At 44.4% G+C, this 121896-nt stretch overlaps 1 protein-coding gene across 1 annotated transcript; it reads left to right on the top strand.

The window, feature by feature from the left end:
- Positions 1–705: 705 nt before the first annotated feature.
- Positions 706–83602, top strand: LOC138680669 (amine sulfotransferase-like). Its single transcript, XM_069767974.1, has 7 exons — positions 706–750; positions 829–1003; positions 46697–46905; positions 58779–58905; positions 68033–68127; positions 82669–82849; positions 83214–83602. Exons 2-7 carry the CDS (start codon positions 835–837, stop codon positions 83342–83344), a joined length of 912 nt encoding a protein of 303 aa, XP_069624075.1. The 5' UTR covers positions 706–750; positions 829–834; the 3' UTR covers positions 83345–83602.
- Positions 83603–121896: the final 38294 nt, after the last annotated feature.

Raw genomic sequence — 121896 nt, 5'->3', positions numbered from 1 at the left:
TGGAAGCATGGTTGAAAAGCAATGTCTGACTTTCATATGTTCATTTTCATAGATTTTTTTTTTTATTTATTATTACTTTTGTCAGATTCAAGTTATTTCTGTGACCATTGTGGGTTTTTCTGTCATTAAACAAGGGGTACCAACAGTTTTGACCACGTGTGTACAGGCCGGATCATGAGGTGTGCCTGTCAATCACAGCCACACAAATACTCTGCAGGGTTGTGATGGCTGAGGAAGTTCCACAGCGCTGCTGCCTTTCAACAAACTTTATTCAGAATCCGAACTCCGAACACTAAAACAGACTTTCGTGAGAAGCCTGTGTTTGTATTTCAGCACCAAACACTTGTTGCCCAGTTAGAACCTCAAACTTTACAGTTCGGATTTGCTTACATCTAATCCTTATAGCTCTGTTTCTAACTAATGTATATACATAAAATTGTTTTTATAACTATAGTAGGTAGGAGTCCCTACTACAGATTTTATATTTGATCCAAAATGTTTAAGTATACACTTGTCACCAAGGACTAAAAGAAATTGTTTGCATTAAAAGGTTATTTTAGATTAATGGTAATTAATAATTAATAGATCTTCCTGAGATGAGTTTGCAATTTCAGAATTGATGGGCAGAACACTAACAAATTGTTCCAAAAAGATTAAAGGTTAAATCAGACATGTATAAATCAGCATAACCTACTGAGCTCAAGCATTTAATTGCTTCCATCTGAACAGAGAAAGACATTTGCATATAAGGTAATATAAATTTGGATAATTTTAATTATTATCATTCATTATTGACAAATACATATTAAAAATATTATATTTTTTTAGTTCTAGATGGCAACAATGGACCAAGATGCACTTAATGAAGCCTTGAAAGCAGTACAATTTAAACATAAAGGCATATACTTTGAGAACAAATTTACATCACCTGAAGCGATAGATGATATTGAGCATATGGAAATTAGGGATGGTGATGTGTTTCTAGTCACTTACCCAAAATCAGGTGCGACATTGTTTGATATTTTTCCCAATTGTGTAAAAACACTTTAATTTTTTGGAATAGTTTGTTAAAGGTAATCTTTTACAAAGTACATATTCATACTAGAAAGCTGAAGAGAAATTAATATAGCTTACATGTTAAAATATTAATTAATACATGCTATTCTGCAGACACAATTTGGACATAGAAAATTCTAAGCCTAATATTTAATGATGGACATCACAACAGAATGGATTGAAAGGACTCACTGAAAAAGGGTTAAATCCATAAAATTTAACTTTTATAAAATGTTAAATAACCAGAACATTACTACTAGCTAAAGTGCACTAAGGCTAGTATATAGGGAAAAGGGCCCTCAGTATAATGGTAATAGATAGAGCAGCTCATGGAATTATCCCATATAGACCATGGCCAACATGTCTTTGTATATTAAATTATCATAGGTGAGCCTTCTCCGTTCCATCAGGGACCCATTTAGAGAATAAATACATTGAACGATATTAATAACAAAAAGTAATTTGAAACAAATCACAAGTAGTTCAATTCCTTGAATTGCCCTGAAAAAAACATGTATAACACTGCTGAGGTAGAACACTGCTGACGTCTCCTAGGACTGAATTGAACCCCTACCAAGCTCTTTAAAGAAGCACTCCCATCAAAGTTTACATTCTTTTAATATACTGCAATCATCATTTATAGCACTGTGTACTTACAATTGCTCATTTTGCCTTTCTACCCAGATAATTCTTCTGTTTTCTATTCGGTCTATGACATCATGTGATTAAAAACTGACTAGCTGAATCTTTCTATGTAGAAACAGGAGGTCAATTTTCTCTGCACAAGTCATGAGTCACTGCAAAAGTCTCTGGTATGGGGAGGAGTGAGAGATGCAGAACACAAGACTTCCTCTTTCTGCATAGTTCAGAAAATAAGGAGGATCATTTACTGGGTAGAAAGGCAAAATGACCAATAGTAACTACACAGTGCTGTATAATATGATTGTAATATATCAGGAGGATAAAAACTTTGATGGGCGGAGGAGTTCTTCTTTAAATTAATACAAGGCCCTATATTTTGCATATCAAAACCTTTACTTATATTAAATATCCCAAGCTGCACATAGCTCTAATTATTAATTTATTGCACATATCCTTTAGGGTAAATGTATCAGGATATATACTGAACGCAAGTTGAATAGTAACACCAGTTATGGCATATCTCATATGCCTCTCCTAGCATACCTCCCAACTGTCCTGGATCCATTGGGACAGTCCCAATTTTGAGACTCTGTCCCATTGTCCCGGCCAGGATCTAACTTTTCTTGCACTGCAGGGGTGGACACACCAGGGCCTGGAAGTAGAGGGGGGCCCCTGCTGGATAATTACTAATGAGGGCAATCTAGCCTGTTTTTCCAGCTCCAAGGCTCCGGGGGGGCCTGGCCAGATTGCCCTCATGTGTGGCGGGCAGTGAGAGATCCCTGCAGCTTCGCTGCACGTAATAGAAAATGGTAGTGGAGTAGAGCTGCAGCGATCTGTCCTGCTCCCTGCCCGCACTTCCTGTCTCTCACACAGTCAGTGGTGCTGCTGGATGACATCATCATTCAGCACCGTTGCTGTGCCAGAGAGAGGAAGCTGCCGTCAATGGTGATGCTGCAGGAGAGTGCGCACTGAGGTGAGAGGTGCTGTGAGAGCATGTGGAGAGGTGAGAGGTGCTGTGTGTGTGTGCGTGTCACTGTGGGGGTACGTCGTGCAGAGAGGTGAATGGTGCTGTGTGTGTATGTAGGTGGAGGAGAGGGCAGTAAATGGGGAGAAGGCAATGAAGGGGTGGTGGGGGACAAAGCAATGATGGTGGCAGTTGAAAGGACAATGATGGGGTGGTGGAGGAGGAGGAAATGATGGAGGTGGTGGAATGAGCAATGATAGGGGGGTAGTGGAAAGACTATATGCCAGGAAAATGGGGATCGCTTTTCAAAAATGTTGCATAACTTTATTGGGTACAAAAAGCAGAACAACACGCATTAAAAACGTTTAAAAGTCACACAGGTGACATAAACTTATGCTCATAACAGAGCTACAGCCAAAAATCAGGTGACATGCGGAAAGCTCTGATCATGAATAAAAATATATGAAAACAAACAGCACATCACAGGATTCAAGATGGGGATATACCTATGTCTCAAAAATATGTCAATGATTATATGGGCAGCTCTAGATCAGTCGAACTATTATCAGAATATGATCAAATACACATGCAATACCATATTGAAAGACTGTAAATCAATATGAGACCAGCACATACACCCATAAGAATGAAGGTGTACCAATAAGAGTATGACAAGGTTGCCAATACCTGAAAAGGAAGGCAATATATAAAGAGGGTTAAACTCAGAAAATTCTGAATAGTACTGGAATATTATATGTAGACAGGAATGGCCCAGTATCTAATTCAAGGACCCAAATGACCCATTGGTATAAAGGGTCAAAACAACCAAATAGCTGCTTTCTGTACCCAATAAAGTTATGTAACATTTTTCAAAGGTGATCCCCTTTTGCATGACCTATAGTCATTTTCTTTGGTATATACAAGTTGTATTTCTATAGGCTTCAGAAGCATCTCGTTCGATTTGTCCTGTGGTGCCCTACTGTTGCTTTATTGACTCTGTGGTAGTGGAAGTTACAATGATGGTGGAAAGGGCAATGATGGAGGTGGTGAGGGGAGGAAGAAATGATGGATGTGGTGGAATGGGAATGATGGGGGTGGTGGAAGAGAAGGCAATGATGGAGGTGGTGAAGAGGGCAATGATTGGGGTGGGGAAGAGGACAATAATGGGATGCAGTTGGGAGGAGAATAAAAAGGAGTGTGGGGGATTGGGATGGGAGGAAGGGGATTTATAATAGATTTTTGAACAGGGATAGGTGGAGGAAGATGTTATTATCGCTTATTATGTCTAATACAGTCTCTTAGTATATAGTGTACTCACTTATTATACATAGCACAGCCCCTTAGTATATAGTGTACTCAATTATTATGTATAGCACAGTCCCTTAATATATAGTGTTCTCGTCTATTATATATAGCAACATCCCTCAGTATATAGCATAGTCACTTTTTATGATACCGTCCCTTATTATATAGCTTCCTCTGCTGTTATGTACAGTGCTGTCTCTTACATAGTATATTCTTGTTATTTTTGTTATTCACAGCGCCCTATTTTATTATGTAGTCCTCTCTCTTGTTAGATATAAAATGACTGCTGATGGTCGATGGTCAGACTACCAGTCCATCAGCTCCTCCATTAGAAAATAAGCTTTCCCATGCTCTATCAGCCATCATTGTAGTATGCAGCTAGCAAGATAGAACGGTATGAAATAAAAAACAGGGCTCTATATAATCCAATATGTAAGGGACGGTGCTGTACATAACAACAGAGGCCACTGTATAATAAGGGATGGCAATATACATAATAAAGGAGACTATGTAATATAGAGCTCTGTCAAAAATTAAGAGACCACCATATCAAAACCCCGTCATGGGCAGCCCAATCTCCAGATCTGAACCCCATTGAAAATCTCTGGAATGTAACCAAGAGGATGATGGATAGTCACAAGCCATCAAACAAAGAAGAACTGCTTACATTTTTGTGCCAGAAGCAGTGTGAAAGACTGGTGGGAAGCATGCCAAGACGCATGAAAGCTGTGATTAAAAATCACGGTTATTCCACAAAATATTGATTTCTGAACTCTTCCTTAGTTAAAGCATTAGTATTGTTGTTTCTAAATGATTATGAACTTGTTTTCTTTGCATTGTTTGAGGTCTGAAAGCACTGGGTTTTTTTTAATTTTGACCATTTTTGTCTGTCAGAAATTTTTTTTATAGAATAAAAGAGTAATTTACATTTTACTAAAAAATATACCTATAAAGAGAAAAATCAGACAAACTGAACATTAATTTTTGCAAGAGAGCTATATATACATGTACGTGTGTTTGGATATTTATATACATATGCTGTACATATACAGTATAGCTTTTTCGCCATAGAAGGAGAGGGGCCCAGACACATTTCTTGCACAAGGGCCCCAAAGCTGTCAGTGTTGGCCCCTGCCGCACTGCACTGAGAAACAGCCACCACGCCCCCCTCTTGATTCATCCATGTAGCTCTCGGTGCCGGCCACACGCCCTCTTCATGCTGGCGACACACCCTTTGCATACCGGACCCTCAGCAATCAGTATCAGACCCTCAATAGTCAGTATCAGACCCTCAGCAGTCAGTACCAAACCCTCAGCCTGCGGTCACATGACAGCTCTGCCCCCACATCCCATCATATGCACCACGCCTTCTCAGGCAGAGCTGCGATCAGCACTACTCGGAGTCCTCACACTGCGGCTTGTGATTGGTTACCGGCAGATCCGCTTGACAACCGCAGAGAAAAGAGAGAGAAGCAGAGATAGTGTGGTGCGGCCCGGGCACTGGGGAACAGCGGGGAGCGCCTTCTGCACCGGAGCTGGTACTGACATGGAGACTAACGGCGCTCACAGAGGTAACACAGTCGGCCGGGTCTTTGGGACACTGGACCGGAAAACGGGAACACCAGGTGAAGGGAGGGAGGCTGCTTTCACGTCATCTCATACATCACTGAGCACACAGGCTCTATCGTGGGGAGATGATTGTATCATCTGTCTGCCATCCTTCTGCCGGCACACTCCGGGTGAGTCCGAGGGTGAGATCACAAGAGGGATGGGCTGACAAGACCCAGATGTGTTGGATCACATTGCGCAGGTCTGTGGGCTGCTGAGCTATCAGATCACTCGGAGTTTGTGATCTGTTAATATGCAAGAGATCTATATCGGGAGATCACATTGATGATTGTCCATGGTTATGTCACCCTCCTATGTGAAGAGATCCAATGGCTAAAGCTTGTGATCTGTCAGGAATCTATGTGAGATCTCATTGGCAAAGTGTAATCTGCGGATGTGTTAGAGAAATATATCAGGTCTATGGTGTCGTGATCTGTGAGAGATCACTGGTGAGCTCTGTGATCTGCTGATATGCAACAGATCTGTAGGAGGAGATCCCATTGGTGAAGTGTATCGACCGCCGGTGCATCACAGATGTAAGGTCTGTGTCTGCTGATCTGTCAGATCACATTGGTAGAGCGTGATCTGCCACTGTGCTATGGATCTATGTGAGATCACATTGGTGTATTATCCGCTGATATTTGTGAGATCGGACTCTGAAGTCTGTGATCTCTGTACTGAATACAGGTATGGAGGTCGGGATACGACACTGTTCACAGTATACAGGTATGGAGGTCGGTACACTAAACTGTACACAGTATACAGGTACGAAGGCTGATTCACTGCACTGTACAAAGTATACAGGTACAGAGGCCAGTGCACTGCACTATACACAGTATATAGGTACGGAGGCCGGTACACTAAACTGTACACAGGTACGGAGGCCAGTACACTGCACTATACACAGGTACGGAGGCCAGTACACTGCATCATACACAGTATACAGGTGCAGAGGCCGGTACACTGTACTTATTGGTACTATTACAGGGACAGTATGCAATCATACTTAAAGGGGTTTTCCCATGAAGAAAGTTAATTTTAATCAATACATCTTGGAATAATAATAATTTCCACAACTGGAGTGTGTTTAAAAAAATATCCATGTGCTGAAATAATCTTATAAATGTGCCCCTGCTGTGTACTGTGTAATGGCTGTGTCTGACCGTACAGGGATATGATCTGATCATACCACATCTCCTCAGCAGGGGGGACGCAGGAGAGTTTACAGACATTACAGCACAGGATCACCGCTGATTCTTTCTTCTTCTGCTTCCTTCTCTGCTGTGGTATGATCAGACCATGTTCCTGTACCGTCAGACACGGCCATTACACAGTACACAGCAGGGGCACATTTATAAGATTATCTTTAAACAAATCAAATTGTGGAAATTATTAATATTCCAAAATACTGTATATTGATTATAAATTAACTTTGTGGGAAAACTGCTTTAATGCTCCTAGTCCGGACATAGTAATATAATTCCTTCTATAGATTGTTGGGTCTCTCCCAACCTTTAGTCACTGTTCACACATGAAGCTCCATTATGTGTACGCCCAACTGTTTAGATTATGCAGCTCTGGGGACTAATGTGCCAATCAGTGACTGCCCATACATAACCTGGTACAATTTATTAACCATAGACCTCTCTGTGACTTTTGGCTGTGCCTGTTAGTGGTGATGCCCATGTGATGAGATGACCCACTCTGTGCCCATTAGTGGTGATTGCGGTGTAATGAGATGACCGCCTCTGTGCCCATTAGTGATGATACCGGTGTGATGAGATGACCCCCTCTGTGCCCATTAGTGATGATACCGGTGTGATGAGATGACCCCTCTCTGTGCCCATGAGTGGTGATGCTGGTGTGATCAGATGACCCCCTCTGTGCCCATTAGTGGTGATGTCGGTGTGATGAGATGACCCCCTCTGTGCCCATTAGTGGTGATTGCGATGTGATGAGATGACTGCCTCTGTGCCCATTAGTGATGATACCGGTGTGATGAGATGACCCCCTCTGTGCCCATGAGTGGTGATGCTGGTGTGATGAGATGACCCCCTCTGTGCCCATTAGTGGTGATGCCAGTGTTTAAAGGGAACCTGTCACCCCGAAAATCGCGGGTGAGGTAAGCCCACCGGCATCAGGGGCTTATCTACAGCATTCTGTAATGCTGTAGATAAGCCCCCGATGTTACCTGAAAGAGGGGAAAAAGACGTTATATTATACTCACCCAGGGGCGGTCCCGCTGCTGGTCAGGTCGGATGGGCGTCTCTGGTCCGCTGCGGCGCCTCCCATCTTCATTACAAGACGTCCTCTTCTGATCTTCAGCCACGGCTCCGGCGCAGGCGTACTTTGCTCTGCCCTCTTGAGGGCAGAGGATAGTACTGCAGTGCGCAGGCGCCGGAAAGGTCAGAGGCCCAGCGCCTGCACACTGCAGTACTTTGTCTGCCCTCAACAGGGCAGAGCAAAGTACGCCTGCGCCGGAGCCGTGGCTGAAGATCAGAAGAGGACGTCTTGTAATGAAGATGGGAGGCGCCGCAGCGGACCGGAGACGCCCATCCGACCTGACCAGCAGCGGGACCGCCCCTGGGTGAGTATAATATAACGTCTTTTTCTCCTCTTTCAGGTAACATCGGGGGCTTATCTACAGCATTACAGAATGCTGTAGATAAGCCCCTGATGCCGGTGGGCTTACCTCACCCACGATTTTCGGGGTGACAGGTTCCCTTTAAGTGGTTGTTATGTGCAAGTGGTTGTTACGTGAATATTCATAAGCTTAATGAGTGGCAGTGCAAGCAAGAGAGAGCAGGGACACTGGTAATGCCATTCTCGCTTCTGTCTATCTTTCTATCCTATCATCTTTCTATCCTATCTTCTGTCTATCTATCCTATCATCTATCACAAACACAATATAACGCAATGCTGCAGATTTGTACAAATCTGTAGCATGACGTTATATTGCGTTTGTTTGCTAAATGAACATAAAAGCACTGCAGTCAGTGCTTGCCTGTGCATTTCAACAAACGCATACTTGCAAACACATGCCTATTTTGGCATGCGTTTGAATGCATTTGTTGAATGCAAGTGAGTCGCCCCACGGGCTCCGGTACTTGGTACCGGGTCCTGCAGTTCACAGGGGGATGTCAAGGTGGCTGTGACCCGGTCCGTGGCCCTGGGCGCCCATGTAAAAGGGAAAAGTCTTTAAAGGGATAGAGTTTATGTTCGTGACACTGTAATAGTATGCAGGTACTGAGTATGTCACCACAGAACAGACAGACCAATAGTTGAGGGGTTTAATAACAGGAATATGGTTCTCCTCGCAGGGAGGAAGCAATGGAAAATAACTAGCAATAACAGTGCAAAAATATGGGAGTCAAACAGTGTAACAGAATTAAGCAGGATTTTCTTGAGAAAAGAACACTTATCAGTCTGATGAGGACTTGCTTGAAGGGTCGTCTTCTCCAATGTAGGCGCCGAGAAACAGCGGCACTTGTCGTCTCTCTGTTGTCCGTGGGCTGAGTAGTCTCTAGGAGCCCGCTGCCTGGGGTTTCAGGAGTTAATGTGATATGCACAGGCTGTGAGTCTTTAGCTTTTACAGCACAGCCAGGAATCAGGGGCTCTGCACTGTTAAGTCACTTTACGAGGAATCAGGGGCTCTGCACTGTTAAGTCTCTCACCAGGAATCACAGTCTCTGTACTGATTCCGTGGGTACCAGTCTGTACACGGGCCAACATCTCTACACGGGTTTCAAAGCGTCCCTCACCAGTCACAGCAGAGTCTGCTTTCAGGTACTCACAAGATGCAGTCTTTCTGGGCAATCTCCCTGTACTTGTCCTCTGACCAGGATTTCTCTCTCTCTCCCGGAGCGCAGCTGCACCCTGCTCTGGCCGCCGCTCACGCTGCGCTGTCCCTTGCGTGCATGCCTTTCCCTCTCTCTGCCTGGCTTTCTTCCTGTCCCAGTCTCTAAATCTGCCCTCTAGGGAACCTGCAGCACAGCTCAATGGTTCCAGGCACAGAGCCGAGAAGGTAACCGCCCCCAGACTCTCCTTGTGCTTCACCTCCTTACATTCCCCCCCTCTTTCTGCTCGCCATTCCACGGGCGAGATTTTCAGGACTTCCTGTTGGCAATCTTCCAGTGCTTGCACAATCTGCTGCCAGATGAACTCATCCTGAATGTAGCGAACAGGGGGTACACCAGCCGTCGAACGTTCAGAGCATCTTAAATCAGCAGGGGTGGTGATGCCAACTGCTGTGGGAGGAGTCGAGGCTTCCTCTGATACGTTGGTAGTTTCAGGCACCAGTCCTGTTTCTGAGTTCCTTGGGAGAGATTGGGAGTCTTCCTCATCTTCCACATCTACATTTATCATTGGCTTAGCTGGTGGGGGCGCTGGAGCCAATTGGACTGATTCAGGATCTCGAGACAAACATGGATGCAACATATTCCTGTGCAGTGTGCAGGTGGGAGTCCCCTCTTCTGTTTCAGGCTGGACCTCATAAACGGGACCCCCGTTGCCGAGCCGCCGCTTCATTCGGTACGGCCTTTTCTCCCACTTGTACTCTAGTTTGTTGTGTGGGCGCTTTTCCCTCACTAAGATTAGGTCTCCAGGCCGCAGGGCTGTCCCCTTTTGAGGAGCTACCTGGGGATGCTCCAATTCTTACAGCCGGTTCTGCACTAGACGTTGAATTGTCCGCAGCCGACGACGATGTTCTTGAACCCAGGAGTACACCCCGTCCGTGGGTAGTCCTCCTCGGGTTCCAGCTCCAGCTCTGCCAGCCCCTTCCTGGGTCGGCCAAAGAACAAAGAGTAGGGGGTGAATCAGGTGGTGCAGTGTTTCCGATTGTTATACGCCCACACCAATTCAGGGACGGACTCAGTCCACTTTGCCTTCTGGTCCTCTTCCAGGGTCCTCAGCATTTGAATCAGAGTGCGGTTAAATCTTTCACAAGCCCCATTCCCCTGTGGATGATAAGGGGTGGTCCGGGACTTATCGATTTTGTACAGCTGGTGTAGCTCCTTCATCACTCTTCTGAGGAAGCAGGCCCCTTGATCAGAATGAATGCGCTTGGGACACCCGTACACCTGTAGGAAGTGTTTGCAGATTGCATGAGCAGCAGACTCAGCAGTCTGGTCCCGCGTGGGCATCACTATGGCAAATTTAGTAATGTGGTCTATCATCACTAAACAATGCTCATAGCCTTGGTGTGCTGGTCCAATTGTCAAGTAATCTATTGCCAATAGGTCCATGGGGCCAGAAGACCTCACCGTCTCTGTGGGAGCTCATTGTTCTGGTGGTTTGACCAGCTCACAGCTTCTGCATTACTGACATACTTTCTCCACAATGTTCCTTAAGTGGGGATGATTAAAATAGGCGCTGTAAGCACTGGAAAGTTTTTTCTGGCCCAAAGTGTGCTCCTTTCTCACGTGCTTTCTTAGCCACCTGGTCTATCAAGGACAAGGGAATCACCATCTGCCAAACAAGACTGAGTTCTGTTTGCAGGAATACCTTCCGGTACAGGATACCATCCCACAACTGGAGCCTCTCCCACTGGCGTAGCATCTTCAGTAGTTCAGATGACATGGACCGACTCTCTTGCCGATTGGGCATTTGTTCAGACACGACCCACTTTCTCAACTGAGCTAGCTCTGGATCGTCTTGCTGCACTCGGACCCACTCATCGCGGGGCTGCTCCAGCAAATTCACACAGGCCTTTTTCTGTTCAATTTCCCGCGCGGCTGCCACTGTCCTGGCAGTCCCTCCAAAACCTGAAACCTCCACATCTTCCAGTTCTTCATCTTGGCTGGGTGCTGGTTTGCGATAGTTTACTTGGGAGAGGGCATTCGCATGAACATTCTCAGCTCCTCTTTTATGCAAAATTCTGTATTGGAACTTGGCCATTCGGGCTACCCAACATTGTTCTAGGGCACCTAACTTGGCATTCTCGAGATGGGCCAACGGATTGTTATCGGTGCGTACATGAACTTCTGAGCCAGCAAGATATTCCGCGAACTTCTCAGTCATTGCCCACACCAGCACCACCAACTCCAGCTTAAATGAACTGTAGTTTTCTGGATTCCTTTCCGAGTCATGCAAAGACCGACTGGCGTATGCAATGACGCGCTCTTCCCCATCCTGCATCTGCGATAGTACGGCCCCGAGGCCCTGCAGGCTCCCATCAGTGTGCAAGATGAACGGTTGTGTGAAGTCAGCGTAGGCCAGCACAGGGGCCTCCGTCAAAGCCTTCTTCAAAGCCAAGAATGCCTCTTCCTGACGCTTCCCACACTGTATGTTCCTGTTTTTGGCGCAAGAGGGCACTCCCCTCAACAACTCCTGGAGTGGATTAGCAAGGCGGGTAAAGTCTTTTACGAAGCGTCTGAAGTATCCTGTGAGTCCCAGGAATGCACGCACATCTTTCACAGTTTTTGGAGTTGGCCACTCTTGTACCGCAGCGATCTTCTCCTGGGAAGGCCTCACTCCCTAAGCAGAGACAAAGTGTCCCAAGTAGGGTTGAGCGAAACGGGTCGAAAATTTTCAAAAGTCGCCGACTTTTGGCAAGGTCGGGTTTCATGAAACCCGACCCGACCCCTGTGTGGAGTCGGCCATGAAGTCGGCGATCTTTTGAATCTGGAATCGGAATTCCGATACCGATTCCCGATATGTTTAAGATATCGGGAATTGGTATCGGAATTCAGATTTAAGTGTAAAATAAAGAATTAAAATAAAAAATATCGCAATACTTACCCTCTGACGCGCCCTGGTACTAACCGGGAACCTTCCTCCTTCGAATCAGCGCTTCCAGGACCTTGCGGTGACGTCGCGGCTTGTGATTGGTCGCACGGCCGCCCATGTGACCGCTCGCGCGACCAATCAGAAGCCGTGACGTCACCGCGACGTCACCGAAGGTCCTGCAAGCACTGATTCTTAGGAAGGAAGGCTGTCGGAAAGAAGCAGGGCGCGTCCGAGGGTGAGTATATACCTAATAGGAATATACTCACCCTCGGACGCGTCCTGCTTCTTCCGGCAGCCTTCCTTCCTAAGAATCAGCACTTGCAGGACCTTCGGTGACGTCGCGGTGACGTCACGGCTTCTGATTGGTCGCGCGAGCGGTCACATGGGCGGCCGCGCGACCAATCACAAGCCGCGACGTCACCGCAAGGTCCTGGAAGCGCTGATTCGAAGGAGGAAGGTTCCCGGTTAGTACCAGGGCGCGTCAGAGGGTAAGTATTGCGATATTTTTTATTTTAATTCTTTATTTTACACTAAAATATGGATCGCAGGGCCTGAAGGAGAGTTTCCTCTCCTTCAGACCCTGGGAACCATAGAAACCCAATGCACTGCATTGGGTTTCGGCCGACCCCGACCCCGACTTTTTTATAGGATCGGCCGATTTCACTCGACCCGACTTTTGAAAAAGTCGGGTTTCGTGAAACCCGACCCGATCCTATAAAAGTAAAGGTCGCTCAACCCTAGTCCCAAGTATTCAATCTCGGTACGGAAGAGGTGACATTTCTGGGGTTTGACTTTCAAGCCATAGTTTTGTAGCCGACTCAGAACTTGCTCTAGTCTCTGCAGATGCTCCTCAAAGGTGGGGGCAAAGACGATGATATCATCCAAGTAGATCAAAGTTGCTTCAAAGTTCAGGTCTCCCAGACATCTCTCCATGAGTCGCTGAAATGTTCCTGGGGCATTTGCTAGGCCGAAGGGCATCCGGTCGAACTCATATAGTTCCATCGGAAGGATGAAAGCCGTCTTGGCTCGGTCTTGTTCAGACATGGGCACCTGCCAGTAGCCGCTGGCCAAGTCTAATGTGGAGAAATATCTGGCATTCCCTAGTGCCATCAGGGACTCCTCTATCCTGGGCAGTGGGTATGAGTCCCGCACTGTGCAAGCGTTGAGCCGATGATAGTCCACACAGAACCGCAAGGACCTGTCTTTCTTTCTCACCAAGACTATAGGGGCAGCCCACGGGCTCTGACTCTCGCGTATAACTCCCTTCTTCAGCATGTGTGACAGCATTCCCTTCACCTCCTGGTACATCTGTGGGGGTATTTGGCGGTACTGTTCCCAGATTGGTGCCGCATCCCCGGTGGGTATCTCGTGGGTGATGGCCGTGGTACGTCCAAAGTCATCTTCATCTTTGGCGAACGCCTCCTGAAATTTCCCCAATATGGCTTCCACCTGAGGTACCTGCTGCGGAGTAAGTTCTGAGAGCTCCGCCTTTGTGCGTTCCAGTATCTGGCACCCTTCTTGCAGTAATCTGGGGTCTGGAGCTGCCTCCGCTTTGACGGTCACCAGCCACTGATATTCTGGCTTTGCGGTGAGCTGTACCGCCTCAGTTGGAACCAGCTCGTCTGGGAGGCCCAGGACTTGAGCGACTTCACTTCTAGGGGGCAAAGTTGTATCTGTCTCCCCCAAATTTATGCAGCGCACAAGGACAGTTCCATCCCGCACGGTAGCCAGGGACCGTGCGACCAATATTCCTGACGGCAGCTGGTCGGCTCTGCTGGGCTCAATTTGGACTTCGACCCCTTCCAGCGGGATGCCAGCTCATATAGGCACGGGAAGCACCGTCTGCCCAGGGGGCAACACTCGATTGACTGAGGCTGGGGCGACGTCTTTGCCGAGTTCCTTTCCGTCGCTTTATGCTTCCCGGACCTGGGCGGTCCGTATCAGTTGTTGAAAGACCCATCTCTGGGGGGTTTGGTTGCTCCATTGTTGCAGGAACTGTTCCGGGGACTCGTTGAAAACCAGGCTTCTGAGGTCTTTTAACACATTCATGCCCAGTGTCATGGTATGGTCTTTAGCTACCTCTCCATCCATCAGTACCACTCCTCTTCTTCCGAAGTCTTTTCCGCAGACCTCTATGTTCATCCATACCACCCCTGCGACTGGGATGGGCAAGTGATTGGCCGCCATAAGTTTGATCACAGGGCCCCATTCGGGCCGTAGCGCCTCTGTGAAATGACGGCGGAAAAATTTCTCAGGCATGGTGGTCACTTGTGAGCCAGTGTCTATCATGCACCGCACTGCTCTTCCATTGATTTCTGCCCAGACCAGAGGGCACGTGGAAACAAGGCTGTGGGGACTTTCACTACTCTTCCTCTGTTCTTCACGCTCCGAGCGGTGCCCCTCGAGCTCAGAGCCACCTAGTTTAAAGGAGGGCACCGGGATGGTCGGATTGCCTTGCGCAGACGTGTACTACAGAGGATAGAGAATGAACTTCAATCCAATATTGCGGCCAGCATGCAGCCAGCGGGTAAGGAAAGGGTGAATCAAACACCTGAAAACTCCGCCCATATGACCGAAAACCGGTCCCGCCAAATTCAGGTGACAGGTTCCCTTTAACTACTACCTGCCTGTTCTGCCTGGTGTGATTAGTGGTCACAGATGCTCTTGCTTGTCATTCTGCTTAATTTGACCTCACTGTTGAGAGAGGTGAGGGTAATATTTCTCATGATTTCAGCAGATATCCAGAACAATAAGTAAACTATTCTCTAATTCCTCCCATTAACCAAAAGCATAATATTGTTAAAGATATTTTATCTAATAGAGTGGATTTGTTATGTATTGTGCAGCTTTTACATTCTAATTTAAAAGAAATATTCTTACCAAGTTTGCATTAAAACTTTAATTCATTACTATTAAATACATTTATTTTTTCTGTTTATACCGTATATACTCGAGTATAAGCCGAGATTTTCAGCCCACTTTTTTGAGCTGAAAATCCCCCTCTCGGCTTATACTCGAGAGCGGGGGCTGTCTAATTATACTCACCTACTCCTGGCACGGTCCCTGCAGGTCCCTGCTTCCCCAGCGCTGCAGCTTCTTCCTGTAGTGAGCGGTCACATAGTACCGCTCATTACTGTAATGAATATGCATATTCATTACTGTAATGAGCGGTAACGGTGATTTCTCACTACAGGAAGAAAATGCTGCGACGGGGAACAGACGTTCAGCGACGGCGCCAGGAGCAGGTAAGTATGACGGGGCAGTGCGAGATATTCACCTGCTCCTCGTTCCACCGTTGGCGCCGCTGTGTCTTCCGCACTGACGCGCAGGTCAGAGGGCGCGGTGACACAATTAGTATGCGCCACCTTCTTCCTGAACGTCGGCCCTAGGCTTATACTCGAGTCATTAAGTTTTCCGAGTTATTTGTGGCAAAATTAGGGGGGTCGGCTTATACTCGGGTCGGCTTATACTCGAGTATATACGGTAATAATTCCAGTGCTAAATGGGTGTGGTTGGGGTGTGAATATGGGTGTGACTAGTTGTGAAATGAATGTGGTCATGGGCGTGACCTAAAATTTGCCGTGGACCACTGGGCACACAGCAAACTTTCTCACTCTTTCCCTTCTTCAAAAGTTGGGAGGTATGCCCAAGCCTTAAATTAAAGAGCCTGCATTCATTCTGGCTGAGAGTGTATTAATTAATATATTGCACAAATCCCTTGGTATCAGTGCATTAAGGCCAGAGTCACACTACAGCGAGATATGGCTGAGTCTCGCAGGTTAAAAACAAGCTCTGGCACCGGCACTCCGGAGCGGAGCGTGCAGCTCCATGTATTGCTATGCAGTTGCACACTCCGCTCCGGAGTGCCGGTGCCAGAGCTTGTTTTTAACCTGCGAGACTCAGCCGTATCTCGCTGTGTATGATCCCGGCCTAATAGTAACTCTGGAGTGTATTTAATTTGATGCACAGGTCCCTAAGTGTCAGTACATAATAAAAAAATAACCCTATCAGGATACTCCCCTAGTGAAACTCACCTACTTGTGGCATGCCTTCACTGGTCTTGCCACATTACAGCCTTCCAGATTAATCCGCCACATTGCCTCAGGTGCTGTAACCTTATGCATGGCTGATCCCTGCTCTGAGCATTATAAAACACTGCCGAGTGCACTTCTAAGGGTTCATTTCCACTTGAGAGAAAAAAAATGGTCCGATTTACGGACCGAAAAAACGGATGTAACGTATGCGATTGTCATGCGAGTGTTATGCGAGTGTCATGCGATTTTTTTATCGCAACATCCGTATGACATCCGTATTGCTGTCCGATTTTTACGCACCGGTGTCCTTTGAAAAGCCGGTAATTCAGCGCAGTGTACAGTAAAATCACACAGACAGGTTAGATTAGAGTATATATATATATATATACAGTACACATAGAATAGGTATATATACATATATATATATATGTCAGGGAGACACCTATATATATATATATATATAATGCAGCCCTAGATAGCTGAAAAGTCGGTAATTCAATTGTCGACTTTTGCTATCTCCTTCACAAACCCGACATGATATGAGACATGGTTTACATACAGTAAACCATCTCATATCCCCTTTTTTTTTGCATATTCCACACTACTAATGTTAGTAGTGTGTATGTGCAAAATTTGGGCACTCTAGCTGGTAAAATAAAGGGTTAAATCGCGGAAAAAATTGGCATGGGCTCCCGCGCAATTTTCTCCGCCAGAGTGGTAAAGACAGTGACAGAGGGCAGATATTAATAGCCTAGAGAGGGTCCACTGTTATTGCCCCCCCCCCCCCCCCCTGGCTAAAAACACCTGCCCCCAGCCACCCCAGAAAAGGCACATCTGGAAGATGTGCCAATTCTGGCACTTGGCCACTCTCTTCCCACTCCGGTGTAGCGGTGGCATATGGGGTAATGAAGGGTTAATGTCACCTTGCTATTGTAAGGTGACATTAAACAAGATTAATAATGGAGAGGCGTCAATTATGACACCTATCCATTATTAATCCAATAGTATGAAATGGTTAATAAAACACACACACATTATTACAAAGTATTTTAATGAAATAAAGACACAGGGTGTTTTAATATTTTATTATACTCTTAATCCACCTAAAGACCCTTGTCACCTGGAACAAAGGTAAAAAAACCAAACAACAATATTCTATACCTTCCGTCGTTCAGTCAAGTCGCACGCTGTAAATCCATCTGAAGGGGTTAACTAATTTTACAAGCAGAAGCCTGCTAATGCAGCCGCCCCTGCCTGTAAAAACCCAGGGAATGAATGGAATGCAGAGGAATGACATGTAGTTACCTCCAGTTGTGGTACTGCGCCCTCTGCTGGATGTCCTCATATTAACTCGAGCCTGGGAACTTTTCTGAATATTTTCCCACGCTTGAGTTCATATGAGGACATCCAGCAGAGGTGTATAACATGTAATCCCTTTAAAAATATGCTTTAATAATATCCATTAAAAATACCAAACCCCAGTGAAAAAACAAAAAGACCTAACTGTGCAAATAACCTGACAGATGTCCCTACACTTTACTACTCTCCCTACCTGACAGTGGAGGTTGGCACCCTGATAGAAGCGATTTTTGGCGCCCCCACTCCGCGGCGGCTATCCCCAACTAGACCTATTTTTTCCTAATGGGCTACAGGTGGGAAAACAATAAGCATACAAAAGAATGTATGAATGTAAGAATTCCCCTGCCTGTAAAAACCTGGGGAATAAATGGAATGCAGGGGAATGACCTGTAGTTACCTCGAGTTGTGGTGATGCGCCCTCTGCTGGATGTCCTCATATGAACTCGAGCCTGGGAACTTTTCTGAATATTTTCTCACGCTCGAGTTCATATGAGGATATCCAGCAGAGGGCACATCACGACAACTTGAGGTAACTACAGGTCATTCCCCTGCATTCCATTCATTCCCCGGGTTTTTACAGGCAGGGGAGGCTGCATTAGCAGGCTTCTGCTTGTAAAATTAGTTAACCCCTTCAGATGGATTTACAGCGTGGGACTTGACTGAACGATGGAAGGTATGGAATATTGTTGTTTGTTTTTTTACCTTTGTTACAGCTGACAAGGGTCTTCAGGTGGATTAAGAGTATAATAAAATATTAAAACAACCTGTGTCTTTATTTCATTAAAATACTTTGTAATAATGTGTGTGTGTTTTATTAGCCATTTCATACTATAGGATTAATAATGGATAGGTGTCATAATTGACGCCTCTCCATTATTAATCTGGCTTAATGTCACCTTACAATAGCAAGGTGACATTAACCCTTCATTACCCCATATCCCACCCCTACACGGGAGTGGGAAGAGAGTGGCCAAGTGCCAGAATAGGCACATCTTCCAGATGTGCCTTTTCTGGGGTGGCTGGGGGCAGATGTTTTTAGCCAGGGGGTGGCCAATAACCATGGACCCTTTCCAGGCTATTAATATCTGCCCTCAGTCACTGGCTTTACCACTCTGGTGGAGAAAATTGCACGGGAGCCCTCACCAATTTTTTCCGCGATTTAACCCGTAAATTTAATAGCTAGAGCGCCCAAATTTTGCACATACCCACTACTAACTAGGGTTGAGCGAAACGGATCGTTCATTTTCAAAAGTCGCCGACTTTTGGCAAAGTCTGGCTTCATGAAACCCGACCCGACCCCTGTTTGGGGTCGGCCATGCGGTACGCGACTTTCGCGCCAAAGTCGCGTTTCAATGACGCGAAAAGCGCCATTTCTCAGCCAATGAAGGTGGACGCAGAGTGTGGGCAGCGTGATGACATAGGTCCTGGTCCCCACCATCTTAGAGAAGGACATTGCAGTGATTGGCTTGCTGTCTGCGGCGTCACAGGGGCTATAAAGGGGCATTCCCGCCGACCGCCATCTTACTGCTGCTGATCTGAGCCTAGGGAGAGGTTGCTGCCGCTTCGTCAGAAGCAGGGATAGCGTTAGGCAGGGTCCATTAACCACCAAACCGCTTGTGCTGTAGCGATTTCCACTGTCCAACACCACCTTTTGTTTGCAGGGACAGTGGAAGCTACATTTTTTTTCCTCAGCGCTGTAGCTCATTGGGCTGCCCTAGAAGGCTCCCTGATAGCTGCATTGCTGTGTGTATGCCACTGTGCAAACCAACTGCTTTTTTCAAAGCACAAATCCTGTTCCTTCCTTTCTGCACAGCTATCTTGTTTGTTTGTCCACACTTTTTATTTAATTTGTGCATCAGTCCACTCCTTATTGCTGCCTGCCATACGTGGCTGAGATTACTGCAGGGAGATAGAAATTGTAGGACAGTCCCTGTTTTTTTTTTTCTTTTAATAATTCTCCCTAAAAAAATAAGTTGTGGGAGATTAAGATTGGCATTTCTGTTAGAGTGCCATCCCTGTGTGTGCCATCTCTCTCACATAGTGGGCCATAGAAAGCCTTTTTATTTTTCTGTTTTTTTTTGTGGGGTTTATAAATTCTCCCTGATAAAAAAAAAAAACAGTGGGAGATTAATATTGGCCTTTGGGCTTGTGTGCCAGTCCTGAGTGTGCCATCTCTCTCTCAAATAGTGGGCCATAGAAAGCCTATTTTTTTTTTATTTGGTTTTTAAATTCTCCCTGGAAAAATAAAAAAAAAATCAGTGGGAGATTAATATTGGCCTTTCTTCTTGTGTGCCACTCCTGACTCCTGGGTGTGCCATCTCTCTCTCTCAAATAGTGGGCCATAGAAAGCCTATTTTTTTTTTTTATTTGGTTATTAAATAGTGTTGAGCGATACCGTCCGATACTTGAAAGTATCGGTATCGGATAGTATCGGCCGATACCCGAAAAATATCGGATATCGCCGATACCGATATCCGATACCAATACAAGTCAATGGGACATCAAGTATCGGAAGGTAGTCTCATGGTTCCCAGGGTCTGAAGGAGAGGAAACTCTCCTTCAGGCCCTGGGATCCATAGGGATGTGTAAAATAAAGAATTAAAATAAAAAATATTGATATGCTCACCTCTCCGGCGGCCCCTGGACTTCACGCTGCTAACCGGGAGGCTTCTTTGTTTAAAAAGCGCGCCTTTCGGACCTGTGAATGACGTCCCGGCTTCTGATTGGTCGCGTGCCGCCCATGTGACCGGCACGCGACCAATCAGAGGCCGCGACGTCATTCGCAGGTCCTCAATTCCTAGAATTAGCAGTGTTGTGAATGAGAATGACGTCGCGGCTTCTGATTGGCCGCGTGCCGCCCATGTGACCGGCACGCGGCCAATCAGAAGCCGCGACGTCATTCTCATTCACAAAACTGCTAATTCTAGGAATTGAAGACCTGCGAATGACGTCGCGGCCTCTGATTGGTCGCGTGCCGGTCACATGGGCGGCACGCGACCAATCAGAAGCCGGGACGTCATTCACAGGTCTGAAAGGCGCGCTTTTTAAACAAAGAAGCCTCCCGGTTAGCAGCGTGAAGTCCAGGGGCCGCCGGAGAGGTGAGCATATCAATATTTTTTATTTTAATTCTTTATTTTACACATCCCTATTGATTCGATACCGATACCCGATATCACAAAAATATCGGATCTCGGTATCGGAATTCCGATACCGCAAGTATCGGCCGATACCCGATACTTGCGGTATCGGAATGCTCAACACTATTATTAAATTCTCCCTGAAAAAATTTAAAAAAATCAGTGGGAGATTAATATTGGCCTTTCTGCTTGTGTGCCACTCCTGACTCCTGGGTGTGCCATCTCTGTCTCTCAACTAGTGGGCCATAGAAAGCCTATTTTTTTTTTATTTGGTTTCTAAATTCTCCCTGAAAAAATAAAAAAAAATCAGTGGGAGATTAATATTGGCCTTTCTGCTTGTGTGCCATTCCTGACTCCTGGGTGTGCCATCTCTGTCTCTCAAATAATGGGCCATAGAAAGCCTATTTTTTTTTTTTATTTGGTTTCTAAATTCTCCCTGAAAAAATAAAAAAAATCAGTGGGAGATTAATATTGGCCTTTCTGCTTGTGTGCCATTCCTGACTCCTGGGTGTGCCATCTCTGTCTCTCAAATAGTGGGCCATAGAAAGCCTATTTTTTTTTTTTTTGGTTTCTAAATTCTCCCTGAAAAAATAAAAAAAAATCAGTGGGAGATTAATATTGGCCTTTCTGCTTGTGTGCCAGTCTTGACTCCTGGGTGTGCCATCTCTCTCTCTCAAATAGTGGGCCATAGAAAGCCTTTTTTTTTTTTTTTTTTTGGTTTCTAAATTCTCCCTGAAAAAATCATTTTTTTAAATTTGGTTTCTAAAGTCTCCCTGTAAAAATAAAAAAAAATCAGTGGGAGATTAATATTGGCCTTTCTGCTTGTGTGCCATTCCTGACTCCTGGGTGTGCCATCTCTGTCTCTCAAATAGTGGGCCATAGAAAGCCTATTTTTTTAATTTGGTTTCTAAATTCTCCCTGAAAAAATCAATTTTTTTAATTTGGTTTCTAAATTCTCCCTGAAAAAATAAAAAAAACAGTGGGAGATTAATATTGGCCTTTCTGCTTGTGTGCCAGTCCTGACTCCTGGGTGTGCCATCTCTCTCTCTCAAATAGTGGGCCATAGAAAGCCTATTTTTTTTTTTATTTGGTTTCTAAATTCTCCCTGAAAAAATCAATTTTTTTTATTTGGTTTCTAAATTCTCCCTGAAAAAATAAAAAAAAACAGTGGGAGATTAATATTGACATTTGTGCTTGAGTGACAGTCCTGCGTGTGTGGCATATCTCTCATTTGGTGCCACCGAAAACAGAGTGTGTAACATTGTGCCTGATTTTCTTTGCGGTTTCACCCACCTGTAAAGGGATATCTAAATCATACTGAAGTTATAGCTCACCGTGTAAGTTGTTTGACAGCAACAAATACCGTTACTTTGGTTACGTTTTTAAAACAATGAGCAAGTCTGGTGGAAGAGGTCGTGGGCGTGGGCGTTCATTGTCAGCTGGTAATGATGGTAGTGGTAGTGGAGCATCAGGTGGTCGTGGGAAAAAAATATTGCACCTAAGTCTGGAGCTGTGGAGCCAGGTTCGTCGTCTGGCTACAGAAGGCCTCGAACGCTCCCTTTTCTGGGAGTAGGAAAACCGCTTTTAAAGCCGGAGCAGCAAGAGCAAGTTTTGGCTTACCTTGCTGACTCAGCCTCTAGCTCTTTTGCCTCCTTTTTTGAAACTGGTAAATGTAAAAGCAGCGCGTTGTTAGTGGATGTTCACGGTCAGGGACAAGTCGCATCCTTGTCCTCTTCAGCAAAAACAACAACAGAGAAGGATGCAGCAGGCGACACAACGGGTTACTCCATGGAGCGCTTTACACATACCGTCCCTGGCTTAGAAAGTGAAAGAGTTAACAGGCCATGCCCATTACAAGTTGAATCTGACATGGAGTGCACTGATGCACAGCCACAGCCAGACTACTATGCTGGTCCTTTGACTCAGACCACAACATTGCCCTCGCAGGGTACTGATCCAGAATCAGACCCTGATGAGACTATGTTGCCCCGTCACGAACGTTCTACCACCGACTTACACGGTGACACAGAGGTAGGTGCACAGGAAATAGAAGAGGAGGTTATAGATGACTCAGTTGTTGACCCCGATTGGCAGCCATTGGGGGAACAGGGTGCAGGCGGCAGTAGTTCTGAAGCGGAGGAGGAGGGGCCGCAGCAGGCATCAACATCGCAACAGGTTCCATCTGCCGGGCCCGTAGATGGGACAAAACGCGTGGCAAAGCCAAAACCTGTTGGAGGACAGCGTGGCCATCCGGTTAAAGCTCAGTCTGCAATGCCTGAAAAGGGATCCGAGGCTCGAAAGAGTGCAGTCTGGCATGTTTTTAAACAACATCCAATTGATCAGCGCAAAGTCATCTGTCAAAAGTGTTCAACTACCTTAAGCAGAGGTCAGAATCTTAAAAGTCTCAATACAAGTTGCATGCATAGACATTTAACCACCATGCATTTGCAAGCCTGGACTAACTACCAAACGTCCCTTAAGGTTGTAGCACCCTCGGCCAATGAAGCTAGTCAGCAACGCTACATCCCTGCCGTCACTGTAAGGCCACCATTTTCCGCACCACCTGCAGTATCTGAGCAGGTTTCTTTGCCAGGCCAAAGCAGTCAGGGTCAGTGAATCACCAGTTTCGTAGTAGGAAACACTGCATGTAGGGCACCGGCGGAAACAATACCGTCTCCAACCGTCTCTCATTCTGCCATGTCCACCGGCACACCCGCTAGTTCCACGATCTCCAGCTCTCCGGTCCAGCTCACCCTACATCAGACTCTGGTTAGAAAAAGGAAATAATTATCCTCGCATCCGCGTACACAGGGTTTGAACGCCCACATAGCTAGACTAATCTCGTTAGAGATGATGCCCTACCGGTTAGTTGAAAGTGAAGCTTTCAAAGCCCTGATGGACTACGCTGAACCACGCTACGAGCTACCCAGTCAACACTTCTTTTCGAGAAAAGCCATACCAGCCCTCCACCAGCATGTTAAAGAGCGCATCGCCCATGCACTCAGGTAATCTGTGAGTACAAAGGTGCACCTGACAACAGATGCATGGACCGGTAGGCATGGCCAGGGACGTTACGTGTCCGTCACGGCACACTGGGTGAATGTGGTGGATGCAGGGTCCACAGGGGACATCAATTTCGGGACAGTTCTGCCTAGCCCATGGTCTAGGAAACAGTTGGCTGTAGGTGATCGCACCCCCTCCTCCTCCTCCTCCTCGTCCTTCTGCAGAAGCGAGAGCTCATCCACAGACCGCAGTCGGCAAACCACTCCATCCGCAGCTGCCACTGTTGCACATCAGTTGTCCCATTATGGGCCAGCTACTGGCAAGCGTCAGCAGGCTGTATTGGCTATGAAGTGTTTGGGCGACAACAGACACACCGCGGAAGTTCTGTCCGAGTTCTTGCAGACAGAAACGCAGTTGTGGCTGGGCACAGTAGATCTTGAGGCAGGCAAGGTAGTGAGTGATAACGGAAGGAATTTCATGGCTGCCATCTCCCTTTCCCAACTGAAACACATTCCTTGCCTGGCTCACACCTTAAACCTGGTGGTGCAGTGCTTCCTGAAAAGTTATCCGGGGTTATCCGGCCTGCTCCTCAAAGTGCGCGGACTTTGCTCACATATCCGCCGTTCGCCCGTACACTCCAGCCGTATGCAGACCTATCAGCGGTCTTTGAACCTTCCCCAGCATCGCCTAATCATAGACGTTGCAACAAGGTGGAACTCAACACTGCACATGCTTCAGAGACTGTGCGAACAGAGGCGGGCTGTTATGTTTTTGTGGGACGATACACATACACGGGCAGGCAGTAGGATGGCAGACATGGAGTTGTCAGGTGTGCAGTGGTCGAAGATACAAGACATGTGTCAAGTCCTTCAGTGTTTTGAGGAATGCACACGGCTGGTTAGTGCAGACAACGCCATAATAAGCATGAGCATCCCCCTAATGCGTCTGCTGATGCAAAGTTTGACGCACATAAAGGAGCAGGCATCTGCAGCCGAGGAAGAGGAAAGTCTTGATGACAGTCAGCCATTGTCTGGTCAGGGCAGTGTACAGGACGAGGTAGTGGGCGAACAGGAGGAGGAGGACGAGGAGGATGATGGGGATGAGTATTTTGTTAATGAGGAAGCTTCTCCGGGGCCACTGGAAATTGGTGGCGTGTCAAGGCTGGGTTCTGGTTTTTTGAGGGACACAAGTGACATAGATTTGCCTGAAACTGCCCCTCAACCAAGCACAACCGCAGATTTGACAACTGTAACTTTGGCACACATGGCGGATTATGCCTTACGCATCCTCAAAAGGGACACACGCATTACGAAAATGATGAACGATGACGATTACTGGTTGGCCTGCCTCCTTAATCCTCGCTATAAAGGCAAATTGCAAAATATTATGCCACATGAGAACTTGGAACTAATATTAGCAACCAAACAATCTACTCTTGTTGACCGTTTGCTTCAGACATTCCCAGCACACAGCGCCCGTGATTGTTCTCACACGAGCTGCAGGGGGCAGCAGACCAGAAGTGTTAGGCCGGCTTCACACTTGCGAGTTTTACGGACTTAAGAGCGCAGAAACTACGTCCGTAAAACTCGCAAAAAATACGGCACAATTCTCTATGCCCCTGCTCCTATCTGCCGTATTTTACTGATCAGTATTATACGGCTTTCTACGGCCGTACAAAATCGCAGCATGCTGCGTTTGTCACCGTACTGCGCAAGAAATACGCCAATGAAAGTCTATGGAAGCGTGAAAAATACGGATTTCACACGGACAAGCAGTGTGACTTGCGAGAAATACGCAGCGCTGTTAGAGAGAAAAGCCGGTAATTCAGTGCGGTGTACAGTAAAATCACACTGACAGCTTACAGTCCAATAGGTAGAATAAATGTGTACACATAGAATAGGTATATATATATATATATGTCAGTGAGACACATATATGTATATATATTAATATTTATTCCAGCACTATACAGCTTGAAAGCCGGTAATTCAATTACCGGCTTTTTCTTTCTCCTTCCTAAAACCCGACATGATTTGAGACATGGTTTACATACAGTAAACCATGTCTTCTCTCCATTTTTTTTGCAGATTCCACACTACTAATGTCAGTAGTGTGTATCTGCAAAATTTGGCCGTTCTAGCTCTTAAAATAAAGGGTTAAATGGCGGAAAAAATTGGCGTGGGCTCCCGCGCAATTTTCTCCACCAGAGTAGTAAAGCCAGTGACTGAGGGCAGATATTAATTGCCTGGAGAGGGTCCATGGTTATTGGCCCCCCCCTGGCTAAAAATATCTGCCCCCAGCCACCCCAGAAAAGGCACATCTGGAAGATGCGCCTATTCTGGCACTTGGCCACTCTCTTCCCATTCCCGTGTAACGGTGGGATATGGGGTAATGAAGGGTTAATGCCACCTTGCTTTTGTAAGGTGACATTAAGCCTAATTAATAATGGAGAGGCGTCAATTATGACACCTATCCATTATTAATCCAATTGAATGAAAGGGTTAAATAAAACACAAACACATTATTTAAAATAATTTTAATGAAATAAAAACAATGGTTGTTGGAGTATTTTATTCTACGCCCAATCCAGTCACTGAAGACCCTCGTTCTGTGAAAGAAAAAACATAATAAACCAACAATATACTTACCCTCCGCAGATCTGTAACGTCCAACGATGTAAATCCTTCTGAAGGGGTTAAAACATTTTGCAGCAAGGAGCTTTGCTAATGCAGGCGGCTCCTCGCTGCAAAACCCCGGGGAATGAGTCTAAATATAGATCAATGAGCTATATTTAGCTTCATTTGCGGTGAGGCGCCCTCTGCTGGATGTTCATAGATCGTGGGAAATTTCCTAGAAAGCTCCCTGGCTTTCTAGGCAAGTTCCCACGATCTATAAACAGCCAGCAGAGGGCGCCTCACCGCAAATGAAGCTAAATATAGCTCATTGATCTATATTTAGACTCATTCCCCGGGGTTTTGCAGCGAGGAGCAGCCTGCATTAGCAAAGCTCCTTGCTGCAAAATGTTTTAACCCCTTCAGAAGGATTTACATCGTTGGACGTTACAGATCTGCGGAGGGTAAGTATATTGTTGGTTTATTATGTTTTTTCTTTCACAGAACGAGGGTCTTCAGTGACTGGATTGGGCGTAGAATAAAATACTCCAACAACCATTGTTTTTATTTCATTAAAATAATTTTAAATAATGTGTTTGTGTTTTATTTAACCCTTTCATTCAATTGGATTAATAATGGATAGGTGTCATAATTGACGCCTCTCCATTATTAATTAGGCTTAATGTCACCTTACAATAGCAAGGTGGCATTAACCCTTCATTACCCCATATCCCACCGCTACACGGGAATGGGAAGAGAGTGGCCAAGTGCCAGAATAGGCGCATCTTCCAGATGTGCCTTTTCTGGGGTGGCTGGGGGCAGATATTTTTAGCCAGGGGGGGGCCAATAACCATGGACCCTCTCCAGGCTATTAATATCTGCCCTCAGTCACTGGCTTTACTACTCTGGTGGAGAAAATTGCGCGGGAGCCCACGCCAATTTTTTCCGCCATTTAACCCTTTATTTTAAGAGCTAGAACGGCCAAATTTTGCAGATACACACTACTGACATTAGTAGTGTGGAATCTGCAAAAAAAATGGAGAGAAGACATGGTTTACTGTATGTAAACCATGTCTCAAATCATGTCGGGTTTTAGGAAGGAGAAAGAAAAAGCCGGTAATTGAATTACCGGCTTTCAAGCTGTATAGCGCTGGAAAAAATATTAATATATATACATATATGTGTCTAATGACATATATATATATATATATATATATATATATATATATAGACAGTATATATATATTTTTTTTTCTTTTTGGGACACATGGATCATTTCTATAGCGGTATGTTGGTTTTGCAAGCCTGCGAGAAAACCACGCAGTACGGATGCCATACGGATTACATACGGAGGATGCCATGCGCAAAAAACGCTGACACACCCTGCCTACGGAGGAGCTACGGACCACTATTTTCGGGACATTTCAGCGTATTACGGCCGTAATATACGGACCGTATTTTCATACGCTGAGTGTGAAGCCGGCCTTAGAGGTACAGAAATCAGAAGTGGCGTTGGACAGAGGGGTTTTCTGACCAGGTTGTGGAGTGATTTTGCTATGACCGCAGACAGGACAGGTACTGCTGCATCAATTCAAAGTGACAGGAGACAACATTTGCCCAGTATGGTTACTAACTATTTTTCATCGCTTATCGATGTTCTCCCTCAACCGTCATTCCTATTTGATTACTGGGCATCCAAAATAGACACCTGGCCTGAATTGGCAGAATATGCATTGCAGGAGCTTGCTTGCCCAGCAGCTAGTGTGCTATCAGAAAGAGTATTCAGTGCTGCTGGTTCAATTTTGACCGAAAAAAGGACTCGTCTGGCTACCCTAAATGTTGATGATCTAACCTTCATTAAAATGAACCACTCATGGATTTCTAATTATTTTGCCCCACCTTTCCCAGCTGACACCTAGCTTTCCTATAAAAAGGTCTTGCTTGTGGACTGGTCTTACTGATTGTTCCAATCTCTTAATTTGCAGCAGCTGTTTGTCCAGCATACGACATGTTTACACATCCCTAAATGGGCTAACTCCCCACGAGGCCGAGGTCTCGCCACTTGGCGCAAGCACCCGTGAGAGTGCCGTTTGTCTGAAGAGGTGGGTGTGCCCGCTTTCGGTCGACGGCACTGCCACTGGGTCCCTCATAGTACAATAAAGTGTCTCTGGCGGTGGTGGTGCGCACCCAGCGTCAGACACACTGTTGTAACATGAGGGGCCCTGGGCCTGTACCGCCGGCCACAAGAGAGTTCCCCCACCCCCAGCTCAAACATTGCTCTACCACTTGCACAATTATCTCTCACAGTTCCACCAATGTTTAGTCTATGCGCTGACATCCATAAATTCCTGCCACTGACAATACCATTGTGTTGACATGTATGATGGTACTTAACATAGTCAGGGGCAGTGTCCTATATTTACCCAAGTAAATACTTTCTGCCAAATTACTGTTAGGTCTCAAGTTCCCACTTCTGCACAGGGGGAATCTCGAGCCATCTCCGCTGCGGTCTCCCATTCTTATCCAGCCGCAGTGGAGCCTGCTCAGCAGGGACGTCAGTCCTAGCGTCTTGCACGGTCTCACTCTGTGCAGAGAGTTACTGCTGCTTCTTCAGCTTCTGCCATTAAAGCCAGTGCTGGTCAGCAGCGAGCGGACTTCTCTGGGACTAAGTCCTTGTCTGCACACACTGAGCATGCCCAGGGCAAGATCTCCCGTTGGAGATCGAGGGTCATGTGCTCAGGCTCTGCAGCACATTCCATTGGTCCTCTTGGCAGGTCTTGGAAGGGCAAAGTTTCTGTGGCCACTTCCTGTGCTGCAGCTATATAAACTGCGCATGACCGCACGGCCATGCGCTAGTGTACAATTGTTAATGTGTGTGTGTTGTGAGTGCAAGTCGTCCTTGGATACCCCTACCCTATTGAATGTCTGTTCGCGGAAGGTGTATGGTTGCTATCTAGCGCCCGACTTATCCTACTGCACGAATCACACATTACAGCGTCCAGTTGCTGTGACCGCCAGTACGGCGCCGTGCACTTCCTCTGTGCTTTCCTTACCCAAGCCTGGGTGGTTAGTGGCGTTCGTCAGTGCGGCACCGCATGCACTCTTGTGCCTTAATATTGTTATATAGTTTCCTTACACACCCAGTTGCGGTGTTGTGCCAGCAAGGGTCTAATCGGACTTCAATCCTAGTTGGGGTTGAGTTCGCTGACTACTTGCTCGCGCTCTATGTGCGGTACCGCGGTCCTGTGATGCAACAGGATCGCTTCCTTCACGCTGGGTGAAGTTTAACCCACGTGTGTATACTTATGAGTACCGCCATATAGTCCGTCATTACTTGGCAGCAGGTTCCATCTCTGCACGGTGGACCCCGGGCTGCGAACGCACCATACTCTATCTGTCTTATTATTTGGTGCGTTCCGCTAGCCCTAACATTACACTAGCGCCAGGGTCTGGCTAGTAATGACGGACAAACAGCAATCCTTGCGGTATATCCAGCAGCTGGAGGGTAGGTTGGCGGCTCTTGAGAGCGCAACCTCAGCTGTGGATGTTACCGCAGTTGCTGTACAGGCTGCTAGCGTGGCTGCAGCAACCCTGTCCATTGCCACCCCTGCTCCGACATTTTCTCGCCTCCCGCTGCCAGAAAAATTTTCAGGTGATAGCAAATTTTGTAGGGGATTTGTGAGTCAGTGCTCTATTCACCTCGAGCTCCTGGCTGCACGTTTTCCCACAGAGCGGGCTAAGGTGGGATTTATAGTGTCTCTCTTGTCGGACAGGGCGTTGGAATGGGCTACGCCGCTGTGGGAGCGTGGCGATCATGTGGTGCAGAGTGCTCCGCTGTTTCTGAGTACTCTGAAACAGGTCTTTTTAGGACCTCAAGTCACCCATGATACTGCGCTCCAACTGCTGGCATTAACTCAGGGTGAGTCCTTGGTCAGTCATTTTGCCGTCCAATTCCGTACTTTAGCTTCTGAGCTGGATTGGTTGGATAAAGCTCTTATCCCCATATTTTGGAGGGGCCTGGCTGACCACGTTAAGGACGCTCTGGCCACTAGGGAGGTTCCTGCCACACTGGAGGAGTTAATAACTGTCTCCACTCGAATTGACCTCCGTTTTAACGAGCAGAGGTTAGAGCGAGCCCAGTGTAGGCAGAGGTTTCGGCTGGCTCCTACCTTCGCCAAACCTCTGGAATCTCCGGTCCTGGTTCCTGAGTCACATGAGTCCAGGGAAGTGTCACAAGCGGGATCTAAGTCCCGGACCGCTTGTGCACTCAAGGTCTGTCATGTTTGCCAGCAGTCAGGACATCTAGCCACCAGATGTTCTCAGCGGTCGAGGAAACGTCAGCGTCTAGTGGTAGTAGGTGGAGGTACACTAGACACGGCGACGTTTGCCTCTAAATTGTCCTTTAAGGGGACAATTACTATAGGCTCATTCTCCCACTCGGTAGAGCTCTGCGTGGATTCTGGGGCGGAGGGCAATTTTATGTCTTCTGCCTTCGCCCAACGTCACGCAATACCCCTGGTTATGCTAGCTCAACCAGTAACGGTACGAGTGGTGAATGGGTCAACACTGCCCTCACAGATAACACACCAGACCATCCCTTTTACTCTGTCCATGTCGCCATCTCATCAGGAGATTATATCTCTGCTCGTCATTCCTGAGGGAATTGATGAGGTCCTGTTGGTAATACCTTGGCTACGGTACCACTCTCCTCATATCGAGTGGTCCTCTGGCAGAATCCTGGGATGGGGCGAATCTTGTGGGGGTAGGTGTCAGAGGGAGTGCGTTCAGGTTGCTACTACTGAGGTACCCGCAGATCTTTCCTCTCTCCCCAAGCAGTATTGGTCTTATGCAGACTTGTTCTCCAAAAAGGCGGCGGAGATCCTTCCGCCCCATCGCCCCTATGACTGTCCTATTGATCTCTTGCCTGGTGCTGAGCCTCCCCGGGGTCGAGTCTATCCACTATCTCTCCCGGAGACGGAGGCAATGTCACAGTACATCCAGGAAAATCTGGCAAGAGGATTCATTAGGAAGTCAGTGTCACCTGCTGGGGCAGGGTTCTTCTTCGTGCAGAAGAAGAGCGGGGAATTGCGTCCATGCATAGACTACAGGGGTCTTAATGCCATCACCGTTAAAAATAAGTATCCTTTGCCCTTGATATCTGAGCTCTTCGATAGGCTTCGGGGAGCAAGGGTATTTACTAAACTAGATCTGCGGGGTGCTTACAACCTGATTCGCATCCGTGAGGGGGACGAATGGAAGACGGCTTTTAACACCAGGGATGGGCACTATGAATATCTGGTGATGCCCTTCGGGCTCTGTAATGCCCCAGCCATTTTCCAAGACTTTGTGAACGATATCTTCTGGGATATGCTTTCCACCTCGGTTGTAGTCTATCTGGATGATATTCTCATCTACTCTCCAGATATTGACTCCCACCGGAGAGATGTTTGCAAAGTCTTCGACCTCCTACGGGCAAACTCCCTCTATGCCAAGTTGGAGAAGTGTATGTTTGAGCAGGAGTCCTTACCTTTCCTGGGCTACATCATCTCTGCCCAGGGATTGGCTATGGATCCTGCCAAACTACAGGCTGTGATGGACTGGCAGGAACCCCATTCTCTTAAAGCGGTGCAGCGCTTTATGGGGTTCATTAATTATTATCGCCAGTTCATTCCGCACTTCTCAACTTTGGTAGCTCCCTTGGTTGCCCTCACCAAGAAGGGGGCGAATCCCAAATTGTGGTCTGAGGAGGTCTCCAAGGCCTTTAACTCTATAAAGTCACACTTCGCTAGCGCTCCCATCCTACATCGCCCCGATGTTGATAAGCCATTTATCATGGAGGTGGATGCCTCTTCTGTTGGTGCTGGAGCAGTCCTCTTCCAAAAGGATGCTCAAGGTCGGAAGCATCCCTGCTTCTTTTTCTCCAAGACCTTCTCACCAGCAGAGAGGAATTATTCCGTCGGGGACAGGGAGTTGCTAGCCATGAAGTTGGCTTTCTCGGAGTGGAGACATCTCTTGGAGGGAGCACGTTTTCCCTTCCAAGTCTTCACAGACCATAAAAATTTGGTCTACCTGCAGACAGCCCAGCGGTTGAATTCTCGCCAGGCCAGATGGTCCTTATTCTTCTCCCGGTTTCATTTCACCCTCCATTTTCTTTCTGGGGAGAAGAACATTCGGGCCGATGCTCTCTCTCGCTCCGTTGTGTCATCTGCGGAGGAGGAGGAGGAGCCTCGGCTTATTGTCCCCACCGAGAGCTTGAGAACTGTGGCCCCAGTTTCGCTAGAGTCTGTGCCCCCGGGCAAGACTTTTGTTCCATCCAGTTTGCGACCGGAGGTTCTCTCTTGGGCACACTCGTCCAGGGTGGGTGGACATTTTGGTACCAAAAGGACATCTGAGTTACTGGCGAGGACATACTGGTGGCCGCATATGGCTCGTGATGTCGCAGAGTATGTTCGGGCGTGTGTCTCTTGCGCCAAGAACAAGACTCCTCGGCAACGGCCAGCTGGTTTGCTTTATCCTCTGCCGGTGGCGGACAGGCCCTGGGAGATAGTCGGGATGGACTTTGTGGTGGGCTTACCCAAGTCTCGTAACTGCACCATTATCTGGGTGATCACCGACCATTTTTCCAAAATGGTGCACTTGGTGCCTCTTCCACGGCTACCTTCTGCACGGGCGTTGGCTGTCTTGATCGTCAAGCATATCTTTCGCCTACACGGTATGCCAGACAAAATTGTTAGTGACCGGGGTCCCCAGTTTGCGTCTCGATTCTGGAGAGAGCTTTGTCGTCTACTCAGTATTGAGTTGAATCTCTCTTCGGCATATCATCCCGAGGCGAATGGGTTGGTAGAGAGGGCCAACCAGACCTTGGTCACATATTTACGACATTTTGTTTCTGCCAGGCAGGATGACTGGGCATCCTTGCTACCGTGGGCAGAGTTTGCACTTAACAATGCCGTAGCCGACTCCACCGGTCAGACTCCATTCCTCCTAAATTACGGCCAGCATCCGCGTGTTCCTGTGCCCATGCCTGTGTCTTCTGCTGACTCCAGGGTGGCAGACTGGGCTGTGGAGGCACGGGACATTTGGGACCGCACGCAGGATGCCATTCGGGCCTCCAAGGAGAAAATGAGGTCCTCCGCCGATGTTCATCGGCGCCCCGCTCCGACTTTTGCTCCTGGCAACTTAGTGTGGCTCTCCGCCCGTAACATCAGGCTGCGAGTTGAGTCCACTAAGTTTGCTTCTCGCTACTTGGGTCCCTTCAAGGTTCTCGAACGGGTTAATCCTGTGGTCTACCGTTTGGCTCTTCCTCCACGCTTGGGTATCACCGACACCTTTCATGTGTCCCTCTTGAAACCCATGTACATGTCCCGGTTTTCCGAGTCATCTGCCGGGACATCGGGTTCGTCTACGGACGATTACGAGGTGAACACTATTTTGGGGTGCAAGGTGGTACGCGGCAAAAAGTTCTATCTGGTGGATTGGAAGGGTTATGGCCCAGAGGACAGGTCATGGGAGCCTGCTGAAAACATTCGGTCCCCGCAGCTCATTGCTGCCTTCGAGCGTAGCGAGGCCCAAGAAGGGGGGGGCCCTAGGAGGGGGGGTAATGTTAGGTCTCGAGTTCCCGCTTCTGCACAGCGGGAATCTCGAGCCATCTCCGCTGCGGTCTCCCATTCTTATCCAGCCGCAGTGGATCCTGCTCAGCAGGGACGTCGGTCCCAGCGTCTTTCTCGGTCTCACTCTGTGCAGAGAGTTACTGCTGCTTCTTCAGCTTCTGCCATTAAAGCCAGTGCTGGTCAGCAGCGAGCGGACTTCTCTGGGACTAAGTCCTTGTCTGCACACACTGAGCATGCCCAGGGCAAGATCTCCCGTTGGAGATCGAGGGTCATGTGCTCAGGCTCTGCAGCACATTTCATTGGTCTTCTTGGCAGGTCTTGGAAGGGCAAAGTTTCTGTGGCCACTTCCTGTGCTGCAGCTATATAAACTGCGCATGACCGCACGGACATGCGCTAGTGTACAATTGTTAATGTGTGCATGTTGTGAGTGCAAGTCGTCCTTGGATACCCCTACCCTATTGAATGTCTGTTCGCGGAAGGTGTATGGTTGCTATCTAGTGCCCGACTTATCCTACTGCACGAATCACACATTACAGTGTCCAGTTGCTGTGACCGCCAGTACGGCGCCGTGCACTTCCTCTGTGCTTTCCTTACCCAAGCCTGGGTGGTTAGTGGCGTTCGTCAGTGCGGCACCGCATGCACTCTTGTGCCTTAATATTGTTATATAGTTTCCTTACACACCCAGTTGCGGTGTTGTGCCAGCAAGGGTCTAATCGGACTTCAATCCTAGTTGGGGTTGAGTTCGCTGACTACTTGCTCGCGCTCTATGTGCGGTACCGCGGTCCTGTGACGCAACAGGATCGCTTCCTTCACGCTGGGTGAAGTTTAACCCACATGTGTATACTTATGAGCACCGCCATATAGTCCGTCATTACTTGGCAGCAGGTTCCATCTCTGCACGGTGGACCCCGGGCTGCGAACGCACCATACTCTATCTGTCTTATTATTTGGTGCGTTCCGCTAGCCCTAACAATTACTAGGTCTGAAACTACGCAGAGGAGCCCACCCCTGTACCTAATGATTGCACCCTTTTGTGTTTTCGTTTTGTTGTAATGCGAGACATTAACATGTATGTATTGTTTGGGACTACTAACTGGCAGACACTCATTACAATCAGCCTCCGCTGACAACACCAATGCTGCCTGTGTACCCCTGCAAGAGAATTCAAAGTGCCTACAGCCCAATTTTATTATGTTAGGCTTTCGAAGCCTGTCTGCGGTCCCTCCTTCCACTACGCCTCCACTGACCTGTCTACTGCTGCCCGTGTACTCCTGGAACCAATTATAAAGTGCCTACAGCCCAATTTTATTATGTTAGGCCTTCGAAGCCTGTCTGCGGTCCCTCCTTCCACTAGGCCTCCACTGACCTGTCTACTGCTGCCCGTGTACCCCTGGAACCAATTATAAAGTGCCTACAGCCCAATGTTATTATCTTAGGCCTTCGAAGCCTGTCTGCGGTCCCTCCTTCCACTAGGCCTCCACTGACCTGTCTACTGCTGCCCGTGTACCCCTGGAACCAATTATAAAGTGCCTACAGCCCAATTTTATTATGTTAGGCCTTCGAAGCCTGTCTGCGGTCCCTCCTTCCACTACGCCTCCACTGACCTGTCTACTGCTGCCCGTGTACCCCTGGAACCAATTATAAAGTGCCTACAGCCCAATTTTATTATGTTAGGCCTTCGAAGCCTGTCTGCGGTCCCTCCTTCCACTAGGCCTCCACTGACCTGTCTACTGCTGCCCGTGTACCCCTGGAACCAATTATAAAGTGCCTACAGCCCAATTGTATTATGTTAGGCCTTCGAAGCCTGTCTGCGGTCCCTCCTTCCACTAGGCCTCCACTGACCTGTCTACTGCTGCCCGTGTACCCCTGGAACCAATTATAAAGTGCCTACAGCCCAATGTTATTATGTTAGGCCTTCGAAGCCTGTCTGCGGTCCCTCCTTCCACTAGGTCTCCACTGACCAGACCACTGCTGCCCGTGTACCCCTGGAACCAATTATAAAGTGCCTACAGCCCAATTGTATTATGTTAGGCCTTCGAAGCCTGTCTGCGGTCCCTCCTTCCACTAGGCCTCCACTGACCTGTCTACTGCTGCCCGTGTACCCCTGGAACCAATTATAAAGTGCCTACAGCCCAATTTTATTATGTTAGGCCTTCGAAGCCTGTCTGCGGTCCCTCCTTCCACTAGGCCTCCACTGACCTGTCTACTGCTGCCCGTGTACCCCTGGAACCAATTATAAAGTTCCTACAGCCCAATTTTATTATGTTAGGCCTTCGAAGCCTGTCTGCGGTCCCTCCTTCCAATAGTTCTCCACTGACCAGACCAATGCTGGCCGTGTACCCCTGGAACCCAGCTGAACGTGCATGGAGCCTACTTTTTTTCTTTGTTTTATATTTATAAAGCCCAGATGAACTACTCTGTACCATGGTTCAAGCCACCCAGTCGTCACTTCTTTTGCGAGAAAAGCCATCCCAGCCCTCCACCGACATGAAAAATTCTGCATTGTCATAGCACTCAGGCAATCAAACAGTAGAAAGGTGCACCTGACAAGAGACGCATGGACCAGTAGGCATGTCCACAAAAAGTTACGTGTCCATTACGGCGCACTGGGTTAATGTGTTGGATGCATGGTCCACAGGGGACAGCCTACAAAGTCTGTCTGCAGTCCCTAATTCAAATTGTCCTCCGTTGACGACACCACTGCTGCCCGTGTACCCCTGGAACCAATTTTAAAGTGCCTACAGACAAATTTTGTAATGTTAGGCCTACTACGCCTGTTTGTAGTCCCTCCTTCCAATACTCCTCCACTGACCACACCACTGCTGCCCATGTACCCCTGGAACCTATTTTTAATTGCATATAGCATCCTTTTTTTAATAGTAGGCGTACAAAGTCTGTTTGCGGTCCATAATTGAAATAGTCCTCCACTGACCAGACCAATGCTGCCTGTGTAACCCTGTAACCTTTTTTAAACTGCATTGAGCCACATTTTTGGTTTAAGGCTTACTACCTGTGTCTGTCAGCGCCACTCAATACAGCTGTCCTCCTTTGAAAAAAGCTGAGCGTCAATAGTCTGGTTTTCAGCCTCTAGGAATTTGAAAACTGCATTGGGGCTACTACTTCGGTATTGCCTACTAACGGTGTCTGCCGCTCGAAGGTGTTCCCCAGGTTTCCTCGCCATTGCTTCGATCTTCTGACTCTCTTTTAGTAGTTGTAGAAAACTACACTGCATTAGGCCTACAAATTGGGTATGGGGTGTAGAGACGGTGTGTTCCACTCCAAGGTGTTCCCCAGGTTTCCTCTCCATTGCTTCGGTCTTCCGACTCTCGTTTAGTAGTTGTTGCAAACTACACAGCATTAGGCCTACAAATTGGGTATGGGGTGTAGAGACGGTGTGTTCCACTCCAAGGTGTTCCCCAGGTTTCCTCTCCATTGCTTCGGTCTTCCGACTCTCGTTTAGTAGTTGTTGCAAACTACACTGCATTAGGCCTACAAATTGGGTATGGGGTGTAGAGATGGTGTGTTCCACTCCAAGGTGTTCCCCAGGTTTCCTCTCCATTGCTTCGGTCTTCCGACTCTCGTTTAGTAGTTGTTGCAAACTACACTGCATTAGGCCTACAAATTGGGTATGGGGTGTAGAGACGGTGTGTTCCACTCCAAGATGTTCCACAGGTTTCCTCGCCATTGCTTCGATCTTCCGACTCTCGTTTAGTAGTTGTAGAAAACTACACTGCATTAGGCCTACAAATTGGGTATGGGGTGTAGAGATGGTGTGTTCCACTCCAAGGTGTTCCCCAGGTTTCCTCTCCATTGCTTCGGTCTTCCGACTCTCGTTTAGTAGTTGTTGCAAACTACACAGCATTAGGCCTACAAATTGGGTATGGGGTGTAGAGACGGTGTGTTCCACTCCAAGGTGTTCCCCAGGTTTCCTCTCCATTTCTTCGGTCTTCCGACTCTCGTTTAGTAGTTGTTGCAAACTACACTGCATTATGCCTACAAATTGGGTCTGGGGTGTAGAGACGGTGTGTTCCACTCCAAGGTGTTCCCCAGGTTTCCTCGCCATTGCTTCGATCTTCCGACTCTCGTTTAGTAGTTGTAGAAAACTACACTGCATTAGGCCTACAAATTGGGTATGGGGTGTAGAGATGGTGTGTTCCACTCCAAGGTGTTCCCCAGGTTTCCTCTCCATTGCTTCGGTCTTCCGACTCTCGTTTAGTAGTTGTAGAAAACTACACTGCATTAGGCCTACAAATTGGGTATGGGGTGTAGAGACGGTGTGTTCCACTCCAAGGTGTTCCCCAGGTTTCCTCGCCATTGCTTCGGTCTTCCGACTCTCGTTTAGTAGTTGTAGAAAACTACACTGCATTAGGCCTACAAATTGGGTATGGGGTGTAGAGACGGTGTGTTCCACTCCAAGGTGTAACCCAGGTTTCCTCTCCATTGCTTCGGTCTTCCGACTCTCGTTTAGTAGTTATTGCAAACTACACTGCATTAGGCCTACAAATTGGGTATGGGGTTTAGAGACGGTGTGTTCCACTCCAAGGTGTTCCTCAGGTTTCCTCTCCATTGCTTCGGTCTTCCGACTCTCGTTTAATAGTTTTTGCAAACTACACAGCATTAGGCCTACAAATTGGGTATGGGGTGTAGAGACGGTGTGTTCCACTCCAAGGTGTTCCCCAGGTTTCCTCTCCATTGCTTCGGTCTTCCGACTCTCGTTTAGTAGTTGTAGAAAACTACACTGCATTAGGCCTACAAATTGGGTATGGGGTGTATGTTGTGAATTCTGTGGCTGAATTCACTCCTGTGGTCACAAGTGGTACTGCAGCTTCTGAGCTTCCTCCCTCAGGTGTTCTGGTGAGCTCGTTGGCTGCTTTGTTATTTAACTCCGCCTGATTCTGTCTTCCTTGCTCCTTGTCAATGTTCCAGTGTTGGATCTGAGCTTCTGGATCTTTCCTGTGGCCTGCTGCTCTGCTTAGATAAGTGCTTCTTTGCTTTTGTTGCTACTTTTTCTGTCCAGCTTGTCAATTCGTTTTGCTGGAAGCTCTGAGACGCAAAGGGTGTACCGCCGTGCCGTTAGTTCGGCACGGTGGGTCTTTTTGCCCCCTTTGCATGGTTTTTTGCTTTAGGGTTTTTTGTAGACTGCAAAGTTCTCTTTGCTATCCTCGCTCTATCTAGAATATCGGGCCTCACTTTGCTGAATCTATTTCATCCCTACGTTTGTCTTTTCATCTTGCTAACAGTCATTATATGTGGGGGGCTGCCTTTTCCTTTGGGGTATTTCTCTGAGGCAAGTCAGGCTTGTTTTTCTATCTTCAGGCTAGTCAGCTCCTCAGGCTGTGCCGAGTTGCATAGGTAGTGTCAGGCGCAATCCACAGCTGCATTTAGTTGTGTTCAGGATAGGTTCAGGTATTGCGGTCTACAGAGATTCCACGTCTCAGAGCTCGTTCTATTGTTTTTGGGTTATTGTCAGATCACTGTATGTGCTCTGATTGCTGGCACACTGTGTCACTGGATTGCCTACATAACAGTACAAGGAGCCAACCTAATGATTCTCAATAGAGGGAAAAAAGAACTTCTGACATCATTTTTTTTTCTCAGCTCTGTGTTCAGTCTTTTTTTTTCCCTAGACATTTGGGTGTTTCAGGACACAGGTGTGGACATGGATATTCAGGGTCTGTGCTCTTCAATGGATAATCTCGTTACAAATGTACAAAGGATTCAAGATACTATTGATCAGAAATCTATGTTAGAACCAAGAATTCCTATTCCTGATTTGTTTTTTGGTGATAGAACTAAGTTTCTTAATTTCAAAAATAATTGTAAGCTATTTCTGGCCTTGAAACCTCATTCTTCTGGTAATCCTATTCAACAGGTTTTGATTATTATTTCTTTTTTGCGCGGCGACCCTCAGGACTGGGCATTTTCTCTTGCGCCAGGAGACCCTGCATTGAGTAATGTCAATGCGTTTTTCCTGGCGCTCGGATTACTTTACGATGAGCCTAATTCAGTGGATCAGGCTGAAAAAAATTTGCTGGCTTTGTGCCAGGGTCAGGATGATATAGAAGTATATTGTCAGAAATTTAGGAAGTGGTCAGTACTCACTCTGTGGAATGAATCTGCGCTGGCAGCTTTGTTCAGAAAGGGTCTCTCTGAGGCTCTTAAGGATGTCATGGTGGGTTTTCCTATGCCTGCTGGTTTGAATGAGTCTATGTCTTTGGCCATTCAGATCGGTCGACGCTTGCGCGAGCGTAAATCTGTGCACCATTTGGCGGTATTGTCTAAGATTAAACCTGAGCCTATGCAGTGCGATAGGACTATGACCAGAGTTGAACGGCAAGAACACAGACGTCTGAATGGTCTGTGTTTCTACTGTGGTGATTCCACTCATGCTATTTCTGATTGTCCTAAGCGCACTAAGCGGTTCGATAGGTCTGCCGTCATTGGTACTGTACAATCCAAATTCCTTCTGTCCATTACCTTGATATGCTCTTTGTCATCGTATTCTGTCATGGCGTTTGTGGATTCAGGCGCTGCCCTGAATCTGATGGATTTGGATTATGCTAAACGTTGTGGGTTTTTCTTGGAGCCTTTGCGGTGTCCTATTCCGTTGAGAGGAATTGATGCTACACCTTTGGCCAAGAATAAACCTCAGTACTGGACCCAGCTGACCATGTGCATGGCTCCTGCACATCAGGAAGTTATTCGCTTTCTGGTGCTACATAATCTGCATGATGTGGTCGTGTTGGGGTTGCCATGGCTGCAAACCCATAATCCAGTATTGGATTGGAACTCTATGTCGGTATCCAGCTGGGGTTGTCAGGGGGTACATGGTGATGTTCCATTTTTGTCTATTTCGTCATCCACTCCTTCTGAGGTCCCAGAGTTCTTGTCTGATTATCAGGATGTATTTGAAGAGCCCAAGTCCGATGCCCTACCTCCGCATAGGGATTGTGATTGTGCTATCAATTTGATTCCTGGTAGTAAATTCCCTAAAGGTCGATTATTTAATTTATCCGTGCCTGAACACGCCGCTATGCGCAGTTATGTGAAGGAATCCCTGGAGAAGGGACATATTCGCCCATCGTCATCACCACTGGGAGCAGGGTTCTTTTTTTTAGCCAAGAAGGATGGTTCGCTGAGACCGTGTATTGATTACCGCCTTCTTAATAAGATCACTGTTAAATTTCAGTATCCCTTGCCATTGTTATCTGACTTGTTTGCTCGGATTAAGGGGGCTAGTTGGTTCACTAAGATAGATCTTCGTGGTGCGTATAATCTGGTGAGAATCAGGCAAGGAGATGAATGGAAAACTGCATTTAATACGCCCGAGGGTCATTTTGAGTATCTAGTGATGCCGTTCGGACTGGCCAATGCTCCATCTGTGTTTCAGTCTTTTATGCATGACATCTTCCGTGAGTATCTGGATAAATTCCTGATTGTTTACTTGGATGACATTTTGATCTTCTCAGATGATTGGAACTCTCATGTGAAGCAGGTCAGAATGGTTTTCCAGGTCCTGCGTGCTAATTCTTTGTTTGTGAAGGGATCAAAGTGTCTCTTCGGTGTGCAGAAAGTTTCATTTTTGGGGTTCATCTTTTCCCCTTCTACTATCGAGATGGATCCGGTTAAGGTCCAAGCCATCCAGGATTGGACTCAGCCGACATCTCTGAAAAGTCTGCAAAAATTCCTGGGCTTTGCTAATTTTTATCGTCGCTTCATCTGTAATTTTTCTAGCATTGCCCACACCATTGACCGATTTGACCAAGAAGGGTGCTGATTTGGTTAATTGGTCTTCTGCTGCTGTGGAAGCTTTTCAGGAGTTGAAGCATCGTTTTTGTTCTGCCCCTGTGTTGTGTCAACCAGATGTTTCTCTTCCGTTCCAGGTCGAGGTTGATGCTTCTGAGATTGGAGCAGGGGCGGTTTTGTCACAGAGAGGTTCTGGTTGCTCAGTGTTGAAACCATGTGCTTTCTTTTCCAGGAAGTTTTCGAACTGCTGAGCGTAATTATGATGTGGGCAACCGAGAGTTGCTGGCCATGAAGTGGGCATTCGAGGAATGGCGTCATTGGCTTGAAGGAGCTAAGCATCGCGTGGTGGTATTGACTGATCATAAGAACCTTACTTATCTCGAGTCTGCCAAGCGCTTGAATCCTAGACAGGCCCGTTGGTCGTTATTTTTTGCCCGCTTCGATTTTGTGATTTCGTACCTTCCGGGCTCTAAAAATGTGAAGGCGGATGCTCTGTCTAGGAGTTTTGTGCCCGACTCTCCGGGTTCATCTGAGCCGGCGAGTATCCTCAAGGAAGGAGTCATTGTGTCTGCCATCTCCCCTGATTTGCGGCGAGTGTTGCAAAAATTTCAGGCGAATAAACCTGATCGTTGTCCGGCGGAGAAACTGTTCGTCCCTGATAGGTGGACTAGTAAAGTTATCTCTGAACTTCATTGTTCTGTGTTGGCTGGTCATCCTGGAATCTTTGGTACCAGAGAGTTAGTGGCTAGATCCTTCTGGTGGCCATCTCTGTCATGGGATGTACGTACTTTTGTGCAGTCCTGTGGGATTTGTGCTAGGGCTAAGCCCTGCTGTTCACGTGCCAGTGGGTTGCTTTTGCCCTTGCAGGTCCCAAAGAGGCCTTGGACACATATTTCGATGGATTTCATTTCTGACCTTCCCGTTTCTCAAAAGATGTCAGTCATTTGGGTGGTCTGTGATCGCTTTTCTAAAATGGTCCATCTGGTGCCCTTGGTTAAATTGCCTTCCTCCTCTGATTTGGTGCCTTTGTTCTTCCAGCATGTGGTTCGTTTGCATGGCATTCCTGAGAATATTGTTTCTGACAGAGGTTCCCAGTTTGTTTCAAGATTTTGGCGAGCCTTTTGTGGTAGGATGGGCATTGACCTATCTTTTTCCTCGGCTTTCCATCCTCAGACTAATGGCCAGACCGAACGAACCAATCAGACCTTGGAAACATATCTGAGATGTTTTGTTTCTGCAGACCAGGATGATTGGGTGTCCTTTTTGCCGTTGGCTGAGTTCGCCCTTAATAATCGGGCCAGCTCGGCTACCTTGGTCTCTCCATTTTTCTGCAATTCTGGGTTCCATCCTCGTTTCTCTTCAGGACAGGTTGAGTCTTCGGACTGTCCTGGTGTGGATTCTGTGGTGGACAGGTTGCAGCAGATCTGGACTCAGGTAGTGGACAATTTGACCTTGTCCCAGGAGAAGGCTCAACTTTTCGCTAATCGCAGACGCCGTGTGGGTCCCTGACTTCGTGTTGGGGATCTGGTTTGGTTATCTTCTCGTCATATTCCTATGAAGGTTTCCTCTCCTAAATTTAAACCTCGTTTTATTGGTCCGTATAGGATTTCTGAGATTCTCAATCCTGTGTCTTTTCGTCTGACCCTCCCAGACTCCTTTTCCATACATAATGTATTCCATAGGTCGTTGTTGCGGAGATACGTGGCACCTATGGTTCCATCTGTTGAGCCTCCTGCCCCGGTTTTGGTGGAGGGGGAATTGGAGTATATTGTGGAGAAAATTTTGGATTCTCGTGTTTCTAGACGGAAACTCCAGTATCTGGTTAAATGGAAGGGTTATGCTCAGGAAGATAATTCCTGGGTTTTTGCCTCTGATGTCCATGCTCCAGATCTTGTTTGTGCCTTTCATGTGGCTCATCCTGGTCGGCCTGGGGGCTCTGGTGAGGGTTCGGTGACCCCTCCTCAAGGGGGGGGTACTGTTGTGAATTCTGTGGCTGAATTCACTCCTGTGGTCACAAGTGGTACTGCAGCTTCTGAGCTTCCTCCCTCAGGTGTTCTGGTGAGCTCGTTGGCTGCTTTGTTATTTAACTCCGCCTGATTCTGTCTTCCTTGCTCCTTGTCAATGTTCCAGTGTTGGATCTGAGCTTCTGGATCTTTCCTGTGGCCTGCTGCTCTGCTTAGATAAGTGCTTCTTTGCTTTTGTTGCTACTTTTTCTGTCCAGCTTGTCAATTCGTTTTGCTGGAAGCTCTGAGACGCAAAGGGTGTACCGCCGTGCCGTTAGTTCGGCACGGTGGGTCTTTTTGCCCCCTTTGCGTGGTTTTTTGCTTTAGGGTTTTTTGTAGACTGCAAAGTTCTCTTTGCTATCCTCGCTCTATCTAGAATATCGGGCCTCACTTTGCTGAATCTATTTCATCCCTACGTTTGTCTTTTCATCTTGCTAACAGTCATTATATGTGGGGGGCTGCCTTTTCCTTTGGGGTATTTCTCTGAGGCAAGTCAGGCTTGTTTTTCTATCTTCAGGCTAGTCAGCTCCTCAGGCTGTGCCGAGTTGCATAGGTAGTGTCAGGCGCAATCCACAACTGCATTTAGTTGTGTTCAGGATAGGTTCAGGTATTGCGGTCTACAGAGATTCCACGTCTCAGAGCTCGTTCTATTGTTTTTGGGTTATTGTCAGATCACTGTATGTGCTCTGATTGCTGGCACACTGTGTCACTGGATTGCCTACATAACAGGTGTAGAGACGGTGTGCTCCACTCCAAGGTGTTCCCCAGGTTTCCTCGCCATTGCTTCGATCTTCCAACTCTCGTTTAGTAGTTGTAGAAAACTACACTGCATTAGGCCTACAAATTGGGTATGGGGTGTAGAGACGGTGTGTTCCACTCCAAGGTGTTCCCCAGGTTTCCTCTCCATTGCTTCGGTCTTCCGACTCTCGTTTAGTAGTTGTTGCAAACTACACAGCATTAGGCCTACAAATTGGGTATGGGGTGTAGAGACGGTGTGTTCCACTCCAAGGTGTTCCCCAGGTTTCCTCGCCATTGCTTCGGTCTTCCGACTCTCGTTTAGTAGTTGTTGCAAACTACACTGCATTAGGCCTACAAATTGGGTCTGGGGTGTAGAGACGGTGTGTTCCACTCCAAGGTGTTCTCCAGGTTTCCTCGCCATTGCTTCGATCTTCCGACTCTGAATATGAGAGAATATGAATATGCTGAATATGCTAGAATATGCATGTGCCCGTAGTATATGGACAATGATGATTCCAGAATTTGCGGCAGACTGTGCCCATCGCTGATTGGTCGAGGCAACCTTTATGACATCATCGTCGCCATGGCAACCATTATGACATCTACGTCGATACTGTGCCCGTCGCTGAATCAGAAACGTGGGATTTCTACGTCCTTTATGACATCATCGTCGCTGTGCCCGTTGCTGGTTCGTCGAGGCCTGGCGACCTCGACCAATCAGAAACGTGGGATTTCTACGTCCTTTATGACATCATCGTCGCTGTGCCCGTTGCTGATTGGTCGAGGCCTGGCAGACAGACAGACAGAAAGACAGACAGACGGAAAAACCCTTAGACAATTATATATATAGATATATCTACTCTAATCTAACCTGTCAGTGTGATTTTACTGTACACCGCGCTGAATTGCCGGCTTTTCAAAGGACACCGGTGCGTAAAAATCGGACAGCACTCGCATGGTGCGAGTGCTGTGCATTTTTTTTTGTCGCACCCATTGACTTGCATTGGCGAGTCTCGTCCGAGAATCGCAGCAATACGCAGCATGCTGCGATTTTTTTCTCAGCCCAATTTTGGCTGAGAAGAAAATCGCAAATGAAAAGACGCCTATTGAATAACAGTCGATTTTTTATCGGATTGCACTCATCCGTTTTCCTCGCAAGTGGAAAGGAGCCCTAACACATTACCTTGTCCTATAGCATAGGCCAAGGATGACCACGGGACACAAAAGATTCATCCCAAGTGCACATTAGTAGTGTATATTCATAGTAAAAATCTGAGGAGAATTTAATCCCTTCACTACCTTGGGTTTTTCCGTTTTTGAGTTTCCGTATTTTGTTCCCCTTCTTCCCAAAAGCAAAAGTTTAATATTGTTTCCATCTATATGGCCATGTTAGCTCTTGTTTTTTGAGGGATGAGTTTTACTTTTGAACAACACCATCAGTTTTACCAAATAGTGTACTGGAAAATGGGAAAAAAATGAAAATGTAGTGAAATTGCAAAAAACTGCAATCCCACAACAGTTTTTTATGGGGAGGGAGTTATAACGTGTGCTAAAACTGACCTGCCATTATGATTCCCCAGGTCATTATGAATTCGTAGATACCAGACATGTATAGGTTCTTTTTTATTTCAATGGTGAAAAAAAATCAAAAGTTTGTAAAAAAAAAGTCACCAGACCCATAGTGTCCGATTTTCAAGATCTGGGGCTGGGTGAGGGCTTTTTTTTTTGCGTGCCATGCTGCTGTTTTTATTGATGCCATTTTCTTATATATGATCTTTTGATCTGCCATTATTTCAATATAATGCAATGTTACGGCAACCAAAAATACCGTAATTCTGGCTTTTTGATTTTTTTCTCCTTAAGCCGTTTACCGATCAGATTAATTCTTTTTATATGTCGATACATTGGGCAATTCTGAAAGAGTGATATATGTGTATTTTTTCTTTCTTTTTAATTGTTTTATTTGAAATGGGGAGAATGGGGGATGATTTAAACTTTTATTATTTTTTATTTTTTATATTGTTACAAACTTTTATTTACTTTTTACTAGCTTTAATAGTCTCCATGGGAAAGTAGAAGCTGTAATCATCTCATCACTTGTGCTTCAATATTTTGCATGTTAAAAATGTTAATTAATACATGCTATTCTGCAGGCACAATTTGGACACAGCAAATCCTAAGCCTAATATTTAATGAAGGCCATCGAAACAGAACAGAACAGATTGAAACCATGGATAGAGTTCCATGGATTGAGTATAACGTTAACAACATTGACTACAACAGCCGTCCATCTCCTCGTCTCTTCTCGACTCACCTGCCTTATTATCTAATGCCTAAAGATCTGAGGTTCCGGATGGGAAAGGTAAATCACATAAGTATTCATTTACAATATTTATCATATTGAATCTTTTATAGATGATTTTACAGTATTGGTGTTTTGAGAAGCTTGGTGGCAAAAAATAACAAAATTAGAATTATCTTCCAGAATTTTTTTTCATTTTAGTCACATTTGCCTACCTGCAAAAAGACAGGGCATAACATAATAAAATGGGTATGCATGGGAAAAAAAACATAAGGCAGGAAACAAAATGCCGAGAGCAATTATTTTTCCTAGGGTAGCTTATTTTCTTATAAATAAGGAGAAAATACAAGGAAGTGTTTTGAGATTGGGTTTTGCTGATAAGTATTTCTAGTTTTTGTACAGAGTCTTTGGTAGAACAACAGACACAGTAACCACAGGATAACTTTGCATGGTGGTTCTTCCAGCCGGCAGTATAACGGACTATTCCATGTGTTGATGTGAGTGTTTGTATGTGCAGATATGCATGTGCATTTTTTGCATAAACTGTAAGGAGTAGTTATGTGTTTGTAAAGGCATGTGCCCAGGATCTTGTTGTGAAAGTACTGTATGTAGTGTGTGTATCATGGATGTAGCAACTGTGGTTATGTTGTTGTTCTGATGTGCACATATGTGTGAGTATATGTACACTAAAGTGTTCATTCAGTATATAGATATTGTGACGGTCACGGGCACTGTATATGAGGGGAGATATGTGTCACGAAAATTGCTTTCTTCCGCGATCTGAAAACCTTAAGTTTCTCTCCAGCATGCCATTTGGTGAAGGGGTTAACTAGCCATCACAAGGGTTTGGGTTTTTGTGAGAAGGTGTTAGGTATGTGTCCATGTACAGGATTGTATCAGGATTTGATCAGGATTTGGCGCAGGTAAAATCTGCACCAAATCTGCACCTGAAGTCACTGGCAGGTCACCTGCGTTTTTTATGCGTTTTTTGATGCTTTTTTTTCTAGCGGATTTATGTGTGTTTTTGTAAGCTCAATAAAGACATACCAAAAAAAGGGTGATGTCATTTCTTGTCCAACCTTTTCATTTACATACTCCATTGAAGAATAATGTTAACACACACAGACAGATGATAGATAACAGATAGATCGATAGATAGATGATAGATAATAGATAGATCCATCGTATCTATCTATCGTATCTATTATCTATCTATAAATATATCTATCGATAGATATATCTATAGATAGCTAGAAAGATATATTGATAGATAGATAATAGATAGATAGATGATAGATAGATAATAGATAGATACGATAGATAGATAATACCAAGGCCAATGTTTAGTATATCTATGTATCTATCGATATATCTATCTTTAAATATATCTATAGATAGATTATCCATCTACTATATAATTGTCTAAGGGTCACTTCTGTCTTTATTTTGTCTGTCTGTCTGTCACGGAAATCCCAAGTTGCTGATTGGTCTCTGCAAAAAGGCCACGACCAATCAGCGACGGGCACAGTCTGACGGTGAAATGGCCGCTCCCTACTCCCCTGCAGTCAGTGCCCCTTCCAGTCAGAGCTCACACAGGGTTAATGGCAGCGTTAACAGACCATGCTATGCCGCGGTGTAACGCATTCCGTTAACGCTGCTACTAACCCTGTGTGACCAACTTTTTACTATTGATGCTGCCTATGCAGCATCAATAGTAAAAAGATCTAATGTTAAAAATGATAATAATAAAAAAAATCATTATATACTCACCCTCCGTCGGCCCCTGGATCCAGCCGAGGCCTTTCCCGCTCCTTGCGATGCTCCGGTGACCGGTCCATGCATTGCGGTCTCGCGAGATGATGACATAGCGGTCTCGCAAGACCGCTACATCATCATCTCGCGAGACTGCAATGCACTCTTGGACCGGAGCGTCGCGAGGAGCATCAGTAAACGCCTAGCCTGGATCCGGGGGCTGACGGAGGGTGAGTATAGAACCATTTTTTATTTTAAATCTTTTTTTTAACAGGGATATGGTGTCCACATTGCTATATACTACGTGGGCTGTGTTAGATACTGCGTGGGCTGTGTTATATACTACATCTCTGTGCTATATACTATGTGGGCTGTGCTATATACTACGGTGCTGTGGTATATATTACGTGGCTGGGTAATATACTACATCGCTGTGCTCTATACTACGTGGCCTGTGTTATATACTGCATGGGCAGTGTTATATACTACGTCTCTGTGCTATATTCTATGTGGCTGGGCAATATACTACGTGGCTGTGCAATATACTACGTGTCTGTGCTATATACTACGTGGGCTGTGTTATATACTACATTGCTGTGCTTTAGACTATGTGGCTGTGCTATATATTATGTGGCTGCTATATACTATGTGGCTGTGCTATCTACTGCGTGGGCTGTGTTATATACTGCGTGGGCTGTGTTATATACTACGTGGGCTGTGGTATATACTACATGGCTGTGCTATATAATACGTGGCTGTGCTATATACTACACGGCCTGCCGTAACCAATCAGCGATATTGGCACGACGTACATACATACAACCATATTCTAGAACACCCAATGCGTTAGAATCGAGCCACCATCTAGTATATATATAATCATGTAAGGGTCTGCTTGTCTGTAACGGAAATCCCGCGTCACTGATTGGTCGCGGGTGGCTGGCGTGAGCAATCAGCGACAGGTGCAGTCAGGCCGTGAATTGGTGCAGGATTTAAACCACGCTTCGCTAATTGCTCGCGCCCTGCTGACCGCGACCAATCAGCGGTATTGCAGCAGAATTTAAACACCACTTCATAAATATAGTACATACATATTCTAGAATACCCGATGCGTTAGAATCGGGCCACCATCTAGTAGATATATAATAGTAAGGCCAATGTTTATGAATGAACTTTTAATTAAAAAAAAAATGGGAAAAAAAATGGCGTGGGCTCCCGCGCAATTTTCTGCACCAGAGGGGGAAAGCCGACGGCCGGGGGCCAATATTTGTAGCCTGGGAAGGGGGTAATACCCCTGGCCCCTTTCCAGGCTATGAATATCAGCCCGCAGCTGTCTGCGTAGCCTTTACTGGCTATTAAAATAAGGGGACCGTCCCCCCAAAAAAATGACGTGGGGTCCCTATATAATTTATAGCCAGAAAGGCTACGCAGATAGCTGCAGGCTGATATTCATAGCCTAGATAGGGGCCATGGATATTGCCCCCCCGGCTACAAATAACGGCCCACAGCCGCCCCAGAAATGGCGCATCTGTAAGATGCGCCAATTCCGGCAGTTAGCCCCTCTCTTTCCACTCCCGTGTAGCGGTGGGATATGGGGTAACAAGGGGTTAATGTCACCTTGCTATTGTAAGGTGACATTAAACCGGATTAATAATGGAGAGGCGTCACTAAGACGCCTATCCAATATTTATCCTAGAGTAGTGAAAGAGTTAAAAAAGAAATAAAGACACAGCCAGAAAAAAGTATTTTATTATTCTTAATTTCACCATACTTACCATACTCGATCGCCTGCAAAAAACGTAAAATAATAAACCGTATACTCCCTGTCCGACGCAGTCCAATTAATAACGAATGCCCCACGACGATCTCCCCTATAGAACAGTGACATTGGGTGATGTCACTGCTCTATAGGACCCTCAGTGACACACTGACAGGAGACAATGGCTCCTGCAGTGCATCACTGAGAGGTTACTGTTCAGTTCACTGGTCTCACTTTATGGCAATTGCTGCGTGGGAACTTTCTCACACAGCAATGCCAAAAGTGAGACTAGGGACTATTTTCTCACAGGGGCGTAGGAATACATTGTGAGGAATACATTGTGGAAGGATATCTTCCATCATTGTATTCCTGGAGCCCCTGGAGAGAGGTCGCATCAACTGATGCTGCAGCTCTCCACGGGAGATCGTCGTGAGACACTCATTTTAATTGGATTTCTGCAGGTCAAGGAGTATAGTGTTTGTTTATTAGTTTAATATTTTTTACAGGTGACAATGGCTTCGGGGATCAAAGTGACAAGTGATGGTGAGTAGAGTTGAGCAACTTTTACTTTTTTCGGATCGAGTCGGGTTTCGCGAAATCCGACTTTGTCAAAAGTCGGGTCGAGTGAAATCGGCCGATTATTGCGAAAAGTCGGGGGCCGACTGAAACATGAAACTCAATGCAAGTCAATGGGGAATCAAAGTCGGCAGTGAGTGGAGGACAGGAAAACACCTACAGAGCCCATTTTAATGCCAAAAACATCAATTCTTATTACTTAAGCTTGTCAATCTTAATTTACTTTATAATAATAGTTAGGCATTGAAAACTGGGGGTCATTTGGCTAAAATTGTGGGGGGGTAGGGCTGGCTCAAGCTTTTCGTGGGCCCAGGAAGCGCGGAATACGTCACGGCGGTGGAGCAGGGAGAGGTAAGTATTTCAACTTTGCAAGTGCTGTGATCCTGAGCAAGCAGGGGGGCCCACTCGTTGGCACTGGCACAGGGCCCCTCATAGTACGGCGGTGTGTTTGATGGCGGGTGGCACCTCCCACTGCCAGAGACATTTTTGCGTACTATGAAGGGCCCTGTGCCAGTGACGTCGTCAACGAGTATGCCCCTCCACCTGATGAAGGAGCCTGCACTTTCATCTGCACCTTCCTCTTTGTCCCCGTGTAAGGTGGTATAGTATGTGGGAAGGGGACCTGACTTTCAGCAGGGTCAATGGGTCAATGTACCAGCAGACTCATCTAGCAGTGGCTGGGCAATGGGCAGGATGAGGAGGAAACACAGTTAGTAGGCCTAAATGATAAAGTAGGCAAAATGCAGTAAAAAATTGGTAACAGGACTAAACAGGCGGCATTGCTTTGTTCAGTGGAGGCCAACTGTAATAAGTGGCAGACACAGTTAGTAGGCCCAAATAATAAAGTGGGATAAATGCAGTTAAAAATTGGTAACAGGACTAAACAGGCAGCATTGCTTTGTTCAGTGGAAGACAACTGTAACGAGTGGCAGACACAATTAGTAGGCCCAAATAATAAAGTGGGCTAAATGCAGTTAAAAATTGGTAGCAGGACTAAACAGGCAGCATTGCTTTGTTCAGTGGAGGACATCTGTAATGAGTGGCAGACACAGTTAGTAGGCCCAAATAATAAAGTAGGCTAAATGCAGTTCAAAATTGGTAACAGGACTAAACAGGCGGCATTGGTTTGTTCAGTGGAGGACAACTGTAATGAGTGGCAGACACAGTTAGTAGGCCCAAATAATAAAGTGGGCTAAATGTCTGCCAAAAATAGTTCATAAATAAACAGGTGGTATAGCTAGGTACAGGGGTGGGCTCCTCTGCTGAGTAGCATACAGTGGTAGTAGGCGCAAAGTATTAAGTGGTCTAAATGGATGCCAGGGCCCCTGTATATTTTAACTATCATCTATCATTTCAACAAATTTGTATTGGCAGTGCCATTGAAGGATTTAACAGCACAGACTACACAGTGGTGGAGCAGGGAGAGGTAAGTATTGCAAGTGGTAGAGCACTGTTCAAGCTGGGGGGAACACTCTCTCGTGGGCGGCGGTACTGGCACAGGGCCTCTCATATTACGAAGGTGTGTCTGACGTTGGTTGTGCACCACCACCGTCAGATACACTTCTTTGTACTATGAGGGACCCTGTGCCAGTGCCGTCGCCCAAGAGTGGGCGCACCCATCTGTCCTGGCAAACGGCACTCTCACGGGTGCTTGCGCCAGGTGGTGACCACAGCCCTGTGGGGGGAGTCAGCCCATTTAGGGAGGTATAAAAATGGCCTATGGTGGACATTCAGCAGCTGCAAATGGAGGAATTGGAGAAGTCAGTAAGAGGAGGCCAAAAGCAAGACATTTTTCAGGCAAGCTATGTGTCAGCAGTGGAAGGTGGGGCAAAATAATTTGAAATCCATGATTGGTTCATTTTAATGAAGGTTAGATCATCAACATTCTGGGTAGCCAGATGTGTCCTTTTTTCGGTCAGTATTGAACCAGCAGCACTGAAGACTCTTTCTGATAGCACACTAGAAGCAGGGCAAGCGAGCTCCTGTAATGCATATTCTGCCAATTCAGGCCAGGTGTTTATTTTAGATGCCCAGTAATCAAAGGGGAATGACCTGTGAGGGAGCATATCGATAAGGGAGGAAAAGTAGTTCGTAACCATACTGGACAAATGCTGTCTCCTCTCACTTTGAATCGATGCAGAAGTACCTGTCGTGTCAGCGGTCATTGCGAAATCACTCCACAACCTGGTCATAAAACCCCTCTGTCCAACGCCACTTCGGATTTGTGCACCTCCAACACCTCTGCCATGTTGCCCCCTGTTGTGAGTTCTGTTTTTGGGCTCCCTCTGGTGGTTGCTGATGGTACTGGGTGACTTGTCTTTCCTGGGTTTCTGGGTTCCACCTGTTCCATCAGCATATGGGAGTTTCCTATTTAACCTGGCTTTGCTGGCATTTCCTCGCCGGTTATCAATGTATCCAGTGTGTCTTGTTACCTCTGCTCCCTGCCCCTAGAACCTTCTGGTCAAGCTAAGTTTGGATTTTCCTGTTTTGGTGTTTTGCTGTATTTGGTTTTTAGTCCAGCCTGCAGATATGTGATTCTTGCTGCTGGTTGCTCTAGTGGGCTGAAATTGCTCCTCATGTACCATGAGTTGGCACATGAGTTCAAGTAATTTCAGGATGGTTTTTTGAAGGGTTTTTCGCTGACCGCGCAGTTCACTTTTGTATCCTCTGCTATCTAGCTTTAGCGGGCCTCATTTTGCTGAAACTGTTTTCATACTGCGTATGTGCTTTCCTCTCATTTCACCGTCATTATATGTGGGGGGCTGCTATTTCTGTGGGGGATTTCTCTGGAGGCAAGAGAGGTCTGTGTTTCTTCTAATAGGGGAAGTTAGATCTTCGGCTGGAGCGAGACGTCTAGGATCATCGTAGGCACGTTCCCCGGCTACTTTTATTTGTGTGTTAGGTTCAGGGTCGCGGTCAGCTCAGGTTCCATCGCCCTAGAGCTTGTTTGTATCTGTGCTTGTCCTTTAGTGATCCCCTGCCATTGGGATCATGACAGTACTGTGTTTATTTTAGATGCCCAGTAATCAAAGGGGAATGACCTGTGAGGGAGCATATCGATAAGGGAGGAAAAGTAGTTCGTAACCATACTGGACAAATGCTGTCTCCTCTCACTTTGAATCGATGCAGAAGTACCTGTCGTGTCAGCGGTCATTGCGAAATCACTCCACAACCTGGTCATAAAACCCCTCTGTCCAACGCCACTTGGACATGATCCCAATGGCAGGGGATCACTAAAGGACAAGCACAGATACAAACAAGCTCTAGGGCGATGGAACCTGAGCTGACCGCGACCCTGAACCTAACACACAAATAAAAGTAGCCGGGGAACGTGCCTACGATGATCCTAGACGTCTCGCTCCAGCCGAAGATCTAACTTCCCCTATTAGAAGAAACACAGACCTCTCTTGCCTCCAGAGAAATCCCCCACAGAAATAGCAGCCCCCCACATATAATGACGGTGAAATGAGAGGAAAGCACATACGCAGTATGAAAACAGTTTCAGCAAAATGAGGCCCGCTAAAGCTAGATAGCAGAGGATACAAAAGTGAACTGCGCGGTCAGCGAAAAACCCTTCAAAAAACCATCCTGAAATTACTTGAACTCATGTGCCAACTCATGGTACATGAGGAGCAATTTCAGCCCACTAGAGCAACCAGCAGCAAGAATCACATATCTGCAGGCTGGACTAAAAACCAAATACAGCAAAACACCAAAACAGGAAAATCCAAACTTAGCTTGACCAGAAGGTTCTAGGAGCAGGGAGCAGAGGTAACAAGACACACTGGATACATTGATAACCGGCGAGGAAATGCCAGCAAAGCCAGGTTAAATAGGAAACTCCCATATGCTGATGGAACAGGTGGAACCCAGAAACCCAGGAAAGACAAGTCACCCAGTACCATCAGCAACCACCAGAGGGAGCCCAAAAACAGAACTCACAACAGCCCCCTACGGCTCGTGTGAGAACTGGGTACGTCATAGCATGGTACTGCGTGGGCCATCAGGTCTTTGAAAGCTTCGCTTTCAACCAACCGGTAGGGCATCATCTCTAACTAGATTAGTATAGCAATGTGGGCATTGAAACCCTGTGTACGCGGATGAGAGGATGAGTACTTTCTTTTCCTAACGAGAGTCTCTTGTAGGGTGAGCTGGACTGGAGAGGTGCATATGGTGGAACTAGCAGTGGTGGTGGTGGTGGACATGGCCGATTGAGAGAGGGTGGGTGATGGTATTCTTGATGTTGGCCTACATACAGTGTTTCCTACCAATAACCTTGTGATTCCCTGACTAAATTTTGAAGATTCTTCCCTCTGCTAAAGTCTTTGAGCATTTCAATTCTTACAGATAACTGTTGACCGATCATTCGGATCTTGGTTAAAAAATTGCCACACTAAACTCTTCCTACTATGGAACACCTTTTCAGGCATTGCACACTGTGCTACTTTCACCGGATGGCCATGCTGTCCTACAACTGTTTTTGTTTTTGACAAACGTTTTTGGCCTGATACGGGCCTGCCAGATGACAGCTGTTGCGATGTAGATGGCTGCTTCAGATCATCCTCCTCCGCTTCTGAGCTACTGGCAGCGGCACCCTCTTCCCCCAATGGCTGCCAATCTGGGTCAACAACTGGGTCATCTATCACCTCCACTTCAATTTCATGTGCACCTTCCTCTGTGTCACCGTGTAAGGTGCTATAGCGTTCGTGACGGGGCACCATAGTCTCATCAAGGTCAGATTCTGGCTCAGTACATTGCAAGGGAAATGTAGTGATCTGAGTCAATGGAACAGCATAATAATCTAGCTGGGGCTGTGCATCAGTGCACTCCATGTCCGATTCATCTTGTAATGGGCAGTTAACAATTTCCCTTTCTAACCCAGGCACGGTATGTGTAAAGAGCTCCATGGAGTAACCTGTAGTGTCGCCTGACGCATCCTTCACTTTTTAGTTTGGGTGAAGGACACAAGGAAACGTCTTGTTCCTGACCTGGAGCATCCACTGACGACTCGCTGCTTTTATATTTGGAACTTTCTGAATAGGAGGCGAAAGAGCTAGAGGCTGAGTCAGCAAGGAAAGCCAAAATTTTTTCCTGCTGCTCCGGCTTTAAAAGCTGTTTTCCTACTCCCAGATAAGGGAGCCTTCGAGGCCTTGTGTAGCCAGACGATGACACTAGCTCAACACCTCCAGCCTTAGGTGCTATTGTGCTTTTGCCACTACCACCAGATACACCACCACCACCACCACCATCAGTACCAGCTGGCAACCACCGCCCACGGCCTCTTCCACGAGACTTCCTCATTTTTTGGAAAATCTAACCAAAATAACAACCGTTATATGGTACTGTAAAACAAGGTAGAAGGTGTACATAAATTTGTTGAGAATTTAAATCTCCCTTTTTTGGGGGGAGACTGAACCAAAACTCAGGCCCTGTGCATAAAACAACACAATGGAAGTGGCAGAAAGTGGCTGGCTGATATACGACAAACTAACAGGACAGAAGTATATCCACTTTGTGAGAATGTGAATCTCACATTTTTGGGGGGAGACTGAACCAAAACTCAGTCCCAGTGTATATAACAACACACTCTAAGTGGCAGCAAGTGGCTGGCTGATATACGACAAACAAACAGGACCGAAGTATATCCACTTCGTGAGAATTTGAATCTCACTTTTTTTGGGGAGACTGATCCAAAACTCAGGCCCAGTGTATATAACAACGCAATCTAAATGGCAGAAAGTGGCTGGCTGATATACGACAAACAAACAGGACTGCAGTATATCCACTTTGTGAGAATTCGAAGCTCACTTTTTTGGGGGGACACTGAACCAAAACTCAGGCCCAGTGTATAAAACAACACAATGTAAGTGGCAGAAAGTGACTGGAAGATATATGAAAAAATACAAGGACTGTAGTACAATTTCAATCTCCCTACAATGATCTCAGGAAAAGTATGGCAGCAATAAAAAGGACTGCTGCACACAAAAGTGTGGACAAATAAACAAGAGAACTGTGCAGAAAGGAGCAACAGGATTTTTGCTTTTAAAAAAGCAGTTGGTTTGCACAGCAGCGTGCAAACAGCAATGCAGCTATCAGGGAGCCTTATAAGGCAGCCTAATAAGCTACAGAGATGATGCAGAAAAATATAAACTCCACTGTCCCTGCAAAACAATTGTGGTGTTGGACAATGGAAATCACTACAGCACAAGCAGTTTGGGGGTTAATCTTCCCACCCTAACGATATCACTTCTTCTGATGAAGCTGCAGCAACCTCTCCCTATGCTAAGATCGGCAGAAGTAAGATGGCAGTCGGCGTGCACGCCCCTTTATAGCCCCTGTGACGCCGCAGAATGCAAGCCAATCACTGTCATGCCCTTCTCTAAGATGTTGGGGACCGAGACCTATGTCATCACACTGCCCACACTCTGCGTCCTCCTTCATTGGCTGAAAAATGGCACTGAAAGCGTCATACGAAACGCGACTTTGGCGCTAAGATCGCCGACCTCATGGCCGATCCCACACTAGGATCGGGTCGGGTTTCATGGAACCCGACTTTGCAGAAAGTCGGCGATTTTTTAATTTGTCTGATCCGTTTCGCTCAACCCTAATGGTGAGTATGTAATCTATGTTATATGTACTGTATGTCTGTGTGTATGTTGTATGTATGTGTTGTATGGTGTATGTTGTATGTCGTATGGTGCATGTTGCATGTTGTCGCATGTTGCATGTTGTCGCATGTCGCCGCATGTCGCATGTTGTCACATGTCATATGTTGTCGCATGTTGCATGTCGCATGTTGCATGTCACATGGTGTGTGTCACATGTCGCATGTTGTCACATGTTGCATGTTGTTGCATGTTGTATGTAGTATGGTGTATGTTGTGTGTTGTATGTGCACACAGTGTAGACGAGTCCGGCTCTGTTACATCTGGATGCCTGACATCTAGATGTAGCAGAGCCTGTAGAAGATCGCCGGAGATAACTCTCCAGCGATCACCTATACTACAGCGTTCTCACAAACAGCTGATCAGACTAGTGAACGGAGACAAGTCCCAGTCACGTGCACAGCAGTTCTCTGATAACATAAGTTATCGCGAGAACTGCAGTGGACGAGGGACTTCCAGCGGCGGGACAGGTGAGCCGGCCGACATGCGTAGTAAGCTGCTTGTACGCAGTTTCTACGCATGTGATTAATCATTAGATGCAATTTTATCACATCTAATGATAGTCTATGGTAAATATATGGCGCGGTGACGTAGTGTGGCCGCTTTGTAAACAGACATGCTGCGTTCTGAAAAGACGTGCTGCATGTCCATTTACGTGGGTCTGCCGCCTCCGTGTTTTACCGCATAGTGGAGACGGGATTTCCTGATATCCCCTCCACTATACTGTAACATCTGGACGCTGCGTGTTTGATGCTGCGGCTCTACGCAGCGTCAATCACGCAGCGTTTCCTGAACGTGGAAACATAAAATAGAAATCTGCAGGGGTAAAAAAAAAGGAAGAAATCTGCACAAAAATCTGCAACGTGTGCACATACTAAAAAAAGGCGCAGATTCTAATCTGGGTTTTCTGCCAAGAAATGCAGAATCTGAACAAACAATTCCACAGTCAAATCTGCAACGTGTGAACATAGCCTAATGCTGGTGTGAACCTAACTAACTCTTCTACAGTATATAAGCACATAAAAGTGTTCTATATGTCTTATATATGCTGTTTTAAATAGTTATTAACTGATGAAGAAATATTTACATAACTTATTGAACATTTATTAACAAAATAATAAACAAGACCATAAAATCAAAAGTTCAGATTTATGTTTGTTTATTTATTTATTTTTTTTCAGATTATATATGTGAGTCGAAACCCAAAAGATGTCCTGGTGTCATTCTACCACTTTTTCAAAATGTATCCAAATTTAAAATGCACAATAAAGTGGGAAACATTTATAGACCTCTTCATATTAGGGAAAGGTACTGTAGAAGCAAGGAATGATTTTTTTCATGTGATTATGAGCAATGCAATGATAATCATTTTTTGTTTTCAGTTTTTAAATTGATTGGCCTTTATATATGCAAAATGAGCACAAAAACTAAAGGTATTTTGAAAGTAAACTTTAGGCTTCAATTACTTCTGTGATTCAGCTTACACTGAGTAGTGTTACATACAGCACTGTACTATTAGTCAACTCTTACAGAATATGAAATATTGAGTTCAGCCTCAAATGCAAATGAAAAAAACCATACATATGACAGTTGCCCCTGGAATTTTTCCTATTCATGTTTCATAAGATTTTATGGTCATATAAACTGAAGGGTTATATAGATGAGAAATTATCTAAAAGTATCTGCAGAATCAGTGTTAGGCCGGGATCACACATACGCGAGATACGGCCAAGTCTCGCAGGTGAAATCCAAGCTCTGGCGCTGGCACTCCAGAGCGGAGCGTGCAGCTCCATGTATTGCTGTGCGGCTGCACGCTCCGCTCCGGAGTGCCGGCCTTAGGCCGGGATCACACATGCAAGAAACACGTCCGTGTCTCGCATGTGAAATCCAAGCTCTGGCGCCGGCGCTCTGGAGCGGAGCGTGCGGCCGCATAGGAACACATGGAGCCGCACGCTCCGCTCTGGAGTGCCAACGCCAGAGCTTGGATTTCACATGCGAGACATGGATGTGTTTCTCGCATGTGTGATCCCGGCCTTACTGTTACAAAGATATTAATTACAATGATCATCATTTTTTAGCTATAAAACATCGCAATGAGAACGAGTTGTAATATATTGTGAAAAACAGTGCCACTTTGTGCTAATATGTCACAAGAATTTCCTTAAAGATCAGGCTTTCAATTTTCAATTATAGGGAATGTGTCCTTAGAACATGACATATTTAATTAAACCATTCAAGTTCAACATACATTTTAAGTATTCTTAAAGATGATTTTATTTTATTTTTTGTAGTATTAATATTTAAAAACTCACAAGTCAATGAGTATCTCTAGACTATTGCTTCATATGATGTACTGCTGTAAGGCATATCTCTAAATGTTGTTAGCATCTTTGGGGTCGCACAATGTTGACCCCATTAACATGTACAAAGAAAACTAAAAAATAAAAAATAAAAGCAGACTATAACATATACACACACTTATAAGTACTGAATACAGTGGGAAAAAAAGCATCAATTACCCTGCTGATTTTTGCAAGTTTTTCCACCTACAAAGAATGGAGAGGACTGTAATTTTCATCGTAGGTACACTTCCACTGTGAGAGACAGAATCTTAAAAAAAAGAATCACATTGTTTGATTTTTACATAATTACTTTGCATTTTATTGCATGAAATAAGTATTTCATACAATAGAAAAATAAAACTTTGTTTGCAGTTATAGAGGTCAGACGTTTCCTGTAGTTCTTGACCAAGTTTGCACTGACTGCAGCAGGGATATTGGCCCACTCCTCCATACAGCGCTTCTCCAGATCTTTCATGTTTCAGGACTGTCGCTAGACAACACTGAGTTTCAGCTCACTCCAAAGATTTTCTATTGGGTTCAGGTTTGGAGACTGGCTAGGCCACTATAGGACCTTAAAATGCTTCTTAAGGAACCACTCCTTAGTTGCTCTGGCAGTGTATTCCGGGTCATTGTCATGCTGGAAGACCCAGCCATGACCCATCTTCAATGCTCTTACTGAGGGAATGAGGTTGTTGCCAAAATCTCGTGATACATGACCCCATCAATCCTCCCTTCAATCCGGTACAGTCATCCTTTCCTCTTTGCCAAAAAGCACCCTCAAAGTATGATGTTACCTCCACTATGCTTCATGGTTGGGATGGTGTTCTTCCTCCAAACACGAGGAGAGGAGTTCATACCAAAAAGTTCTATTTTACTCTCATCTGACAACATGACCTTCTCCCTTGCCTCCTCTAGATAATCCAGAGGGTCATTGGCGAACTTCAAACATGCTTGGACTCATGCTGGCTTGATCAGGGGGACCTTGCGTGCCCTCAGGATGTTAATTCATGATGGTGTAGTGTGTTACTAATGCTAAAGTTTGTGACTGCAGTCTAAGCTTTTTTCAGGTCATTGACCAGGTCCTCCTGTGTAGTTCTGGGCTGACTCCTGAACTTTCTCAAAATCATCCTTATCCCATGAGGCGACATCATGCATGAAGCCCCAGACTGAGGAAGATTGACAGTCACCTTCTGTTTGTGTATTCTCTTTTCTAATAATTGTGCCAACAGTTGTTGCCTTCTCACCAAGCTGTTTGACTATTGACGTGTAGCCCATCCCAGCTTTGTACAGGTCTACAATTTTGTCCCTGTTGTCCTTAGACAGCTCTTTGGTCTTGGCCATGGTGGTAAGAATGGAGTGTGATTGATTGACAGTGTGGACAGTTGTCATTTATACAGGTAACAAGTTCAAACAGGTGCAATTATTACAACTTAATGAGTGCAGAGTAGGAGGGCTTCTTAAAGAAAAACTATCAGGTCTGTGAGAGAAGGAATTCTTGCTGGTTGGTAGTTGATCAAATACTTATTTCATGCAATTAAATGCAATTTAATTATTTAAAAATCATGCAATGTGATTCTGTCTCTCACAGTTGAAGTGTACCTATGATAAATATTGCAGACCTCTTCATTCTTTGTAGGTGGGAAAAGTTGCAAAATTGGCTGTGTATCTGTAAAAGGACAGGATTCCCTCCTACAAATATTACTAAACTTATGGATACCAAAGAGGAAATCTCCTTACACCTCTATTGAGGTCCGATATTAACTATTATTGCCGAACTTGACTATTAATAATTAATATCCACTAAATATGCCTCAGCATTATTTTTTCCTTATACTATATACTAGCTGAGACAAACAGTGTTACAATAAAGGATATTTATTGCACACACACACAAGTCTGCAGACTATAACATATACAGTATATATTTATACCCAAGCTGGCGACTATATATATATATATATATATATATATATATACACAATTGTGCTGATACTGCAACACTAATACAATAATATCACTACAGTAAACAGTGATATCCCAACAATATCACACAGTAATAACCCACAACATCCAGTAATATCACAACAATATCACACAGTATAAAAACCCACAATTAACTGCCCAAATCACCCAAATCACACATTCAATATCAGCTCTCCCATCTATGGCTCATCTATCCCTAAGGCCTAGTAAGTAGAGTATACTCAGCCATGGACATGTGTGTCCATCCCAGGAAGCAAGAGGTAAAAGAGCTCCAAGCACATGTGTTGTCCCTTTTATGTCCAGCCAAGAAGAGGTGTGTTCAGCCCCAGGTGTGTGGGGATGAGGTCACAAGTCTATTGTTGACTGGCAATCCTGATACCAGCACATGGTGCAAGGTGGAGGAGGGGCTACTGAGCACATGTGGAGGAATTATATATCACTATACACATCTTTATGTAAAGACGTACATTTTGGGGTACTTCCCTTCTACAATCCCCCTGTTGTCGAGAACATGACAATGAAATTTGAGGGAAGTGTTGTGCTGGGATTTATTTGCCTACTCAACCCCATTTATAACTAATGACAGTTCAGGATGCAATGAAGTATAATTCTGCACTTAGGTTCCTACACATCATCCACACGGCTGTCAGCTCTTCCCTGCCATTCACCATAACCCACATCTCTATGCACAGAGTACACCTTCTTCTTCTTTCTTGGAGTCTTATTGCAGTCTTCAGTCTCTGTCCTGGTCTTAATTGTCAATCTTCATGTGTCCGCCTATCCCAAAGCCATCTTTCTCTAGTTGTGACTGGTCAGACTCTGGAACAGCTTCACCCTCACAGTCCATAGGTCAGTCAACATCATCCTGTTTGCACCCGTCACCTTGCCAGACTTCACGTTACTCTCCTATAGCTTGATTCAGCAGGATTTTGAGTATGTCTGGCATGATGAGACTGCTGACATCACAGGTTTTTTTTTTTCTGGGCCTCGCAGACTCAGGCACTGGAAACGACTGGACTCAGGCACTGGAAACGACTTTTATCAGACATGCATCAGACACGACTTCCATCAGGCAGTTCAACTGTAGCCTTGATTAAAGATCGTTGATGAGGTTCCACCATGAATAGATACGCAGATCTTTACTACGCAGGTCAGAATTTCTTGAGTAGGAGTGATGTCACAATACCTAAGTTGACTGCGGGAAGAACACCGTCTAATTCTAACAGACATTCAATCCATCCCTTACGAACTTCACCATTGCTAGGGTTAAAGTGGCAAATAACTTAGAAGCTGAGAGGACCTGTCCCTAGAGAACCTTACTCTTTTTCTCCATTCACACAAAACACATATATTACAATTCCATAATGCATATAGAGACCTAAGCTAAAATAGCATGGCTGCTAATGATCCATAATGCACATGCAGATCATTGATCCACGTACAGTTGGACTTACCTACTGGCTGTAAATGCATGAACACCTTCACATGAACACACATACGGAGTATGTCCATGCACAGGTATTCCTGCACTTAAACCTAACGTGTCTATATGCACCCATATGGAATTTACTACACAGTAACACGACAATGAATATAACATCGTTATTTATATACAATATATATTGGATTCGGGGTAAAGGACTGGATTTTTCTTATGTCCTTAACCCCCTTCTCCGGCTGAGTTAATGGTGCTCAGTCTGACTTCTGTGCAGTTGGGTATCCAGTCTTTTGGTCCTCCTGCAGATCATTAACAGTCCAATATATCTAAAATAATGACCAAGAAGAAAATGACAGGAACAGACAGCTTTGGGCTTTATTATAGTCTCCTCCTCATGGCTGAAACCTGAGAGGAGATATTTCAGCTCGGCACCAAACGTAAGACAGGTGTTCTGGAGCCTTTCAGGGGCATCTGGGCAAATGTCATGACTTCTTCTCTGGAGTGATAGGTGCTCTTCTACATAGATACCTAAAATGGGACAAAAGGAACAATACGCTCTGGGAGATCTCCCAGTGCAGTTAATAAACATCCTTATTTGATGCTTCCTTGTCCCACCAAACTCACTCATTCTTTATAGCTGAACTTCAAGGCCTAGGTGAGCACACACCTCCCTACCTATCTTAGTTCAAGCAACAAATCAGAGCATCCATGGATGTGACTCTATTATCCTGCAATCTGTTTTGTACAGAGCATTATACTGCCTCTGTACAAATCCCTAGTTAGACCGCACATGGAGTACTGTGTCCAGTTTTGGGCACCGGTGCTCAGGAAGGATATAATGGAACTAGAGAGAGTACAAAGGAGGGCAACAAAATTAATAAAGGGGATGGGAGAACTACAATACCCAGATAGATTAGCGAAATTAGGATTATTTAGTCTAGAAAAAAGACGACTGAGGGGCGATCTAATAACCATGTATAAGTATATAAGGGGACAATACAAATATCTCGCTGAGGATCTGTTTATACCAAGGAAGGTGACTGGCACAAGGGGGCATTCTTTGCGTCTGGAGGAGAGAAGGTTTTTCCACCAACATAGAAGAGGATTCTTTACTGTTAGGGCAGTGAGAATCTGGAATTGCTTGCCTGAGGAGGTGGTGATGGCGAACTCAGTCGAGGGGTTCAAGAGAGGCCTGGATGTCTTCCTGGAGCAGAACAATATTGTATCATACAATTATTAGGTTCTGTAGAAGGACGTAGATCTGGGTATTTATTATGATGGAATATAGGCTGAACTGGATGGACAAATGTCTTTTTTCGGCCTAACTAACTATGTTACTATGTTACTATGTTACTCTTATCATTATGAATTCTATGGAAAACTGGAGCTAAAAATACAAGTACCAGTAAATAGACCTCATTTACTACACAGGGGGTCTGATAGAAAACAGCAAACAACCAACAACTAACAAATCCTGTTATCATTCCAATCACAATGAACCTCAGATAAGGCCTTTCTGCCTCTTGTCTGATCCTCACTGGTCTAACAATACATTTCAATGACAAAAGAGCAAACTAGCAAATAACAGAAGAGTAAAAGAAAATAAAACAAAACAAACAATCAAAAAGACCAGATGCCAGACTGAAACTCTGAAAACTGAGTTTACATCAAGGCCTCACTAGTCTCCCTGGTTGTAATCGGCCATTTTGAGGAGTCTGCACATGGCCGGGCACAGACTGAGAGAAAATGCCATAATATCTGTGAAAATGCCTGTGCTCCTTGACAATATTGCTAGGCCCCTCACAATTACTTGTGCAGTAACAGTTCCTTGCAATATGTCCAAAGTGACCACATTTAAAACATTTCACAGAATGATATTTCCTCTCTCTAACTGTACCCTACCATTTGCAGTACCTGGCAAATGGACGGAGCCAGCACAGGCATAACATCTAACACATGCCATTCCTGATTTAGGGGCCCTGACAGAACATACTTCCTTTTGTCTGGAACTTTTAAGCTCTTCCATTACTAAGGATGCACTCTTAACAATGTTACGTTTGCACTTTCTTTGTCATTTAGACAGCACATATCTGTCATTACTTTTCGTTATTGGATCAAAATGTGATAAAATATTTGATCCCTCACCTGTTCCATCACTCCCCCTTTTTGCCCTGCACAGGGCACAACTAGTCGGGGATTTGTCCTTGCTTTCAGAGACAAAGAGAAGGCCGGCACCACATTTGAAAAATCATTGATGATATTTTTTAGACTAGTAATCAGTTGGGAACTAGTATCCAGCTCCACACTGCACAGATTAATAATGGCATCACTAGCGGCTGGCATTTCCTTCACAGCTTTGATCTCAGCCCCAGACTGAGTCAGCTATGCTTCCATATCAACACAATGATTTTTCATTTTCAGCAGTTGTGATTCAAGACTGGCTATCTGCTTTTCTCTGTCCACAATATACTGATTGTTCTCTGCCAGTTGTGTCTGTAAGGCACATACTCTGTACATTAGTCACACAACACTGGCAGTGGAAATTTGGGGAATCTGCATTACACAGGGATTCCTCAAACACACAGATTAGTTTGGCTAACATTTGTAGCCATTTACTTGATTTATTCAAGACCGACCATCTCTCTACGCACATGCTGTCATGCCCACATGCTTGTTCCAATAGGGCAGACCACAGTAATCCTGCAAATTTCGGTATAGTGGGGGTTACTGGGTGAAATTTACTGTGCTTTGCTAATCTTTTAAGGGTCAATAAGTCCATACTCACTCTTCCTGAAGCTATCTTGGTCGTCCTCCTTGTCCCTTCTGTGCTGCTTGAAAAGGTCCTTTTACCTCTGGAATGCCTTTTCCTGGCCAGCTGGACTTTTACCTTGAGAACGATTATGACTCTTTGGAAGAATGGACTTTACCAGTCCATTCTTCCAAAGAGTCATAATCGTTCTCAAGGTAAAAGTCCAGCTGGCCAGGAAAAGGCATTCCAGAGGTCAGAGATCACCTCAAACTCTCAAAGATTATCAAGCAAAGGAAAAAAGAAAAACCTTAAAAATCAGAATACTGAGTTCTCTGTTATTGATTTTGTTCCGTGTATAGCTCATATTGAAATATGGCATCACCCGTCTGAACTATCAGCACTCTGAACGCACAGAATTACACAACAGTTCACCCTGTATCAATGTAATCTGTCCACGTCCCTCTGGCCTGGTCAGTTCACAGACGATGACCAGAATTCAAACAGCAAAACATGAAAAACAGAATCTAAACAGTGGGCCTATAGCTCGCCATTGTAAAAGGACAGGCATCCCTCCTACAAATATTACTAAACTTATGGATACCAAAGAGGAACTCTCCTTACACCTCTAATGAGGTCCGATATTAACTATTATTGCTGAACTTAACTATTAATAACTAATATCCACTAAATATGCCTCAACGTTATCTTTTCCTTATACTATATACTAGCTGAGACAAAACAGTGTAACAATAAAGGAAATTTATTACACGCACACACACAAGTCTGCAGTCTATAACATACATATATATTTATACCCAAGCTGGTGACTATAAATATATATATACAATTATGCTGATACTACAACAATAATACAGTAATATCACTACAGTATACAGTGATATCCCAACAATATCACACAGTAATAACCCACAACATCCAGTAATATCACAACAGTATCACACAGTATAAAAACCCACAATTAACTGCCCAAATCACCCATTCAACATCAGCCCTCCCACCTATGGCTCATCTATCCCTAAGGCCTAGTAAGTAGAGTATACTCAGCCATGGCCATGTGTGTCCATCCCAGGAAGAAAGAGGTAAGAGAGCTCCAAGCACATGTGTTGTCCCTTTTATGTCCAGCCAAGAAGAAGTGTGTTCAGTCCCAGGTGTGTGGGGATGAGGTCACAAGTCTATTGTCCACTCTACAGTATCAAATACTTATTTTACCCACAGTATATCTCTACATCTTTCACTAGCTAAAGATAGATATTTATCTATCTAAAGCAGTATCTGATTATAGCTAGTGAAAGATAAAAGGTTTTTGCCACCGAATTTGAGAGCATCATTATGTAGAGACAGAGACCCTGATGTCAGCAATGTTTCACTTACAGGGCTACTTACTGTATTTTTTTTAAATCACCATCTAATCAGCAGGAGATTATCACTAGAGGACTATTAAACCTTCTCCCATATAATTCTTCATATTCATGAGCTCTTTATAACCATACTTCCACTACTGTTTAGCAGCCTTCTGCCAATTGTAAGTGTACACAGAAAACTTTTAATTATCGGGTGGTGTTATAAGGAACTCAGTATTCAGAGGACTGATAGAATTGCAGATTAAACAGTGATCTTATTAAAATTGCAGCCAGAAGCCTGGTAAATTACACAATGTTGAAACCTGGGTCGTTGCCCCTACATTATGCTGCTCTGAGATAGGGTAGCATAAAGCTGGTGACAGAATGCCTCTAAGTCTTTCTATAGCAACAAACTGAAAACAGAAACTGTTTCTGCCATAGTGCTTCCTGACAAAGTGGTAGTTTCTAATCTTAATCTAATCAAGCAAGAGTGATCATCAAAATTGTAAACTGTTAATGTATTTACAAATTCTATAATGATGAAGTTTATCTTATTTTACAGTCATAGGTGGCTCGTGGTTTGATCATGTAAGGGGCTGGTACCAGCACAAGGAGGATTTTGACATACTTTTCTTGACATATGAGGAAATGATAAAGGTAATTAAGATCATGTGCATTATTATTATTATTATTATTTATTTATATAGCACAATTGATTCTAATGCTGTACATTAGAAGGGGTTACATATAAATTACAGATATTACTTACAGTAAGCAAACTAACAATTACAGACTGATACAGAGGGGTGACGACCCTGCTCTGGCAAGCTTACATTCTACAGGATGGTGGGGAAGGAGACAGTAGGTTGAGGGTTGCAGGAGCTCCGGTGTTGATGAGGCGGTAGCTTCGGTAGTGGTGAGGAGGCATCAGGGTCAGTGCAGGCTGTAGGCTTTCTTGAAGAGGTGGGTTTTCAGGTTCCATCTGAAGGATCCGAACGTGGTTGGGATGTGTTGGGGCAAAGAATTCCAGAGAATGGGGGATATTCGGGAGAAGTATTGGATGCGGTTGGGTGAGGAGCGAATAAGTTTGGAGGAGAGAAGGTTGTCTTGGGAGGACCAGAGATTATGTGAGCGAAGATATCGGGAGATTAGTTCAGAGATATATGGAGGAGACAGGTTATGGATGGCTTTGTAGGTCAGTATTAGTAATTTGAACTGGATACGCTGAGGGAATGGGAGCCAGTGAAGAGATTTGCAGAGGGGGGAAGCGGGGGAGTAGCGAGGAGAGAGATTAATTAGTCTGGCAGCAGAGTTAAAGATGGACTAGAGAGATGCAAGGGTGTTAGCAGGGAGGCCACAGAAAAGAATGTTGTAGTAGTCAAGGCGGGAGATGGTCAGGGCATGCACAAGCATTTTAGTAGATTGACAGTTGAGGAAAGGATGGATTCTGGAGATATTTTTAAGCTGGAGGCGACAGGAGGTGGAAAGAGCTTTGATGTGCAGTTTGAAAGACAGGCCTTAGTCAAGGGTTACTCCGAGGCAGCGGACTTCTGGTATGGGGAAAAGCGTGATGTCGTTAATTGCGATAGATAGATCAGGTAAGGAAGATCTATGAGATGGAGGAAAAATGAAGAGTTCAGATTTGTCCACATTAAGTTTGAGGAAGCGAGAGAAGAAGGAGGATATGGCTGATAGACACTCCGGGATTCTGGACAGCAGGGAGGTGATGTCTGGGTCAGAAAGGTAGATCTGAGTGTCCTCAGCATAAAGGTGGTACTGGAATCCATGAGACTTTATGAGTAGTCCCCGGCCAAGTGTATAGATTGAGAAGAGTAGGGGTCCTAGAACAGAGCCTTGGGGGACTCCAACAGAGAGAGGGTGGGATAAGGAGGTAGTGTGGGAGTAGGAGATACTGAATGTGCAGTTGGAAAGGTATGAGGAGATCCAAGATAGGGCGAGGTCTTTGATGCCAAAGGAGGAGAGGATCTGTAGTAGGAGGCAGTGGTCAACTGTGTCGAAACCAGAGGACAGTTCTAGAAGGAGGAGTACAGAGTATTGTCCATTAGCTTTGGCTGTAAGTAGGTCATTAGTGATTTTCGTCAGGGCTGTCTCAGTTGAGTGATGCGGCGGAAACCAGATTGCAGATTGTCAAAGAGCAAGTTAGATGAGAGGTGGGACGAAAATTCAGCATGGACGTGATGCTCCAGGAGTTTGGAAGCAAATGGGAGCAGCAATATTGGGCAATAGCTGGACATAGCTGTTGGATCGAGGGTTGGCTTTTTAAGGATAGGCGTGATTGTGGCATGTTTGAAAGCAGAAGGGAAGGTGCCAGAAGTCTGTGATAGGTTGAAGAGGTGTGTAAGGGATGGGATAAGTGTGGTGGTGAGGTTGGGGAGGAGGTGGGATGGGATGGGGTCGAGCGCACAGGCGGTTAGGTGCGTTTTGGAGAGGAGACCATTAAGCCCCCCTTCAGTGATGTTGGATAGGGAGCTTATGGGGTTTGGGCATTGGTCTGGTATACAAAGGGGTTGTGGTGGTTAAACAATGAAGATTTGCCTTGTTTGGTCGATCTTATTTTTAAAGTGTGTGGCAAAGTCCTCAGCAGAGATGACGGAGGTTGGAGGGGGAAATGGGGGACGGAGGAGGGAGTTAAAGGTTTTGAATAACTATTTGAGGTTGTAGGATAGGGAAGATATGAGGGTTGTGAAGTAGGTCTGTTTAGCAGAGGTGAGAGCAGATTTAAAAGTGAGTGCTGCCTGTTTGAATGCAGTGAAGTTGTCTTGCGAATGTGTTTTCTTCCAATGCCGCTCTGCAACCCTGGACACTTGCCGGAGCTTTTTAGTGGTGTTATTGTGCCAGGGTTGTCTATTGATACATTGCACTCTGGCATGAATGAGAGGGACAACCATGTCAATAGCTGATGCGAGAGTGGCATTGTAGACACTGTCTGTGTCGTGGAGTGAGGATATGGATGCCAGTGGTAGGATAGAGTCAGAGAGTGTGTGGGTGTCTAGGTGTGCAAGGTTTCTGCGGGGGTGTGCATGTTGCTGGACATGGATCACCGATGAGGAGGACAGGGATGAGAAGGTGAGCAGATGGTGGTCGGATAGAGGGAGAGGGGTGGTGGTGAAGTTAGATAGAGAGCAGAGACGGGTGAAGACCAGGTCTAGTGTATGTCCGTCTGTGTGGGTGGCTGCGGAAGACCACTGAGTAAGACCAAAAGATGAAGTAAGGGGCAGACGTGTGGAGGGCTGAGGCTGTTGAATGAAGGGTATCAGCGGGGATGTTGAAGTCACTTATGATGATGGTGGGAATGTCAATAGAGAGAAAGTGAAGAAGCCAGGTGGAGAATTGGTGATTAAAGGCAGTGGCCGGGCTCGGAGGTCAGTATATGATGGCCACTTGGAGGTTGGAGGGACAGTAGATGCGGACAGAGTGGACTTCAAATGAGGGGAGGATAAGGGAGGGTAGAGGTGGGATTGGGTTAAAGGTGCATTTGAAGAAAGGAGAAGATCCACTCCTCCACTATGTCTGGTGCCAGGTGTAAGGGGTGTAGGTGAAGTGGAGGCTGCCGTAACACAGCGCAGCAGGGGAGGCGGTGTCAGAGGGTGTTAGCCATGTTTCTGTTAGGCCGAGGAAGGCAAGCTTGTGAGAGAGTAAAAGGTCATGAATCACATGATCACCTCACCCCTTCCCGACCTTTGACGCATACGCTGCGTCATGAAAGTCGGTGCCATTCCGACCCATGACGCAGCATATGCGTCATGGAAAGATCGCGTCCCTGCAGATCGGGTGAAAGGGTTAACTCCCATTTCACCCGATCTGCAGGGACAGGGGGAGTGGTAGTTTAGCCCAGGGGGAGTGGCTTCACCCCCTCGTGGCTACGATCGCTCTGATTGGCTGTTGAAAGTGAAACTGCCAATCAGAGCGATTTGTAATATTTCACCTAAAAAAATGGTGAAATATTACAATCCAGCCATGGCCGATGCTGCAATATCATCGGCCATGGCTGGACACACTAATGTGCCCCCACTCCACCCCTCCGATCGCCCCCCCAGCCCCCCGATCTGTGCTCCGCTCCCCTCGGTCCTGTGCTCCGCTCCCCCGTCCTCCTGCCCGCTCCCCCGTGCTCCAATCACACCCCCCGTGCTCCAATCAAACCCCCCCGCACTCCGATCCCACCCCCCGCACAGCGATCCCCCCCGCACAGCGATTCCCCCCCGTGCTCCGATCCACCCGCCCGCACAGCGATCCCCCACTCCGTGCTCCAATCCACCCCCCCGTGTTCCGATCCACCCCCCCCATGCCCTGATCTCCCCCCCTTATACTTACCCGGCCTCCCGGTGTCCGTCCGTCTTCTTTGCTGGGCGCCGCCATCTTCCAAAATGGCGGGCGCATGTGAAGTGCGCCCGCCGAATCTGCCGGCCGGCAGATTCGTTCCAGAGTGAATTTTGATCACTGAGATAGGTTATATCTCAGTGATCAAAATAAAAAAAAAAGTAAATGACCCCCCCCCCTTTGTCCCCCCCATAGGTAGGGACAATAAAAAAAATATATATATTTTTTTTTCCACTAAGGTTGGGGTAAGAACTAGGGTTAGGGTTAGGGGTAGGGTTAGGGTTAGGGGTAGGGTTAGGGGTAGGGTTAGGGTTAGGGGTAGGGTTAGGGGTAGGGTTAGGGTTAGGAGTAGGGTTAGGGGTAGGGTTAGGGCTAGGGCTAGGGTTTCATTATGTGCACACGTATTCTGGTCCTCTGCGGATTTTTTCGCTGCGGATTTGATAAATCCGCAGTGCTAAACCGCTGCGGATTTATGGCGGATTTACCGCGTTTTTTCTGCGCATTTCAATGCGGTTTTACAACAGCGATTTTCTATTTGAGCAGTTGTAAAACCGCTGCGGAATCCGCAGAAAGAAGTGACATGCTGCGGAATGTAAACCGCTGTGTTTCCGTGCAGTTTTTCTGCAGCATGTGTACAGCGATTTTTGTTTCCCATAGGTTTGCATTGAACTGTAAACTCATGGGAAACTGCTGCGGATGCGCAGCGTTTTCCGCAGCGTGTGCACATACCTTTAGAATTAGGCTATGTGCACACGGTGCGGATTTGGCTGCGGATCCGCAGCAGAGTTCCATCAGGTTTACAGTACCATGTAAACATATGGAAAGCCAAATCCGCTGTGCCCATGGTGCGGAAAATACCGCGCGGGAACGCTGCGTTGTATTTTCCGCAGCATGTCAATTCTTTGTGCGGATTCCGCAGCGTTTTACACCTGTTCCTCAATAGGAATCCGCAGGTGAAATCCGGACAAAAAACACTGGAAATCCGCGGTAAATCCGCAGGTAAAACGCAGTGCCTTTTACCCGTGGATTTTTCAAAAATGGTGCTGAAAAATCTCATACGAATCCGCAACGTGGGCACATAGCCTTAGGGCTAGGGTTGGGTTGGAATTAGGGTTGTGGTTAGGGTTAGGGGTGTGTTGTGGTTAGGGGTGTGTTGGGGTTAGGGTTGTGATTAGGGTTATGGCTACAGTTGGGATTAGAGTTAGGGGTGTGTTGGGGTTAGTGTTGGAGTTAGAATTGAGGGGTTTCCACTGTTTAGGCACATCAGGGGGTCTCCAAACGCAACATGGCGCCACCATTGATTCCAGCCAATCTTGTATTCAAAAAGTCAAATGGTGCTCCCTCACTTCCGAGCCCCGACGTGTGCCCAAACAGTGGTTTACCCCCACATATGGGGTACCAGCATACTCAGGACAAACTGCGCAACAATTACTGGGGTCCAATTTCTCCTGTTACCCTTGAGAAAATAAAAAATTGCTTGCTAAAACATCATTTTTGAGGAAAGAAAAATGATTTTTTATTTTCACGGCTCTGCGTTGTAAACGTCTGTGAAACACTTGGGGGTTCAAAGTGCTCACCACATATCTAAGTAAGTTCCTTGGGGGGTATAGTTTCCAAAATGGGGTCATTTGTGTGGGGTTTCTACTGTTTAGGCACACCAGGGGCTCTGCAAACGCAACGTGACGCCCGCAGACCATTCCATCAAAGTCTGCATTTCAAAAGTCACTACTTCCCTTCTGAGCCCCGACGTGTGCCCAAACAGTGGTTTACCCCCACACATGGGGTATCACCGTACTCAGGAGAAACTGGACAACAACTTTTGGGGTCCAATTTCTCCTGTAACCCTTGGTAAAATAAAAAATTCTGGGCTAAAAAATTATTTTTGAGGAAAGAAAACGTATTTATTATTTTCACGGCTCTGCGTTGTAAACGTCTGTGAAGCACTTGGGGGTTCAAAGTGCTCACCACATATCTAGATAAGTTCCTTTGGGGGTCTAGTTTGCAAAATGGGGTCACTTGTGTGGGGTTTCTACTGTTTAGGCACACCAGGGGCTCTGCAAACGCAACGTGACGCCCGCAGACCATTCCATCAAAGTCTGCATTTCAAAAGTCACTACTTCCCTTCTGAGCCCCGACGTGTGCCCAAACAGTGGTTTACCCCCACACATGGGGTATCAGCGTACTCAGGAGAAACTGGACAACAACATTTGTGGTCCAATTTCTCCTGTAACCCTTGGGAAAATAAAAAATTCTGGGCTAAAAAATTATTTTTGAGGACAGAAAACGTATTTATTATTTTCACTGCTCTGTGTTATGAACTTCTGTGAAGCACTTGGGGGTTCAAAGTGCTCACCTCACATCTAGATAAGTTCCTTTCGGGGTCTAGCTTCCAAAATGGGGTCACTTGTGGGGGGTTTCTACTGTTTAGCCACATCAGGGGCTCTGCAAACGCAACGTGACGCCCGCAGAGCATTCCATCAAAGTCTGCATTTCAAAACGTCACTACTTCACTTCCGAGCCCCAGCATGTGCCTAAACAGTGGTTTACCCCCACATATTGGGTATCAGCGTACTCAGGAGAAACTGGCCAACAACTTTTGGGGTCAAATTTCTCCTGTTACCCTTGGGAAAATAAAAAATTGCGGGCTAAAAAATCATTTTTGAGAAAAGAATTTTTTTTTTTTATTTTCATGGCTCTGCGTTATAAACTTCTGTGAAGCACTTGAGGGTTCAAAGTGCTCACCACACATCTAGATTAGTTCCTTTGGGGGTCTAGTTTCCAAAATGGGGTCATTTGTGGGGGATCTCTAATGTTTAGGCACACAGGGGCTCTCCAAACGCGACATGGTGTCCGCTAATGATTGGAGCTAATTTTCCATTTAAAAAGCCAAATGGCGTGCCTTCCCTTCTGAGCCCTGCCGTGCGCCCAAACAGTGGTTTACCCCCACATATGGGGTATCTGCGTACTCAGGACAAACTGGACAACAACATTTGTGGTCCAATTTCTCCTATTACCATTGGCAAAATAGGAAATTCCAGGCTAAAAAATCATTTTTGAGAAAAGAAAAATTATTTTTTATTGTCATGGCCCTGCATTATAAACTTCTGTGAAGCACCTGGGGGTTTAAAGTGCTCAGTATGCATCTAGATAAGTTCCTTGGGGGGGTCTAGTTTCCAAAATGGGGTCACTTGTGGGGGAGCTCCATTGCATAGGCACACAGGGGCTCTCCAAATGCGACATGGTGTCCGCTAACAAATGGAGCTAATTTTCCATTCAAAAAGTCAAAAGGCGCGCCTTCCCTTCTGAGCCCTGCCGTGTGCCCAAACAGTGGTTTACCCCCACATATGAGGTATCGGCGTACTCGGGAGAAATTGCTCAACAAATTTTAGGATCCATTTTATCCTATTGCCCATGTGAAAATGAAAAAATTGAGGCGAAAAGAAATTTTTTGTGAAAAAAAAGTACTTTTTCATTTTTACGGATCAATTTGTGAAGCACCTGAGGGTTTAAAGTGCTCACTAGGCATCTAGATAAGTTCCTTGGGGGGTCCAGTTTCCAAAATGGGGTCACTTGTGGGGGAGCTCCAATGTTTAAGCACACAGGGTCTCTCCAAACGCGACATGGTGTCCGCTAACGATGGAGATAATTTTTCATTCAAAAAGTCAAATGGCGCTCCTTCCCTTCCGAGCCTTACCATGTGCCCAAACAGTGGTTTACCCCCACATGTGAGGTATCGGTGTGCTCAGGAGAAATTGGCAAACAAATTTTAGGATCCATTTTATCCTGTTGTCCATGTGAAAATGAAAAAATTGAGGCTAAAAGAATTTTTTTGTGAAAAAATAGTACTTTTTCATTTTTACGGATCAATTTGTGAAGCAGCTGGGGGTTTAAAGGGCTCACTATGCATCTAGATAAGTTCCTTGGGGTGTCTAGTTTCCAAAATGGGGTCACTTGTGGGGGAGCTCCAATTTTTAGGCACACGGGGGCTCTCCAAACTTGACATGGTGTCCGCTAAAGAGTGCAGCCAATTTTTCATTCAAAAAGTCAAATGGCGCTCCTTCCCTTCCAAGCCCTGCCGTGCGCCCAAACAGTGGTTTACCCCCACATATGAGGTATCAGCGTACTCAGGACAAATTGGACAACAACTTTCATGGTTCAGTTTCTCCTTTTACCATTGGGAAAATACAAAAATTGTTGCTGAAAAATCATTTTTGTGACTAAAAAGTTAAATGTTCATTTTTTCCTTCCATGTTGCTTCTGCTGCTGTGAAGCACCTGAAGGGTTAATAAACTTCTGGAATGTGGTTTTGTGCACCTTGAGGAGTGCAGTTTTTAGAATGGTGTCACTTTTGGGTATTTTCAGCCATATAGACCCCTCAAACTGACTTCAAATGTGAGGTGGTCCCTAAAAAAATGGTTTTGTAAATTTCGTTGTAAAAATGAGAAATCGCTGGTCAAATTTTAACCCTTATAACTTCCTAGCAAAAAAAAATTTTGTTTCCAAAATTGTGCTGATGTAAAGTAGACGTGTGGGAAATGTTATTTATTAACTATTTTGTGTCACATACCTCTCTGGTTTAACAGAATAAAAATTAAAAATGTGAAAATTGTGAAATTTTCAAAATTTTCGCCAAATTTCCGTTTTTATCACAAATAAACACAGAATTTATTGACCTAAATTTACCACTAACATGAAGCCCAATATGTCACGAAAAAACAATCTCAGAACCGCTAGGATCCATTGAAGCGTTCCTGAGTTATTACCTCATAAAGGGACACTGGTCAGAATTGCAAAAAACTGCAAGGTCTTTAAGGTCAAAATAGGCTGGGTCATGAAGGGGTTAATGGTGCACGTTGAGAGGTCTAACAAATTACAAGGGAACCTAGACAGTTACTCTGAGTGGCCAGTGTTGGAGCTATTTGTCTCCTGTGACTCTTGATGGTGGGAGGAAGAAGGACCAGGTTGACGATTCAGAGGCTCAGCCTCCTGGCTACTGAGACTGAACTGTCTGGAAGACTTTGTGGTGCTGTTTGTCAATACACTGGAGCCTTTGTCTGCAATCCAACCCACAATATCCTCACACTTGTCCGAGTTCGTTAGTGGTATAGTGCACTGACCAAATTTTGACAGGAACCTATGATGAGATACAGTCAACTTCGGATCTGTCACACAGCCTTGGTGGGCACCACCACATTCACATCCCTTAACCTCACTCTTTCTCATTGTGAATGCATTATGCTTATGATGAGCTCAATATTTGAAGGGAAAAACATCAGATGTTGTAAGTGGTAATTCCTGAAGAAAGGGCCATAAAAGCCCTGAAACACGTTGTATAAACCACTGTTTTAAGTCTACTATCAACTGAAACCTCATCATTATTACGGCAGCACGGATTTAACCCCTTAATGACCGCCAATACGTCTTTTAACTGACCTGAGATATAAGAGAATAGCCTCCCCATAAAGATGACAATCCAGCATCTGTCGGTTGTACACTATAGCTGACAACTTGCTGTACCAGCCACGATCAGTATTTGCACCATCTAAATCTGTTTAACCCCTTAGATGCTGCTGTCAATAGTGACTACATCATTATAAATGGTTAACAGAGTGTGGGGGCTTCTTCCTTGTCACAATTGGTGCCCTCAGATCATGATTTTGTTGTCCTGATGTTTGCCATGGCAATTCATGACCAAATAGTGGCCCTAGAGTCTGACGGCTGTAGTAATCTGTTTAGAAGTTAGCAACATTTAGGTGGTAAAAATACACATTTTCATTTCTGTCATACCACTTTGCATTAATTCCTGTAAAGCACCTGAAGGGTTAATAAACTACCTGACAGCAGTTTTCAATATGTTTAGGGGTGCTGTTTTTAAAATGGTATGACGTTTGTGGGTTTCCCAATATATGGGACCCCTAAAGTCACTTCAAACATGGATAAGTGCCTAAAAAAAAAAATTTTGTAAATTTCTTTGAAAAAATGAAAAATTGCTGCTACATTTTTAAACCTCCTAAAATGCTAACAAAATAAAATAACATTATACAAATGGTGCTGATGTAAAGCAGACATGTGGGAAATGTTATTTATTAATGGTTTGCTGTTGTATGACTATCTGGATTAAAGGGATAATCATTCAAATTTAGAAAATTGCTAACATTGCTTAACATTTTTCTCAAATTTTTGATATTTTTTTATAAATAAACACAAAAAATGTTGAACAAAATTTACCATTATCATAAAGTATAATGTGTCACGAAAAAACAATCTCAAAATCACTGGTATTTGTTGAAGCGTTGCAGAGTTATTACCACATAAAGTGACACTGGTCAGATTTCAAAAATTTGGCTCGGTCACTAAGGGGTTAATCCACACTTCCTATAGTATGATGAACTCAAAAAATACAGGCTTTATTTTTCACAAGTACCCTTACAAAGGTCTTATGTGCAAATTCCCTGTATCTAGCAATCTGTAGCTATTTTTTTCGAGAACGCAGCTTGATTATACACAGCAACAGCACAGTTGCGTAAATTACAGGTAAATAGTCACATTTGTGTATCTCTGCAGACTTTGCGACAGTAGCACAACTGCTAGATAAACATACGCTATTTTTTAAACTAATAGAAAGTTATGATTACATTTAAAGGTCGCCTTGCTGACACACTCCAAATGCGAAGTAATGAAGTTTATTGTCCCTGATAAATTGTAACGTAAGATTATCTCTACTTGTATTGCGCCAGTCACAAAACTGCTAGATAAATATACACTATTTTTTAAACCAATGGAAAACTATGATTTTTTTCAGTTGTCTTGCTGACACTCTCCAAATGTGGATGTCATGATCTAGTTCGGAGTTTGTTTTCTGCTGTTCCCTCTCTGGACTGGTCATGCTGGACTTAATCCCCTCGACCTCGTTTTGGAGCTGGCTGGGCTTTTTAAGTCCTCTGTAGTCTGCTGGCCACAATCAGTGATAGTTCATGGTGCCTTACTAGAGCAACTGACCTGTATGCCCTAGTGTTCCTTCTGCCTCTGACTTCCCTTATTTGTATTAGACCCATTCCTTACTGTGTATGACGGCCTGATCTCTGACGCCGCCTCTTCTTTTCTGTCTCTGTACCACGTTCCCTGACCAGCTTTTGATTCTGGCTTGTACCCCAACTTCGTCTTACGTCTCATGTTTTGGATACCAAGCTTCCGTTTGGCTCTGACTTCTGGCTTGTCTCTGACTACGTGCTCTGCTGTTACTCCTGGTACCTCATCTCCTGTTTGTTGCGGACCAGCCTGTCTGACTACTCTGCCGCCTCCTAGTGGCGCTCCACACTTTGCACTGTGGTGCTACATGGTGAGTGCTACCTTGTCCCCCTTACCTGCGCCCCCTTGCAGTTGCATCACAGCGGAGTAATGAAGATTATTGCCCCTGCTAAATTCTCACATATGATTATCTCTACCCAGATTGGGCCAGTCATACAACTGCTAGCCAAAAATTAGGTATTTTAAGCAGTAGATAATCAATCCAGAGTGCAGCTTTGTAATTTCTTAATATAGTCTATGTTATACAGGTCTGATCCACAGGCCAAAAAAAAATTTCTTCTGCTACTAGTGTCATACAGTAAGAGAGATCTCATTTTGATATTGTTTGTAGCATCTAGTCTGTTATTCAGGCCTCATCCACAGGCCCAAATTTTTTTTGCTTACTAACGTCAAACAGTAGGGTAGATATCACTTTGAAATTATTTGGAGCATCTAGTCTTTTTTTATGCAGTCCACATCCATCGCTCTCAAAAAATGTATTCTGTTACTAACTTAATGCAGTAGGGGAGATCTCACCTTGAAATTCTTTGGAGAATCTAGTCTATGTTATACAGGCCTCACCCACACACAAAAAAAATCTTCTGTTACTAACATCATATAGTAGGGGAAATGTAATTTTGAAATTGTTTGAAGCATATCTTGTTTGTTATACAGACCTCATCCACACTCAAACAATTCTTTGTTCTGTGACTAACGCAATTCAGCACGCCATATTTCACCTTGTTATTTAGTGCCACTGAATTTCAGCTGTTTGCAGAGCTGGTGCAGAGTAAAAAATCTAGTTTTTGTTTGCTAACATTGTGCTCCTACCACACTATCTGAGCAACATGACTGGGAAAAAGCAAAGTCGTGGTGGAAGGGGGATTAGGCTTGGTGTTCAAGGTGGATGCGGAGTTGGTGGTAATGTTTATGAAAGCACTAGTGAATCAACAACGTCACGTCCTATTCAAACACAACTAACAACTTCTGTTACTGGATGGGCTACTCCACTACCTTTATTACATGTGGTCCACCCTGATGAAGAAGTAACTCTATACTTAGAAACTTGTATTTCATCATACATGGATTAACGTCTGGTTCTATTTAGGATATCCCTTTACTCTGGTACTACCTTTCTTTGGCAGAAGCACAGCAGTACACCTTGTTAATGAGGCCAAGATATAGCATGTGCTCAAGCAGATGGCAACAGCAACTTCCAGTGGCCTCTCCTCCTCTTCCTCCACCTAAATATTATACCCAATACAGTCCAGAAAGGTGGCACCCAAATTACCATTGTTTCCTCCTTGTCACAACTCTCCAACCGTCTAACTGACAGCAGGGAACCACAGATGGGTGAGTCTGAAGTGCTGCTCACACATTCTATGCCATGGGCATCAAAAGTGTATTCAAAACCTTCACAGAATCAAGAGCAGAAGAGCAGAAAATCATCTGCACCGAAGCCCAAACTTTTTTTAGCTTGGATCCGGGGCAGGCCGAAGTAGGGTCCGAGCAGTATCCTGACCCTCACCACTAGACTTCAACCCTGGGGGGAGGTGATCCTGATTAGACTCAGATATCCTGAGTATTATGCGGACTGTACTGTGCTGTCAGGGCAGTAAGAGAAGAAGGATGTCTCTCAGTGAGAGAATGTGATAAAACAGAGGATGATGAGGTGGTAGATCCCAGTTGGCATGAACACAGAGGCACCCAGCCAAGTAGGTCATCTGAGGAGGTGGAGGAGGAAGACAAGGAGGTTACGTTACACCGTACAGTGCAAATACGTATTGATGCAGCCACGATGAGCAATGCATCCTCAGCCACAACTGTGGCTGTGGCCAGCAGTGTTCGCAGGTCTACAGCTTACAGGGGTGGCAAGGGTTGCCTAGCCTAAGCTTTTTTTGTCACCGCAAAGGATGAGCCAGTTTAATAATTTGACTACTACATGTATGAACCTCCACATGCACAATCAACAAACATTATGGTCGGAATCCCACTGCGCTAAAATGGGGACCAGCAGACCTCAACAACCATCAGCCACCCCATCAATCACATCTGCTACTTTTTCCTCCTCCTCTGTTACTAAATCAAGTATTGTGACTCAGGTCTCTGACCGTAGAACCTCGGGTTCTTTACCCGCTCCTGTAATGCTGAGTCAGCTGTAACGGAAGCGAATAAGCCTGCTGTTTTTGATCGATTTGAGAAAACGGGCATACCACAACTTTCTCAATCCACTGTAACATCTCCATCATGGTCCAGCAGTTTGTCCTATTCATCGCACTCTGCCCTTTTTCAGCACTGCAGCCAGCCCATGATCCCGCAGTTGTGGTCACGTAAAGTTGTTTCCTCTTACTCATGACAAAGATAAGAGGCTGAACTCTACCATCTCCAATCTGTTGGCCACAGAAATGATGCCTTTCTGCCTGGTTGACACAGATGGATTTAGAAAGCTTTGGCCGTCAGTTCCCCAGTACCAGTTACCCAATCACCATTTCTTTTCTAAGAAAGTTGTGTCTGCTCCACACCATCATGTCGCAGACAACATCACCCGTTCCTTGACTAAATCTATGTCTGTCAGAGTGCATTTCACAGACACTTGGATGAGTAAGCATGGTTACATCTCAGTGACTGGGCACTCGGTGACTCTGGTGGCTGTGGGGGCAGGTTAGGAATCTTAGAATCCCCAAGGCTTGGAAGACAAACCTCTATATTTGCTGTAGTGGAAGATGTGTCAATCCCTATGATACTATTTATACTCTCATGAAATTGATGTCACTTTGGTGGTGCCAGGCCCTTGTTTTATGAAATTTGAAGACTCCTCATTGGGTGCCCCACTGCTGCGTTGGCTGTAGTGGAGATGTGTCACTCCCCATTATACTATTTCAACTCTGATTAAATTGATGTCACTTTGGTGGTGTCTGCCCCTAATTATTTTAAATTTGAAGACTCCTGATTAGGTCTCCATCTTCTGGATTGCTGTAGTGAAGTGTTTCTCAACTCAAGTCCTCAAAACCCCACAGCAGGTCATGCTTTCAGGATTTCCTTAGTATTGCATAGGCGATGGAATTAATGCTTGAGCAGGTGATGAAATTATCACCTGTGCAATACTAAGGAAATCCTGAAAACATGACCTGCTGTGGGGTCTTGAGGACTGGAGTTGAGAAACACTGCTGTAGTGGAAGACGTGTCGGTCACTATTACACTATTTCTACTCTTGTGAAAATTATGCCATTTTGGTGGTATCTGCCACTCATTTTTTTTAAATGTGTACACTCCTGTTGGTTTTTCATCTGCTGGGTTGGCTGTAGTGGAAGATGCGTCGGTCCCTATTATACTATTTCTGCTATGGTGAAATTCATGCCGCTTTGGTGGTGTCTGCCACGAATTGTTTGAAATGTGAACAATCCTGATTGGGTCTCTCTATCTGCTGGGTTGGCTGTAGTATAAGAGGTGTGCCTTATTGCTGTAGAACTGGCAAAATGTTATCAAAATGTTATAGATAATATACATATAGAACCAGATTACTTGATGGCCTAATATTTATGCAACTATATTGGGGGATTGTGCTTGTTTTAGGACCTTCGATTTGCTGTGCTGAAAATCTGCAAATTTGTTGGCATAAACCTTGATGATGAAGCAGTAGACATCGTGGTGGCAAAAGCAACTTTTAAGAACATGAAACATGATCCTCTTGCTAACTATACATTTCTTTCAAATGAACTGTTAGACAAGACTAAAGGAAGTTTTCTACGTAAAGGTAAGGTGCAAGTAAAGGGGTTATTGGAGATGAAAAAAAGCAATAAGCGTATATAAAATAAAAAAGTTCGATCTATCTAGCATTCAAGCTCTGATCATTATCAGTCTTACATAGAAGCTACAAGCAATTTTGTGTCAGTCCGGTAGACACAGGACTGTGCCATACTTACTAGTATCACTGCTGGCTGAGCATACATATTTTAGAAATATATGGGGAGCAGTGGATAATATGTTGCCAGACAACTCTTGCCACTGGAAACCATTCCATAAAATGTTAGCAACGAGAAGGCATACTTTAATCTGATGAATTATACAGTTAATTGTCCATAAAGATAGTGGCTCAGCATGTTTTCTTCTTTTACCAGGGATTGTTGGTGACTGGAAAACTACAATGACGGTGGCACAGAGTGAGATGTTTGATAAATTGTACAAAGAGAAGATGGGAGATCTGCCAATAAAGTTTACGTGGGAGATCTATGAAGAAACTGCATCCTAGAGTTCTGTTACTTTCACAAACCCTTGGAGAGAATGCCAAACAATGTCTTGTGTTTTAGTCTAAATTGGTCCAAACATTTCTGCTAAATAATTTATAAAGAGATACTTTCATGTCTTTTTTTGCTTAAAGCTGGTTACATCCTCAGATAAGAGAATGGTACTGCAAAAAATGCTAACTTGTCTCACAAAAAAGCCCTCATGCAGATGATTGTCAAAAAATAAAAAAGTTAAAATAAGATAAAATAAGGACTATTCTTGTACTGCTGTGTGTTTGTTTATTTTGCCTCCCAAAAATCGAAATAAGGCTCAGCTCACATTTATCCTTTACTCTCCACTGGGCAGTTACACTGGGTTTTTCCTGTAAATACAAAAAAAAAGCTTTGGACTCCATTTGGTCTCTGTTGCAGCAATGTCCCATAATTTTAGGCATCTTTTTAGCACAAGTGTGGTGGAACATACTGTAGTTCTGTGTATGCCTAAAAAGATGGAAACCACTGGAACATGAAATGGAGTCCAAAGTGTCTCCAACTGCCTCATTAGACTCAGTATTCCAGTCGGGGGGTTTGTCTGAATTCCATTTTTGCGGGATTTACACAGAAACTTCAATGTAAGTACTCAGCCTAGAACAAGAGAATGTGATCCCAACCTTATACTGGAAGTAATACAAAAAAAGTTATGTACCCCAACATGTCGCCAATAAAAACCATAACTTATCCCACATGAAACCAGCCCCCACTCTGGTCCGTCATCTGTCACTGGAAATATAGGTGGTTCTCACATTGGTAGAATAAAGACTCTGGAGAAGCGACACGGCTCCCACCCCCTTAAAAATCCATTGAAATCTGCAGTCCTAAATCCAAAGGCCCCCTTCCTTCTGAGCCGTACAGTACTTAAATGGCCACATTTGGCATTATTGTAGCAGTGAGAGCACAATTAACAATTTACGAGGTCTGTATCTCCAGAATCATAAGGTGGGAACAATGTATGAGACACTACAATATATGGGAGCACTACACTGAATAGGGTCACAATGTACAGGCACTAGAGTTGAGCATTCCGATACCGCAAGTATCGGGTATCGGCCGATATTTGCGGTATCAGAATTCCGATACCGAGTTCCGATATTTTTGTGATATCAGGAATCGGTATCGGGATTAAGATTCATGTGTAAAATAAAGAATAAATATAAAAAATATTGATATACTTACCCTCGGACGCGCCCTGGTTGTCACCGCTGCAACCGCCATGCTTCCGTTCCTAAGAATGAGCGCGTTAAGGACTTTCAATGACATCGCGGCTTGTGATTGGTCGCTGAGCGGTCATGTGACCGCTCACGCGACCAATCACAAGCCGCGACGTCATCGAAGGTCCTTAACGCGCTCATTCCTAAGACGGTATCACTCAACACTAACAGGCACTAAGGCTGGTTTCACACTTGCATTTTAAAACGCAGCGTTTTAAACGCAAACGCATTTGGTGCAAAAACGCGTTTAAACGCGTTTAAATGCAGCGTTATTTTAAGCGCATGCATTTTTGCGTTTAAACGCGTTTTGACGCGTTTAGACGCGTTTAAACGCGTTTTTTCCTGCGTTTGCGTTTTTGAAACGCATGATGAGAAGTGTGTGACAGCTGCCAATCATCAAAATCAACTAGAAAACCCACTATAAACATAAATACTTAGGGTTAGGGTTAGGGTTAGGATCCCTAGTAACCCTAGGGATCCTAACCCAAACTCTAACCCTAACCCTAACCCTAGGGATCCTAACCCTAACACAAACCCTAACTTTAACCCTAACCCTAGGGATCCTAACCCTAACACTAACACAAACCCTAACCCTAACCCTAGAGATCCTAACCCTAACACAAACTCTAACCCTAACCCTAACACAAACCCTAACCCTAACCCTAGGGATCCTAACCCTAACACAATAACACAAACCCTAACCCTAACCCTAACCCAAACTCTAACCCTAACCCTAACACAAACCCAAACCCTAACCCTAACCCTAGGGATCCTAACCCTAACACAAAACCTAACACAAACCCTAACCCAAACTCTAACCCTAACCCTAACACAAACCCAAACCCTAACCCTAACCCTAGGGATCCTAACCCTAACACAAAACCTAACCCTAACCCTAACCCTAGAGATCCTAACCCTAACCCCAACACAAACTCTAACCGTAACCCTAACCCTAACACAAACCCTAACCCTAGGGATCCTAACCCTAACACAAACCCTAACCCTAGGGATCCTAACCCTAACACAAACCCTAACACAAACCCTAACCCTAACCCTAGGGATCCTAACCCTAACACAAACCCTAACCCTAACCCTAGGGATCCTAACCCTAACCCAAACTCTAACCCTAACCCTAGGGATCCTAACCCTAACAAAAGCCCTAACCTTAACCCTAGGGATCCTAACCCTAATCCTAACACAAACCCTAACCCTAACCCTAGGGATCCTAACCCTAACCCTAACACAAACCCTAAAAAAGAAGGCTTCAACAACTTGGAGGCTTCCCAGCGAGATTTCCACTCCATTCCCCTTCGACTACCGTTCCAGACTGAACACGGCTGCCTACCGCCTGGTCCGAGAGAGGGGGGAAAATTAGAACCCGGGTAAGTGAGCTATTGCTCGCACTTCTTTTCCTGTCTCTCCGGACGGGGAGGCCGGTAGAAGGTCAGTCTGCAGGGTTTTTCTAACGGGAATCCCTTCAGGTAGAAAACATCTGTGTTCTGTGTTATCTGTTGTAATATCTGTATTTTTGTTTTTTTATTTCTTTATCGTCATATTCTCTTATAATGATAGTCTTCATAATCCGTTATCCGTCACTGTTGATTTTGCTTGTGTGTTTAAATTGTGGTACAGTAATTAAATTCACCTGCAAACCCATCTGTCCCGTTAAACGTTGCTGCTAACTATTGTCAATTTTGTCAATTGTCAAAACATTGTGTCCTGTCTGAATTGTATGCTGTGGTCCAGATTGTGCATTCACAAAATACCTTACATCCAAACTGGTTCCGGATTTTACTGTTATATCTTGTTGTTTAATTGTTGTTTATTGTGCAGTACTGCTAAAATTAGTTTCTGATTGGTAGTATAAATCATATTATGCCTTGTTATATATGCTCTATTTATCTCATTGTCTGTGCTATCCTTGCTTTGTATATGATGATCGATCACATTATTATGGTTTATTACTGCAGTTTTGTCTGCTTGGATAATCAAGAATATTAGGTCTGTTTATAAATTACATCTAGAGCATTTTTTTAGAAAAAGCATTTAGTGTCTATCTGGTTGTTGCAGGACCAAGGAAAGTTTTTTTCAATACTATATGCCTTGTACACATTGTCTGTGTTCTGTCACTATAGTAAAAAAGAAAGTAGGGGGTGAGGAAGATTGGTATTTGGAAAGAGTGCATTTGTCACCTGTATTTCCACATCAATATAGCCGAAGAAATAAGTTATATAGAGTGTTCTCTTGTCACGTAGTCCCACACCCTCAGGCACTGAAGAAAAGTTGGGCATACATTATAAGGACTAGATGGTATATGCCTCAGTGGCAGGATATGGTCACTCATGACTATAATTTTGATACTTCATAAAGTAAGATTCTTTAATTGATTTGACATACTCATATTTCAGTAGGATCTCAGATGTTGCATGATGAATATTTAGCGCTAGTTTTTGGAATTGCAATATTCATGTGGGTATGTATTTATTTGTTTGAAAGAATTTACTCCAGCATCAGGGAAGAACAGAGAGCTGCAGTATAGCTAATTGCCGTGGGAACAGGAATCACTGACTATTCTAATAGATCAGTGGATTCCGGAGAGTACATAGCAGGACCGAAGACAGGGGTCGCTCCCTTTGACGGCTGTTATGGGTGCTAGATTTACTAGGTCAGGACAAAATATGGATCCAAGATATAAAATGAAGGACCTGGTGGGTCTAGAGCATGGCAAAAAGGCTGTAAGGAATGCAGCAAGGATTTTAGAAAAGGCAGGAATGCCGAGTAATGGATGTTTGGATGCTGAGAGATGGAAGCGGTTCAGCAGAGAGCATGCTGCGTGGATTGACAAGCATGGGTATGAGGAGCAAGTGGCTGCATGGATCAGAACTTCTGAACGTCATGATCCGTATTATAATGCTGAAAAGAATGATGAGGATGAAAGTGATGAAGCCCACATGAGAGGCAGAATGTATGTAAACAGATCCTCGCTTCCCCCGCAGGCACTAGGGCTCCCTCCCTCACAGGGCTCATCAGAGCTGGGAAAGGCAGCCCCTCCCTCTCATGGCCAGCTGGAGCAGACAGCTCCCTCCGCTCCTGTAACAAAGGGGGATTCCAGCAGTCAGGCAAAAAGTGTGACTGAGTGTAATAAAGAAATAATTTCTGGCTCTTCTAAATCCCCAGATAATAATTCTTCAGGGGCTAGTACAATACCTTACTTGCCCGAGAGCTTTATTTCTTCCCCATCATTTCCATCTCCTTTGGGAATATCAATGCCAGGACCTTTCAACATGCAGACACCAGTGATCTGCCAGCAGCCCACGGCCCCATGGATGTCACTTCCGGAAGGAGGGTGGATGCAGGCACCGGGGCAGGTACAGTTGAGCTACCCTGCCCATGTCTTGTCCCCTCCCCAATACTCATCCGCAGATCACTACCCCGGACTACCGAAAGGGTCCCCTGATAGTTTTTCCACTCCAATAAATAGTCCAAGTCATCCAGGGGTCTCTCCTGAACAAGGACACAACCATTTCCGCCTACTAACTACCCCTACGCCCTCTCCAGGAGAAACTGCTTCTACTGATGATAATAAGGTCGTAGAAAAGATTGTCCTGACCAAGGGTGACCAAGGATGGACATGTTTGAAAAATGGGCAATCCGGTGGGAGGGAAGAAAAATCCAAAGAAATTGCACCCTCACACCCAGCAAGCAGTCTACAGGGTGGTCTAGAAGAAAGGAGGGCAATGAGATCCAGTACTTGGATCTGTGACAAGTGTCATAGACAAAATGACAAGGGGAACTCCCAATGTGACTTCTGTACTAGGACAGAGAGAAGTGACATGGCCACAGCCCTCCCAGTCATTACACAAACAACCAGCAGACCACCAGAAGTGGGAGAGGATGCAAAGGTAGATACCACTACTTGGTATAAGCCATGGAGTAGATCCGAGCAACTTACTATGGCCAATAGTTTCCCAGACCCATACAAAAATCCTCTTGGGTTTTACAAAGCTATGGAAAGTGCAGCTGATAATTACGATGCTGCATGGAATGACTTAGAGCCACTATGTCGTATTTCTGCCGGAGTGCCACTGGTTGAAAAGGTAAAGGCAGTCCAAGTAGATACTGCAATACACGCTGTACCAGAGGACAAGAAAACTAGGGACTCAGGACTGCAGTTCCTGGCTAGATTACTTGTGGTTGCCAAAAAACAGGCAGAGGAACTAGCATCAGGGTTACCAGAGGTATTTCAGGGGGCAGATGAACCGATTGACAGATTTTATGCTAGATGTACAGCCGTATTTACAGACCATGACTATGACCTAAAGAATCCAAGAGAAGCTAGATTTCTCAAAAATATGTTCATGACAGGACTCAGGGAAGAGATTCGGACAGAAGTAATGCGTGTACGACCAGAATGCATCTATGCCACCCTTGACCAATCCCTTCCCATGTTTAGAGGGGTAGAGGATCAGATTAACAGTAAAAAGGCAAAGAAACAACAGAAGCCAACCCCAGTTATGGTCAACATACCCCCAGATGCTTTCAATAATGCTGTCAAAACCGCAGTACAGGCAGCAGGGTTGCAAAATAGAGGAACATGGCAGGGCGCTCAGGGGAAAAGATATGGGGTACCTGACTCGGAGGAATGTAGAAAGAAGGGGCTCTGTTTTGGTTGTGGCCAAAGGGGGCATATTAAGAGAAATTGTCCCCGACGAACGGCAACCAAACCAGACCCAACCCATGTTGCAATGGTAATGACAGAGGAGGACGGAAATACTTCAGACTAGGAATTTGGCAGCCCCCGGCATACTTCTGTAATAGTGGTTCCCCCGCGGGATGGTCCAATGGCCATCACACAATTACAACTTCCTAATGGGAAGCAATTAGATTGCCTGATTGACACGGGGGCGAGCCGTACTATTATACGAAAAAAGGATATGCCACAACGATTCATGACAGGCAAAACGATTCCAGGGCTAGGAGCTGGAGGAACGACTCATCCTTTGTATGAAACTGAGCCTATGAAGGTGCGAATAGCACACACCACTGATTTGTGTGCCCAATTGCTAGTTTCAGACAAATGCCCACTAAATTTAATAGGTGCAGACATTCTAAATGCAGTAAATGCAATTATTAAATTTGGAAAGAAAGGTATTACTGTTGCAGGCCCGTTGTCAGAAGAAATACTTTCTACTATGATGTCAATGACTGTGCTGGATGATTCCGAAAAACCCCCGATTGAGCAAGATACGGAAGTCCAGCAGATGCTTGAACAAGTACCACCAGCACTATGGGTAAAAGACAAAACTGATGTGGGATTGTTGAAAATATCACCTGTATCAATAAAATTAAGACCAGGAACAGTACCGGTACGTATCCGACAGTATCCTTTAAGTAGAGAACAGACAGAGGCCATCTCCACTCAGGTATCAACGTATCTGAAAGCAGGAATATTGACCGAGAGAAAATCCGTATATAATACACCTCTTTTTCCGGTAAAAAAGAAACAGACAGAGGGACAACCAGCGGTTTACCGCATGGTACATGATTTAAGAGAAATTAACAAACTAATGATTGTTGACCTACCCATAGTGCCAAACCCACACACTCTGTTGAATCAAATTCCAAGCAATGCAAAATGTTTCACCGTAATAGATCTAAGCAATGCCTTTTTCTCGGTGCCTATTGATGAGGAAAGCCAACTGCTGTTTGCATTCACCCATGCAGGTAAACAGTACTGTTGGACACGCCTGCCTCAAGGAGGAGCAACATCTCCCTCTTTGTTTTCTGAGGCCATGGCGGGAATTCTGCTCTCCTGGCACCCTGAAAATGGTGAGGTGCAGCTACTGCAATATGTGGATGATCTACTACTATGTACCCCCAACAGAAAAGTTTGCTTAAATGAAACAGTGTCTCTACTGATCTTTTTGTATCATGAGGGATGCAAAGTGTCCAAAGAAAAATTGCAAATAGCAAAGGAAAAGGTTACGTTTTTGGGACACTGCATCTCATCACAGTTGAAGCACATAACACCAGAAAGGAAAAAGGCTATTAGCCAAGCAGTTGAGCCCGCATCAATCCCTGCACTCAGAACATTCCTGGGGTTGATAGGCTATTGTCGAGAATGGATTCCTGCTGCATCTCAATTGATGCAGCCCCTCTTTGATGTACTATCCACATGCAACAAGGGGCAGCCTTACCAGCTGACCCCTGAAGCCAAAGAGGGGTTCAGGGACCTGAAGGGAGCCATTCTCTCTGCCCCAGCACTGGGAATACCAAATTATGACCTCCCTTTTCGTTTGTACTGTCATGAATCGGGAGGACATGCTAAAGGTGTATTAACACAGGAACATGGAGGAAAACATCGCCCTTTGGGATACTATTCCGCCCAACTGGATATAGTGGCCAAGGGAGCACCCACATGTATCAGAGCAGTTGCTGCATGTGCAGTACTAAAAGAAAAAGTTGCAGATTTGGTGCTGGACAATCCTTTGGAGATTCTAGTACCACACTCTGTACAGGAGTTATTGCTCCAAGCCAGAACAAAACATTTGTCAATGAACAGGCTGACAAAATATGAAGTGGCTTTGCTGACACCTCCAAATGTGACAATAAAAAGGTGTACTGTTTTGAACCCAGCCACTTTGCTGCCAGAAACAGATGATGACCAAGAAATTGAAGCTCAGCATAATTGCTTTGAGCTTATGGATGCAGAAACACAACCGCTTGCCAATGTGCAAGAGACACCAATTCCAAATGCAGATCTAGAGCTCTATGTAGATGGGTCACGATTTTATCAGGATGGCGTACCCCACACGGGGTATGCTGTAGTTGACCAACATGGTGTAGTCAAAAGTGAAGCACTGCCACCTGGGATGTCTGCTCAGGAGGCTGAATTAAGGGCACTTGCTGAGGCGTGTATAATGGCTGAACATCTGATAGCTAACATTTTTACGGATAGTCGCTATGCTTTTGGCATTTGCCATGATTACGGTCCCATATGGAAAAGCAGACAGTTTGTTGGTTCCTCTGGTAAACCCATTAAAAATGCAGAGTTGGTAGCTCAACTCCTGAGAGCACTGGAACTGCCAAAGAGAGTTGCAATAATTAAAGTGCAGGCTCATACTAAAGAGCGCACTAGAGAAGCCGAAGGCAATAACAGAGCTGACATTGCAGCAAAAGCTGCTGCACTTTTCCCTCTCCCCGCAGAGATATACACTGTACAGGTGTCCGGGGGGATGGACCTGCAACTACTTCAGAGCCTGCAAGAACAGGCCTCTACACCGGAGAAAGAAGACTGGCAAAGGCACCTATGTGTGAAGGAAAAAGATGGTCTGTGGGGAGTCGACAGTAAGTACTGCCTTCCAAGGGCATTGTTCCCCATGATGTGCTCTCTCTCTCATGGCAAAACGCATCAGTCCAAGGATGCAATGGTAAGTCAGGTAAAAGCAAGTTGGGTCGCTCCAGGTTTCCACTATGCTGCTGCCAAATTCATACAGGGATGCGTAATCTGTGCCTGCCATAACATAGGAAAAACGGTGAAGGTGCCGCCAAAGTGCACCGCCAGACCATTGTATCCTTTTCAGCGAGTACAAATTGATTTCATACAGCTTCCAAGGGTAGGCACCTATGAGTATGTGCTAGTGTGCATTGATTTGTTTTCCAACTGGCCAGAAGCTTGGCCCTGTGCTTGTGCTAATGCACGCACTGTCGCAAAGAAACTGTTATCAGAGGTAGTCTGCAGATTTGGAGTACCCGAGGTTATTGAAAGTGACAGAGGTAGTCACTTCACTTCACAGGTGTGTCAAGAAATCACTCAAGCCCTTGGGATTGAGCAATCATTCCACACTCCGTACCATCCACAAAGCAGCGGTAAGGTGGAAAGGTTGAATGGTACTCTAAAAATGAAAATTCAGAAAGCAATGGCCGAAACAGGTAAACCATGGACTGAGTGTCTTCCCATTGCATTATATACAGTAAGGGTTACACCAACCAAAAAGACCAGTTTGAGTCCATATGAGATTCTTTTTGGAGGACCTCCAAAAACAGGGTTGTATTTCCCTCAGCAGATGCAAGTTTCTCATTCAAATATGACAGCTTATGTTGGCGCATTGCAACAAATATTGCAACAAATTCACACCCGTGTTTTTAGTTCCATTCCAGATCCCTCCTCCCTGCCAGGTTCGCATGACCTCAAGCCTGGAGACTGGGTGGTGACACGAAAGCATCTGAGAAAAAGCCTTGACCCCCGATTTGAGGGACCATATCAAGTCCAGCTGACTACACCAACTTCAGTCAAGCTGGAAGGAAAGCCTGCCTGGATCCACGCATCTCACTGCAAAAGATTCCACAAGAACTAAAAAATGATACTAGGAAAGTACTATTCCTTTACATTTCTCATGCTTGTTTCCTTGGTATATGGTAAACTAAGCAATGAAATACCTGAGATTTGGGATAGTGATCTGTCCAAACAGTGGACTAATAAATTTGTCCAGTATCATAATTATATTGTACAGGCCCGAAACTTGTCAAATTGTTGGATTTGTTCCCATGCCCCCATTGCGGCTAAGACTATGCCTTATTTTGTAACTCCATTATCTGAAGAAGACCTGTTCGTAAGGGGGTGTTGGGACATGCGACCTTTAGACCTGTCTGAGCAGCAGAGTAAGACTGCTGCTGCTTTACCCATCACAGGATGGACTAGACAAACATGGTTCCAATTTAATCTTACTGGAAACAAAGACCCCTTGAGTAAGCGTCCAAATAATCTATTTGAATTCAAGGATAATGATGGCACTTGGGGAAACAGAGAGGTAGACAGGAATTATATAGGAAAGGTTCCAGATCAGGAGCTGAAAGTTAGCTTTGCTGCCAAGGTCCCTTTCCCCAAGGAAGATAAACTCCAATGTTATAGGGGTGTCTGTCTAGAACGGATGCTGCATAACACCAACTGGTCAAGAAATTATTTCTTTATGGGAGGAGACACTAACTTATGTAAGAAAAGAGAAGCTGTCCATATAGATGAAGAAACCAGGGAGGGCCAGCTTGGAGATGGGGCAGCTGAAATGTCCATAAGCATTAATACTACTCCCCAATGCCAGCCACTACAATACTATAGGTCAGTCACCACCGATTTAGATGATTCCTGGTGCCTATATTCTGATACTACACTCCTGGTTTCGATAGCAGTGGCTCTCACAAGTGAATATCAGTTTGAGTTGCCCAAAGGAATATACATAGTATGTGGGAGTAATGCATACAGGTGGATTCCCCGGGGAGCAGAAGGCGCCTGTACTCTGGCCAGACTAGAGCCAGCCACATGGGTATGGGAAGAAAAAGATTTTCCATATAATAATATTCCAGACCACATGATAATAAAACGAAGTGTGCCATCCACACAAAAACAAAAAGGCCATCTAATGCAGACCCCCTGGTACCTTAAAACAGGGATGATAATGACTGGTCCCCTTGGACTTATGTTTGGAACCGTAAGAAATGCTCAAATGATAGAAGAACTGGGAGATATCTTTGATAATGTAACTGAATATTTGTTTGACGCTCTTAATGTTGAATCCGCATATACTAAACAGCTCATAGTAATTACCAACCAGCACTCTATGGTCCTTGACTATCTCACTGCCTCACAGGGAGGATTCTGTCAGGTGGTGGGACCTGCATGCTGTCACTATATAGATCCTACTGGACTTATGAGAATTAGCCATGACATAGAGCAAGCAAGGTTAATCAAGGAAGGAGTACGAAAAGCTAATTCACTGGAAAATTTGCCCTTCCCTGAGTGGCTCTCCTGGCTAAATCCTTTAAATTGGTTCAAGGGAATAGGCGGATGGCTGTCAGGAATAATGCATTTTCTTATTCAAGTTGTGTTCGTTATTTTGATCCTGGCAATAGCTGTAAAGTTGTTTGTACTATTGGTTAAGAAAATTCTCAGTTCTAAATGCAACTGTTTTCCAGGTAAACGTGAAGTAAAAATCGATACTGATTCAGAAGTAAAGTCCACTCAAGTAATGATGACTACCTTCATAACTTCACTCCAGCGTGAATGCATCTTCTGCAACAAGCAAACTTCCGTGGACCTATCGGACTGTATGCAATGTGGAAAGCCGTTGGTCTAACGGGAAGAAAGAAGCTCACAAGATTTCAACAAGAATTCTTTATCAAATGAACTTTCTTCAAATATGAACTTTGCATTTATGCTTTGAAAACTATATACATTTATTTATCCAATTTCTATATACTCATATACGCGTTAATATAGTGATAACCCAATATATATATGCATCCTATAGCAATTCCCCATATTTAGTACCTCCTGTAATAACCAGGGCAACCAAGGGAAAGTGGGTCTGATTCCCAGGTATAGTCTGAATGGATGCGCAGCAGGACTGGCATCCCATGACATACAATAGACCAGCTGTGTATCTCGTGAAGTAGGGCTATCCTGCAGACCTAGTGGTAGGAAGGGATCAGATAGGGCAAGGTAAATTAGATGATAAAAAGAGGGGAATTGTGAAAGAAATGGTTAATCTGAAATAAATAAAATGTATTTCTATGCAAGGAGTCAAGTATTATCATCTAAGTCTCCTTGCGTCCAGTCTCCCGGACATTCCATTTCAGTAGAAGGTCAGTTATTCTCGGAGGAACGTCAATAGGTTGGGAGTTGATATCCTTTCCAGGATGTACATCTGTTATGCCCTTTTTACAGAATAACCTACATAGTTTAGTCAAATCCCTTGTTGACAAGAAATATGTAAAAAGCATTCCCGCATTCTATCTTGGGAATGGGTGACAAGTAGTGTTGAGCATTCCGATACCGCAAGTATCGGGTATCGGCCGATACTTGCGGTATCGGAATTCCGATACCGAGATCCGATATTTTTGTGATATCGGGTATCGGTATCGGAAGTGTAAAATAAAGAATTAAAATAAAAAATATTGTTATATTCACCTCTCCGGCGGCCCCTGGACATCAGCGGGAGGATCCGGCGTCCGGCACGGCTTCTTTCTTCAAAATGCGCGCCTTCAGGACCTGTGGAATGACGTCCCGGCTTCTGATTGGTCGCGTGCCGCCCATGTGACCGCCACGCGACCAATCAGAAGCCGCGACGTCATTCCTCAGCTAAAGTCCTAGAATGAGCGCCTTCTAGGACCTGAGGAATGACGTCGCGGCTTCTGATTGGTCGCGTGGCGGTCACATGGGCGGCACGCGACCAATCAGAAGCCGGGACGTCATTCCACAGGTCCTGAAGGCGCGCATTTTGAAGAAAGAAGCCGTGCCGGACGCCGGATCCTCCCGCTGATGTCCAGGGGCCGCCGGAGAGGTGAATATAACAATATTTTTTATTTTAATTCTTTATTTTACACTTTAATATGGATCCCAGGGCCTGAAGGAGAGTTTCCTCTCCTTCAGACCCTGGGATCCATGAGGATACCTTCCGATACTTGATGTCCCATTGACTTGTATTGGTATCGGATATCGGTATCGGCGATATCCGATATTTTTCGGGTATCGGCCGATACTATCCGATACCGATACTTTCAAGTATCGGACGGTATCGCTCAACACTAGTGACAAGCCATCAAGTAAATAAGTTTGTTTTTGCCAAATCTTGTGTAACCTATACTCCTTGTAACCTTGTGACTTTTGGGTTATAAAAGAAGGCTGGGGCGGGATTAAAACAGATTATATTGGAAAGACAACTGCTGTCTGTCTCTCTGATTTATTTCTCCTAACTATAGGTACCTATCAACAATACCTGAGGTTGGTTTCCAATTGAGAGAAAATCTCGACTTCAACAGATCCTAACCCTAACACAAACCCTAACTTTAACCCTAACCCTAGGGATCCTAACCCTAACACTAACACAAACCCTAACCCTAACCCTAGAGATCCTAACCCTAACACAAACTCTAACCCTAACCCTAACACAAACCCTAACCCTAACCCTAGGGATCCTAACCCTAACACAATAACACAAACCCTAACCCTAACCCTAACCCAAACTCTAACCCTAACCCTAACACAAACCCAAACCCTAACCCTAACCCTAGGGATCCTAACCCTAACACAAAACCTAACACAAACCCTAACCCAAACTCTAACCCTAACCCTAACACAAACCCAAACCCTAACCCTAACCCTAGGGATCCTAACCCTAACACAAAACCTAACCCTAACCCTAACCCTAGAGATCCTAACCCTAACCCCAACACAAACTCTAACCGTAACCCTAACCCTAACACAAACCCTAACCCTAGGGATCCTAACCCTAACACAAACCCTAACCCTAGGGATCCTAACCCTAACACAAACCCTAACACAAACCCTAACCCTAACCCTAGGGATCCTAACCCTAACACAAACCCTAACCCTAACCCTAGGGATCCTAACCCTAACCCAAACTCTAACCCTAACCCTAGGGATCCTAACCCTAACAAAAGCCCTAACCTTAACCCTAGGGATCCTAACCCTAATCCTAACACAAACCCTAACCCTAACCCTAGGGATCCTAACCCTAACCCTAACACAAACCCTAACTCTAACCCTAACACAAACTCTAACTCTTACCCTAAAACACAAACTCTAACCCTAGGGATCCTAACCCTAACACAAACCCTAACTCTAACCGTAACCCTAACCCTAAGGGATCCTAACCCTAACCCTAAGGGTTAGGGTTAGGATCCCTAGGGTTAGGGTTAGGATCCCTAGGGTTAGGGTTAGGGTTAGGACTAGGGTTAGGGTTTTTAATGTTAAGTATAGGGGGAAAAAACGCATGCGTTTTTTTTTCATTTTTTACCGCAAAAACGCAAAAAAAAAACGCAAATGTGAAACCACCCTAAAATGGCAGATTTTCAGTTCTCTAGAAAAAAAAAGGCTGGCATGGATGTTACAAAGAAGTCACTGTAGAATTATTGGAAATAATTAAGAGCAGTCATTTCTACAATGGGGTCACTTTTTTCTGCTGTTTTTGGCACCTTAGGGGCTGCAAAAATGTCGCCGCAAACTACTTTAGCAAAATCTGTGATCCAAAAGCCAAATAGCACTCCTTCCTTCTCAGCCCTGATGTGTACCCAAACAATAGTTTCTGATGACATGTGAGGCATCACCGCGCTCTGGAAAATTTGCACAATAAATTGTGGGATCTAGTTTCATCTATTAACTCTTGTGTAACTAACAAATTTACAGCAAATAAAAAAATATCTTTTACCACTAAATTGTTATATTTGCATGTCCCTATGGTATAAAATTCTGTGTAACACCTGTGGGTTCAATATACTCACTACACCCCTAGATGAATTCAGTAAGTTGCTGATCTGGCAACTCAGGGGCTCAGCTAATAGCACCCACAATGTATTCAAATGAAATATGTGTTCTAAAGGCCAAGTATCAGGCTATGTGCACACGTTCAGGATTTCTGGCAGAAAATTCCTGAGAAAAACCTGAAATTTTCTGCAAGAAATCTGCATGCATTTTTTGCGCGTTTTTGCAGCATTTTTGCTGTGTTTTTGATGCGTTTTTGGTGTGTTTTTGATGCTTTTTTTCCCCAATGCATTTTAAGTGGGAAATCCGCAAAAAAAACCCTGCAAAATTAATGATAATGCTGTGTTTTTTACCGCAATGCGTTTTTTTTGCGGAAAAAAAACGCATCATGTGCACAAAACATGCGGAATTCATTCTAAATGATGAGATGCATATTGTATGCTTTTTTGTGGTTTTATAGCGTTTTTATTGTGAAAAAACGTGAAAAAAACACAAAAAATCAGCAACGTGTGCACAAAGCCTCACACTGTACACTACATATGGGGTACTGCTACATTCGGTAAAAATTGCATAACAAATTACTGAATCCATTTTCTCCTATTATCAGTCGTGGAATCAGAGGATCAGAGGAAATCTTTTGAACTTCAAAATAATATTAAACAATTATTACATAAAAGAATGAAAATTTATTGGAATAAAGCGTTTTTAGAAAATTACATTAGACTCAAATTGATACCTAGAGGTTTACGGATTAATGTCTTTCCATCCTTTCCAGTTGAGGATTTGACTTTTGTATCTGAGTGGGAGGATGTATGCTCCCAGAGCTCCTTTAAATTCATGGAGCTTTTGATTGGGCTCAATACTAAATCTTTAACAACCTTAGATTCTCAGATAGATATAGCACAGACTAATTTAAAATCAGTATGCTCCAGTGATGAACTTAATTCATTCTCACTGAAAATGAATAAACATTTTGATGAATGGGAAGCACAAATACGGGACACACATTCAAGAAAGTTATCCAGAGATACTCATGACTATAAGCAAAAGAAAGTGTATAGATGGAAACGGCCTAATATGAACCAACATGGGGAGAGATCGATTTCAGTATCGTCTATGTCCTCTTCTGGTGAATTATCTGATTCATCTATGATGACTACTAGATTCGGCAAACAGAAGAGAAAATTGGATAGGAGACCAGGAAATAACAAACGGCAGGCTACTGTGGATGAGAAAACAAATACACCAAAGGTGATTAATTTGTCTGAGGAAACCTTTTCTGATGACGAGATTTCGTTACTATCTAAAGGTCTGTCATTTTCACCTGCCTCTCGTTTTGATCACTTTACAGTTGTAAAAGATCTCAATATATTTGCTAGATCTCTGATCTTCAAGAAATGGTTTCATAATAAAGATAAACAGCAAGATTTACCTAGGATTGATGATCATGAAATACTTGAGATACTCGAACAGCTACAAGAGGAACATGAGTCAACGCCATTGGGTAAGGTTCCTGCTACACTGAAACAGAAGTCCCAGAGATTTCCTGCACTTTCTTTATGTCCCAGTGTCGATGTTTTCGTACGTACAGTATCTGAAGAACTCACCAGAATTCCATCTAATATTCATTGGGATAACTTGACTAAAGAGGAACGTAGAGCTCTTAATTGTCTCAAAAAAAAGAAAAATATAGTATTTAAGCCTGCTGATAAAGGGGGTAATATTGTAGTGTGGCCATGTGCAATGTATGAGCATGAGATGAATCGATTACTAAGAGATCGGCAATGTTATAAAAAATTAACTTTTAATCCCCTTTTATCCTATAGATCACAATTTGGGGCGCTCTTACAAAATGCAAGAGATTCAAATCTCATTACTAAAGAAATTCAGGATCTACTTAACATTAAAGAGCCATCTATATCTACCATATATTTACTACCGAAGATTCATAAAGATCCCGTATGCCCCCCAGGTAGGCCCATTATATCTGGAGTTGGAGCCCTAACTGATAATGTTTGTCGAAATATCGACTCACATTTAAAACCTCTTGTTGAAACCCTACCGTCATACTTGTGTGACACTACAGATCTTCTTCGTAAAATTGAATCCATGGTGATTGAAGATGATATGCTACTCGTCACGTGTGACGTTGAAGCATTATATACCAGCATAAAACATGAGGATGGTCTAAAGGCATCAAAATATTTTTTAAGCATGTTAAATTTTAAAGTTGAGGAGATTGATTTTATTATTCTGCTTTTAAAGTTTGTTTTAACACATAATTTTTTTACTTTTAATGGCTCCTTCTTCCTACAGCTCCAGGGAACAGCAATGGGTGCAGCCTGTGCGCCCTCTTACGCAAATCTGTTCCTGGGGCTGTGGGAGAGGGAGCTTTTTTCTACCGATGCCATGGATCGAGTCGTTTTTTTGGACCCGTTTTATTGATGATATTTTTTTCATTTGGCGTGGCACTTCGGTTGATCTTTTAAAATTTGTTGAATTTTTAAATACTAATCAACTCAACATTAAATTAACATGCCATTTTGACGTGAAAGCAGTTGATTTTTTAGATGTGACTATTAAGCGTGATAATTTTGGTGTTTTACAAACTGATCTCTTCCGCAAGAAAACAGCCGTAAATTCAGTGTTGCATGCTTCTTCATCACACCCCAAACATGTCATTAACGCTATACCTGTGGGGCAGATTTTGAGGTTGCGACGTATGTGCTCTTCCCTAGAAGATTTTAAAATTAGGGCAGGAGAAATGAAACAAAGATTCATGGATCGTGGGTATAGCCATAGATGTGTTAAAAAGGCATATTATCGGGCTTTAAGATCTGAACGGGAGAATTTAATATTCTCTACCTATAAGCCCCAGAAGGATGTCAAAACTAGACTAATTACAGAGTATCACTCTCATTGGGAATTGATGCGTGACATCCTTTCAAAACATTGGTCTATACTCACAAGCGACCCCATTTTAAAACATTATGTGCCTGAACAACCATGTGTGACAGCACGTCGTGCACCTAATTTGAAGGATCATCTCACAAAAAGTTTTTATCCTATTAATAATCAATCGCTGCTATTCCCTTCACTTATTTCTAAACCAGTTGAAAAATGGGGTTGTGCGCCATGTGGGAATTGTATTGCATGTTCTAATATTGACTGTGCCACCAATTTTGTCGGATCGGATAAAAAAATGTATAAGATCACGCAGACAATTACATGCAATACGAAAGCAGTAATATACCATGTGACATGTCCGTGCTCTAAGATTTACATCGGACTAACGACCAGACCATTGAAAATACGTGTGCGAGAACACGTAAGGGAGATCAAAGCAGCAGAGAAGGAAATACCCGTGGAACATTTAAAAACGTTACCACGACATTTTAAGATGCATCATGGTTGTGACCCAACTGGCCTTCGTGTTATTGGCATAGATAGGATCATCACTGATTTGCGTGGTGGTAATGTTAGCCGTAGACTTGCTCAGAAAGAAAATAGATGGATATGGACTCTCCGTACACTTCAACCTCTGGGTCTCAATGAGGCTCTGAGTTATTCGTCATTCCTCTGATCATGTGAATTTGTATATACAATTTTTTGCATTTTATCTCATTTTAACATCATTTTATATGGATTTTATATATTTGTTTGGATTTTATATACTCAATTTAATTGTTGTATATTTATTTCTAGTTTATGGTCCTTTCTACATTAAATTGGATTATGGGATTTACCCTTCACGTACTTCGGATTTCTAGAATCAAGATTTTGAATATTGCTGGATGAAAGACCCTTCAAGGACTTCTTTACTTGTTTCATATATTTTTTCTTTCTATTTATGTGGACTAACATATAAATTTGTTAATTTGGTAGTAGCTATATATGTTTATATATTTTTTTATTTATTATTACATACTCAAAATATTTTCATTATTTTTAATTTTTATTTTTTATTTTTTATTTATTTTATTATTTTTTTCATTATTATTTTTTTCATTACTATTTTTTCATGATTTTTTCATTATTTTTTCATTTTTTTATTACCATTTTTTCATTTTTTTCATTGTTTTTTATCATTCATTTATAATCATGAATTTATTATAATTTCTGCACAAGCATTGCTATATAAAATATAAATATTTTATATATACTCGTATATATTTAGTTGTATAATTTATAAATAATTCTAATAAAATAATTTTAAATACTGTCTTTTTTTGCACTTTATTCTTGGGATGATTTATGTTTCATTTGGTGCATGACATTTTTTGTTGTACATATAAATGGTTACATGTTTGATTAATTAAAACACTACATATGGGGTACTGCTACATTCGGTAAAAATTGCATAACAAATTACTGAATCCATTTTCTCCTATTATCAGTCGTGGAAATTATAAATTTGGCGCTAAAACAGTTTTTAGTGGAAAAGGTGTAATTTTTAGTTCTCACATGTAAATGTTACAAAGTTTTGTGAATCAACCATAGGTTAAAAATGCTCCGTACACCACAATCTATTCCAGACAGAATTATGCTCCAAACCTTAAATAGTGCTCTTTCCTTTCTGAGCCCTGCCATGTGTAAGCCGGGTGCTTAGATGCAACTGCACAGGCAATTAGAATATATGTATGCAAACACTTCATGACAGGTTACTGTAACAGGCTCAATAGGACCTTTTCCAATTTTTGTTTTGCCCATTCTGCAAATTCAGAGTGCCGACCTGGGTCATCCTCGTTGAGATGCTGCAGCAGCTGGATTTTGTAAGAGTGCATTTATGAGTAGCTAATATCTGCTAAAAGGATGTTCGACTGATGCCAGATCAGCATGCTGAATTTGCAGAATGGGCAAAACAAAAATTGGAACATGACGCTCAGTTTACACAGAACATTATGTTCAGCGATGAGGCAAACTTTTTTGGGTGGGTCATTTATATGGATACACCTAAACAATATGGGATTGGTGACAGTTTTCTTGCGTAGGGTGTCTTGCATTGAAATCTGCTGTAATGCCCAGGTACTGAGTTCACCAGACATCAACACAATTTCTATCCGCTCCTCACGTGTTAACCTCTGTGACATGTCAATGGCTGTAAACAAAGAGAAAATTGTGAATAACTCATGAAAGACTAAAGTTAAATTAAAACTAAGCACACCATTGTTTTTCTTGTGAAATCCCATTGTAAAAACTAAAGTTGGATGCAAAATTGCCAATATCAAAATGGCTGCCATGGTCACCACCCATCTTGAAAAGCTTTCCCCTCCCGTATACTAATGTGCCAAAAACAGGAAGTTTATATCACCAACCATTTCCATTTTATTTAGGTGTATCCATATACATGGCCCACCCTGTAGAGTCATTACAAACAGAGTGATCTATTTCAAATGTTTATTTCTGTTAATGTTGATGATTATGGCTTACAGACAATGAAAACTCAAAAGTCATTATCTCACTAAATTAGAATAATTAACAAAAAACACCTGCAAAGGCTATCTAAGCATTTAGAAAGGTCCCTTAGCATGTTTCACTAGGCTCCACAGTCATGGGGAAGACTGATGACTTGACAGATGTCCACAAGGCAGTCATTGACAAACTCTAAAAGGCGGGTAAGCCACAAAAGGTCATTGCTAAAGAAGCTGGCTGTTCACGGAGTGCTGTATCTAAGCATATTAATGGTAAGTTGGGTGGAAGGAAAAGGTAAATGTGGTAGAGTGGAAGGAAAAAGTAAGTGTGGTAGAAAAAGGTGCACAAGCAACTGGGATTACCGTAGCCTTGAAAGGATTGTTAATAAAAGCCATTAAATAATTTGGTGGAGAGTCACAAGGAATTGACTGCTGCTGAAGTCATTGCTTCAAGAGCCACCACACACAGACGTATCCAAGACACGGGCTACAAGTGTCGCATTCCTTGTGTCAAGCCACTCATGACCAATAGACAATGCCAGAAGCGTCTTACCTGGGCCAAGGAGAAAAATAACTAGACTGTTGCACAGTTGTCCAAGGTGTTGTTTTCAAATGAAAGTACATTTTTCATTTCATTTGAAAATTAAGGTTCAAGAGTCTGGAGGAAGAGTGGAGAGGCACACAATCCAAGCTGCTTGAGGTCTAGTGTGAAGTTTCCACAATCAGTGATGGTTTGGTGAGCCATCTGCTGGTGTAAGTCCACTGTGGTCCACCAGGAAACTTTAGAGCACTTCATGCTTCTCTTTGCCAATAAGCTTTTTAGAGATGGAAATTTCATTTTCAGCAGGACTTCCGCACCTGTCCACACTGCCAAAAGTACCAATACCTTTAAAAACAACAGTATCACTGTGCTTGATTGGCCAGCAAACTCGTCTGACCATAGAGAATCTATGTATTGTCAAGAGGAAGATGAGACACCAGACCCAACAATGCAGATGAGTTGAAGGCTGTTATCAAAGCAACCTGGGCTTCTATAACACCTTAACACTGCCACAGGCTGATCGCCTCCATGCCTCGCCACATTGATGCAGTAATTGATGCAGAAGGAGCCTCGACCAAGTATTGAGTGCATTTATGGAACATACATTTTAGTAAGCCAACATTTTGGATTTTAACATAATTTTTCAAGCTGATGTTATGAAGTATTCTAATTTACTGAGATAATGACTTTTGGGTTTTCATTGGCTGTAAGCCATAATCATCAACATTAACAGAAATAAACATTTGAAATAGATCACTCTGTTTGTAATGACTTTATATAATATATGAGTTTAATTTTTTGTATTGAAGAACTTAAATAAATTAACTTTTTGATGATATTCTAATCTTGGGAGAAGTATTTCTAGAAAAAAAGAAAAAAGTGTAAGTATAAGTCATTAAAAATCAGTGAGGAAAGGGTTTTTAATAAAGTGGGGAAAATATGCAAAATATATATTAATCAAACTATCAGTAAAAAGTCACTGCTGTTTCCCAACACACCTACTGTAGAGGCTCTATGTCATACCACAGCACGGTAGTGATGTATCTGTTCTGAGCAACGTCGTTGTGTTGCTCAGAGCAGAGACCATCTTCAGTGTTGTGAAGTTAGTGTAAGCAGCTCCCGAGGATATACTGCTGCTTTATTAGAAGACTGTTCTGTCTCTTTTGGCAGCTTCACTTTCTATCATTGCCACACTGGTCTGTGCTCTGTTGGGGAAGAAAAAGAACAGTGCAATATTGATAGACAGAGAAGCTGCTAGCAAGAAGGGACCTCTCTAATATCCTTATCACTGCTTATTGAGGAAAGAGACCAAGAAGTTTTAGTGCAGCGCCCCAGAGATCTGGTCGTTGCAGTATGACACTCTGCCACTAAGGGGAGTGATGGTACGTCTGATGGCACTGAAGGAATTCTACTGACCAGGTATCACCAGCACACATTACACTTCACACTCCGGCCACTAGGGGGAGCAAAAGGCTTTATTTATTGTGCCCCTCCTCACACTGGTAAAACTAGGGGTTGGATAGAAAGTTAGTCAGAAGCTGACTGGGTTGGATTCAGGCAATATCCCGTGGCAGGGGGTGTTGCAGGGAGAAGACACAAGGGGGTCCCTGTCAGGCGTGGGAACCTGGCAGGTACCTAGCGACCAGAACAGAACGTTACGGAACCGTGCCTGCACACCCCGCGGCGGTATCCTAAGAAAGAGACACGAAGCGAAGGATATTGTGAGACAGTGAGAAACGAGATCAAGCACAAAGGAGAGCCAGTAGGAGTCGTGCCGTGAGACCGAGGCAACATCCTACTGAGGCGCGTAGCCGGTGGCCGGAACACCGAGGGAGTAACCAACTCTACGCCTTACTCCAAACTCCGCAGGACAGTTAATTATAGGTTGGCTGTCTAACCTAAACACCTACGAAGACATAGGGGGCAACAGTGGGAGAGGGGCATCTCTAGGGTCCCAGAAGACCTCCAGGCCTTCCCGTCATACGGGTACGTCCTAGCAATAACATACCTGGGGGACGTTGAACTAGAAACATCTGGAACTAAAGAGAGAGAGAGCTGTAAAGGATGAATGAAACGAGAACAGCAGTTGTGAGGACTATTCCGAATACTCAGCAGGGTAGCACTACAACACACAGGCGCTATTGGTAGGCAATGATTTCCACCTGCAAAGGGAATTCTGGAAGTGCCCATCGGACCAGCCGGTCTCAGATAGCCGTGTTAAGCGTGCTCTGGATTGCGGATCCTGAAGTCTTCAGTAAAGAGGTAAAGAGACTGCAACCTTGTGTCCTCGTTATTGACTGCACCTCACACCATCACCATTCACCTTACTGGGAAGCCCTGGGGACATACTTCATCTGTGGGAAGGTATACCATCCAGCTGCCATTCCATCACCCCAGCGGACCCCACAGCAGCGTCGGTCACCCTGACCGAACACCACAGGTGGCGTCACGAATCCCTGACAGACTGTACCACCTTTATTGGACGCCCCTTAGCAGGGTCACGGACCGGGTCTAGCCACCGTGACAGCATCAGAACCGAACCAGAGAGGCCCGGTACCGAGAACGCGTGGCCCTGTGTCTGGGGGCGCTCCATTATCATATGGGACCATCGCTGCACTTTCTGAGAAGACCGATGACCGCCAATCCATCAGCGATAATTATATTACAGATGTCCCTGCCTGTCAGAAGCTTTTCTGTCTATCACAAAAGTATACGACGGAGGAAGTCACCTCTGCATTAAAATCTTCAAGGCTTTATTTCATATTAAAAAAGATGACATTTCCACATGTTTGGCAGGAAACACTCTGACACATTTCTGGCACTAGTGTGCCCTTAGTCATATAGAACATGAGTTACAAAGTGGAATGAGACTTTTAAAAGAAAAAATAACACATGTGCAACAAATTACCAATTATACAAAACATTCAACACTGGAAGGCTATATGCAAATATACTGTATATATACTGTACATATACTGTATATATATACATATATATATATATATATATATATATATATATATAAAAAATAGAAAAAACGCAATAGCACTCACCAATCAGTGGCAATTCAAACGTCCTTTATTAGAACATGCAGCAAATCATCTTCACGGTTCAAGGGAGGGAGTGAAAGTAGGAGTGCGACAGGCAAGACGACGACGATCGTTTCGCGCTAATACCAAGCGCTTCCACGGGTCTGTGTCCAGGAGGAAGTGACGCCTAGATAAGCAGGTAAGAAACAACCAGCTCCTCCCACGCCACCTCCCCCCGAGACAGCCACAGTGCACAGTGTAAAATAACAAAAAACAAAACAGTTAAAAACAACAACGGCTAGAGCACCTTATTACACACAGCAATATAGAATTAGAACGGTAGCCAATTATAATAGACCAATCTATCCAGAATACTGATCATGTCCTCTATTCCAAGACATACAAAGGAATCCGCACCTGAATTCACCTGACTCACAGGGGGGAAAAAAAAAAAAAGCAGAGAAATATGTATACGGCTTACAAATACTTACTGAATAAACCTGTACAAAACAGAATAATTACTTACAACCACAAGAGTACAAGATGGGGATGAATCTAGGATGACGATCAATATAGAACAGCAAATATACGCAAAAACAACGTTAGCGTTCTATAAAAAAACAGACATGTCAACACGATCATTAAGACCTGCTGAGCCAGTGGCTCTTGTCCGTATGATCCATTTAGTTTCTTGCCTCAGTAAGATTTTGTGCAGATCACCACCCTGCGCCGGTAGATTAACTCTTTCAAGGCCCGCAAACATTAACACCTCTGGGTTACCCTGGTGTTCTTCTCTTATATGCTCAATTAATCTCCGGACACTTTTCCCGGTTTCAATAGATTTAAAATGTTCACGGAAGCGTACATATAGGCAGCGGATCGTCTTACCAATGTAGAACCTCCTGCAGGGACAGAAGACCACATAAACCACATGCTGCGTTTTGCATGAGATGAAGTGCCGCACTTGATGCATAATGGGGCCAATATGTACCGTTGGACCCTGCATATGAAACTGGCAGAACCGACAGTGGCCACAGCGGTAGTTACCCAAAGGTGCGGCACGTTCCAGCCATGTAGATCTTTCTTTCGTGATCCGATTATGTACTAGCGAATCTCTAATACGTGCACTTCGTCTATTAGATACTAAAGGGCCCCCTATGGTCCTCCCTGTATGATCCCTATCTCTCTCCAGTACGTGCCAATGTCTACGAATAGACGCTCTTATTTCCCTATCTAATGGGACGTATTGAAAGCAGAAAGTAAACCGTTGTCCGGAAGCATCAGGTCGCCTCCCCTTACTATCCGGTGATAACATCTCAACCCGTTTTACGGCGGACCTCAATAGCTCCTCTGGGTAACCTCTGTCACGAAACCTCCCACAACACTTCTTAGACTGCTGTTCATAGCCTTCTTGCGTGTTATTTACTCGCCGTGTTCTCAACAGCTGGCTATATGGCAAAGAACCCTTAGTATGGTGAGGATGAAAACTATTAAAATGAAGAATAGAATTTACCGCGGTGGGTTTCCAGAATATGGAAGTGTGTATGCTACCATCTACCACCTCCACCATAACATCTAAGAAATCAAGATGGAGACCCCCAAATCTATGGGTGAAGGACATCCCCATCGTATTATTGCCATTAAGATAGCTGACAAAAGAATCAAATTCCGCCTCAGTGCCGTCCCATACCAAGAACAAATCATCGACATATCTTAGAAGAAGTTTAATATGTTTCAAAAATATATTGTTAATAGAGTAGATGAAATTTTCTTCAAATACGGCCATGTACAGATTAGCAAAAGTACAAGCAGCCGGGGTCCCCATGGCAGTCTGGTGGTCTGTCTGTACCAGGTGTCCAGGAAAGTGAAAGCATTGTGGGTTAGGATAAAATCCAAACCTCCGCAAACGAAGTTAATATATGCCTGACTCTTATCTGTAGATTTTAAGATATATTCAATGGTATCCACACCCATTTTCTGGGGGATCTGAGTGTACAGACTGACCATGTCGATAGACGCCAGGGAGAACCCCGGCTGCCATTCAAAACTCTGTACATGCCTGAGAAACGAATTTGTATCTTTGATATAGGACGGCAATGTCAAAAGCAGGGGGCGTAACAACCAGTCAATATATTGGGATAGGGGCTCGGTGAGAGACCCCACCCCTGACACAATAGGTCTGCCAGGAGGAGCAGTGGAGGATTTATGAACCTTCGGAAGGTAATACCAGTGAGGTTTTACTGGAAAACTAGGAAGCAGCCTTTCAGCCTTCCTTTGAGAGATAACACCATTCTCCACTGCCCTCCTGAGGAAAGTACATAACTCCCCCTTAAATTTCTGAGTGGGATCACTACTTAACCGGACATAAACAGTGGTATCGGACAATTGACGGTAAGCCTCTGTCAAATAGGATTCCCTGGGCAACAGGACCGTCTTACCCCCCTTATCGGCGGGGCGTATAATCACGTCGGTCCAGCTGGCCATCTCTTTTAAAGCCTTAGTTTCGCTCTGAGTGAGATTAGGAATAGCCTGCTTATATACTAATGCTTCCATGTCTTTTAAGACTAATGTTTCAAAGAGATCGATCATGTTGCTAGGGGAAACCGGGGGCATAAATGAGGACGAAGTACCGCCCATGAACGGAGTGTTAGTACTAGGCCCAGAAATAGCTACCTCATGTTCCACATTGGCAAGACTCAATAAATACGCAGCCTCATCATGTACATCTGCCAACGTGTCTTCTTGAGCATTTGCCATAAAGCCTAATGGTCCTACTACACAGGGACATTCACCCTCTAACCTTTTTGGCTCCATAGAGTTTGACAAAAAATGCTTATAAAGATGTATTTTCCTTGTGGCCTTAAATAAATCAATCTGAAAAGAAACAAAATCAAAACCCTCAGGTATACAGTAATTAAGTCCTTTAGACAAAACGGAAAGTTGAGCGGAGTCCAAATTACGGGATGTCAGATTGATCACAGAATCCTCCACAGGGGTTTCTAATACTGTTCCTGTCTCCACGAGACGAACTTCCTTTTGCGCCGCCACTCGGGGCCGGCGTTTACGTTTGCCCCTCCGTGTCTTCCTCCTAAAGGGGCTGGAGCAGTAACTGAAGTTCCTGCAGATAAATCTTCCGAGGATCCCCCTTGGGGCACCGGACCCTCACTCTGACTGGAGTCTGATTCCTTTGTCAAATAGTCCCTGTTATTGTGTTGATAACGTCTCCTTCTTCTGGAATTAAATTTCCTTTGTCCAGATCTTCCACCTTGAGTGTGAGAGAATGAGTTGTCCTTAGACACTTTATTCCAAGTGAATACATTACAGGAATCGTAATCATTCTTGTCCCGCAAGAATTTGTCTCTCTTTCTTTGTTTCGTGTCCGTTTGTACAAGAATTAATCTCGAATCCACTTTTTTGTTAAAAGCCGCCCATTGGCTCTCTGTTAATCTGTTCTGTAGCTCAGATTGCGTTTTCTGCAACTCTGTATTCAAAGATTTGTAATTCTTTATATTGGACTTTAAAACCAGTTCTAGAAGATCTTGGGAGCATTTGAGCATGATTTTCTCCCATTCCGTTTTAAAAGAAACATCATTGCTGTAGTGTGAAATCTCTTTCCATACACGTAGTCCTCTAGGGACCCGGTTTTTATCCACGTAAGACTGTAACAAATTATTCGTCCAAAACAATCTTATCTCTCTCTCTGAGAGATTGGTTAATTTGTATTCCAGAGATCTCGTGCTCAGCATATGCACTTCATCCATCTGTTCGCACTCCCTGAAATAATTCACAGCATCCTCCCGACCGGCTTGTAGGCTGCCACGCACAGGTGCCGATTCGACTCCATACTGAGGTCACACGGCTGAGAGCAATCTCACCGTAAAGTATACCCACAGAATCTCAACACGAGCGTGCACGCTACAATAGTACCAAATGTCCAGACCAGAAAAAGAAAAAAAGTAAGCAGCACAGCTCGACTTTGCAGAGATTATAAACTCAATGTGGAGAGTTTCCCAACAAAAGGAAGTCCGATCAGGTGAAAGGCGGTGCTTGCGTGAAACAAAGTGTCCATGTAAATAAAAAAATAGAAAAAACGCAATAGCACTCACCAATCAGTGGCAATTCAAACGTCCTTTATTAGAACATGCAGCAAATCATCTTCACGGTTCAAGGGAGGGAGTGAAAGTAGGAGTGCGACAGGCAAGACGACGATCGTTTCGCGCTAATACCAAGCGCTTCCACGGGTCTGTGTCCAGGAGGAAGTGACGCCTAGATAAGCACGTAAGAAACAACCAGCTCCTCCCACGCCACCTCCCCCCGAGACAACCACAGTGCACAGTGTAAAATAACAAAAAACAAAACAGTTAAAAACAACAACGGCTAGAGCACCTTATTACACACAGCAAAATAGAATAAGAACGGTAGCCAATTATAATAGACCAATCTATCCAGAATACTGATCATGTCCTCTATTCCAAGACATACAAAGGAATCCACACCTGAATTCACCTGACTCAGAGGGGGGGAAAATAAAAAAAAGCAGAGAAATATGTATACGGCTTACAAATACTTACTGAATAAACCTGTACAAAACAGAATAATTACTAACAACCACAAGAGTACAAGATGGGGATCAATCTAGGAGGACGATCAATATAGAACAGCAAATATACGCAAAAACAACGTTAGCGTTCTATAAAAAAACAGACATGTCAACACGATCATTAAGTCCTGCTGAGCCAGTGGCTCTTGTCCGTATGATCCATTTAGTTTCTTGCCTCAGTAAGATTTTGTGCAGATCACCACCCTGCGCCGGTAGATTAACTCTTTCAAGGCCCGCAAACATTAACACCTCTGGGTTACCCTGGTGTTCTTCTCTTATATGCTCAATTAATCTCCGGACACTTTTCCCGGTTTCAATAGATTTAAAATGTTCACGGAAGCGTACATATAGGCAGCGGATCGTCTTACCAATGTAGAACCTCCTGCAGGGACAGAAGACCACATAAACCACATGCTGCGTTTTGCATGAGATGAAGTGCCGCACTTGATGCATAATGGGGCCAATATGTACCGTTGGACCCTGCATATGAAACTGGCAGAACCGACAGTGGCCACAGCGGTAGTTACCCAAAGGTGCGGCACGTTCCAGCCATGTAGATCTTTCTTTCGTGATCTGATTATGTACTAGCGAATCTCTAATACGTGCACTTCGTCTATTAGATACTAAAGGGCCCCCTATGGTCCTCCCTGTAAGATCCCTATCTCTCTCCAGTACGTGCCAATGTCTACGAATAGACGCTCTTATTTCCCTATCTAATGGGCCGTATTGAAAGCAGAAAGTAAACCGTTGTCCGGAAGCATCAGGTCGCCTCCCCTTACTATCCGGTGATAACATCTCAACCCATTTTACGGCGGACCTCAATAGCTCCTCTGGGTAACTTCTGTCACGAAACCTCCCACAAAGCTCCTTAGACTGCTGTTCATAGCCTTCTTGCGTGTTATTTACTCGCCGTGTTCTCAACAGCTGGCTATATGGCAAAGAACCCTTAGTATGGTGAGGATGAAAACTATTAAAATGAAGAATAGAATTTACCGCGGTGAGTTTCCGGAATATGGAAGTGTGTATGCTACCATCTACCACCTCCACCATAACATCTAAGAAATCAAGATGGAGACCCCCAAATCTATGGGTGAAGGACATCCCCATCGTATTATTGCCATTAAGATAGCTGACAAAAGAATCAAATTCCGCCTCAGTGCCGTCCCATACCAAGAACAAATCATCGACATATCTTAGAAGAAGTTTAATATGTTTCAAAAATATATTGTTAATAGAGTAGATGAAATTTTCTTCAAATACGGCCATGTACAGATTAGCAAAAGTACAAGCAGCCGGGGTCCCCATGGCAGTCTGGTGGTCTGTCTGTACCAGGTGTCCAGGAAAGTGAAAGCATTGTGGGTTAGGATAAAATCCAAACCTCCGCAAACAAAGTTAATATATGCCTGACTCTTATCTGTAGATTTTAAGATATATTCAATGGTATCCACACCCATTTTCTGGGGGATCTGAGTGTACCTATTAGTAGATCTGAGTAGTCTATTAGTATCTAATAGACGAAGTGCACGTATTAGAGATTCGCTAGTACATAATCAGATCACGAAAGAAAGATCTACATGGCTGGAACGTGCCGCACCTTTGGGTAACTACCGCTGTGGCCACTGTCGGTTCTGCCAGTTTCATATGCAGGGTCCAACGGTACATATTGGCCCCATTATGCATCAAGTGCGGCACTTCATCTCATGCAAAACGCAGCTTGTGGTTTGTGTGGTCTTCTGTCCCTGCAGGAGGTTCTACATTGGTAAGACGATCCGCTGCCTATATGTACGCTTCCGTGAACATTTTAAATCTATTGAAACCGGGAAAAGTGTCCGGAGATTAATTGAGCATATAAGAGAAGAACACCAGGGTAACCTAGAGGTGTTAATGTTTGCGGGCCTTGAAAGAGTTAATCTACCGCTGCAGGGTGGTGATCTGCACAAAATCTTACTGAGGCAAGAAACTAAATGGATCATACGGACAAGAGCCACTGGCTCAGCAGGTCTTAATGATCGTGTTGACATGTCTGTTTTTTTATAGAACGCTAACGTTGTTTTTGCGTATATTTGCTGTTCTATATTGATCGTCCTCCTAGATTGATCCCCATCTTGTACTCTTGTGGTTGTAAGTAATTATTCTGTTTTGTACAGGTTTATTCAGTAAGTATTTGTAAGCCGTATACATATTTCTCTGCTTTTTTTTATTTTCCCCCCTGTGAGTCAGGTGGATTCCTTTGTATGTCTTGGAATAGAGGACATGATCAGTATTCTGGATAGATTGGTCTATTATAATTGGCTACCGTTCTTATTCTATATTGCTGTGTGTAATGAGGTGCTCTAGCCGTTGTTGTTTTTAACTGTTTTGTTTTTTGTTATTTTACACTGTGCACTGTGGCTGTCTCGGGGGGAGGTGGCGTGGGAGGAGCTGGTTGTTTCTTACGTGCTTTTCTAGGCGTCACTTCCTCCTGGACACAGACCCGTGGAAGCGCTTGGAATTAGCGCGAAACGATCGTCGTTGTCTTGCCTGTCGCACTCCTACTTTCACTCCCTCCCTTGAACCGTGAAGATGATTTGCTGCATGTTCTAATAAAGGACGTTTGAATTGCCACTGATTGGTGAGTGCTATTGCATTTTTTCTATTTTTTTATTTACATGGACACTTTGTTTCACGCAAGCACCGCCTTTCACCTGATCGGACTACCTTTTGTTGGGAAACTCTCCACATTGAGTTTATAATCTCTGCAAAGTCGAGCTCTGCCGCTTACTTTTTTTCTTTTTCTGGTCTGGATATATATATATATGTGTATGTGTATATATATATATATATATATATATATATATATATATATATATATATATATCTCAATGAATATTCATATCTATGGAAGAATAATGTATCAAATAATATAATAACAATTGTATAGAATGTTTTTTCAATAAATAAACATAGCATCTGGTTTCTAATTCATTCCCTTTGGCTGTTTAGTGTCTAATGCAATGATCCAAATGGCTTCTCTCATAAACAGTTTATGTTGCCAACTACCACCACGCTTGGGAGTTTTAACTCTCTCTGTGCCAAAAAAACTGAAACTATCCAATTTCACACAAAGCACAAAAGGGGATGAAAAAGAAAAGTGGAAAACAGCTAGCACGAGTATTGATCGTTAAGTTTTTTTGATAAGTCCAATAGGTGGCACTAGAGTTCTAGTCCTCTTACTCTCTGAAGAGACAGTTTGCATATTTCCCAGAGGAGTATTGTGGCTTTAAGTCTCCTCACCTCTACATACTTATCATGTCACTCTCCGCAAGGAGAAACGATACTTCTTGGATCCCGGTCAGACTCCTCTCAATCAGCCAAACCAGATCTCCACTTTGCACTGACGAGGGGCAGTACCCCAAAACACAGTGTCTGCAAATTGAGATTCTGGTTTGGTTATTTTCCTGAGTCATGTGACAAGGCTCGTTAAAGGGACGACATTGACTGGTAGGATTGCTACTTCCAATAGGTGGCATTAGAGTTCTAGTCCTCTTCCTCTCTGAAGAGACAATTTGCATCTATTTGCTATGTAACATAGTAACATAGTAACATAGTTAGTAAGGCCGAAAAAAGACATTTGTCCATCCAGTTCAGCCTATATTCCATCATAATAAATCCCCAGATCTACGTCCTTCTACAGAACCTAATTGTATGATACAATATTGTTCTGCTCCAGGAAGACATCCAGGCCTCTCTTGAACCCCTCGACTGAGTTTGCCATCACCACCTCCTCAGGCAAGCAATTCCAGATTCTCACTGCCCTAACAGTAAAGAATCCTCTTCTATGTTGGTGGAAAAACCTTCTCTCCTCCAGACGCAAAGAATGCCCCCTTGTGCCCGTCACCTTCCTTGGTATAAACAGATCCTCAGCGAGATATTTGTATTGTCCCCTTATATACTTATACATGGTTATTAGATCGCCCCTCAGTCGTCTTTTTTCTAGACTAAATAATCCTAATTTCGCTAATCTATCTGGGTATTGTAGTTCTCCCATCCCCTTTATTAATTTTGTTGCCCTCCTTTGTACTCTCTCTAGTTCCATTATATCCTTCCTGAGCACCGGTGCCCAAAACTGGACACAGTACTCCATGTGCGGTCTAACTAGGGATTTGTACAGAGGCAGTATAATGCTCTCATCATGTGTATCCAGACCTCTTTTAATGCACCCCATGATCCTGTTTGCCTTGGCAGCTGCTGCCTGGCACTGGCTGCTCCAGGTAAGTTTATCATTAACTAGGATCCCCAAGTCCTTCTCCCTGTCAGATTTACCCAGTGGTTTCCCATTCAGTGTGTAATGGTGACATTGATTCCTTCTTCCCATGTGTATAACCTTACATTTATCATTGTTAAACCTCATCTGCCACCTTTCAGCCCAAGTTTCCAACTTATCCAGATCCATCTGTAGCAGAATACTATCTTCTCTTGTATTAACTGCTTTACATAGTTTTGTATCATCTGCAAATATCGATATTTTACTGTGTAAACCTTCTACCAGATCATTAATGAATATGTTGAAGAGAACAGGTCCCAATACTGACCCCTGCGGTACCCCACTGGTCACAGTTGTTTTTCGGTTATGCACCAGTTCAGACTAGTTCTCTGTTCAGTAAGTTTACCATTACTTGCTAGGCACCGTCTACACAGAGGTAAGATGGCATCGGAATTTTAATGCAATCACCACGACTTCGGTCGCAGTGTCGCAATGAAGATATGACCTAATGATCCGTCCATAGTCAAATAAGCCCAAGTCACATGAACGGATCATTATGTCAGATGTCAGAAAGGGCTTAACATAACATTTCCACCATTAACCTGCCTCATTATTTAACCCCTTCCCGACCCATGACGCCACGCAGGCGTCATGAAAGTCGGTGCCAATCCGACCCATGACGCCTATGTGGCGTCATGGAAAGATCGCGTCCCTGCAGATCGGGTGAAATGGTTAACTCCCATTTCACCCGATCTGCAGGGACAGGGGGAGTGGTAGTTTAGCCCAGGGGGGGTGGCTTCACCCCCCCCGTGGCTACGATCGCTCTGATTGGCTGTTGAAAGTGAAACTGCCAATCAGAGCGATTTGTAATATTTCACCTATTATAACTGGTGAAATATTACAATCCAGCCATGGCCGATGCTGCAATATCATCGGCCATGGCTGGAAACACTAATGTGCCCCCACCCCACCCCACTGATCGCCCCCCCAGCCCTCTGATCTGTCCGGTACACTGCTCCGGCTCCCCTCCATCCTGTGCTCCGCTCCCCTGTGCTCTTGTCCGCTCCGCCTGTGCTCCAATCACCCCCCCGTGCTCCAATCACCCCCCCTGCACTCCGATCCACCCCCCGTGCTCCGTTCCACCCCCCGTGTTCCGTTCCACCCCCCCGTGCTCCGTTCCACCCCTCCCACGCTCCGATCCACCCCCCCATGCTCCAATCCCCCCCTGTGCTCCCCCCCACCCCATCATACTTACCGATCCTGCCGGGGTCCGTCCGTCTTCTCCCTGGGTACCACCATCTTCCAAAATGGCGGGCGCATGCGCAGTGTGCCCGCCGAATCTGCCGGCCGGCAGATTCGTTCCAAAGTGCTTTTTGATCACTGAGATATAATCTATCACAGTGATCAAAATAAAAAAAATAATAAATGACCCCCCCCCTTTATCACCCCCATAGGTAGGGACAATAAAAAAATAAAGAATTTTTTTTTCCACTAATGTTAGAATAGGGTTAGGGCTAGGGTTAGGGTTAGGGTTAGGGCTAGGGTTAGGGCTAGGGTTAGGGCTAGGGTTAGGGCTAGGGCTAGGGTTAGGGCTAGGGTTAGGGCTAGGGTTAGGGCTAGGGTTAGGGCTAGGGTTAGGGTTAGGGCTAGGGCTAGGGTTAGGGCTAGGGTTAGGGCTAGGGTTTCGGTATGTGCACACGTATTCTGGTCCTCTGCGGATCTTTCCGCTGCAGATTTGATAAATCCGCAGTGCTAAACCGCTGCGGATTTATGGCGGATTTACCGCGTTTTTTCTGCGCATTTCACTGCGGTTTTACAACTGCGATTTTCTATTTGAACAGTTGTAAAACCGCTGTGGAATCCGCACAAAGAAGTGACATGCTGCGGAATGTAAACCGCTGCGTTTCCGTGCAGTTTTTCCGCAGCATGTGTACAGCGATTTTTGTTTCCCATAGGTTTACATTGAACTGTAAACTCATGGGAAACTGCTGCGGATCCGCAGCGTTTTCCGCAGTGTGTGCACATACCTTTAGAATTAGGCAATGTGCACACGGTGCGGATTTGGCTGCGGATCCGCAGCGGATTGGCCGCTGCGGATTCGCAGCAGTGTTCCATCAGGTTTACAGTACCATGTAAACCTATGGAAAACCATATCCGCTGTGCCCATGGTGCGGAAAATACAGCGCGGAAACGCTGCGTTGTATTTTCCGCAGCATGTCAATTCTTTGTGCGGATTCCGCAGCGTTTTACACCTGTTCCTCAATAGGAATCCGCAGGTGAAACCCGCACAAAAAACACTGGAAATCCGCAGAAAATCCGCAGGTAAAATGCAGTGCCTTTTACCCACGGATTTTTCAAAAATGATGCTGAAAAATCTCACACGAATCCGCAACGTGGGCATATAGCCTTAGGGTTAGGGTTGGAATTAGGGTTGTGGTTAAGGGTGTTTTGCAGTTAGGGTTGTGATTAGGGTTATGGCTACAGTTGGGATTAGAGTTAGGGGTGTGTTGCGGTTAGTGTTGGAGGTAGAATTGAGGGGTTTCCACTGTTTAGGCACATCAGGGGTCTCCAAACGCAACATGGCGCCACCATTGATTCCAGCCAATCTCGTATTCAAAAAGTCAAATGGTGCTCCCTCAATTCCGAGCCCCGACGTGTGCCCAAACAGTGGTTTACCCCCACATATGGGGTACCAGCATACTCAGGATAAACTGCGCAACAATTACTGGGGTCCAGTTTCTCCTGTTACCCTTGTGAAAATAAAGAAATGCTTGCTAAAACATCATTTTTGAGGAAAGAAAAATGATTTTTTATTTTCACGGCTCTGCGTTGTAAACGTCTGTGAAGCACTTGGGGGTTCAAAGTGCTCACCACATATCTAGATAAGTTCCTTGGGGGGGTCTAGTTTCTAAAATGGGGTCACTTGTGGGGGGTTTCTACTGTTTAGGCACACCAGGGGCTCTGCAAACGCAACGTGACGCCCGCAGACCATTCCATCAAAGTCTGCATTTCAAAAGTCACTACTTACCTTCTGAGCCCCGACGTGTGCCCAAACAGTGGTTTACCTCCACACATGGGGTATCAGCGTACTCAGGAGAAACTGGACAACAACTTTTGGGGTCCAATTTCTCCTGTAACCCTTGGGAAAATTAAAAAATTCTGGGCTAAATAATTATTTTTGAGCAAAGAAAACGTATTTATTATTTTCACGGCTCTGCATTATAAACTTCTGTGAAGCACTTGGGGGTTCAAAGTGCTCACCACACATCTAGATAAGTTCCTTTCGGGGTCTAGTGTCCAAAATGGGGTCACTTGTGGGGGGTTTCTACTGTTTAGCCACATCAGGGGCTCTGCAAACGCAACGTGACGCCCACAGAGCATTCCATCAAAGTCTGCATTTCAAAACGTCACTACTTCACTTCCGAGCCCCGGCATGTGCCCAAACAGTGGTTTACCCCCACATATGGAGTATCAGCGTACTCCGGAGAAACTGGACAACAACTTTTGGGGTCAAATTTCTCCTGTTACTCTTGGGAAAATAAAAAATTGCAGGCTAAAAGATCATTTTTGAGAAAATAATTTTATTTTTTTTATTTTCATGGCTCTGCGTTATAAACTTCTGTGAAGCATTTGGGGGTTCAAAGTCCTCACCACACATCTAGATTAGTTCCTTTGGGGGTCTAGTTTCCAAAATGGGGTCATTTCTGGGGGATCTCCAATGTTTAGGCACACAGGGGCTCTCCAAACGTGACATGGTGTCCGCTAATGATTGGAGCTAATTTTCCATTTAAAAAGCCAAATGGTGTGCCTTCCCTTCCGAGCCCTGCCGTGTGCCCAAACAGTGGTTTACCCCCACATATGGGGTATCAGCGTACTCAGGACAAACTGGACAACAACATTTAGGGTCCAATTTCTCCTATTACCCTTGGCAAAATAGGAAATTCCAGGCTAAAAAATCATTTTTGAGGAAAGAAAAATTATTTTTGATTTTCATGGCTCTGCGTTATAAACTTCTGTGAAGCACCTGGGGGTTTAAAGTGCTCAATATGCATCTAGATAAGTTCCTTGGGGGGTCTAGTTTCCAAAATGGGGTCACTTGTGGGGGAGCTCCAATGTTTAGGCACACAGGGGCTCTCCAAACGCGACATGGTGTCCGCTAACAATTGGAGCTAATTTTCCATTCAAAAAGTCAAATGTCGCGCCTTCCCTTCCGAACCCTGCTGTGTGCCCAAACAGTGGTATACCCCCACATATGAGGTATCGGCGTACTCGGGAGAAATTGCCCAACAAACTTTATGATCCATTTTATCCTATTGCCCAGGTGAAAATGAAAAAATTGAGGCGAAAATATTTTTTTGTGAAAAAAAAGTACTTTTTTATTTTTACAGATGAATTTGTGAAGCACATGAGGGTTTAAAGTGCTCACTATGCATCTAGATAAGTTCCTTGGGGCATCTAGTTTCCATAATGGGGTTACTTCTGGGGGAGCGCCAATTTTTAGGCACACGGGGGCTCTCCAAACGTGACATGGTGTCCGCTAAAGAGTGGAGCCAATTTTTCATTCAAAAAGTCAAATGGCGCTCCTTCCCTTCCAAGCCCTGCCGTGCGCCCAAACAGTGGTTTACCCCCACATATGAGGTATCAGCGTACTCAGGACAAGTTGGACAACAACTGTCGTGGTTCAGTTTCTCCTTTTACCATTGGGAAAATAAAAAAATTGTTGCTAAAATATAATTTTTGTGACTAAAAAGTTAAATGTTCATTTTTTCCTTCCATGTTGCTTCTGCTGCTGTGAAGCACCTGAAGGGTTAATAAACTTCTTGAATGTGGCTTTGAGTACCTTGAGGGGTGCAGTTTTTAGAATGGTGTCACTTTTGTGTATTTTCAGCCATATAGACCCCTCAAACTGACTTCAAATGTGAGGTGGTCCCTAAAAAAAATGGTTTTGTAAATTTTAACCCTTATAACTTCCTAGCAAAAAAAAATTTTGTTTCCAAAATTGTGCTGATGTAAAGTATACATGTGGGAAATGTTATTTATTAACTATTTTGTGTCACATAACTCTCTGGTTTAACAGAATAAAAATTCAAAATGTGAAAATTGCGAAATTTTCAAAATTTTCGCCAAATTTCCGTTTTTATCACAAATTAACGCAGAATTTATTGACCTAAATTTACCACTAACATGAAGCCCAATAAGTCACGAAAAAACAATCTCAGAACCGCTAGGATCCGTTGAAGCGTTCCTTAGTTATTACCTCATAAAGGGACACTGGTCAGAATTGCAAAAAACGGCAAGGTCTTTAAGGTCAAAATAGGCTGGGTCATGAAGGGGTTAATGCCAAGAGATCTGAGAATCAAGAAAAGTAAAATATGTTTCTTTTTCATCAACAAGAAAATACAAATAGTAAGATTTCTAACAGTTATAGGGCATAGGTGGGCCACATGAGAAATTGAGACTGTTGTGAATGACAAAACCAATAGTCTGAACTTAAAGAAGCACATCAAAGTTTGTGTACTCTTGATGTGTTGCAATCATCATATTCTATAGCACTATGTACTTACAATTGCTCATTTTGTTTTCCTACATAGCTCATTATTTTCTTTTCAGCAGGTCTATGCCATGATGTGATTTTAAACTGCCAAGCTGAGGTCTTCTAAGTTTCATGTTGAAACAAGAGGTCAATTATCCCTGTATGAGCCATAAGTCACTGCAAAAGTTCCTGGCTGGGGAAGAGAGCAGCGGGGTCAGGAGTTGAAGAGGGGAATGAGAAATGCAGGGATAAGAGACTTCCTGTTTCTACATAGAGCAGAGAACAGAGACCAATTAGCTGGGTAGAAAGGACAAATGAGTAATTGCAAATACACAGTGTTATATAATATGATGATTGCAATATCTTAAAAAGGATAAAAACTTTGATTGGAGGACTGCTTCTTTAATTCTGCTCAAAATAAATGTTATTGCTTTAAAAAAGAGTAAATTATATGGTTTTGTTTAGCTGCTACTGAAAAAAAAATACATGTTACCAAGGGTCCTAGGCAAATGTGGATAAAGAAACACTGTAAGGCCTCTTTCACACTTCCGTCTTTCATTTTCCATCATAATGCGTCGTTTTGTGAAAAAAACGGATCCTGCGAATTTGCCCGCAGGATGTGTTTTTTTCTCATAGACTTGTATTAGGCCTCTTTCACATTTCCGTCGGTACGGGGC

The sequence above is a fragment of the Ranitomeya imitator genome, chromosome 5 (genome assembly GCF_032444005.1).
Source record: "Ranitomeya imitator isolate aRanImi1 chromosome 5, aRanImi1.pri, whole genome shotgun sequence".
Classification (NCBI taxonomy): domain Eukaryota; kingdom Metazoa; phylum Chordata; class Amphibia; order Anura; family Dendrobatidae; genus Ranitomeya; species Ranitomeya imitator.
Note: the sequence above shows the minus strand (reverse complement) of the source record. Positions and strands in the feature narration are given on the sequence as shown.

Bases quoted from the DNA above. Each gene is read 5' to 3' on its own strand.
- LOC138680669 (XM_069767974.1), top strand. From the start codon at position 835: ATGGCAACAATGGACCAAGATGCACTTAATGAAGCCTTGAAAGCAGTA. The intron at 46,906-58,778 runs GTAAATCACATA...ATTTTTTTTCAG, and splicing joins TGAGGTTCCGGATGGGAAAG to ATTATATATGTGAGTCGAAA. The intron at 58,906-68,032 runs GTACTGTAGAAG...CTTATTTTACAG, and splicing joins CCTCTTCATATTAGGGAAAG to TCATAGGTGGCTCGTGGTTT.